The sequence below is a fragment of the Teleopsis dalmanni genome, chromosome 1 (assembly GCF_002237135.1).
Source record: "Teleopsis dalmanni isolate 2A chromosome 1, ASM223713v2, whole genome shotgun sequence".
NCBI classification, from domain to species: Eukaryota; Metazoa; Arthropoda; class Insecta; order Diptera; family Diopsidae; genus Teleopsis; species Teleopsis dalmanni.
In genome coordinates, this window is record NC_051846.1 from 119,471,667 (window position 1) to 119,600,243 (window position 128,577).

At 29.5% G+C, this 128,577-nt stretch overlaps 6 protein-coding genes across 8 annotated transcripts; 4 read left to right on the forward strand and 2 right to left on the reverse strand.

The window, feature by feature from the left end:
• The first annotated feature begins 1,273 nt into the window (after nucleotides 1-1,273).
• On the forward strand, nucleotides 1,274-4,561 carry LOC119675957 (protein bric-a-brac 1-like). Its single transcript, XM_038087472.1, has 3 exons — nucleotides 1,274-1,348; nucleotides 1,422-1,843; nucleotides 1,907-4,561. The coding sequence occupies exons 1-3, from the start codon at nucleotides 1,297-1,299 to the stop codon at nucleotides 3,044-3,046; spliced, it is 1,614 nt and encodes a 537-aa protein (XP_037943400.1). The 5' UTR covers nucleotides 1,274-1,296; the 3' UTR covers nucleotides 3,047-4,561.
• An 8,737-nt stretch (nucleotides 4,562-13,298) lies between these two features.
• LOC119668095 (oxysterol-binding protein-related protein 11) lies at nucleotides 13,299-14,711 on the reverse strand. 2 transcript variants are annotated; one of them, XM_038077488.1, is made up of 4 exons: nucleotides 14,587-14,711; nucleotides 14,128-14,323; nucleotides 13,677-14,073; nucleotides 13,299-13,620 (listed from the first exon to the last, which is right to left on the reverse strand). In XM_038077488.1, exons 1-4 carry the CDS (start codon nucleotides 14,611-14,613, stop codon nucleotides 13,437-13,439), a joined length of 804 nt encoding a protein of 267 aa, XP_037933416.1. In that variant the 5' UTR covers nucleotides 14,614-14,711; the 3' UTR covers nucleotides 13,299-13,436. The 2 variants fall into 2 exon arrangements, with proteins under 2 accessions (XP_037933416.1, XP_037933417.1); XM_038077489.1 differs by having other exon boundaries at nucleotides 14,601-14,693.
• A 2,046-nt stretch (nucleotides 14,712-16,757) lies between these two features.
• Nucleotides 16,758-105,780, forward strand: LOC119668097 (triple functional domain protein). Of its 2 annotated transcripts, none has more exons than XM_038077490.1 (21): nucleotides 16,758-17,934; nucleotides 31,503-32,055; nucleotides 32,119-33,414; nucleotides 33,478-34,272; nucleotides 34,342-35,147; nucleotides 35,207-35,313; nucleotides 35,379-36,230; nucleotides 36,604-36,725; nucleotides 36,849-37,052; nucleotides 69,009-69,279; nucleotides 69,341-69,401; nucleotides 84,831-84,936; nucleotides 85,029-85,274; nucleotides 101,413-101,487; nucleotides 101,701-101,847; nucleotides 101,919-102,034; nucleotides 103,373-103,489; nucleotides 104,439-104,628; nucleotides 104,702-104,839; nucleotides 104,906-105,175; nucleotides 105,247-105,780. In XM_038077490.1, the coding sequence occupies exons 1-21, from the start codon at nucleotides 17,756-17,758 to the stop codon at nucleotides 105,472-105,474; spliced, it is 6,879 nt and encodes a 2,292-aa protein (XP_037933418.1). In that variant the 5' UTR covers nucleotides 16,758-17,755; the 3' UTR covers nucleotides 105,475-105,780. The 2 variants fall into 2 exon arrangements, with proteins under 2 accessions (XP_037933418.1, XP_037933419.1); XM_038077491.1 differs by lacking the exon at nucleotides 16,758-17,934 and adding an exon at nucleotides 25,494-25,615.
• A 7,296-nt stretch (nucleotides 105,781-113,076) lies between these two features.
• LOC119668098 (ubiquitin carboxyl-terminal hydrolase 5) lies at nucleotides 113,077-115,934 on the forward strand. The gene is made up of 3 exons (XM_038077492.1): nucleotides 113,077-113,760; nucleotides 113,818-114,347; nucleotides 114,408-115,934. The coding sequence occupies exons 1-3, from the start codon at nucleotides 113,253-113,255 to the stop codon at nucleotides 115,812-115,814; spliced, it is 2,445 nt and encodes an 814-aa protein (XP_037933420.1). The 5' UTR covers nucleotides 113,077-113,252; the 3' UTR covers nucleotides 115,815-115,934.
• Nucleotides 115,935-115,959: 25 nt separating this feature from the next.
• LOC119668099 (alpha-1,3/1,6-mannosyltransferase ALG2) lies at nucleotides 115,960-117,559 on the reverse strand. The gene is made up of 2 exons (XM_038077493.1): nucleotides 117,406-117,559; nucleotides 115,960-117,353 (listed from the first exon to the last, which is right to left on the reverse strand). Exon 2 carries the CDS (start codon nucleotides 117,343-117,345, stop codon nucleotides 116,077-116,079), a length of 1,269 nt encoding a protein of 422 aa, XP_037933421.1. The 5' UTR covers nucleotides 117,346-117,353; nucleotides 117,406-117,559; the 3' UTR covers nucleotides 115,960-116,076.
• A 3,626-nt stretch (nucleotides 117,560-121,185) lies between these two features.
• Nucleotides 121,186-123,673, forward strand: LOC119668100 (ribosomal L1 domain-containing protein CG13096). The gene is made up of 3 exons (XM_038077494.1): nucleotides 121,186-122,114; nucleotides 122,176-122,449; nucleotides 122,712-123,673. Exons 1-3 carry the CDS (start codon nucleotides 121,300-121,302, stop codon nucleotides 123,564-123,566), a joined length of 1,944 nt encoding a protein of 647 aa, XP_037933422.1. The 5' UTR covers nucleotides 121,186-121,299; the 3' UTR covers nucleotides 123,567-123,673.
• The last annotated feature ends 4,904 nt before the right edge of the window (nucleotides 123,674-128,577 follow it).

The following is a 128,577-nucleotide window of genomic DNA, read 5'->3' on the forward strand; positions in this document are numbered from 1 at the left end:
CTCACAACTTACTAGAAAAATCCAATCCTTAGTCATTTTATCAATTCTAAACCATTATTGCAAATTTTTATTGTCATTATTATATTGAAATTTATGAATACATTGCTAGGTACTATGGAAAATTTTATTTTATAACATTTTTTTTAAATAAATCTATTAGCAATTTCAGTATTAAAATACCATTGCAATGCATTTTTTTCTGATCATCACGAAATACTTTTCTTAAATAGATTATTTCTAATCCCCTTTTTAATTTTAAACAATATTTATTTGTTGTCGTATGTGTCCAATAATTTTCTATACTTCTTTAGCTCTAATCAGTAAATTTAAGTTAGTTTGATCGGTTCGCCATGGCGTATGATTAATGTTGTTTATGGTTCGATGAAAATAGCACTATTAGAGAGACATGTATTGCCACAATATTATTTGTTATTCATTTGATGAAAAATATAAAATTTATGAAGACAGCAAAGCAAAGTGGCGGACTGTTTCAGAGACTCTTACATAAACTCGACTTGTGCCCAATTTCCAAAACCCAATTACGGGTGCTCGTACATGAGCGTTTTACTTGCTCTCCTTTAGTTTCGTATTATAAATTACAACTGTGTAACTAACAATTTGATTTGCTAATATGTAAATAACTTTTCAAGAGGTTAACGATTTTTTATTTAAATTTTTTTATTTCTACTTGCATTATAGTTGTACGACCCGTCCCTGCCGTCCCACAAAACAATGCAACAAAGGTACTTTATGGCATCATGAAATACATTTTTATGATATATGCAGGCACTTGGCTCTGTGTTGGTGCCTAGATCTGAGTGCAGCTAGGCATTGACATGTGTGTCGGTGTCTGCCCAACCACCTCTTCTGGTGCCTCAACCACAATGGATACATTGTTACGGCAGTATTTTGCAATTCTTTAAATGAAAATGCATAATTTTATACTTTTTTTATTTCACCATTTTCCTTACTAATAAAAACGATTTCACAAGTGTTGCCACATCGACAGAAATAGAAACAGAAATAGAAATAGAAATACTTTTGCGAATGCAAAATGTAAAATGTTGCTTTGTTATGCAATTAGTGGATTTAGTTAAAACTTAAAAGACTTGTTATATTATTTCCGTTATTGCAGCGAGGGCGGACGTTGCATAGTGCATTCAGTAAAAAATAGGTCGATTTTGCAAGTCAATGAATGTTTTGCAAAGTGTGGCAAAGTTGCATAAATTTAATTCTTTTTTACTGCATCTTAATTGAGTAATTAATTTGCCCTTTTTACTCTTCTTTTAGGCTAAAATGTTGGAGAATTCACATGCTTGGATGGGTGCTTCAAGTTCTTCCATTGCAGGTTTGTAAAGAAATTTACAGCGAACTTTCGCAGTTCGGTTTAATGCATTTAGCTTTTTTGTTTGTGTCACCAGCAGACAGTTACCAGTACCAATTGCAGTCGATGTGGCAGAAATGTTGGAATACCAATCAAAACCTTATGCATCACTTGCGCTTTCGCGAGCGCGGTCCACTCAAGTCTTGGCGTCCCGAAACAATGGCCGAAGCCATCTTCAGTGTGTTGAAAGAGGGTCTCTCGCTTTCGCAAGCTGCGCGCAAATATGACATACCTTATCCAACTTTTGTATTGTACGCGAATCGTGTGCACAATATGCTAGGGCCATCGATCGATGGCGGCCCTGATTTACGTCCGAAAGGTAGAGGTCGTCCACAACGTATATTACTCGGTATCTGGCCAGATGAGCATATCAAAGGTGTTATAAAGACTGTAGTATTCCGCGACGCAAAGGAACTGAAAGAGGATACTCTACCGCCAATTCCGTATGGACGACATTCGGTAAGTTTCTATGACAAAAGCAATACCCACCCAACCTATTACAACAAATACTATCATTTCTAGCCAATTTTTCCATTTCCGGATAGTCCACTGAGCTATCCAGGCGTACCTGGACCATGTCCGAATGGTATGCCTTCAGCTCCCGGTGAGCAGATGTCACAAGAAGCTACAGCTGCAGCCGTTGCTGCTGTTGCACATAACCTACGCCAACAAATGCAAATGGCAGCCGCAGCACAACATCAGCACTCAGAGGGTGCATCAGGCACCAACCTATTTAACATACCACCGCATCTGCAATCGCATATGAGTGCAGCCGGTCCCGGTCCCGGTGGTATACCTCTGCCAAAGGCTAGCATCTCACCCGCATTGAGTTCTGCCTCAAATCATGGTGCAGCTGGTGGTATGCTTGGTCCAAGGCATGCACCATCACCGTGTGGTAGTTTACCTGGTCTGCCTAATCTACCACCTAGTATGGCAGCAGCACTGCACATGGTAGGCGGCACAAGCGCTGCACGTTGCGATCCTGCTGCTATGCTAAGTCAACAACAGCAACATCAATTGCAGCAATTACATTTGCAGCAACAGCACGCTTTGCATCAGCAGCAGCAACACCAGCAACAGCAACATCAACAACAACAACATGCGGCTACGCATGCTCTTGGTTTCGGTATTAGTTCCATGTCGCATTCATTAACTTCCACTACAGCTACGGCAACAGCAACGTCATCTTCCACACAAAAACTTCAACTTCAACAAGAAGAGCAACAACATCAACAACACGAACAGCAACAGCAACAACAACACCAACACACAACAAGTGCTGTGAATACTTCGTCAAGTTCCATTATAGCAAAACCAAAATCTGTAAAAGATTCACCAACTCAGCAACGCAGTAGTCCACGCCACGAGACACCATTGCATTCGCCTTTCACAGAGCTCGGTTTGGAAATTGGTTATAAACACGTACGCGGCTATTCACCTTCACGACTTTTTACCGAAGATATCGCTGAATTAATGGGTGCAGCCACAGCTACCACATCCTCTATTACTAGCAGTTCCAGTGCCAGTCCGGCAACTTCGTCCATTCTATCGTCACTAACTTCGGCAACGGGAAATGTGGCAACAGCTGCATCAGCGCCTACAAGCAGTAAAATTAGTTCCAGTAGTATTAAAATTGAACCCATCACAACAAGCAGTGAGTAAGGACCATTTTGGAAAATATATTAAACAAACTAAATACTTATTATTTTGATTATATTTTACTTTATACTTTATATTATTGGGAACACAACTTACTACAATTTGACTAAAGCATATGAGAATTATATTCCTCACCACTGTGAGTTTCGAAAAGTATGCGTAAATAGAGTGTTTCATTGGCTTTTTAGTAGACAGATTTCAATAGATTTCTATAGTCGTTCATTTACAGTTTTATATTACTTTTACACATCCATTACTGTTACTCACATATATTGTTACGGTAGTAAGTAGCGACAATCGACAGTTGTTTCATCTTTCTGTGAGCAGGAATAGTTCAATTAAAACATACCGAATAACAAATTATTATTACCATCAATAGTAATAAAGGAAAAATAAAGAAAGGCTGATACTCGATAAGGGGCTGTGATGGCCTATTAAGTAAGACAGTTTCGCATTTCACAGAGAGTTTCGGGGGTTACGAAATTAACCGATGTGCCACTCTACCAGTCAAAACGGTTAGCATTAAATGATCGCATTCTACCGTGAAAAGAATAAAAATATCACCGTAAAATTTAATTGGTCATGACAAGTTGAGTGCTCTTGCTATAATGTCGGTTCAATGTCGGTATGCGATTATAAATCTGGGTGAAGTGTCTAACCATTTATGGATAAAATAATATAACAGATTATTGTGTTTTCATAACCTACTATCCTCCCAACGATATATTTGTATACGAGCTCGATATATTAATAATATATGAACCTAATAGAATAATAATATCAAAGTTACTTCTAGTTTCCATAGCTTTTATCAAACTTCCAATAAAATCTGTTGAGCTCATATTAATTTAACCGTTAGGGTTGGTAGAACAACACTATACAAAAAAGAAGGTATTTGCAATCAATAACCGCATTCTCCGAACTGAATATCTATTGATGGGTTGGACACATAAAAGTTAATAAACCCAAAACATTAATAATATCAAGCTCACCTCCAATTTCGGGAAGCTTTATCAAACTTCTCATATAATATCTTTCCAACTTTAACTTTATTATATTCTCAGAATATTAGGATGTTCCTAGAGAGACATAATTTCCACAAAATTTGTTTCCCTCATCTTATTTTCTATAAGGTATGTCACTCAGATTGTAACGTCAATAAGAAAACAAAACAGCGTACAAGTTTATTAATAATATCATAGACTCTTCTAATTTAGTTAGCTCTTTGCAAGTTGTTTATAAAATATGTTAACCTTATCCAATTTTCCATAAACTATGTTGACCTCAACTTCATTTCATTGCTTCAATGATCCTCTATCTGAATTAAACGCAATGAGAAATAAAAGATTTGATAATTTTGCAGAGAAATTAGATATCAGAGAGACCCGGATAGTAGAAGCACCATGGTCTTTCTGATAATATCTCTATCCTCCAAAGTATAGTGTCAAGTATACTGGAAGTATGGGTTCTGTAGTTAATTCTCAGAGTTCTTAAAATTACTCGCTAAAATATTTTTAATTTTAAATAAAAAAAAATTGTTGTGTTCCCAATAATATATATATTAATTTTTTTATATAAAACAATAGTTATTTAAATTCATGAATTTAATATATTTTTTAGTTTTAATTTATTTTCTCATTTAATAAATTTTTTTTTATTTGACTCAATAAAAACAATACAACTAATTCTTAATTAATAATAAATATTTATTATATATATTTAAATGAAACCATTACTTTGAGTGTGCAATAGTATAATGATTAAAATAAATAGTAGTAAATAATATTATTAAAAAATTTAAATGTTACTTAATTACAAACAAAATAAAAAGAAACTGTTTTACTTTTCTAAGAAAAAAAAAATCAAAATATAACTAATTTTATTTATTATTTAAGTTTGAATTTAAGAACACCTCTACAGTTAAAATATATATATAATTATATGAATCAAAACACTATAGTATAATTCATACAAGAGAAAAACAAAAATATATGTGTATTATTATTTAAATATATACGAATATTTAAATCTTAAATATTTAGTGATTTTTTTATATATGTATTCGAAAACTTTAAGTTGTATTATTTATTAAAAGATCTCCTAATTATTAAGTTTAAATTTAATAAGAAATTACTTTGGAAAACATTCCAATTAAATGCATAAAAAATAAATAAAATAAAAATAAATAACAAATCTAATTAAAAATGTGTGCCCGATATTTTTTAATTTTTATATATTATTTTATATACAAAATGTGTACAAAAAACAAAAAGAAATTAAAAATTAAAAATTATTTAGAAAAAAATTATGAAATTTTTGGACTAAAACTTTTGGCACAAAATTAATATTTAGAAACAAAAAATTTAATATTTAGGTTGAGAAAAAAAACCTAAAACCACAAAAATTGCCTTTTGGAATAAAATTCAAAAATTTTATGGAGAAAACGAAAAAAAATTATTGTAAATTATTATTAAAAACTAAAGACGAAAAAAAGATTAATGAAAAGAACAAAATATTTATACAAAAAAAATTGACAATTTAGGAAAATCTAAAATTAAAAAAATATTTTATATTTAGAAGCAAAATTTTTAAAAAATGATATTTGCATTATTTTTTAAATATTAAATTGATTGCTGTTATTTTTTAACTGTATAAATAAAAAGAGATTTCTTTTTTTTCTTTTTTATAATATTTTATTTTTAAAATATTATTTTATATCAAAATTTCTTATCGAAAATGATAACAACTTTATAAAAATCTATATGTAGTTTCCCAATTTAATTTTAATCTATAATAGACAAATCAAGAAGATTTATTTTATTAAAAAATATTTATTAAAAGGTTTTCGAAAAGTAGTGAACTACAACAACAAAAATTATTTTTTATATTATTTTAATTCATTTAATTTTTGATTGACCCTACAACTGTTTCGAGTATTGTCAAATATTTATAATTTATAAATTTAACAGAAACTGTCATTATGATAATACCACTGACAGTCCGTCTCACATAAAGACATATCTCAATAAGGCAGTTTATTACCACAATTTTAGTAAACAGCATGCGAACTACTTCAAGGGACCTATTTTTAACCGGAACATCACTTTGTCTTTTAATGAACTAAAAATGTTTTACGATCCTATATTGGAGATATTAGAAAAACACTTGTGGAAACAGACACTAAAGTAAATCAACGTCCTTTTTTACTCTTTTTCTTCTTCTTTGTTCCATTAAATCCTCACTCTTAGTCAGTGACACAGTATTAAAGAGGTAATGATCTTCCTTTTCTGAACCACAGCTTAAACAGTAGTCGTTTTAATAAACAATAGTTATAGTTACAATTCTTTTCTAAAAGTTCTTTTTTAAGTAAACACACTAAAATAGGGATCCAGCACCTGCTTGAGTCCCTCTAAGTATATTCATGCTCTACTAAAATATTACTAATTTTTTGAATGTTTTTCATTTTCTACATTAAATACATAATAATAATATTAAAAGATATTTTAAAAGTTACATAAATTCAAAAACAATCTAATAGAACATATAGATTTAATTCATAGAAATATAAACTGAAATCTAAAGGCTCTTCAAAATAAACAGTTGTGAGCCTAATATTCTTCCCACCTCTACAATATTAATTTATTTCCTTCTTTCATCTTATCAATATCAAAAAGTTATACTTCCCTATAATTTTAAAACATATATTATAAAGCTCTTACTAATAGTCTGTTCAACGTAATTATTATTTATTTTTTTTATTTTCTTAATTATTTTGTCAAACAATTAATATTATAGAAAGTGCCTTTTCTTGAAAAATCTAATTACACTATTCTTTTTCGAACTTACATATATAAATATATCTCTAATTTATTTAAAAAAATAACTCTCCTATTCTAATCTTCCTTCTACTTCAAAAAAAATTTATTATTTATTTCGCATTTAAAAGTATAGAAGCAAAGAGCATTCTATATATTCCATTTAATATAAATTTCCTTGTATATTTATAGGAGTCATAAAAATTTCTTTCGTAAATGTGGTATTATATTACCAGAGGAAGAGTGAGTGAAGCCTTTTAAAAAATAGCAATAATATTAGCAATACATGGTTGCCTAATAAGTAGTAGTTTAACCCTTGGTTGGTTGCATGATTGAAGTACTTACTATATCCATAAGTCTAATGAGAGACGTCTTTAGTATTATTTTGTAGCCAAATTCGCATTTCAAACTTTCTCGGTTGAATCCAACCGGTTCGATTTAGATCCCGAGTTATTAAAGACCATTTAACATAACGTGATTATTAATATTATTACCAATACATGGTTGCCTAATAAGTAGTAGTTACACTTTTGGTTGTTTGCATGATTAAAGTACTTACAATATCCATAAGTCTAATGAGAGACGTCTTTAGTATTATTTTGTAGCCAAATTCGCATTTCAAACTTATTATTTGAATATATAGATAAACAGCTCGGTTGAATCCAACCGGTTCGATTTAGATCCCGAGTTATTAAAGACCATTTAACGTAACGTGATTATTCTCCACTTCCAATGATCAAAGCTTATACTTTCAAAGCAAAATAATGTCAATCTTTTCTGGCTGGCTGACAAAAAATTATTGGAATTTCAAATTTGTTCACCTATTCTTCAATGAACCAGTAACGGCTGATATTGATCTGAAGACATCACTACTATTTCACTTTACCAGCATTCATATTTGCATTCATATTTCTTCTATCTACAATCTGATATTTAACGGTTTTTCTGCTTTTGTTTCACTAGGTATGAGTTACAGCAGTTTTTTTTAACTGTATTCTACAACAGTAAAAGATTGGATACAGTCTTTGACTCATTATATGTTTATTTTGATAAGGACGTGTAATAGTTAAATTCGAACCTAAACTTCCATTTGAGTAGCCAGTCATATAGTAAGCTACTTTTGATAATGTGGTATCATATAGTACTGATCGCTACTCCTTTTTGTATTAATTCCATCACTTAGTTCTGTATGCTGCCAATTGCAGTATTACTCGACACAAAAAGCTTCAAAGAATAACATTAAGACACTCATAAATGTGTCCATAAGTTGTGTTGGTTTAGCAGGGTTGGCTAACCATTTTTTGGTTTTCCAAGCGGGCAAAATGACAAACTTTCCAAACTGATTAAAGGATTGCGCATTTCACAACATAAATAATAATACTGATACAATATATCTAATTTAACAATAATAATTAATAATCACAAGTATTTTTTATTTGCATTATGCATGAAAAGCCTTTGAAAATGTGAATAGTAAGCAAACGAATAGATTTCGAATGAGTGAATGCTGGCCGCAATAAGTACGTATTTTAAAAGTTTAAATAATCTATATGGCATAATATGGGAACAAACAAACACATGAAACCTCAAGTTGCTTTTGAGTACAATATCATTTTTAAAACACACACAAATTGGACCCTAATTGACGTGTGCTATTATCGGTTTCGGACCCTAAATTAAGAATACTTTTCATTCCAATTACTTTATTTGTATTGTCCTAGATTATTCCAATTATCACAAATTTTTCTGTAAATTTAATCGGCTTCTCTTGCTTTTTGTGAGATTCCTGCAACCTTTATAGTTCTCTTGTTTACCAGAGTTATCAAGGTCTGATGAGGATTATCTACAAAATCGGACTATAGTGGGTTACAAAAAAAAATATATACCATGAAATATATATTAAATAATTTATTATAGTAGGAGTAGGAATAGAAGAAAATGTTTTTTTATAACTAAGAGATTATGAATAAATTCATATATATAAATATGAAATAATTATAATAAGTTTAATATATTAATTTTTTATATCCATTTTATTTAAAAAAAAATGTATTATGTACTGCAGAGCACAGCAATCGATTTTATATTTTAAAATGTATGCAAAAAATCAATAATTTTATATTTCGAAAGACTTTTTGGAAACAATATATTTAAAAAAAGTATTTTATATATTAGCTAAAATTATTTTAAAATTTTTTTTGTAAACTTTTCGGCGTCAATTTTTAATAAATTAGTTTTTATTAATTATTTTAAAAAGAAGCACACAAATTAACAATAAAGAATAAAAAATAAATGGATGTATTAAAATAAAAAACAAAGAGTATTTTAAATTAAAACCAATTAATAAATAATTATTTTTTAAACTGTAAAAAATATTATTTAAAGATCATTATTTTTTTTTTGTTTTTTGAGCAAAAGTTAAATTAATTTCTGAGTTTAATAAGCAAAAAAAAAAAATTTTTTTAATAACACAAAAACTTCAAACAGTTACAAATTAATTATTAAACCATAATTATGAGTAAAAAATATTGAAAAACAAAATCTAATTAAATACATAAATATTATTAACCTACAATAGCCGACACAAAATCAATTACTCAACAGAATAGCGAAAAATCTATTTAAATGTACTAAGCAAAAAAAAAAAATTTTCAAAACGTCCAAATTAATAAAATTCTTATTTTATAAAAATAAAATTCTATTTAAAAAAAAATAGTAATTGAAAAAAAAAATCTGTAAACCGAAAATTGAGCAGAAATATCAAGAAACTAAGCAATCCTAAGCAATTTATTATGAACAATTAGCACTTTTCTTTGCATAAAAAAAAATATTACCTAAAATATATTTCAAATAAATAAAAATTTTATTAAAAATAATAAGAGAAATTATCATTAATTAAAAAAAATTAATTTCCTTGCAATAGTTCGCACTACTAAATTAATATTACTTTTATCAAATTAGTATATAGCATATATACGTATCGGTATATATATACAAATCAAAGTCAGAGAAAGGCAAGAGAAACTAGATTTTATAGTAAAACAGATCCTTAAAGTGTTTAAATGAAATATTTAATATTTTTTATTTTAATTTTCAATATTTGGCAGCCGAAATTTAAATTCTTTTTTTGATTTTTGAATTTTTAGAAAATTTTTGGAAACTAAATTTTTATTAAAATATATATATATATATTATACATATATTATATATTTATATGCAAACTTAAGTGCAAATTTTATGTTCAAATTACTTTGAAAACAAAAATAATTAAAATAATTTTTTAAATGATCTATATTGAATGTAATTTATATTATAAAAGTTACTTCATTAATGAAAAACATCAACTTATTAAAAATATATACAATTTTAAATATAATTTTAAATAAATATTGTTTTTATTTGAAAAAGAACACAATAATCGAATCAATAAAGTTTAACAATAGAATTATATGTAATTCAAGTCCTCAAATCAAAAAAATTAACGATAGAATCATAAAGGAGTCAAGTCCTCAAATCGAAGAAATTAGTCGTAGAAAGGAAAATCAGAAACTAGGCTAATAAATAGTACAGGCACTAAGAAAATGCGGTGAAAAAGTGGAGGTCTGGATCGAAAATCAGAAGAGCATGACTTAAAACGCTAACATAAAAGAGAACCTCCTCGAAATAATGTGAAAGCGGTCCCGAGGGAGAATAAGTCTCGCCGAAGTGGGGGTATATCAGTTCGTATATTAAATATTAATGTTAGGGAATCGGGCTCACAATTCTGAAGACGTTTCGGCTGACGATGCATAAAGCATTTCACCTTCTCACAACAAAAAAAAAATCATTCTTAATAGCTTATATGTATAAGTATGAATATATATACATATAATATATTTACTAAATAAAATTTCGCGTATTAAATTTGTATACCTGCAGGATGAGATTTCTTAATCCAAATAGCAAAATTGACTTCAGTTTGATACCCTGTAGTTCTGTTAATATTAAAAATAAATTCCCTTTTCCATACGCATACACATACTCATGAACTATACGTTCAAGATGCCCAATATTGAAGCAAAGTCAATATGGGAGGAGATTCCTTGGTTTAAGTAACAAAATGAATCTCCATACTATAAGCATTCAAAATAGAAAAACCTTACAACATATGAGCACCTTCTGATAAGTGCTAGATAGCGACAGAGTACACTTATCTACTTTTCTGTTTCTCATCTGATCCACAGCTACTACAAAAGTCACTAAAAAGTGTCCTTAATCGATCGATAATTCTTCTGAAGAGCAATCTTCCGTCAGTACAGTGATTGTATTGGACAGTGAGTAGCGAGCAAAAGTAAATAGTTGCTCAATTTTTAACTGATTGTACACAGACATTGGCATACATATACTTAAGCAAATATACGCTCAGAGTCATCAGTAGTCTGTAATTTAAAATATTCTCTACATCACTGTACTGACGGAAGATTGTTTCTTGAGAATAAATACTTATCGATTAAGGGCTCTTTCTAGTGTCGGGTGTCGTAACTGTAGATCATATACTTAAGCAAGTATACGCTCAGAGTCATCTGTAGTCTGTAATTTAAAATATTCTGTTCGTATAACATAACCACTTTAATAGACATTAAACGAAAATTCAAATCTAATGTGATTAATGTAATTGGAAACCGTGTACTACTTTTGAACAATTCATAGTCCCTATACTTGTCAGAAATATACAGAAACTCATTTATAATCGCCCTACCGTTCATAAATCCTTTGCCCAATCGACCCTAATAAAAATGTGAGTAGACAACTTAAGATCAAGCAGAGACATTATAACACAATTATTAATATTGAGTGGGATGACCGAATCATAATGTATAAGAAAGCTTTATTACAATTCAGGTGTAACAAATTACTATGAGTTGTCAGTATTACCTAGTTATTGAACCCGCAAATGAGTTGACAGCTTATGGATAAGAATAAATATCGCTTCGGTTAAAGGCCTTTTAGGCTTTAAAAATGCTGCACTTCGTGTACTTACTCGAAGGGGTATTCCAATAAATGGACCATAAAGTTGTCATGTTGTAAGTGAGATAGAATCCATTAATCACTTTCTATGTCTTAAACCAATAGTACAGACGAAGCGATCTCAATGTCAAAGAGCGTTTCTTCACTGGCCTGTCCGAGATTAACAAAATATACTCGACAGATCTATTCAATTTTGGAGTAAATTTCGAGTACCAAAAGGTTCAACAAGGATAGTACTAGTAGATGAAAACGATTAATGTAGTTTGCGCCCATGCAGATTTGCAGATTACAAGGTGCATTAGATTTCTCCCAATGTTTACAGTTACCTAACCTAGCTTAACCTAGAGTCCTACATCGGATTCTAGTCACTACAAATACCATAGTTTTCCTATCTTTGAATAAAGCGTTTTATATTAATCGTTTCAGGCAATATGGGACAACACACTAGTCTTCCATTATGACAACTTGTTAAGAAAATATATCAATTATAGAACAGCAATACGTATCCCAAATTAAACATAACTTTAAAGAGTTGAGCCTAGTGTCAAAGCACTAGATCGAACGATATGATGAGAAATTGTCGTGGAACCTTTAACCCACCGACAAATATGACACTATAAAAGACATTAATTATCTTAACTTTTATACTATCTGATCTGCAGCACTGGAAGAATATATTATGCTGCATATAGGCACATAAGGTATCTTCATATTAGTTTTCGATACTCATTACATCTATAACATCACTAAATCCGTTGATATACTACATGTGTCTCTACGCTTTATTTTTGTATTGAAATTTTTATATAAGATAACACCCGCTTATAACACTAACGCTCTCAAATTCGGCCCCTGCGCTTAGTTTCATTAACGGCATAATCATGCGATATTATTTAATCGCCAGATTGCTACGAAACGGGACATCAATTTGTTTGACTGGAAAAGTTCCTTGGGCCTTCGTTGCATTACACATTAAACGAGTTGCGCATCGGTATACATGGGTTAGAATGGATGTAGATAAAGACAGTGTGATTGTTAAGGAGTGCATTGTTAAGGAGTAAGGTTTGATTTTTGAAGTCAACCTGGGTTAAGGCAAAGAGACCACGCCACTTCAATGGTTCCAGTCTGGAACATAAAACTGACCGGTTTCAAAACGTTTTCTGAGTGTCAACAGATTAAGTTGAATTTCATCTGTTAAGTTCATTATCTTACTTTTTAACACCAAGCTTCAGTTGATTTGTTCTTCTTTTATAACTAATAATACATATCTTTGAAATCAACTAAGAATAAAAACAAAAACTCTTCCTTAAAAATAAAAACCTCTCACTTAAGATGTATATAATCCTTTCCTTATGAATCGAAAAGTAGTCATCATTATTAACTAGGAAATATTTTTTATTATGCGAGTAATTATAAATTTTACAAAAATTTCATTTTTAGTTTGGAAAGGACACAACATGAATTTATTTACAGTACGATTTGGGTTATCAAATTATTAAAATTGGAATTTTTTAAAAATACTTAGTAGAGTTGCTAACTAAAATTAAAATAAAACAATTGCGTTTTTAGAATTAAGCAACGGAGCCCTCAATTTCTGTGCTGTGGATTTCTTGGTGGCGTTGTAACAGACTCAAGCATTGATGCAAGCATTGTGTGCTAGCTGTAGAAATGGCTTTTAGCATGAGAAGATCAGGATCAGTTGGAGAGAACGCTTCACAATCAATATTTTCTATTGCACGCGCCAAATTGGCATTACTATAAAATTAAGTTATTTTATTAATTATAAGGGACACTTTAGTTTGTTTACTTACCACTGTTCTGTTAGATAAAGCGCTTGTCTTGCTGACACCATTGCATCTGAAGCTGCTAGTAATTCTCTTGGTGGTAAGGTAGATGCAATACTTATGTCCATAGCTTGTGTATGACTTTCAACTACTGCACGTAAACCATCTACCCATTCCTGACGTGCACGCGCATCTGATGCACGCAACTTTAATGTATCACCGGAAGCACAACCAATTGAAAATGTTTTCGAATCTTCATCGCTCGGATAAACAACAGCACCGCCTAAATGCACCTGACCGCGTGGCGCACCGGCTAATACATGAGGTGATGGCGCGACATCTTCATTAGATGAAGACGAATCACATAAATAATAGCTGAGTGTGCCTGTTTTCGGATCAACGGTGAACCAACGATACTGCCAACCTACAAAGCAGAATGTAGTGCGACTTTTTACATAAACAGACTAATTTTATTTACCTTTAACAACATTTGTGTATTTACTTAGTTGTCCATTTAGTTGATGTCGTACGCTTTGGTTTAGCACCCTGTTCAGATTAGCCTCCATTGTGTCGAGTCTCTCGCCGAACTCCTGTATTTTGCTCCGTTCCTTTGTTGTGCTGTTGTTAACGATAGCAGTCGAATGTAGCTTTTGCCGTGATTTGTTTTTGCGGTGCTGTAAAGTAGATTTTATTTTTCGCAGAATGTTTGCGAGTTAATTTTATATGTAATGCCCTAATATTTGTTACTTTTTTGTATGTTAATTTTATTATTAATAATATAATGTAATTGACGCAAAATCACACTAAACAAAAGTTCGTAGAAATAAATATTCAACACAGCGACTATTCACAATAAGCAAAATCAGCTGATATTAGAAAACAGTGTTGCAGAGTTGTAATTTTAGTGTATTAAATTTATTGTACTTAGCGTACATACCATTTTAAACATACGTTTCGAATCCATTGTTTCACCACAAATTTCAACTAAATATAATTGAAAATCTTTATGTTATTAAATTACATACAACAGAAAACTTTTTTTAACTTCGTGATTGCATTGTTTTAAATTCTATTAATGGAAATGAAGAAATTTTAAAACCAGTGCAATATGTGTTTCGTAACTAAAATGTTATGAAGTTTAAAAAAATGTCAAATATTGTTTAAAATATAAATTCTTTGAAATGACATTTAAAATCTTTTATTATTAATACAACAATTTGTAATGAAAATAATAATTAATAGAACACAAAGTATGGGTGGAAAATCGAAAGCCACAGGGTGAGACTTGAACCCACTGAAACCACCTCTCAACAATGTAAAATATACAAATATCAGCTATTGGACCATAAAGGTCAAAAGTTACAGCCACACTCTAGTAATCAAGGGAAAGGCAGATATTAGAATACTTATTAGAAGGCTTACTTGAATTATGTTTCGAAAATAAAGTAAATTGCATTGGGTTATCATGTTATGTGGAAGCTATTCAAGCCATTGCACTTGAGCACTTTCACTGTTTACTAACTCGGGATATTTTCAAAACCCCTCTTTATGCTTTGTTTGGATTGTTGTTTATTACTTCATCAGACTAAGCAATAATTGACCTCAGATCTGCATACTTCCCCGAGGAACCTGTAACCATTATGAGATTCGATAACGCGGTGTTGGTAAGTCTGCAAATAATTTCAGGACTCTATCCTTTATGTATTTTTTGATCGGGTCAATCTTTTTAATATTAAACCAATTAAAATTAAGATTATGTACTACAGTATATACATGTATATATGCAATAAATACAAACATATAAGTAATTATAACAAATAATATTAACTTTTGCTTAAACGAATCGAGATTTCAACCGGAAATAAATGAGTATTATATATTACAATTAATTTAAAAATTTTAAATTATATACACATATATGTCTATCTATATTTGTATATATAAATACCTATATACATGATAACTAATTTTCATACAGGTTTAGCTTAAACCAATCACAATATCGGGTACTAATGAGTATTATGTACCGCAATTAATTTATATTTGCTTATAATAAAAAATCATATAAGAAATAAAGTATATAAATAAAAAATAAATATACCATATTTAAATACATATGATAAATAATATTAACTATTTATTACACTACATATTTTAGCTTACGCGAACCGCAGACATCAATCCGAAATATACTAGTAATATGTATTGCAATTAATTTTAAATTTGCTTAAAATAAATTAAGAGTACATAAATTAACAAGAAGAGGTGATTTATATAAAATAAATTATATATTTATATGTCAATATACATATACATATATAAGTTGATATAATAAATAATAATAACTAATCAACACGTTGCAGACTTAAACGTTAACTAATCACATGATTCCAATCAGAGTTTTACTATAAATTCTGTCATAACATTTCTTTTTGTCTATTCACCATAGAACAATCAACTAAACTCTACAAACATATGTACTCCAATTAGGCAGAGTTGTTATATATTAGCACAACACATTGTACCTACCTTAATCAATAAGAAAATATATTTTTTGTACTAATTTCTTATTCCTAACAAATTTTAAATAAATATAAAAATTTTCTTTTTACTGAAATGTTCGATATAAATAACCGCTGTTTTAATTTTACAGACAACCCTGTATGTTTTTGAATTGTTTGTTTGTATACGCCGACATTAAATTGTTGTTGCTACACCGTAGTGGTGTGTAGACTTTGTAGAGTGAAAAAATAAGTTTTGTTCTCACAGAAGGTTGGAGTGGACGTCGTTTTGTTGCGTTTGGATTAAAATTATTAATATTTGTGGAAAAATGAAAGAAAAAATTATTTAATTATATAAAAACAAATGGCGGAGAGTGTAAATAATAATATGCATATAAAAGTTATTAAACTGAAGTGATCATTTTTAATAAATAAGTGCAATGAAAATTGTTAAAAAATCAATGGCAGCAGCCGTAAAAGAAGAAGCAGCATACCATTGAAACCAAAAACAACAACAACAAAATTCTTTTTTGATTTTTTTTCTTTGCGTTTTTACTGTTTTCTTTCTCAGTTTTTATTTATTTACTTTTTTGTTAAAATATTTTTTTACTTTTTTTATTTTTTTGTCAATGAAAGATGTTTTCTTGCCAAAGAAAATAAGATAAAAAGGTTTTAAAATGAATTCTGCAAAAAGTGATGATGGAGCAGCAGAATAACAGCGTTAGCACAGCATTTTGGTTATTTGAGCTGCCGAAATAAATGTAAAAAAGTAAAGAATGCACAACAGTTAATAATAAAAAAAAAAAAATAATAAATAAAATAATAATATAAGATAAAACAAAGAGAATCAGAATCAGGTTAGAATTGAACTCAAACAACAAGAATCGGGTTAACCCGCGTGCTTTAGTGTGTGATACTGTGGTCTGTGGTGCTCCAGTGGCCAAGTGTGGCGTTTAAAGTTAGAAGTGTTAGAAGAGAAAGAATTCGTCATAGTCCCAAAAATTTGGAATGTGTGCATTGTTGTGTGACGTGTTTTGTACACTTTTGCGTCGTCGTTGGTAGCGTTTATGCTGCTCCTGCGACAATTTCTGTTGTGACTGGCGAACGGCTGCGGAGCCTTAGTTGCCTTAGTTGCATTAGTACATGTGGATTTAATTGCTAAGGGGGTGGAAATATGTGCAAAGTGAAATTTACGAAAGCAACTACGAAAGGAAACTGCAAATTGCGTGCATAGGCGGAAACAAAAGTTAAAAACCAAAAGTTAACAAATAAAACGAAAAAAAAAAAAATAAAATTTAAGTTGAGAATTTAACCTTAGAACCAACCGCCTAACGAGACGTACGTGTGCTTACCTCATTTCTGTGCTAATTAATTTGTTTGTTTGTGCAAAAGTTCATTATCAAATCCACCCCCGTCACTGCTATGCCAGGCACCATGTCATTGGCAATGAAAAAGTGTGCAAAATTAAATAGAAAATCGTAAGAATTCTAAAAATTGAAAGCGAGTGCAGAGAAAAATCTTAATTGAAAGAAAGAATCAAAGCAAAAACAAAAAAACAAAACAAAACGAGGCGTAAAAACATTTCGTGCTGAACAGACATACAAAATGGATGGACAACGGGCCCGTGATATACTCACTCTGCTGCAGGAGCGTGTTGTCTTCCTCACAGGTGGGCGTGATCGTCGCGGTGGACCTTTGCTATGCTTTCCAGCAACGCCACGTCGCGACCGTCTAAAACCTGAGGATCTAAGACGACTGCTAAGTTACTTAATTATGATACCAAGGTAGGTTGGTTGATGCTGTTACCTGGCATCTTGATATTTTGCTATTCTAATGTATTTATTTATGCTAATCTGATTGCATGTGTTAGTAATGTGAATTAGTTTACTTAGGCATATATATAAAGCAGATAATATGGAAGGAATGACAGCCATATACATGTGTTTAGGTGATGATAGTATGAGAGGTTAGAAATCCATGCAAGAGAAAAGAAAGGTTGGGGGATGAGAGGGAATTAAATGAAGTCAATCAGGATAAAAGCAAAGAAACCTAGCCAATTTAATGAAGCGGGTCCAAAGATCAATTGAACTCAAGTTAATTGCAACATGGTAGCGACAACATGGGGGTAAAGCTGCAGTTGAGGCACTCATGAGAAAACGACATACTTATGTGTGACAAGTAACTGTTTAGCACATGGCTATACCCTGACCTGCAGAGATCGATTCACTGGTTTTAGGTTTATATAAGGCTGCTAAACTTCACGTTGTACCGTTTTTCTTTTCTTTAGAATCCATCATTTTAGCAGAAAAGAAAGTAAATTTGGAAAGTATATCTAAGACAAAAATTTTTATCTATTTAACAAATTTACTGAAGACACGAAAGTCATATCTCTCAAAATAAAATCTTTTATTAACCCTTTAATGCTTTAATTTTTGAACTTTAACCCGTTATTGCAAAGGTTAGGAGAAAAACGGGCTGCAGAAACGAATAAAAAAAAGAAAAAAAATGTGTCGCACATGTGTATTATAATAGAGTCGGGAGGGCTCAGCAAAGAATTTGTTTTTAATATTAATCATCATTAGGAAATTAATCATAATTTTCCTAATGGAAAATATTTTCTCATACGGTAAAGTAACCAATTGGTACTCACTGCTGCCATTGGAACTCTGCGGGAAGGGGTAAGGTAGACACCATACGATACTAATTATAGTATAAATGATAGTGACACCATTTATACACTGGACGTGTAGATTTGGTACTAAGGGCGTCAGGACCCACAGCTTCGGCTGTCCAGACCAATTAAGGTTATCACATTTATTGCGAGAATTGTAGGGGCTATGGTTAAAACCCAAACTTACAAGGGTAGAATAATTGTATTTCTTTACTTGCATTCGATGTGGAGTTGCATATTCCAATGGGGTCCGTGCCTCAAAGAACAAGGACTGCATTAGAAAGACCTCACTACCTCCCAAGGTAGAAACTATATGCAAACGTATAGCTTTCATTTGCATCACCTGAAATTCATTGGAATTTATTCCCGTTGCATTATACTGTCCAACTTCTGTTAAGAGCACTGTAGTGTTGAACCTTAATGACGGGTAATCACGTTAAAAAACTATACGCTCTGACTGCTTTGGACTTTATCCAATCAATTAATCCAATTTTTATACAATAAATTATATATAACCATAACACGTGAAAAGAGGCCAAAAGGAAAAGAAATGTGAAAGTGGGTTATATTGTGAAATCTTTTAAGTTGTGATGCACTTGATTTTAACAATGATAATAATAATAATGACCATGAAAAGAAGTAATGTATATACTCAGCTCGAATCGAAATATTATATTGCTCTAAGTAAAACTCTGAGGTATGTTTTATTAAAACATTAATTAAATTTTTATCTACAAATAATCTTAAAATGAGTAATAAAATTTTCTATGAACAAATTAGAAACGGTTTGTTTACATCTTTGGACTATTTAATTACTTTACTGTAGTGGAATGCAAAATATTTTTTATAAGCAATGCAATCAATATATATAACTTAATTTTCTCATTAAATTGAATGGAACGAATTTTTTATATATTACACAAATTTTACAATACTACTTAAAATAAGTAACATTAGTAACACGAAAGTAATTATAGATCCGTAATTGTACAAGTAAATCAATTAGACTCTTTGTTTAACTTAAAAGAGAAAAGATGTGGCTATTCCGCCATATATCGTGGGTGGCACTATGGGGCATAACGGAGCTACATTATTAACGATAGAAAATCAGGAAAAGTATTTTAGATGAGAGAATATATTAAAGAGACAGACATAATTAGATTGAGTCTTACTTAAATTAATATCAAGAATTTTGCACTTCTAACAGAGCCACATGAGAATCAGGCACCAATTAATGTAAACTGCAGTTTAATCATACTGTAGAAATAAACGATATCGAAGTTCAATTGAATCAAAATACTTCTTTTCAACTCTGTCTCTTATGCCATATGATACAGACACTCATATGATGAATAGTTTTTGGTCATTACTAAATGGTATAATATATAGAAAGTTACATCAGATTTGTCAGTTTCCTATATGATATGCTTACCTAACTTTATAACAGTTTGAATACACTGTAGGTATAAATAGGTCAATTAATCGCAAGTACCACGTGGCTAGAATGCTCTGATACAATTTGACTCAGAACATTTCTTGTGTTAAACGTCGACTCCTTTTCTTAGAGACGATATATGGATATAAGCTAAAAGCCAATATTGATTGTTTGTAAGAATTTGAGAAAGTTACTGCACCTGTATGGTAGTTTTAGCCCTTAATGATATCAAAGCTGATTAATACTTACTTACTAAAGCCTAGAATTCGATAACGTAGCAGTATAATTATGTCCATCTGTATGGAATACGTTTAGACGTCATTTAAATGGAAACTAGTTACGTTCCTTGATAAAAAGCATTGATTGCATATGTTCGATTGGTATACCGGGCGTCTGTAATCTTACTTACTTTGTAGTCTGTAATGACCACCAAAGTAAGTGAGTAATGTAGTTGGAGTACTTATGCAGTAACAACGGATCATATTCCGTAAAGCTAAATTCAAGCGTTGCGAAGTTTAAAGGTAAAACTTTGTTTTAAATTTATTTTTATTATAAAAAGGAATTTCTAAAAACTTTTCTGAGTGAGACATTTTATGTGCCTAGTCAACTATTATTGTAATTATATTATAATTATATTCCACTTCCCATGACATTTATTTCTATTATAAATAAAACTTTTTAAAAACACTTCTGACTAGATTATATAGTCAGACCTATAGTCTGTCACTATATTTCTTATCCAATTTTCAAATAATTATCCAATTATTTTCAAATTAAACTGAGGTTTCCTTAAGAAATTTAAAGAACCCTCTACAGTTCTAACCGCTCTTTTATTATTAAATTATGGAGTCAAGAAACCGTTTCAAAGTACCGAAAGGATTTCTAGATAATGAATCTAGGATGTCTTAAACGGCGCTATCAGTAATACTTTTACTCTAAATCATATCAAGAGATGAGACAACACCGAGCTCTTTGGCTGCCACCCTCCTCTGAAATACCGGGGCACCACAAGCGAATGAACTCAATTAACATATTTCCAGCTAAGAACCAAGAGTGTCATGTTTGAACTCCTTTCTTCCATACAACACAGGAATTAATCTCTTAAAACTTTTCATTGTTTCATTTCTTCTTCTTCTTTTATTCTTCTTGTGCATCTTGGGTAGACGCGGGCTTGATTCGCGCTTTTGCACTTTGCTCCATACAAACTTACAATAACGTTGCATTGTTCCAATGCTGCTGCATCTCGTAGCCGCTGAGTCGTTAGCAAATGCACTTCTCTTCATTTTAACATTTTTTATATGAAAAATGGGGAAAAAATAAATAAAAAAAAAAATTAAAATAAAAAGTGACTAAAAAAACACGAGTTTTACTTAAGTCAGCATACAAAATGATTCATCGTCTCCATTCCAAATACAAGCAGCAAAATAAGCTACAACAGAATTTGTCTTTATTCAAATACAAAACCAAAAACCAAAATAAATATTAAAAACAAAAAAAAAATAAAAACAAAAGAAACAAAAAAAAATATAGCGACGATGACGAAAATAACAAAGAACCATAAAACGCAAAGTAAAAGACATAAATAAAAAAAGCACATTCTACCAACGAAAAAGTAGGTAAGAAGAGTGGAAGAGAAGTAAGAGGAAGTGGAAATCATTAACAAAAATAAAATAAAATAAAATAAGAAATTGCATAAAAAATAATGAAAACAAAAACAAAAGAAATCATTGGAGCACCACTACTACTACGACGTCGTCGACGACGACGACGCCAACAATTTTAAGAGGAAATCCCCATTAAAGTTGCAATCTGGAACCAACAAAAGACACCAAAAAGTTATTTTAAGTAAGAATAAAAGTAAAGTGAATGCATTCTTATTGGAATTGAGATTATTTGTTGAATATTCTTATTAGATTAAAAACATAATTGAAAGTCTTATCTCTTGTGCAGAGACAACTGCAGAGCAGTTGGGAAGCAAAGTTTGGTTCTGAACTCGAAATTCATTGTTCAAATCTGAATAGTTGGTCTTCAGTCGGCGTTTACGTGAGGTTCACAGTTCGTTCGGCATGTGCCAAGATAAAGTTAGATAATTGTTATTGTTTTGAATGAATGAATGAATGTTCACTTGTTGGGAGACATCACCGCAACTACTGGTTATCAATTGAAACATTGATAGTTCAGTTTAATTTCTAAAAGAAAAATATATAACTTATTAATGAAATCGATGGAGGTTGTACCAAACACCAACCAAGTACTGTAAACAACTATGGCAGAATGAGATATTATGAACAGAGTGGAGGATAGGAGTAAACATGAGTAAATAGATAGGGATTTTGAACACTGAAGTTGGTGACAAGTCAATAGAATAACCAATATAACAACATTTTGAAAAAATTTGACATTATTCAACAATCTACTTTCTTCAAGAGTATAGTAATCACTTCATCCCTTCTTAAAAAAGTACTGCAAAATAAGATGGAATGAGTACAGTGGAGGATAGAAGTAAACATGAGTAAATAGATAGGGATTTTGAATAGTAAAGTTGGTGACAAGTCCATAGAATAACCAATGTAACAAGTTTTTGAAAAAATTCGACTTTATTCAACAATGTACTTTCCTCAAAGGTAAAATAGTCATTCCAGTGCTTCTTAAACATTTCAATGCCTGACTTATATGATGGATCATCTTTGGCCTTGAAAGATACCGTAATTTCGACGATGATTTTTTCATTGAACTCAAATTTCTTTCCCTGAAATAAACCTTTTTTTGGATATCACTGGCAACTACAGTGGGTGCAGAAGCAAATCGAAGTGTGTCATGTAATTTGCTTCTGCTAAGCATGGACATGAGATACGACGCATTGCTTTCATGAAAGAGAAAGATTTTTTCCGTCTTCATATGGGTCATTATTTCGCGTTTTTCTCCTTTAGTTGGGACATGTAGCGATCGTTATTGATTTTCTCATCTTTTTAAAGCCGATTAATAAAATTCTCAAAATACAAATGCTATAACCTTGCCAGCTGATTGTAGGGTTTTTGATCTCTTTGGGGAGGTTGGTGTCCGCTTAACTGACTCCACCAAGACTCGAGCTCTCGAATAAAGTGGGGGATCCAAGTTTTGTTCAGTGTTACATATCGATCGAAAAAGGCATTTTTAACTCGATTTAACAGCACCGAATAGCTGAGAGCTATGAAAATGATCAATATATTGTTGTTTTTAATCATTAAAACGATCCGAGTAGCAGTTATCAAACCACGCTTTGAGGTCACGGATTTTTTTCTATTTAAAAGCAATGATACATGAAATTGCTTAGAATCCATTGTTCTGAAAATATAAAATGTAGCGTCACTTATTCATTTAATAAAAGCTGTTATTAAATGAATAATCATTTAAAAATTCAAATGTTTTATTGATCAGTACCATTTGAAAGTTCCCACTTTTTAAAAATGTATATGGATTTTTCATTAGTGAGGTCTTATTTTTAAACACATTTGGAGTGAGTACACATAACAAAATCATTTATTATCTTTCTTTAACCCTGTTTACATATTATTATTATACATGAAATGAGTAATAAGTCAGAACTCAAAGAAATTAAATATTGCTCATGGTCAGGCTCTCCGAAGGCTCTTCAAAGTGCCATGGTACATCCGCACAAATGACATGCTAAGAGACCTTAGAATAGATTCGGTCAAAAAATACATAAGGGACAGAGCTCGGAAGCTATATGCGAAAACCGACAGGCTGCCCTACTTAGCACTATCTAATCTCAGAGTAATCACTAACCGCACGGGGCGGTATGCAGATCTTAAATAAATCATTGAATAATCACGAAGATTATGAGGAATACTCAAATTATTCAGTGAGATGTGTGGGACTCTGCAGTAACCCCCAGCCATTATAGAGTAAAAGTGCCCAAATGCACTAACTCGAAAAAGACTCAACATAAACTAAATGAATATTTTGTAAATCATCAGTGTGATAAGACACTTTTCATAATCTATAATATTGTACCCTTTATAAGCACTTTATGTCTCGTTGCATTTTGACAGTTAACTCTTTAATTGTACAACAATCAGCCACACATCCCACATAACACTATTCTAGATAATTGATTAGAAATATTAAAATTATACATTATTTGACTTTAATTAGCAGAATGATGTCTTAAGATATACCGATGTAGTTATCACGTAAATAGATTTTATTTAAAACTAGAGTTGCCTATTAAAAACAAAATGTTTCTTGAATTGAATATTATTTTATATTATTTAATTTTTTTAATAATATAATTTATTATTAATAATACTTGATTGGATTAAATGGGAATAAATTGTGATATTTTCAATTCCATTACTTTTTTTTTTGTTGAGTTTCTCTTTTTCGGTAATTTAGTTGTGTACTAGTGTAAACACTTCATTTTAATTATAATAATTATCGCTAATTGATGCCCACTATAAACAAGATCTGTAAACATAGGAACCCTTAAATATTTTAAAACAAAAAAACAAAAAATAAAAATAGTGTGACTTTTGTATGCATTATTATTTGGAACTAATTTTATATTATATATTGATAAATATTTTAATAATGTAATTTATTAAATTCAATTGCAAAACTTAAGTAATTTGTGCTATTTGCAATTATTTTTCGTTTTTTGTTGTGTATCGACAATTTCAATAATTGCGTTGTCGGCGTGTAAACACTAAATACCAATTATACTTATTACCGCTAATTGAGGTTCACAAACAACATTTAGTCAGTGAAAGTTAATATTATTAATAAATATATATAGGAATATAGGAATAATTAGTAATACATTATAACCTTCAAATTCTAAAAGACCTTTGTGTATATAAGCCTAATATATCATTATTTTCTTTATTTCTATTAAACTTTCGATTGACATTACACAGAAAAAATTAACCTTAATAATTAGAAAAAAAAAAAGGAAATTATTGAATTCTTTCAACATTAAATGACAATAATATTTTTCATTTTAAAATTTTAATCAAAAATTTTCCTGTTTCGTTCTTGGCTCAACTTGTGTGGGAGTAAAAATAATTATTTTTCTTCAAGCAAAATAAATCAAAAAAATTTCATTTAAAAAAATATTTTCCTGCCAAAAATATCGGTGAAGCTTGTTTTGTTGAAAACACGATTTTATTTATTACAACATAAAATTTTATTTTATAAAAATGCGACGCTTCCAATATTTGCTTGGATTGTACATGTGCATTACGCTTTGCCTGCCCAGTAGGAAATTTGCAAAGTGAACATAAGTGATAAATGATTCAAGTGATAAACGATATAAGTGTGAAACAGTTTTTTGATCAGCTGTTTTTGGATTTTGTTTCACGTAAGATTTGATATGATATTCTAGCTCTCAACACTTTCAAACACAATTATTATAGGAATTTATAACCACTTACGAATTACAAAAAAAAAAAAAGGAACAACAAATTGGTGATGACAGCATTATTGTAAATTGTATCTACCAATTCATTCTTCTTTTCTTTATATTTATACAGCCCTTTTATAATTTAGCTTTAAATATGAACAGTAGACAACAAAAAAAATGTAAAAAGGGTATATTAGGTTTGTCAAAATTGTTGTAACACATTAAAATGTATATCGGTTCGATCGGTTCGATGAGTCGTCTGTCTGTTTCAGTTTAAACTAATCCCTCAGGTTTTAAGCTATTCGAATAAACCTTTGCATTCATGCTTTTGTGGAATTAACATTGATCATGTATCTGATTCGACGAAATCAGACGATAATATGCTAAAGCTGTCATATTAACTGAACAATCAGTCATTATGGTCTACCCCATAATGACTGTTGGCAAGATTAAGACTCCGAATAAGAGGAGGATCTGTGTTTAATTTTCTTTATTAATATCTATCTTTGGTCAAGAGAATGTTAAAAATCTTTGAAGCCTCTTTTCTTATTGACTTAAGAATTGCCATCCTGTAGAAAAAGCCTCAGTTTATAGACCTATAAGCTTGACCTACTCTCACTTGAATGGTGAGTTAACCAAGCTTTCAGTGTTGTTTACACGTTGTTCACTGCGGCCCGTTTTGGACAGCCTTGGAATCTGTTTATAAACAACGTTAGTTCGTGATGTCCAAACAGTCCATTATTTTTGATCAAGTGGGCTTTGGTGTACTTCAACTTTACCTAATCGTACAAACTGTTACTGTGAACAAAACCTTTGTAGCAGCTATTATTAGTATTATTATATATTATGTTATTTATATGTTGGTATATGTTATATTACATAAATGTTATATATAATTTATTATCTTATCATATATTATGTTGTTTATATTATTATATAAATGTGACAATGTTGGTTCCAAATTCAGTGTAAAGGGTAACTAACCTTCGGCAAAGCTAGAGTCTAACATTTTACTCGTTTTATAAATACTTTGATTCCATTTCTTTTCATATTTTTCCTTTTTGCTTGTTCGTCTTAAACTGCTGATTGTTAATAAATTTCGTGTGAAAAACGATTTAATTGTGTTTGCGGGATCAGGTTTAACTTTTGTTATATGACTACGAAATAGTGTATACAAATTTAATGAAGATGTGAATCTTATTAATCATTATAACTTATTGCTGTTCTTCGCTCCTAGTGGAGCATCACTATAACAACCATGCCTAATTAGCAAACTGCTTTATATTGACTACTTCATTATTGTCTTGAAAAAAATTGTGCTGCATATATTTTATATATTAAGTCTACCAAATGCTTAGAGAGGAATGCTTTAAAAATGGTTGACCTTTCATATCAGCAACACATATTTTTTCGTATTCTGTTGGTTATTACAACCGTATAAAGAGACAATATTCCCCTAATCTACAAATATGAACTAAAAACACTTTAACTTGATATAGAAACGTTTTTAAAAATGTTTAAGAATGTTTTGAATATGAAAGCCATTTGAAATCTGAAATGATTTACGCTTTGTGCCGATTTGCACCATTTACACAAGTTCCAATTAGTCATGTTTACAATGTAAACAAATTTCAAAGAATCAGAAATGAATCGCAGCACTTAACCACACCCGACGGACGGCAGGCGACAGTATTCATTATGGAAATTGTTGATTCCTATAATGCTTCACACATCATCAATTGCAAATAACAAATTTGTTGTTGCTGCTGCTGTTGTAAATGATGCATACTGATGACAATCCATGACATGGCGCTGTGGCTGGCTTATCTATTTGAATTAATATAAAATAAAAACAACGAAATGATAGGGAAAAGCAGGAACAAGGGAGTAAGCAGTACATCAGTACATTACAAACATAAAAAGGAAAACATTGGCACTGATAAGAAAAATTCCAGAGTAGAAGCGCGAACGCCTTTTGATAACAAACGAACAGCAGCGTCATCGCGGGTACAAAATCCATAAGCTACACACCAAAACTCAGAAAAGAAAAATAAGCGAAGGGAATTCCTTTGATACTGAAGCCACCAAAATAGATAAAATTTTATTTTTAGTAATTTTTATTTATCTCATTTAAGAGATAAGACCCATGGCGCAATATTTGTTTTGCTTAGATTCAGATACGTTGCTCTAATCTGGAAGCACGTTTGTTGCCATTTGGTTCTGTTGGAATTTTTTTATTTACTATTTACTATTACGCTCTCAAGACTTTGTTTATTTACAAAATGCGTTCTAAATTTCATTTTATAAATATTTTCTTTAGCAGATATGCTCTTCAAGTGTTATTTAAACTTCGTGGGAACTGATTTTAGGTACAGCAAACTGAATGTTCCCCATTAGGAAGCATTGAAAATTAATAAAATTGTAAGTTTGAGTTAAATTTGCAACAATTTTTATGTATTATGCGCTTGTAATAATGCTCAGAATAGGGATACATTTCTTAATTTAAATGAGAAATAAAATTCATGCTACACAAAATCTGAATTTGCGAAGTAAACAAAAGTGTAGGGAAAAAATCAAATATTTCAATTTGAAAAGAAAAAGATTTTTTTACACCCGGCGACCGACCACCAAACGAGCCAGCATATTTCCAACGGTTATTGCCCTCTCAGATTTCATTGCAACGAAATTGATTAAAATTGATTAAAAGCTAAGTAAAATATGAGCCAACAATCAATCCGAAAGGCTGAAAAAAACAAGCATCGATTCCCAATAGAATAGAAAGTAAAGCATAGGAGAAATGTACGAAAAAAAAATCAATGATTTCAGATACTTAAAATGCTGAAAGATAGAAATATGAAATTTTGTTAAAAAATCGTTTGAAGTGTAAAATTGTTGATATTAGATGAGTGAATTTAAATATTTATGTGTCTTATTTATGTGATTGACACTTTGAAGACAATTTGAACGATTTAACACAGTATAGACAAAGCTTCGCAGCTTATAAATGACTCTTATGTATTTATATATATTTTATATATTTATATTTTATTTTTTGACTCCGTAAAATAAAACGGAATGTATCGCATAAGATACAACCGTAAGCTAGAACGGCTAGCTGATACAATCGCTAAATTTATGAAAAACAGCAATTAAGATGGGTTGGACATGTGATAAGAAGAGTACCGCTTAAGATTTATGAGAACGCAATAAGAACCAACAGAAATAGAGGGCGCCAAGAAAACGATAGAAAGAGAGTGTGCAGCAGGATTTCGAAGAAATGAACATAAATTGGAAAACAAACGCAAAAAACAGAGAAGAATGGAAGGATGTTGTAAACAGGCTTATCTCCTACATGGACTGTATAGTCACAGATGATGATGATATATATTTTATATATTTATGTATATTTAATATATTTTTATATATTTTATGTATTTATATATATTTTATATTTTTATATATATTTTATATATTTATTGATACGGACAAATGGAAAACCATCTGGCCATAGTTGAGTATGCAATTACAAAGGTTAAAAATAGAAATAAATGGGGTACGGAGCGAAGCACCACTGCGACCATGGTTGATCTTTTGTGCTGCAACAGACCCTAAGCGAACAGAAGACATTCCGCCTTCCGTATGAGAGCCAGATTGTCGGTAGGGGAGATTTGTTCTCGACCTAGTGACCTCCTCCTGACCCAGATCAAGGTTTGGGCAGTCACAGAGAATCTGACTGGACTCAATCTCAATTTCTACCCTAATATCAAAGATTTACATCATGAATAATGCGAATTACTTAAAAAGAGATATAATAACCATCCCGTATGGATCTCTAGATCACATACAACATAGATGAGAGCGTTGGATGAGCAACTTTTTCATTAACGATTTAAAGATTTACCGAAATTGTGACTTCTGTATATCAAAGAGGTTTAACTGCATGCGAAAACAAGTCATAAACTACTTTAAAGTTCACTGAATTATAGCGTTTGTACACTAAGAAGATCCTCTTCTCCTCTTATATAAATATATCTATGTGGGATATATTCAGTAAAACGTGCAAATTTTATACCATAAACCTCAAACAACAGTCGTTACCATTAAATTCGTAAATCACGCTGTGAAAAAAAAACAAAAGAAAACAAATTTTGATTAAAGCTGAACTGTAAGCTAGAGAATAAAATATTGATGGGAATATTTGATAATATATTTTTATTAATTTGAATATATTTGTAGGAATACAAATATTTATTACTTAAGAAAACTCCAAATAACAATAGAAAAGTAACTACTCTTATATAAAATCAGTATAGAAGCAATAGGAACATAGGGGATCCAATTATGGAGCTCAGCTGTTAAATTAAATATGGATATCAATCAACGTTTCCAATCAATAGTCGTTAGAATCGTAATTAACGCAGCTTAATACATTAGTAATCAAATTTTTAAATTGTTTATTTCGTGCTCCAAACATTCTGCTGTTCCTAATATCGTCTACCCCAATACTAATCGTTGCGCGCACTTCTCGAGTTTACTTATGTTTTCGTTGAGTCATCTCTGATATAATAAAGTCTAAATGCTATAAGTTTCCTCTATCCTTAACTATTTGAAACCACATAAAATTTTTGTGACTTACCCCGTTTATTCGATCATATATTGAAAACAAAATTTTAACTATAGTCATTTATGTCTACTAATCGTTTCTTATTCTTTTATTATGTACTTTACCGAATTATATACACTGTTAGTGTTTTCTAGAAATTCTAAGGATTAGTGGGACTTGATTCGTTGTGATTTAGTTGCAATAGGGACTACATCCAAAATTTAATTAAAGCGTTTTGCACTTTTATTTTGTTAAGGAAGCTGACCATGCTCTTTGTAATCTATTACTGTTGCTTCCAACTTTTCAAAAACTAATTGTTAAGTTCAAAATATAACGTTTGGATACTTGACAATTAAACGCTCCATTGTGTCTTCGTATTCACAGCATTTCCTAGTAGAACTTATGTTCGAATTATACCAAGTGCTTAAAAATTAAGTTAAACTTCTAGGCTTATTGTAAAGTTTACTCATATTTAACTATGAGCGATTGTATGATGAGAGCACAAAAAAAAACTAATTCAAAGTTTTTTCAATACTACCTTTTGGCTTTTAGTTACTGAAAAGTTTTCTCACCCTTTATTTTCAAGCCCAACTAACGAATGGTATTAACCATAGAGAGCAATAATTTTATTACTTTTACTTTATGTGAAGCCCTCTAAGGTTGATTTTGTTGTTTTGTGCCGATAAGCAACATAAATGGCACAACAATAACAAAAATATTAACGTTAATAACTAACATATTTCGCGCTTCTTTCCATTCAGGCCAAAACAATAATCAATAATAAAGAATCACTGCTTGGGCACATTGATTATGCATGCAAGATACTCTATTTAAAACGTTTAATAGAAAATCAAAATTCAAATTAGAGCCACATACAATGTGCCCATATCGATCTCGACGATATGTATCAGATATGCATAAAGGCCCGAGCAAGCCAACCCGAAAACGGTGTCAGCCAATAAAACTGTCATAAAATTTTTAATTTATGCAAAACACAAAACCAATAGAAACAATAACAAAAGCAAAGCGTTTGCCTATTGCGAATGTGTTATTGACGGGCGCGAGTTCCTCGGGTTGCTTGTCTTTTCTCTTTAAATAATTTATAAGTTATACTTTATGGATTATTATGACTTTCTTGCTGCTTACACTACCACGTACTAGTGTAAGGTCGGTCTTCTGCCTTGCCTTAGTTTGTCACTGACTCTCACTAAATGGTTTTTGTTTTTCTATTTTCACTTGTAGCGATTCGGCAAAGAATCTTGGCTTCACAGTCATTATTGATATGCGCGGCAATGGTAATTGTTCCACCAATGTGAAGACAATACTGAAGGTGTTGCAAGAGCATTTTAGTGCTAATATACACAACGTCGTTATAATAAAACCGGATAATTTTTGGCAGAAACAGAGAGCTTCAATATCTTCGCACAAGTATAAGTTTGAAACTTCAACAATTTCAATTGAAGCTCTCAACAAGATTGCCGAATCTCATCAGTTAACATCGGATTTTGACGGTACACAAATGTACGACCATCAACAGTGGACTGAGGCGCGCTTAGCCATTGAAGATTTCTTTTGGCAGGCAAGTGATTTGGCTGATCGCATAGATGATCTGCAGGAAGACTTACAACGCAATGACTTCGCTGAAGATGTTAATGGTGCTAGGCACTCACTCGATCATCACAACGAAATGAAAAAGAAAATACTCAAACTGCCCATCGAAGATTTAGACATCCAAGGTAAAAAACTGCTGGCTAAAATAAATATGGGTGCTGCGGGTAGTTGCAGTGGAGGACAAGTGAGTTTCTACATTACTTTCAGTGACTAAAATATTTTTATTAACATTCTTATTTTATTTTAGGGTGGCAGTGGTGGTGGCGCAGACTGCGGTGGCAGTGATTCAGGTACTTCAACACAAACACAAAATTCCTCACCGGCATATCGTGTTACAACTAACAATCCAGATATGTCGGCAGCTATAAGCAAAGCTTTACGCCAAATTGACCTCATACATACTGGACAGCAGCGCTTGCTCACCCTATGGCAGCATAAGAAAGCGAAACTGGACCAGTGCTTTCAGTGGCGTCTCTTCGAACAAGACTGTGAAAAAATGTTTGATTGGATACTGCATAACCGTGACGTATTTCAAATGTCTTACGTAGAAATCGGTCACAATTATTCGGTGGCCAAGTCATTACAAGATGAACATCAGAAGTTCTTTGTTGCCTCTATGAACGTGTCTGTGAACATAGATCGTATACTTGAGGTAGCACGTCTTATTGAAAACCAACACTACGCTGCGCAACACATAAAAACCTTATCAACTCGCCTTGATCGCACATGGAAGGACTTCGCTGCTGGCTTAGTAGAGCGTACGGCTGTGTTGCAGTTAAGTGTACTATTTCATCACAAAGCTGAACAATACTGCAATAGTGTTTCATCTTGGGCAGCAGCATGTCAAGCATCACAGCCACTACCTTCGGATATACAAAGTTTAGAAACAGCAATACGTACACATCAATCTCTGTACGAAGCCATGTGCCAAGCGTACACTGAAGTCCACTCAACGAGCAAGAAACTGTTGTATCAGTTGGATCATTTGGTACAAGTATGTAATCAACCACCACCTCCGGGTGTTCCAGATCATCGCAAAAATAGCAGCTTTAACAAATACGAAAGACAAAACCCTGCAGCTGATTATAGCGAAGGTGCATCACATGTGTTAGATGAGATACATCGTATACTAGGTCATCACAGATCTCTGGAAGCCAAATGGCATCAGGAAAAAATACGACTGCACCAGACTTTAGCATTGCGACTATTCCAGGAAGACGTGAAACAAGTTTTAGATTGGTTGAAAAATCATGGTGAAGTATTTCTGCGCAAAAATACCGGCATTGGACGAAATTTACAAAAGGCACGCGTTTATCAGAAATCTCATGAGCATTTCGAAAATGTAGCACAAAATACTTATAGTAATGCAGAAAAGTTGTTATCGGCTGCCGATGAGTTGGCACGAAGCGGTGAGGCAGACCCTAATGAAATTTACTCTGTTGCAAGAGAATTAAGCATGCAGGTTGATAGTTTCGCTGAGCGTGTTGAACAAAGGCGACGACGTCTTGATATGGCTGTTATATTTTACACACATGAAAAAGAGGTACTTCTTTTTATATATAATTGTGGGTTTATCTTATTTTTAATAAATTATTATTATTAACAGGTGACTGCTTGGATAGATCAGTTGCGCACTGATGTGTCTACTGATGAAACCATGTTATCACAAGAAAATCTAGAGGGTATTGAACGCTTATTGCAACAGTATCGTGATCAACAAGAAAGCACTATTAATGGTTGTATGCAAACTATTGCTCAGGGTGAAGCTTTACAGCAAGAGATGCGTTCGTTGGAGTATGTCGATAACACTGGATCGATTTCAGCATTAGAAACAACACTCGAAAAACTTTCCAAACAAAAAATAGAACTAGAAGAGTTATGGACAGCGCGCAAATTTCGCGCAGATCTAATATTACGTTTAAGATATTTTGAGCGCGATGCAATGGAACTTTCATCACAATTGGAAATTTGGTCTGAAGAACTACAGCATGCTGATCTATCACGTGATTACCAGAAAGCTGAACAGTTAATACGAATGCATAATGAATCCGTTACGGATATACAAAATGCTACTTATGAAGTTTTACAACAAGGTCAGGATCTGTTGCAAATGTTTGAATCAGCTGGGTTTATTTTAATGGCCGACGCAACACACACTGCGCAAGCACGTATAGAATATTTATTGGACTTCTTAAGAGATCGTGAAATCGATTTGGAAGAACTGTCTGAAGCCAAACGCGCCAAATTAGAACAAGCTGTGCAACTGTGTCAGTTTCAAAATGATGCAAATCAAGTGATTTCTTGGATACGCAATGGAGAAGCCATGTTGGTTGCCAGCTTTGTTACACCTAACAGTTTGCAAGAAGCAGAACAACTACGTAAAGAGCATGAACAATTTCAGGTATTTAAATTTGATTTTTTTTTGATCCTCCTAACAATATATGTATAATATTTTTATTTTCTTTTTTAGGTGGCTATTGAAAAAACGCATACTTCTGCCGTGCAGGTCAAATATCGTGCAGACGCACTTATTAATGCCAATCACTATGATCCACAATCTATACGTGAAATATCAGACGATGTAACTAAAAAGTGGCAGCAACTGGTTACATATGCTGAAGAGCGTCATAAACTCGTGACTGCGTCGATTAATTTCTATAAAACTGCTGAACAGGTGTGCTCCGTGCTTGACAGTTTGGAACGTGAATACCGTCGAGAAGATGATTGGTGTGGAGGTGGTGGTTCCAGTGATAAAGCACAAACTATTGTTCAACTTATCGCGAAGCATCAAGAACAAAAGGAAGCTTTCCTTAAAGCTTGTACTTTAGCGAGACGCACAGCAGAAACATTCCTAAAATATGCAAACCGTTCACAGCAATATTATAAATATCAAAATCAAGGAAACTGTGAAAATAGAGTCAAAACAATATTAGATAAATTACTAACGCAAGAAAATCAAGTTTTGGAGTTTTGGACACAACGAAAAAAATCATTGGATCAATGCCAACAATTTGTATTGTTTGAACGTAGTGCAAAACAAGCCATTGAATGGATACATAACACTGGTGAAGCTTACCTCTCATCACGTACTAATTTGGTTGGTAAGACACGAGAAGAAACTGAGGGTTTACTGAAAGAACATACAGAATTCCGTGGAACTGCTAAAGAAACGAGAGAAAGAGTCAAATTACTTATACAACTGGCTGATAGCTTAGTAGAGAAAGGTCATGCTCACGCTAGCTCTATTAAACAGTGGGTAGCATCTGTTGACCAAAGGTTTGTTAATTTTTCTCATTGGTCAACATAAAGTTTACATTTTTTTTTTCAATTTCAAGGTTCAAAGATTTCAGTAACCGCATGGATACTTACCGCGAACAGCTTGAAAAGTCGTTAGGGATGTCAATAGTTGCTGAATCTGATGCAAATATTTCAATTTCGAGTGGTAAGTTCATAATAATATAAAGAAATTGTATAATATTAATAAACATTAATTTTAAATATTTACAGGTTCAACTAATGATCGACACTCAGATCCTTCATTAGAAGCAAAATTAACAACTTCTGCCACTGCAGCTTCCAAAGAAATCAACGAAGAAAAGCGTAAATCGGCAAGACGAAAGGAATTCATTATGGCCGAGCTCATGCAAACTGAACGTACTTATGTCAAAGATCTTGAAACATGTATAAAATGCTTTCTCGAAGAATTTCGAACTGGTCATGGTGTACCGGCTGCACTTATTGGCAAAGAAGATATCTTATTTGGCAATATGCGTGAAATTTATTATTTCCATCAGAAAATATTTTTGCGTGCACTTGAGAAGTATGAAACAATGCCAGAAGATGTTGGACATTGTTTTGTAACTTGGGCATCTAAATTTGATATGTATGTGCATTACTGTAAAAACAAACCAATTTCAAATAATTTATTGGTGCAACATTCGGGCACATATTTCGAAGAATTACAGCGTAAACATAAAGTCGAACATCCATTACCAGCTTTTCTCATAAAACCTGTACAACGTATTACAAAATATCAATTGCTATTGAAGGATTTATTATCATGTTGTGAAGAAAGTCATGGTGAAATTAAAGAGGGCTTGGAAGTTATGTTGAATGTGCCCAAAAAAGCAAATGATGCCATGCATTTGTCGTTACTTGAAAACTGTGACATTTCTACAGATAATTTGGGTGAGGTAGTCTTGCAAGATGCATTCCAAGCTTGGGATACAAAACAAATAATACGAAAAGGACGCGAGAGACGTGTATTCTTATTCGACTTATACTTACTTTTTGCAAAAGAAGTGAAAGACTCAAATGGTTCTGTGAAATATCAATTTAAAAGCAAATTAATGACAATAGGTATTAATTTTTATATATTATTATTCAATTATTTTATATAAATAATTATGTATATAAAGTAAATTATATAAAGCTATAGAATTGACAATTATCAACTAATAAACTGAATTTTTAGCTGTTTTAATTTTAATTTTAACAATTTTTAAACTAAAAAATGAACAATTATAAGTTTATAAAAATTATGTATGCTCGATGAAGTTTAAAATCAGTTTTAGCTAAAGGTCAATTTTTACATTAAAAATTCTCTTTAATAAACAGTTCTATTTGTTCTTAATTTATAATTAATTTATAAAAATTATTTCAAATACAGTAAAATTATATTAATTCGATTTAAAATACATTATAATTATTATACTATTTTTATTTAATAAAGATATGGGAATAACAGAGCATATTGAAGGTGATGAAACAAAGTTTGCCGTTTGGACAGGACGTTCACCTATGTTGTCAGATTGCCGTATTGTACTTAAAGCAACTAGTTTAGAAACAAAGCAGGTTTGTAGTAAACTTTAGTAACTATTATTCTAATTGAAAATTGTTGGAACTTATCCTTGTTTTCTGTTATTCTTTATTTATTTATTTGTATGTGTATATTAATTTTTTATTTTTTTTTTTCAGGTCTGGGTTAAGAAACTACGCGAAGTCATGCAAGAAACATGTTTTTCTGGTACTTCACTTACATTGCCCAAATCACCAGCTAAGAACTCTGGTTCGTCTCAACGCTCTTCAAGAGATCTAGATGAGCCATTAACTGAAAATGATCATGACAGATGCTCATTGGCCAGTTTTGGATCAGGCAATACTACAGATAGTGATAATAAGGTAAGTTTTATAAATAAACATAGTTTTATGTTGAGTTAAGAAAAATTACAAATATAATACAATTTAGAATTATATTATTCATGAAAGTAGTAATCGTAAAATGAAAGGATTTAATTGAAATTACTTACCTATACAGTTCACAATAATTATATTCGATTTTAGTAATTTTTTGTCTCCTACATTTTAAAATGTAATTTTTGAAAAGTCTTAGTAGTTTTTATTCTAAAGCTTTAAGAACTTTTTTTAATTAAACAAAAATCAACACTAAATGACATACTAGTCCTATCAGTTTAGCATAGCTTGTTATTTACTTTAAGTTAAAAGCATACAATGTACTGGTACAAGCTTATAATTCAATTCATTAAGAAAGTCCACTTAACAACAACAAAAATAATCTGCTTCTCGATCTATTGCTACATCTTATATAAGACGTCTTTACCTATTTATAGCTTTCGAATAAATTTTAACGTCTTTATAATATAATGGTTTATGACCAGCAAACTATAACTCGGGCCGTAAAACTTCTAAAACTCATTAGATGAATTTTAACATTTTTATAATATCGCGATCTTTGTTCAAAAAAATCCTTACGCGTACGGCACCAGCAGCTCTATAGCTCTTATGTTTTAGTTTCCAAACAAATGTCAGTGTCACTAATATCACGGGTTAGTCCAAAAAATCTGTACTTGAAACACACACGCTCCAAAGTTCTTTACAGCTTTAGATACATTTTAACAGATTTGTATATTACGAGCCAAAAAAACCCTAACACGGGCCGTAGAAGCAGCTATATAGCTCTTGATATAGCTTTTGGAAAAATTTCAACTTTACAATATTATATGTCTTTGTCCAAAAAATCTTAACTCGGGCTCCACAAACAGGGCTATAGCTCTTTATAATGTAGCTTTTGAATGAATTTTTTGTCTTTATGATATAAGGGTCTTTGTCCTTACTTGGAATGCATAAGCTCTAAAGTTTTTTACAGCTTTTGAACGAAACATTATTAAGTTTCTTAAAATGAAATTATACACGAAAGAATGAACTTAAAAAAGCTTTTGTAAGCATTTTTTATCTCTACAAACTTGGATATGCTAAACAACCATATAAAGCACAACACATTTCATTTAAACAAAAGCATAAATAAAGTGCAGAATCTCTAGCCCGTCCTACCTCACGTTGGAAATTGGTGTACTTAAATTTTTATTTTGAATTGCATATTCCAAACATGTGCCAGCGTTTTCTCTAACTCTCTCGGCACACTTACTCCCACCTCCATTGCTCTCTTGAAATTGCTCCTATGCTCAAGCATAAACTCATAAAGCTTTTAACAGTAAGTAAAGCAATCATCCCTAGTAAAGTCTTGAAAATTTATGTGCCCACTGCCGATACCAATGAACTAGTTTCTGCATCAGCAAAGGATAATCTACATTGATGAGCATTAGGGACGAGGGAAAATAATAGCAAAGTTGTTGGTGTCAAAACGTTTTGTGTTGAAAATTTTATGAGAACTTTTTATAGGTAAATTTCTGAAGTTAGTTATTCTATCCTGAAAACATAGCTGTATAGTTCTGGGTTAAGTTTGATGTGCACGGATTCCTGTTTGCATGAATAAAAGATTTTCCACATGTTTATAATTTGCACTTATGTAAAATTTGAAGATGCCAGGTGAAGGTTAAAGCAACACAACAAAAACAAAGTTTTTTCTAACTTTGTTGCGCTTTAATTATTCATAGGATTTTATGGATGTTGTAGGCTCCGTCATATGTTTTTATTATTTATATGTGCTCCATATGCGATATAAAACTGTCAACATAGGAACTTAAGGCACTAATGTCAATATTACTTAAATTTCATATTTGATGTCCTGTTTGGTGTGGTTTATGTAATAGTAACTTTATTTTTGCTTCCTATAATTAAATTTTTTATTACCTTAAGGATCTAGTAGCACTTGACTTATTTTAAGATTTTTACTACAACATAGTGCTAATTATAATATAAAATATATTAAAACATAAATCCTATAAATTAGCACAAGTCATGATTAACATAAGTAATTGTTAACATAAATAATGAGTAATGAAAGTGAAGAGAATTAACAATATTATATATTTTAAATCGAAATTATTTATTTTCTTTACTTGTGATCATAATCATAATAATATAGTAAAATTTTTAAATGTTATTCATATGATGAGATGTCACATACTAAAAAAAGAAAATTCTAATTTGATGATTCCATATCATTTTCCATAATAAATAAAAATTTTTACTATCCAATCAAAATGAAGTAATTGTATAAAATAATTTTATAGTTCTGAAGTGTCGTACGAGTAATAAAAATTTAATATTAAAATTAAATTTAAACATGTTTGTTAACCGTTAAAAATATTTCTATATAAATTTCCATTTTTAATATTAAAATAAGTGCAAATACATCAAGCAATTTCTAAATTTTATGACTAAATTGAAGTTGGTATTCATAATAAAATCAAGTAATGATAATTAAAAAACTATCCAATTCGTTTCTATAAAAACTAAAAAAATTAGGGTACAAGTTCAACACATGGTACCTGCAGTCTCAAAAACAATAAATTATTTACGAATAATTAAATATAAGAAATAATTCCAAGACCACTGATTATGGGTGATCAGCCAAAAATTCAATTAGTTAATGTTAACATTTTATTGTTGTAATTTACTACTGTTCGAAATATCTCTCTATTAAAATAACAGTTTCTATTAAGAAGCAGGGTTCCTTTCATCCTGATTGACTTTAAAAATTAAATTTAGTAAAATATTCTCATAATCAACATTATTTGTTATTAGAACCCGGTTAGGGTGAGAGTTTCCCTTACAATTCTTCTCTAATATCCAAAATTAATTGCTTTTAAATTGATTTAATAACTTTGAATAATCATAAATTTTTAATCTCCTTCTACTTTTAGCGATCGATTTTACAGTATTTTAAATAAGTTAGTGTTAATAATATTATATTGGGTGATATAAATATATTATCCGTGGTTGTTTGTCACTAGATGGTATGGGTATCCATATATTTGGCAACAATAATTCTGCTACTTTTCATGTCACAGTTTTTTTGTGAAGGCATTGTGTAAATACTCGATCATCTTAAAAGTTATATAGATTTAAAAATGTGAAATATATCTGAAGAAATATGCTATGTTTTGGGTAGCATATGAATTCATGCAAAGAAATTGATTGCCCAAACTTACATACCATCAGTGAAATGCCCCTGAAACCCAACGATATTGTGTCATTTTTAAAGCAAATCATTATGGACGATTAGTAATGGATTTAACACGGAGACGTTTAAAGCAAGCGATCTTGGTAAAAGGCCAATGACCTCCCATAAATATCTTGAGCGTCAGAATTGACGGCAAACAAGATTTTGTTGAATGTTCGGTGGTATTGAAAAGACTTGCTAATTACGATCTGCTTCAGCCTAGTGTAACACTTAACACCGCTACTGAAAATCGGACAGAATTGGCCAGTAGAAAAAAGTTATTAAAAACAAAAAGTGTTTAATCTTGACAATTTAAATCACTACACATCTTTGATGATTCGGAACAAATTGATGGAATTTGGTTGGGTTGTTTTGACGCATCTATCGCATTGCCCGGTTTTGACAAACTGATTAGCATATTTTTCGACATCTGCAAACCTCTCTTAATGGTAAAAAAAAAGTGGCCTACCGAAGAACTGTGTTTTAGTGTACAAGTGCCACTCTAATCTAACCTAACCTAATGACTAAATTAACTATATGTGGTTCTAACTTCCTTAAGTTTACTTGGTTATAATTTTATACACATATTAAAAGTTATAACAACACATGTTCATCATATATAATGCTTCGTAGTTCTTATATATCAACTAAAACTCATTTTATGGAGTTCGGCAATTTGTTTTTGTTGATTTCAGTAATTATTTTAAGAAGTTCAGAACTTCATTATTTAAGTCAAGTACTAAACTCCATGTTATTTCAAAAATTCAAAATTTCTTTAATAAAATTTAACTGCTAGAATTGATGGGCGATGGGCTATGTTATTTCAGTTAAATTGTTTAATGCTCTTCTACGCTCGAGAATGCCGCTTTAATGTTAACAATATTTGCATTTTTATTGAATAGTAAAAAAAGCTTAAAGCTAAAATTCACCATTTGAGCGGAGAGGGTTAAATAAATTTCTCAACTCCTAAGGGGCACTTCAAAATCCGTACTCTGCGCTCTTAAAAAAGAAATATTGTTATGAAAAAGCTTTCGTATGAAGTGTGCTTGCTTGTAGTGCTGCTCCTGCTGTGTTTTGTTACGTTGGGCTTTTTTTTTTTCCTCAAAATTCTTAAAGTACACAGCACTTGAGATACTCTGGTGCTCTCACGAGTTTATGTAGTAGCAGCAGCAGAAGCACACAAATACTGAATGCCTGCTGATTTTGTGCTTCTAATTGGCAATATTCCCAAAATTATCAGCTGCAACAATAAAGCAATAACAAAAACAACAGCGGAGATGGTGGCAGCGTTAACAACAGAGACAGCAGCAACAACAGCAGCAGTGGCAGCAGTAGCAGCAGAAAGTAGATTTTGTCGAGAACTAGAAAGACCTGTGCCTGACTGCTGCTCAGCAGCAACTTCCAGTTTTATTGCAGAGTCAATGCAAAAAGGTTCGCTTTCTCGTTAGAACGCTAGAACGCGTCTCAAACACAAACAGTCGAATGCAGTCTGGATAGTCGGTCGGTCGGTCTCTTAACGACTACAGCTGCTGTGTACTGCTAAAACTATTTTTCAAAGCTATATTATTCAAACTATTGTTCAAATTATTCTAACTATTGTATATTAACACTATACTGAAGCGCTACTATACTCTATTTTACTGATGCTAAATAAAATCTAAAAAAATTATATAGATACATTTGTTGTGAGAAAAGGTTTGAATGCGAAGAAGATTGTTTCGTTAGCATATGAATGTAACTATTTAAAAATATTAAAAATTAATATTAAACGCGATTTTTACACACAAACACAAGTAAACAAACTGGCTAACTTTTGTTGATAAAAAAATATTCTAAAAAAAAAATACACAAATATTGTGTACCGCAATTATCGTATTATCGTACGCGACCGCAGTTTTTTTTAAACATTATATACATAAATATATAAAAATATATATCAATTTTGACTATAACCGTGAACATTACTAAACGCTGAAATGTGTGAAGTTTAGTGTAAAATTTTACTTTGAAGAAGATAAGAAAAAGTATTAAAAAATATATATAAATAGTTATAAATATACTTAGACTAGCTCAGTACTTTGAGGTTAATATTTATATATCTAACTCTATGTATGCTTTATGGCAACCAATAAATTAGTAGAATACAGCATATCAACATAATCTATTAATAAACAAACACATCTTTGACATATTTAATATACAATATAATAAGCTTGTAGAGATAAATATATATAAAAATAGTTAAATATACATATGTAGTGGATATAATAGAAATATATGAACTGGTTTTGTATTTACTGCGAATTAAGTACTTTAAAAATGCAGTTAAGATAAGCAAAAAAAGCGCGAAAAGCCTACACTAGATACAAAGCAACTTGTATTTATTGAAAATTATTTAAAACAAATACAACATTTCTTTATCTATATACTAATTGCTAATAAAAATTAAATGTTACTTAAAATCTTAACAACTTAATAAACAACAAAGCTAAAGAATTATATAAAAACAAAAAGTAAACAAAACAAAACAAAACAACACAAAAGTATAAACAAAGCAAAACAAGCAGAAATATTGTTTACCAAAGTATAATAAATCTAAATAACAAAAGTGGCCAAAAAGTTTTCGTCGTCGAGTGGTTAAAAAGTAACTGCACTAAAAATAACAATAAATCTTGCAAAATTAGAAGAGAAGAGAACAGCACAGCACAGAACTACAGACAGTAGAAGCACTAGAAGCACTAGAAACAGTATATCTCATAGCTATTATATGTGGTGTAGTACAGAGCATAGTAGAGACAGCTTTGACAGTATTTTTACACTTATGCAAACAAATGTGAAATTTCAATTAGCAAATTAAAAACATTCCGTTTTCTTGAAATGCACGTTTTTCCACCTAAAACACACTGAACCGAAAGTACAATAAAAGTATCACAGCTATTTAAAAAAAAAACAAGAGGAAAAAAAAACCATATCTTAAAATTAATGATTGCCATGCTGCACCTGGCATCAAGCGATTAAATCAAAAATCACTTCAACGAAAAAGAAGACAAGCAAAAAATCCCCCAAAAAAATTAACAAATAAGCAAGAAATTATAAGAAATTATGAATTAAATAAAAAATTCTAGAAAAATATTTCATCAACAAATATCAAATCAAACTAAAATTCTTAATTTATTAATAACGCCTTGCAAAGTCTGCGGCAGCGCTATACAATCTGATTTGATAGCTAAGCGAATTTACTGAAAAACACTCATACGCCGTGTAGTACTTGTTTACGCATCCGCCCGTTTAAGCGCCGTCTTTGCTATTGCGATTTCTATTGTTAATATATATATAAATATATGTAAGATAAATATAATATGTTATAAAAATATAAAATATTAAAAAAAAAAAATAAAATAAAATACTTTTAAAAAAAATTTAAGGAAGTTTCAACACAACTATTTTATAAAGCAAAACAATTTGAAAAAAGAAAAAAATCACATAAAAGTATAACAAAATTTGCTACAAATATATACTATTCAGAATTCAGAATCCAGAACTTCAAACTGAACTTAAACAAGAATTTGTGTGAAATTTTTGCGGCTGACCAACCTATAAGAGTAACTGAACTGAACTAAATTGTATGCCTTAGTCAGCGATTGGCAAATGAGCAAAAATATATTTCAGCTATTTTCCGCATATTGTTGCTGCCCTACACACCATACAACCCAGCAGCAGCCGGCATAAAGCAGCATATACATCTATATAAAATATATATAAAACATTGTATATATTTGTAACAAAAATTCAAATAAAAAAAAAATAATAATAATATAGCTACAAATACGTAGACAGCAGCAAAATACTGTACAGATTTGGATACATATTGCAAAAATATTGATTTTCCTCATATTTGGTTGGTGCGCGGTTGTCTTTATAAATCTATTTTTTGATACATGAACACATCTAAAAAAAAAGTATTACAATTTAATTTCTAAAAATCACTTTAAACTTGTTTAAAACAAAGCCAAACAAAACAAAAATCAAAAAAAAAAATACAAACCAAAGAAGGAACATATGACCAAGAAGTAAAGTATTACTTTAATTTTGTATAAGATACAATATACAATTAAGAGAGTAACTCGAAGTTTGAGAAGTTGTTAAGTTTTGTTATTTTATATATATAGTTTTTACAAAGTATTTATTAGTAGTAGCTGTGATTTTATTTTAATTATTAAAAAAAAATTATAAAATTAATTTTATAAAATGTACAAATTACACACAAAAAATTAAAACATAGTAAAACACCAAAAGACAAAGCTTTAAATTATACTCGTAAAATATAATAACAACAAATAAAAATTGCACAAATTTTACTGCAAACTAAGGATAAGAAAAAACTATCAACAAAATGAAAAGTGTCAAGAATTTCTTTGAACGCATGAATAGCATCGATAATTCCGATAATAGCAGCAATAGCGGCAAAGGGAGCAGCAAAAAGCAACAGCTTGAGAAATTAAAATGCAACAGCAATTCCTCTGCTGCCAATGCCAATGAAAATACTAATGACGCTAATACCACCAATCAAACGTCAACTATGCCAACAAGCGCTGCTGATCCTTCACCCACACCATCTATTATAACATCCACACCTATCAATGAAACTAGCGCTGAAACGCCTGTTAGTGTTGGCGACAATGCCACTGCTGCAGTTGAACGTTCGCCAACAAGTGGCGGCTCTCCCACAAATAATGTCTCACCATCCAACTTTACACCTGCACCTGGTGTTGGTACACACGTACCCAGCTCATTATCTGCACCGGCTATTAAACCTCAGAAAAGTCGTCGCAAAATTTCTCTACCGTGGTTCCGGCAGTCCAGTGTTTCTGCACATACGAAACTTTCACGTCAGTTCACCATCGACTCACCAGCTTCGTTTCGTTTGTCCCGTCAACCAAGCAACAATTATAAGGTTTGCATGTCTAAAGATAATATTTTTTCTAGCATAGCTGAAATTGTTTATTTATCTATTTTTCTTGTAAATTTTTATAGTTAACTGCTATCTTATAGCATTCGCCATTCTCTTGCCAATTGCAAGTGGCAAACGTTTATAAAGTGAAATACATTAGATTTAATTTTAGTTCCCTATAAACATGCACTGAACGTACCAATAAAAGAAACTATTTTCTTGCAACAAGTTTATGGTCGCTGCAGAAGTGCAAGTTTAAGGTTAATTATTGTAGATTTAAATATAGTTCCATAAGTGCAGAGCTGACCTCGAAAATATTTCATGGTTTATCTTGTTTTGATATTAAAATCGGACAGCATATTTGTTTTCTCAAGAGATTTCAAAATTATAAGTATGCGCACAATATGGGTGCTTATGTGTAATAGCTTTTGTTTTCTCCTCCATCATATTTAGCAGAATTTGTGATTTTAAAACAGAGTTTAATACAATTTTTTTGTAATAATAGAATAAGTAAAAATTTTGTAATATTTTATAAAATTAATAGAAATGATCATTTCGCATATAATGTATATTAATTATTCTTTTAGTACAGAGTTAGGCGATTAAAGAGTTACCTATGCAACTGTTGTGAGAAATTATTTTTTATTGATTCAAATTTCAAAAAATTGTGGAAATAATCAATATTTCAGAATCCATTCACTCTAGTTCAATATGGTGACCCATGAGTTTCATACTTCACGAATGTGATCTTCCGGTATTTTAACCCATTCCTGATCAATGGCTTTCTTCAGCACATCCATACCTTTCTTTTCAAAATGTCCCAGTTAGAATACAGATTTTTATAGAATGACTGATGATGCGCAAAAGTGTGTCTTTTCTCCTCAATCATATTCTGTAGAATTTTATAGCTCTCAACCAGGATTTAATATAAGTTCCTTCTACAATAATAAAATAAGTAGTATAGTATTCATAGTATAGTAAAAGGAACTGAGTATATCATTTTCCATATGTATTAACTACATTTTATATATTAAAGATTCATTTACTTATATACCATTTTTAGAAAAAATTGTTCTTTATTTACTTTAAATTTTTGACTAAAAAATTATTAGGTCAGTGAAGATGAATTTTGCTTTAAAATGCATAATAATGTAAAGTAGCATTCGAATGCTGTTTCATAGCATTAAAATAGCTTAAACATGAATCTTACTATAAAAAGATGAAATATTGAATTACTAAGAACATTTATTTTCAGTATTAATATAATGTGAACTTTAACCAAATATAAGAAACACAAACGATACATCAGTAGTGCATTGATTATATGACATTTTTGACTTTTTATTTATAGTTTAAAAAACTTTCGCAAAATTTTTATTTATTAATTAAACAATACGAGTAACTTATGATTTGTATTTTTATTTAAATTACGCTGTTTAGAAATTATTTTTATTATTCTTAAATGACTCATTCAAAAAACCCATCGTGTTGATAAGTACTAATTCAAAAAGTGAATAGTGAAATGCTTAGTCAAAATACAAAACCAATAATTTAATATAGGTTTTTAAATCTAAATATATATGTTTACTATTTACTTAAATAATTCTTAGATATTTAATTCTGAAAGCAGAAAGCAATATATGTATATTTAAATTACTATGTTATAATTATATACGTATTATGTTTATTAAACGAAAATTTCTTATGAAGCTCACAACTGATTTACATATAAGATCACTTGTAACAAATGCGGTTAATTTATATAACAAAAGTTATACGTTTTTTAAATTAATATTTAAAATACATATCTCTAGACTCAGATCCTCGTATTCTTAAGTGTGCATTACACGACTGTAGTTTAACGACTACTTCTCAAACGTTTTTAGAGAAGATTGCCTTCAATCTTCAAAACTTATCTTTTATATTATTGTTTCTTCAAAACAGTAACTATGGACTAAGCAAGCGTACTATATATATTACATGTTATAGCCAGTTTGGTGTCTATGTAGCTTCTGGATCACCTGTATGCTACTAAGTTGCTTACTCTACCGTTAATATTAGATGGGACTACTTTATTTCAACGAATAAATGGATGACTTTCAATTGGTTACGGAGGTGCCAACACTTGTTTTAGAGGTTGGCCCCTGCTTGACAATGACTGGGTAACTGCAAACGATACAAATGAAATTGATGCAACCCATTTAGATGACGAACTAGATGAGATGTGTTGAAAAGTGGCTGTCGTATTTAGCCTTCATCATACATTATTAAGATAATTGTAGTATTGAATAGGTTTGGTTTAGACAAAAAAACAGTAAAGACTCTGCACCGTCTCATAAAGCTCGTATGCACCAAGAATAATTAAAAAATAATGTTCCAAACTTCATATCGTCTACACAATAGCTTTCAAATTCGCCAGATTTACATTCGATGGACTATTGCATCTGGGCCATTTTAGAGAGTAAGTTGAGGACAAAAAACATGCCAGTATCGATGCGTCGAAGAAAGTCATTATTCAGAAATGGGACAAAATACCGGAAGATCACATTCGTGAAGTAAACAAATCATTTTTTAACCGTTTGAATGCCATAGTCAAGACCAAAGGTAACCATATCGAGCTAGAGTGAATGGATTCTGAAATTTTGATTATTTCCACAAATTTGTGTAATTTGATCCATAAAAAATATATTTCTCACAAAAAAGATATGGTCGCTTGAATAACACTTGAGTAACACCTCAATCGTCTAACCCTTTAAGAAAAATTCTTTAATTATATCCAATAATGATAAAATTGTTATAATATATTTGTGTATATTCTCCATCCAGGACCCGCTATGCAGTCAGTCAGTCTCTAAGATAATTTAGAAAATTTAATTAAATAAAAAATTTTCAAATTTGCGTAATTAGCTATAAGTTGTAGATTAAGCTATATCTCCCATTATCCATTAGTCTAATGGAATCTATTTAATTAATATCAAAAAAAAAATATATATTTATTTTTATCTTATGTAGTTTTCAATAAATTCTTTTATTATTTACTCATTGAAGCATTTTTTTTGTGGTATATTTTTATATATCTTAAATGAATTCTTTTTCGTTTTCTTATGATTTCATACACAGACTATTAATATTAAGCTTAGCAGATTTTTAGAACTACTTCAAAGTACTTAAAATCTACACAGTTGAGTCATCTTAACTGCCACACACACAGTCGACATGTATTATTGTTTCATTCCAATTGAAATTATAATTATGAATCATTTCTATATGGCTTTGTACAACAAAGGCTTGTTATGTCCTGGCATTTATGTACACTCCTACTGACTCTAACAAGAGAATACATCAACGCAAATTATGTAGCGTTGGTTCGTCTTGATGATTATATGCATGTGGTTTATATTTTTGTTTATAGTTGTGTGCAATTTTAACATTCCTGACCTCAAATATTTGCTTCCTAATGTGTCTTTATTGTATATTATTTTGTATATTTTCGTTTTAGGCTCAAATTTTTTGTATTTCGTTTAACTTTATTCTAACAAAACCATCATAAATATTTATATGACTTGATTTTATTTGCTTGCATTTGTTTAGCCCCCATTAATTTTATTGTCTTCATTTTATCATAAAACTGTGCGCCTTTTTATTATGCATAGCCTACTTCCCTTAACCAACACATTCAACACCCAACGTAATAACCCTTTAAGACACCCTGCCATACTAAACTGATAATCCCTTCCTATATACTTGCTATACATTCTTTCTTTCTGTTTCTTTCTCCGTATTGCATTGTAGCCTTTCACCACTTTAACCATTCAATTTCCTGCTTTTGTTCCAATTCCTGTGCCCAACTTGTCGGTCGCCCTATTTGACTGATTTGACTGATTCCTGTGCATTCAATGTCATCTTTTTATCTGTTTTATCTGTTTTATCTGGCACATTGCGTACCATAGCACATTTGACGCCATTCACTTATTTCCATTTATTCGTTTCATTTATTTCATTTGTATTTTATTTGTTAAACCTTTTTACGTAGTAATTTGTAGTTATTAACTCCCTTCTTGACGTCCTCGCCGGATGACACTGACATAAAAGTACATCTTGTCTTTGTCAGTGAACTGGCACAGCAGGAAAAACGCATAAAAATCATGAGCCGCCAATGATAAATTGGTATATTATGACTTAACGAGTATATAACGAAGTATTAAAAAAAATTAAAAAAAAAAAAAAAATCAAACTTAACGAACCTAAATTACTGACTTACGTACTTATGGTAGATACTTACTTCCAAGCAATTACACAAATTTTCAAATTTACTTCAAGATTATCGAGAAGTGCTGGCATTTATTTAATCTACCTGAAAATTGTTTAAACATTTCACTCGAGCACTTTCTTACAGGTTGCGGTAGTAGTGCTCTACATGCCAATGTAAGTTTACCTTAATTGCTTTCCCGTAAAGTTTTCTCTAATATTTTGCATGAAATTCCAATAATTTTGTTTTTTTTCTATTCTTTTTCTATTTTCTCTACTATAGAAATTTTCTGCTATTTTTCATAACGAATTATTGACCCAGTTTATTTTTCACTTGAGAATTTTCCACCCATTTGCAAACTTTATCGTTATTAATTTCTCGTAAATTATATTTTATAGTTGCACCTTTCCCTCCATCCTTCCCACTCGCTCGTTGTTGGGAACTCTGTGGATCTGGTGGGAAAGTAGAGCTGTTGTGTATAGTTTTAGCGCAAATTATTGACTAAATAATAAATTAGCACAATTTACTAGTGCCGAGCTAGTTAAGTTTCCAACACTTAAAATAGGAAGCTCATTATAAATTATATCAATATTCAGTATGTCCTTAGGCTTAAAGAGTTTGTGTATCCTGGCGTGTGTTTTTGTGTGTGGGTGTCTTTGGCGTGGTGGATTGTAAAATCGGTTTTTAATGTTGTGAAATATTTTCAAGAGAATTTTCTTTATAAAAACACAAAAGTTAAAATCGCCTTACATACTTAAGGGAAGAAGAAAATATTTATAACAAAGGTCAGGCATCTTAAGCCGCTTATATGCAATTAAGGCCATAGTAACTATGCCGAAATAAAAGTTTTTTCTTAGTATATTTAATATTTCCATATTATAATATGAAATTAATTAATGAACGAGAAGACTTAATATAGATAATAATTGAATAAAATATGTTGATGTAAAATTAATTGAAATGAAACTATATTCATTTAATTAAATTTTAATTGAGTAATTGAATGTGTTCAATATATACATCAGTTTTTTATTTATGAATGTTATTTCATAAATAATAAATTTTGAAATTCATATCAATCAAATACAAAACTTTGTTGTGATAAAGTAAAAATATGTTAACATAGTTGGATGGTTGGTTGGTTGGTTGCAGTGGTAGGCCATCAGATAACTTCTATGTACCTCAATTAGCGATTTTTCGCCGTTTTGCTACCATATTCCTCGAACTTTAGTATAGAACTCTTATATAGAAGAGTAGGGACTAAATCTATACCGCCGAATTTAGATAACAGTGAAGACTGTTTCATCTTCACCGATGAACAGTCTGATAAACTAACAAAAAAGTATGTTCCTAAGAACCTATATCTTATAGACGCCAAAGCCAGGCATTCACAGAGAAAATGTATTATGGTTTCTTTCTCCTGCGGGTTTCCATAGCTTCTGCAGTGGAGATTATGGGTAATGCGCAGCTTCTCTGCGTTTGTTACTACACACCAATGACCAGAAAGAACAAGGCTTACAGTGTTCATGCGGTCTCTTTTAATGAGTTTCGAGGATCTATTTTTATTATAAGTGGGCAATGTTAATCTGGAAGTTGACTTAAGTGCTTTTCATCTGTTATTGGCAAGTTACAGAAAGTAGAGGAAGTTGCTTCTCATAATGTTCTCTAGGGTAATATAAACTGGTACCGCCAGTGACACATCCAAGGAAGCACCACAGCGGACTAAACTGTCAGCTTTCTCGTTCCCTTCGATGTTCCTATGTCCAAGAATTTAGATGAGGGTGATATCACCCAACCGATTTAGCTTGACGTCTGCTTCTCTACATTCCGTTACTAACTTTGATTTTGTTAACATAGTATTAGGGATCTTTTTATACAGGAGAAATGCATATATACGTAGGGTTTTCTTCCAAACATCCTTCGGGCAAGTTTGTTATTGTCTGTGGTTTATTTGGCTGCTTTGTCAAACGACTAGTTTGAGAATCTTTTTGTAGATTCGTACTTTATTATTGATTTTGAAGATGGTCATACGTAAATTTAATTGTATTATTGTGTATTTTTTGTACGTATATTTATAAATATTAGGTTTCATTAAAGTAAGCCCAAATACTTAAATCTCTTTAAATATTTACTACGATAGATTGAGGTTCGGTGATCAGCGTCATTCAAGTTGGTATTGGTGTCAGTACTCTTGAAATCAACAATTTTGCTGTATTCAATTATACTTAAATCACTATTGACATAGTTAAAAGTCAGAAATCGACCCTTACTCGATACAGTGCATCAAAGCATTCGAAGCATTCGTTCAGTCGTAAAAATCTATATTACATATATATGTATCTTATATCAATAATTAAAAAATCTTACAGTGCTTTTTCATCTTATTATCTCAATATTTCTTTCCCACTAAAAGGAATTCAGGATAGATATTTTTTTAAAATTTTTCTTTAAGAAAAATGTTCAGAATACGATATTTATTTTAAAATTTTTCCAAAATATTGTTTGTGTTTATTATCTTACCAAATTTTTATTGTGAAATAATTCTTCATCTTGTATTCTTGCAGTTGGTATATATACTGTTTTTATTACTAACACTAACTGAATTTGTGTGTTATTGTCGTTTAAAAGAACGATTCTTGATGACTCCATAAAAAGTTTTTGGAAATTAAAAACACGTTCTCCCAAACATATTTAAAGTAATAGAAAGTACTTTGATGAAAAATATAATTAATTTAAAGCAGTCGCAAAAAATAAAGAAAAATTAAACAAAACGATTGCCGTAAAATTTTAATGAGAGCTTATAAAAAAATACTTAAAAAGTTTTCCTCTCTATTATCAGCATCTCCACTTCATTCCCTTACTAACCAAATAATGCATTAATAACCCGCAAGCACGAATACTTGCATTTTTGCAATAATATTCTTTCCTTCTGTTATGCTCTTAGTGGTTGGCTTGATTGACGTTAACATCGTCATTGTGGTTTCTGTTATCGTTGGATTGTATGCAGAATAAAGCAGGAGGAAAAGTGTAAAAGCTTGAACTGAACACTTCTCAATTATTCCATCAACGCCAACGTTAGCTCGTTCTGATGCACACACTCGACACACCGACAAGTATCTCGGAAGTGTCTGCAATTTCTATTGTTTGTCGATTAGTTGGGGCCATAAGGGAATATCATATCATACGTATACGTATACGTATATCATGTATGAAGTGATTAAGTGCTTTGGCATATGTTTGCTTTATGTTTGACGACTTTCTCGCGTTCATTTAATATTTTTATTACCTTTATTGTGTCTTCATTATAATCGCATCAGCGAACTTCGTTATTAACAACATTATTTTTCAATTAATTTTATTATTTATGTTTTATGTAACTTTTTTATATCTTTTTCATATTTTCTTATTAGTTCAATGCCATTAAAGTCCGACGAGTGGTTCCTCAGCTCGTCGTTGCATGTGTGTTTGGTTTCATAGCATTTGGCCTCAATTTTAGTGCCATATATCCACAAGGGATGTTGGCTGCTGTTAGTTTTCTGTTACATTGTCATGAGGATTCAACTGATATTGTAAATTTATCATAACAATGTCGCTTGCAGGGTTTTCTACAACTTTTGTTCGTTTTATATATTGCTTTTATGTTCCATTTATAACATTTTTTTATTAGCTTTTTATGTTTGTAGTTGATATCAAATTCTACAATGTTTTGTGTTACCCTGGACCACAATATTCAGTTCAGTTCAGTTTTTTTTTTATTTTTTCTGTTGTTTTTATTGAAAACAATTCTGCAAATTTCGCAAATGACCTTACCACGCATATCCAGCATATCCTTCAGCATCTGTGTAGTATCCTTAAACTCGGTATACACATTTGCACCATATACTATTGGCAATTGAGAGCTTTTCATTCTTTTGTTCCAGTTCTTATTACTTTCTCAACATATTTGTTAGTTTACTTTTATGCAACAAAATCACAAACTCAGAAACTCAGAAACACAGAAACACACAATCAGTAAAACAAAAACAAAACTCGCTGACTGAAATTGACAAACATCAGAATAACAAGAAATTGTGCTCTTTTATGTGTCCCTCCCATTCCATTTTGACGTACTTATGTAAACCACTAAAAAGCACATATTGTGTCTTGTTAGCTGAAGTATGAGTACTATTTCGTATCATCTGTCACATGCACTTAGTAATCAGAGCAGACTCTTTTGCAACTAGTGCGTTTTTTGCATAACCAATCAATTTGAAACGTTTACCCAATTTGCCCAAAACGTGACCGCTCTTAGATAGATTATACTCTGCTTTAGATACATTATGTTACGAGGTCTGTTGTGGGTTTTAGTAGCGGTCAAGTTAATTAACCACAATATGTTGGTCATTTATTTTAAATTTATAATAAAAAGGCAAAGATATGAAAAGAAAGATAAAGGAATATATTTACTATTTGAGTATGATTTTATTAAAAGTAAAATTATGTTTTTGACAACATAAAAATATGAAGCATAAGTAAACAACGCAAAATTCAAAATAACTTTCTCATTTTCGGAAGAAAACTATTACTTTTACAATTTTACAATATTGGAATTCATATAAGTATTCAGATATCTTGTATTTAGAATTATCGGTTCAATATACATATGTTATAAGTATTACTAAACAATCACTATTTCCAACTAATTGAAAAGTCCAATGACTATTTGACAGGGTCTTGTCTATGAAATATTTCTTTTGAGATATGACGAAAAGTTTTATGGTTTAAATCAACCAATTTCTGATTGTTGGTTACTAACTGACAGAAAAATTGTAACAAAAGTGAATTTCTTTGGAATTATATATGAAATGAGTTAAAGCTCTGTATAGCAGAAAAGTGTTTTAGAAGGTATACTTTTAATAATATATATATTAAATATTCTTTTCCAGCAGACGGCTAAAATGTCATAGCTGTAAGCTTTATATATATAATATAATTGTTATTAATTTCTATGTAATACAACAAATTTAAAATGAAATAAAAATAAAGCTAATAATACTATACTATTCTTTTCAAATATATGTAGATAACACGGTTGGTTTAACTTACAATTAGTCATCCATTATCAGTTCCTTACGTTCTTCTGAATTATGTATTTTATCACTAATCTGACTAAAGATAAAGAATATCAAAATAAATTCTAAAAAATGAGTTGGAAGTAATTTTTACTCTTAGAAAGGATAATTACTCCTCAGTGTAAGTTTTCAAGTTATTACATTCATTTATCATGAAAAAAATTTTAACTTACACGTAGATAAAACACAGTAATACCATATGAAAGATAATAATGATGAAATGAATCATAAATTTAGAACTGATCATATCAGGTCAAAAATCTGTACTCTGTTTTGAAAATATGATTTTTAAATTCAAAATCCACTCATATAATAAATGGATTCATAGAAAAACTATTGTAAAATAAATATGTAATAATATTTTTTTTGTCTTAATTCCATTTATTTTATAATATTTTATGATACTAACAGATACTAAATAATTGAATCAACAATCCATTTATCAATACGGAGCAATTCAAACATTGAAATCAGTTATACAGCGATTTTAGTCTAAAATTAATAGTAGGAGTCTTTTATTTTCTATCATATCAAACTAATAACAAAGATTTCATGAGATATAATTAGGTTTATTTATATCCTTAATTTATCTTTAACCTAGTCTTAAGGACTGTCTACAGGGATAACAGACATCCCTGTTACGCAAGGCAACAAATTTCGCAGTGTATTATTATTCCTTCTAGTAATAAAAATTACTCATATGAAGACAGTAATAAAAAGTTCAAATGAAAAATATAAATGCAGATAAGAAAATATAGTGAATCAATCCAATAACTTGTAAGAACCTCAATAGTTTAAAGAGAATATATTTATTGAATTGATTATTAAGTTTATAAGCCTCTAATTATATAAATTGGATTTTTTTCTTTGTATGATAACACTTAAATTACTTATTGTCTAATTAATAAAACTCTAAAATTTAAAACAAAAGACATTAACAGAGTTATCAATAAAACTATCTTAGACTAATTTAGCTATAGTTTGTTCAGTTTAGCTTAGAATATCTCAAAACTCTTAGTGTTTTATTATGCCTTCATTGTATATTTGAATAAAAATGATGTAATGAAGAAAAAAGAAATTTTAAGTGAAAGTTATTAAGACAGATTATAAATCATTCTAATATCTTGAGAATATAATAAGTCTCTATTAAACACAAATTAATTTACTTTCTGAAGTAGTTTTTCTTCCACTGGCAGCCAAAATATGCTTCGATATGCAGCATAAAAATTTTCTTTGTATAAACATATGTAATTTAATTAATTTATTTTTTAATTAGAAAATAAATTTTATATTTACTGCAACTAAAAAAAAAATCATATCATGTTTATGATAAATAAGTCAAGTAATTAAGTTATTTAACTAAAAATAAGTTTAGTAATTAAAAATTACCAATTACTATTATGCCAGTAGCATAGATTTTTATTAATTTTTGGATTTTAATCATTGATTAATAATCAATTCCACATTGCTAAATTAAAATTACCAGAATCTATTTTTTAACTTTCCCTCTTTTATTCCTGTATAGAATATGAATCACAAGTACTACTCACTCGTATTTCCTTTCCGAGTACCCTCATATTACGTTTAAATTTTATTAAATTTGTTACTTGGTGGACTGAATTGTTTAAGTTTCAAGCAAAGCAATTTTCTTCATTATCAAGTATCTATTTTGCAGAGCAACGTTTTTAAATTTGCTAAACAAAAAATGTATAAAATCAATATATTTTATCCTTTTTTCCCTTTTTTCCTCTTTTGTCATTCGGTGCTCTATATCCTTTATTCTTTTGTTCAAATTGGCACTTGTATTCATTCGATGAACGGTTAAATGATAAAACATATTATATATCAACGCGATTTTAACCAATTTCTGTATAAATATAAAACGAAAACAAAGGATGTGTAAGGACATAAAAGCAGAGTCAAGCAGAGTAAAGAAAAAAATCAGAAATATCTCGTTTATCATGTACTTACATCATGTCCAAGCTGTTTCATTCATTACCAACACCATCAATTTTAATAGCAGCCACCACAGCAAAACAAAAACAATGCCAGGGCAGCCGAACCAAACGTTTATGTTGGTCTCAATGTTTAACTTTTCTTGTCGGTCTTAGTAGTAGCAATAGCAGCGCTGAAATAGGAGTATCCATACTTGTCAGTACTCCTACGAAAGTACGAAAATACGAAAATACGCACACAAGCGACTATGCATGTGTACCGTCGCAGCGGTACAACGTGTCGTATGAGTAACTTGAACATTGTTTTATGGTTTTGTCATATGTCGGTTGACTGACTGGCTGCGTTATGTTTACTTACGCTAATGGACACCCTAACTTGTACATCATCAAGCAATTTGTAAGTCTCTGCTGCTATTGGTTATGATGTTGCCGTTTGCTTAAAGCGCATACATGTGTTTATTGATTGATTGAATAAATTATACGAGTTGTGTTGAGTTGAACGCGCTGCGCTGCGCTACCTTCCTATCCTTCGTATAGCAATTGGGTATGATTGCACGATTTGAATCGATTCCTATGCCAAGCCATTTAAACATTTGCTCACTTAACGTCAGTATAATGATTTTTCTTTTAATGGTTCGTAACGTGTTGTCTGTCCGCTATGATTTGCATTGATACTGGAACATGGCATGTGTCCATACTTGTATGTAAAGCAATATCCATGACTATGTAGGCGGTAGTATGGTGTCCAGTTAGATATAGTATTAAATATCTGTTCTATGTGAGAATGAGAATTTCAATTGTTAAAAGCAGTTTTGTACGTCAACACTAATTTTCATGCAGATTTAGTTTGCATTAGAGACGACTATAGTACTTGTATATCACACCTTGGAGCTTGCAACCTTCATCACATACCAACTTACTAGTAAATATGTATGCACATGAAGCACAATCATGTTGTCTAACATTTATAATTGATTTGTCAAATTAACATTAGTGATTAAATTAAGGTTGTAATGTTGGTTGTTAACAAGGAGCTGAAAGCATATAACACTTCATGTACTATGCATCCATAGACCCCAAAGGACACATTTGCTATTTAAGCAATTGAGAAAGTATTTATTGTAATTCAATTATTTCTTCTTCTGTTTTGGTTTGTCATTGAAAATTGTTACTACAAATTCGGTCGGAAAAGTTTTAAGTGTTTTGTGAAAAATTTCAATAGACTTTTATTTACTTGTCGAACAATGGATGCAAACAAATTTTTGGTTTTAAAACTCAAAGCCACTTTTCCATTTTGTAGTTACATGCTTTGATTACTTTGTTGGCATTGTATGTACATATAAGCGAACACAGCTTGCCTATTTGCCATTGTTCGATTGTTTAATACCATTTACTGTTGCTCTTAATAGGAATTTGTAATTTGTACATTAAGATTTTATGTTCTGTAAGTACAATACCTACACAATGGTCGAAAGTCCTTGCAAATAAAATCTTGCCAACAATACAACATATAAATTCACTAAAAAAGCATTGTTAAATATTAAAGTTATACATAGGCTTATAGAAATTTATTGAAAACGAAGAGTATAAAATGTTTGATTTTAAAATCCAAATAACAAAATTCTTTAGAAGAACTGTAAAATTTTATTCAAAATTGAATTCGAAATATTTACTGACTGTATCCATTGCCTAACAAAAGCCATTTCATGATTAGTGAAAAATTTAAATCCATTTCGTTACAAAACAAACAAACTATTATTTACTACTGTTCGAATGTGAAAATGATGGCATTTAATGGACTGTAAAATAGCCTAGAATAAAACAATAACAAGTATTATAAATCTGACAAAAATTTCAAAAATATTCTCTGTAATATTTGCCAAATGAAAATGGATTTAATCCTTTTTTAATCCTTTAAGCTCTAAGCATTCATAGAAACAATGTTTTTCAATTTTTATATGAAAATTTTGTTGAATATTATTTTACCAAATTCTTTTGTTTTTATTACAAAATTGCTATTTATTTTTATGTTCACCATGTTGTAAAACTTTTGCCATTTTCTGAATTAAACGTATCCTTATTAACACTTTCATTATATTTTAATTTTATCATATTATTATTTATAAATTCATGTTAATAACTAACTTAATAGTGTGAAAACCAACAAATTTAGTAAAGTTTGGGTTTATATTTCGAACTCAAAATAAAAAGAAAACATTTAAAATTCATATTTTCTTCTAATAACACAAAAAAAAGGATTATATTTCTTTCTTATGATATTAGTAAAGCCAAAGAAAAGAGGAGAGAGCTTAATAATGCTAATAACATTAGAATATTGCGTTCCTAGATAAGGTTTTATACACAAGAAGGAGTAATAAAATTATGTAATAAATAATGCCTCTACAAAAGAATAGTATTAGAATTTAACAATTAAAAATAAAAATATTGTTAATTAATTTAATTATTCTACGGCTGGTTTACGATTTCGTTCTAATATCACACAGGAAATGAATTTGTTAATTAACAAACAAATTAACAATTAATTAATTAACAGCAAATTAATAAAACTTTAGAAAAAAAGTGCGAATACACAAGTCAAGTACGGCTTTGGGTCAGTTGGCTTATGAACACTGACTCTGAGCTTCAAATTTGGCAGGGTACGAATTCAACCCTTGGTACTTGCAATTTCAAAAAATTATTTACGAATAATTAAATACAAAATTTATTTCCAAGATCACGGATATTGGGCATTTGGCAATACTCAAAGCAGTTGTCTGGTCAGTCAAAAATTCAATAATAAAAAATTTTCAAATAATAAAAAATGTGTTCCTCAGCAGTACATAATGCCGCATATACTTCAGAGTCTAGGAATACAAAAACTTAATAAAGTAATCAACGCTACGCTAGGGCTTACAAATGTTAAGCCCATTTGTTATAAAATACTGTATAAAGTAGTCTTCAATCTGCAACATTGAAAACACAACTTGTTAAAACTAGAACTTGTAGATATGCAGATAATATTATCAATACTCACCAGCAATGATGATCTAAAAGATATTTATAAGAAAAAATAGGAGAGTGCAAAAAATATAGATCGACTGATCTATAATGATAATCATGTTTGTTTTTAATACTATTTTTCTTTGTTTTATGCTCTGTTTGTAGTGCAGTTACTTATCTTTTTTTTCTGTTTTATTTTTTAAGGCAGTTTAGCTGGCTCTTTGAATATTGTTTATTTTAATGTACACTTATACGTTGTATAATATTTGAATCAAATAGAGCAGTTATTACAGTTTTTAATATAATTAATATATTACTATTTAGTTAGATAATTCATATGTAATGTGATATTTTCAATAAATCATTTAATCAATTTAGTGAACGATGTTGTGAGTATATATTTATGCAAACAGCTTAATCTGTTTTCATAAACTTAAGCAGATAGAATTACCTAATGTTAATGGTAGCTAAATAAATAGTAATAAAACTACGACAAGTTTATAGTTCTTCATTAATAGCATAAGTACACCTTACATAATATGTATATATCTTGAGAACTCAGCACGTATGAGTCATAGTTTTTACGGCGCTGAAGAATATTTTAACGAAGAGATTGGGTTAAGTTAGAGTGACAGCCTTGCAAACTTTGTTATGATAGAGCAAAAATTATTATTTGAGCACAAATAACAGCCTATTGTCGTGATACCATGGTTTAAAACCTTACTTACCCGTAGACCAAGAAGACCAACAGTTATAGAGACCATAATATTCTGCACATAGGCAACGTCGAAAAAGACACAACCTTATCATTTTAGTAAAGCTGAAGCAACCTGACAAATTACAATTGGATTCCAAAGATATGAAGTTCTGTGCTGGCTATATTTGAGCGCTACTACTCAGAGCTACAGCTTCGACAAAAATCATTTTTGGGTAGATAATTGATAGTCTTATTGCATGTGAGATAACCATTTTATTTTTGTTTTATTATTGATATAAATATTTTTATTAAGACATAGAGAACATATAAAATTGTATGTTAAATAATCAAAAATCTATAATTGTTTAGATAGATAATAGATATTTTGAACTTTATATCGTTATATCGTTGGGAATAAATGACATAAAAATGAAAAATTGATTCTATTGCACCAATTTTAATATTAAGTTCATCACTTGGAGAAAGTATTTTTTTATGTAAGATATTTCTTAACACAAAAACAATTTATTTTTGAATAAAAGTTTCTATTTTCCTCATGAAACTAATTGAAATTTCGTATACAATCTTTGAATAATTTAATAAGATTTCCCATGTTTTGATATTGTTACACACAGATTGATATGGGTTTTTGCAACAAATACCAAATTTAGAGCTTAGTACCAATTTGAACAAGTATTCGGATTTCGGCAGAAATATCGAGGTTTACGTCAACGCACAAATATTTTCATCTCTTCGTATCGAACGCATCCATCCCATCACCACAAGCGCGCATAAGTTTGTATTTCTGGTATATTTGCGCGTAATTCTGTTAATCCTGAAGATTTTTATTTACTCGCCATAAACTGTGCAAAGTAAGCTTCCTTTTGTGTGGTGCTGCTCTGGTTTGCTGGTTGGTATAGGAAACCTTTTTTTATGAATCTTGATTTTTAGTGTATTTATTTTTTGGCTTTCCAGGAAAAGAGCTTTTTCATGTCATTTTTGTTTTTGCTTTCTTTATTTTTCCTCTCAGTCCTTGTTTCTTTTGTGTCTTTTATAGTTGTTTGATTAAAGCAGCATACCAACATTTTTCTGAAATGACAAACATACAACGAAAGGATAACGAATTAGTACTGCTGTCATATCCTTTCTGCTGCATAATTGTAACATTTTTCTTATGTTGAGATGAATGTGATGAAAATTTTTCTTAAAGTCGAAGATTGCAAGCAATTTGCGAGATAAGCTCACGTCTTCACGTCCCTTTAATCAGTACTTTAAGTGCTTGACTTGCATAACGAAACTGCAAACGAAGTTGAAATAAATTACTTATTTGAATTAATAATTACTTTTGCTATACTTTTAGTTAGTTTCCTATTCAATTTAATGAAAGTGCCCATTAGTATTGCGAACATGCGAACATTTATGCGCTCGAAGCACAGACACTAACACAAAAATGTGCATTTGTGCATTTGTGCATCGGCGTACGTGTGCGAATGTGCAATATCTGTTGGCAATCTAAACCTACACCACTGCTAAATGTGCACAGTTTTTATTTATTTCTTTTGAGATACTTAAAAGCCAAGCCAAGCCAAGAGCAGCATCAACAGGAACTTGAAATAGATCCTTATGAATTTGTACAACAATCTTTGCTGCTTATTTCCTCCTTCATTTTCTGGCGTACACGGTTAGCTTAATTGAAATAAAAAAATGAAAAAAAAATAAATAAATTAAATGTTCCAGCTAAAGGAAGGCAAAAGTTCATGGCCTAATTTAAAGTAAAAAGTAAAATGTATAAAAAAAAGATATTTCTGAACTCGCTGGCATGCGAGTTTATATGCTGAGCCAAGTTATTTTCCGAAAACCAGAACATATCACATTGCCACACATCGTCGCATCTTCGCATCATCGCATCATTGTGCGTGGTTGGCACAATTTCTGTGAATTTTGTAGCAAAAATGTGCTTGGTTAGTTTATTTGTCACACAGCTCAAGTCGAAGGAGAATAAATTGGAACATCAGCAACGTTACTTAGTACCACATTTGGCGAAGACAGATGATTGCTTTGTGCAGTTATTTGTGCCAAAATAATCCCTTACGCGAAGCTGAAACGCAAAAAATTATTATTAATATTTTATATAATAAAAAACTTCCTTTTTCGTTTTTGTAACGAAAATTTCATAACCGAAATAGTCATGCATAGTGTCATGCAAGTTTGTTGCACACAAAAAGTGTTTATGCACATTGCACAACCTCCTCAGCACTGGAAAAATTTAAATTAAGCTCCACTGCAGCACTGCTCCAGTGCCTGTGAACCACCGCCTCAGTGCCTGTGCCTTGACGCTGTCTCGTTGTATTAATTTAAATCTCTACATTGACGTTATGGAATTACTTCACAAAAACGTGTTAATTATGCTATTGCTTATGCAGTACTCGTTCTTGCTTAAAAATTTTAAATAAAATTCATTATAAGTTTTGTTATTTAGTTGATTATAGTTGCAGTTGATGCTGCATACTGCATACTGCCTGCTGTTCCTGTCAACAGCAGCAACAATCCATTTTCCCGGGCAACTACTTACATTATTTCACACATACGAGTATGGTAGGTGGCCATGAGTACGAGTACGGGTGGCGTATGAGTAATTTTATTATAAGAGTTTTTTTTACTTTCATAATTGTTAGTTGAAAAACAAGAAACTTTTTAAGATGCAATTAAATAGTTTTTAACGAAAAATTTTTTAAATATTTCTCCTCTCTTTTTTTTTTTTTGTTTACTTAATTAAACAATTTTTTAAAATTTAATAGATTTAAAATTGTTTTTTCTTGCTTTAAGCAAAGAAAAATATGCAGAGTTTAACTTCTCCTACTGTGTTATCTGCTTATATGCTTTCGACTGCGAAGCAAAATAAATTATTTAAGAAAATATTTTGAGGGAACTGTTTATATGCTTTTTATGATTAATTATATTATTATATTATTTTTATTAAAAAATTAGTTTTTTCTTATTTGCAGACTTATTAATACATAACATTCAAACCTTGAACGCACCGTCAAATTCTTAGTTCAGAAAAGCAAATTATTATTGCAACTTATATATTTATTTCAATTATTTATTAAAAATATTCTTAAAGAAGTTTTTATTTAATGCTTTAAAATTAATTTATTCAATATTTTTTGTGGTCGCATTTCAGTTATTTATTTAAAATATTTTAAATAGGTGTTTTCGAACAGTAGTGAACTACAACAACAAAAATTTTATTTTTTATATTATTTTAATTAATTGAATTTTTGGCTAACCATACAGCTGTTTCGAGTATTGCCAAATACCCATCATCAATGATCTTGGAAATAATTCTTGTATTTAATAATTCGTAAATAATTATTTTTTTCTTTGAGACTGTAAGTACCAGGATTCGAACTCAGCTCCTGCCAAATGTGAAATTAAATGTGAAATATTATGAAATAAAATAAAATGTGCTGATACTAATAATATACTTATATACTTACGAATTAAGATACAAATATTTATTAATATACTCAATATATATAAAAAAAATTAATAAACTGAAAATGTTGAAATATTCATTAAATAGATATAACTTCGTTTTTACAAAATTATTCCCTTTAAAAACTGAATTGAATAAAAATTGAATTAAAAATTGATTAAATTCAAATACAGTCAAACTTTCAAAACTCGAACTTCCATAACTAAAATTTCCTATACCTCAAACTAAGTAGAGTGCAACAGGGTTTAGAGAGCAAATATATGTACAATTACAAAAAAAATTCTTTAACTCGAAGTTTGCATAAATCGCACCTTTTCTTTACAAAATGGTACTTCGAGTTATGGAAGTTTGATTGTATATATAATTGTGGATATATATATATTTAATAAATTGATACAAATATAAGAAATATAATACAAAAGAATCTCAAATCGTGGTATCTTTAAAATTCAAAAATGATGTTTTTCTGTTTATATTATTGATAACAGCATCTTTTATTGCTCTAAGTGTTGCTTCTAATCGATGCTAAATGCAGAATCCTATATTCTTTATCAATGTATGCAAGCGTCCAAATATCTATGAAACTACTAAACAATAAAAAAACTAAAATATTTTTATCAAACTCTATTAAAGAACTATATAAGCGCTGTATAAAATATTAATATGTTAAAAGATTTAGGTACATTAGAACGATAATGTCGTTCTATGTTTTCTGAATACACCTAATATAAGATCAGTGACACAATAATATTAAGCAAAACTGTAGATCCGATCAATTAGTCAAAATGGGTATTAAACTCTCTCTAAGATACCTAAGAGGCGAATATCTAGTACCACTTGTAAGTGATTGTTGAAAAATAGTGTCGGTCAAGAGGCCAATGGATATTGGACTAATGGAGATACTGCGTTAAAAAAAAACAGTAGACCTATCAAGAAAGAAAGAGCTTGTACAACCACACACTGGTAATTTGGTAATCGCGCTCTTAGGCTGAATGTTTCTTTTTAAGAATATTATAAAATTTATTGAGATGAAGATGAAAACAAAATGCAATGAAAAATTGAAATGTACAGCTCTAGCCAAAGGAGGACCAACTTTTTAAATATATTGGTGTCCAGTGGTAAGATTGAAAACACTGGACACGTTTCATAATTGAAAATAGTAAAAGTTTTGTGTTAAGCGGTGTTGTCACAAAGATTCCGCACTTTATAAGAACGTCGAAATACTTTCATAAATAAAATCAGTACATATCCTATATTAAGTAGTGGTATCACAATACAACGGTAGGGTGTAATGAGTTGCCAACTAGACCCATCTGTCACTTGCATTTTTTTTTTCAATGCATCAAATACGAATTCTATTTTCTAAATTTTATTTAATAAAACTAAGCATAAATGTTCTTCTTTTAAAAATAACCCCAAGTACAATACTAAGAATTTCATCATATTTATTTCTACATTAAGCAAAATAGAGTAGTTTCACATCATTTTGATACTAAACAATCCTGCTTTCGAATCCTGCATTCATTGCATATTTTAATGCATATCTTTTCCATAGAATTTTATTCACACAATATTGGCAACATATAAACCTCTTATCTGCATCATCTGAATTCTTCTAGATGGCAATACAAAATAAAATTCGTTTAAAATTTCACTTTATTTTTCAATTATATATATATATATATATATATTTTTAGCAAGAAACCAAAAAATAAAAACATGTTTAAAATATTTACTCTTACTACCGTTTTGATTATATTGACAGTAAACAACGTGCAAGATTTTTATTTATTCGCACGTGTTCGAATAAATTACAAAAAAAGTATCTTAACAATACAGTACGGCAGGTGCTGCAGTTTTCACCTGCTGCATAGTACAATTTCCGGTGCTTCTGTTCGTTTATTTTTTTTTCAATTCGATTCCATTATAGCAGAGTAAATTTGATTTTATAAACATTACCGAACACTTTACTATGTGCAATGTGAAGGTGTCGAAAAAAATAATCAGATAATGTGTTGGTAGCAATCTGAACTAAAAGTCAAATTACCTTATGTAAACTAAATGCACTTGAGAGAATGAAATTGCAATAAAATTATTGTAAACTACTATGGATCTTAAATTGAATTTTTGTAGATGCATTAATTTTACATTCACTCCGTTTTATCTCCTGGAATTCAATTTAGTGGACTTTTGTTACTTTGTTTATTGATAAGAAACAAATAGTTATGAATACAGGAAATTTATACTGGGATCAGAAGTATTTTCATAAAGAATCATTGAGAGAGAAATCAATAATGTGGACGACAGTGTACTTCACCTGACAATTGAATCACTTTTTAGGCTCTATTTTGTTTTTTACTGTTAATGTATCCAGCCTATTTAAATTTCACCATTTCATGGCAAACTCAGATTGATTAGATGAGAATTTAGTGAACTGGAGCTTCCAAAGTTGAACCAGTTAATGTGCTCATACATTTTTTACTAGGGCATAAAGAGTCTTCGAATCTTAAACGTGTTAAGTTCTATGAGTCCGCATTCGACGAGATGTTTATATTGATAGTGACTTTGCTGAATTCACGAAGTAGTGTTTGCTGCTAGAAGAACCCAATTACTTAATATTGGAAACTATCTTATATAGATAGCATTTAACTTTCAGCTAACATTGGCAGTCGCCACTCTAGAGAGGTGTATATCAGAGTCCCTCCGGTTATTTTTAATGCCGAGTTAAGCTGTGTACAAATTTCCTTAATTCGACAACTGTTGAACAGAGTGAAAGCTGTATTGAATACATATTGAAAAATATATCTGTAATACATTTGTTTGTTTAGAATAGGATTCAAAAATTATTCCAACTGTAGATAATACATACTTAAAATTATATTATACATATTATATACATATTTTGTTTTGTTTTTTTTGAATAAGAACTCGATTCAGTTTTGATTTCTCATATATATACACGTCTTGAACACTATATGTTTTAGTAGATATTAATTACAAATACACTTTGTAATATTGGTTTCTTGAACCAACTAATCAATTCCCTTATTTATGAACATGACATATGAAACAGTTTGTATGTAGTATGTGCTTATTTTCCTTCAGATGTCTTTAGTAGTAGAGGGCAAAGTCTCCAACCTGGTTGCACACTTATCAACAACTACGTGTTCACAATTTCCGTCGTATTTCCACCGTATACGGAATATGACGAATCAATCTAAGAACAAGGGAACCAACCTAACTTCAACTACAAGTAGTAGATAACGATTGTATTAAATTTTTCTAATATGTGTTCTGCTTTATATAGACACCCTATATCATTAATTTCTCAGCTTGTTTATTTTTTAATATTTAAATTTTTATAAAACTTTTATATACAAAAAATTTTACAAAATTACATATTATTTTTTGCTATGTTTTTGGTGTTTCTTTAAATTCTAATTATTTTCACTTTTTTCCTTTTAACTGTGAAACTGTTTTTCGCGTTTTTGCTGCTTTTAGTTAATACTTTGACTTAAGTTTATGGACTCTTCAAAATACCATGGTGCATCCGAACGAATGACATGCTAAGAGACCTTAGAATAGATCATGTTAAAAAATACATAAGGGACAGAGCTCTGAAGCTATATGCGAAAACCAACAGGCTGCCCTACTTAGCACTATCTAATCTCAGAGTAATCACTAACCGCACGAATCGGTACGCAGATCTTAGATCAATTATTGAATAATCACAATGATTACGCGGGACTCTGCAGAATCCCCCCAGCTATCATAGAGTAAAAGTGCCCAGATGCACTAACTCGGAAAAGGCTTAACATAACATAACTTAAGTTTATTTTACTTTTCGATTAGTAAATCTAGATTCAATATATATTAACTCTTGATCTGTCAAATTTTGTTTCCCATTGGAACATTTTTAGGGTAATTTAATATTTGTGTGGTAATGTTAGTAGATACTAATATTTTTTAAAAATACATATATCGAATCCATTCGCTTATTATTTATCAAATCATATAAGACAGCATTAACTGTTGACATGTAAGCAGTGAAGGGGTTCAATTCATAATTAATATGAATATAATTTACTACTACCAATTTTGTGTGGTGTGACATATAGAATGAATAACATAATTATTTTAGTAAATGATGTTTTGGGATTTTCTTAAAATTTTATTACGCTACGCTACTAAAGTTTACTTGCACTTGACTTAATTCTAAATTAACAGATTAGTCATAATCACTCATTTAAAGATTTATAATAATTAAGATTTGCGAACTTTCAATTTTTTAAAATAATTGTTTTTTTTTTTATTTCCTTTCGAATTCACAACTGCGAAATTTGTTTTTTTTTTTAATTTATCTCAAAAAGTAAACCAATTTAGAACTCAGAATTTTTCTACAAATAAACACCGGCAAAGGAAAACGTGATTTCTAGGGAAGAAAGGAAAATTACATAAAATTGTGAAAACTCTGACACTCGTTAATTAGGCAAAAGAAAATCTAAGAAAAGTTTTATAACGCTTATGCCAAATTTTCTAAATACATTACCGTACTTTTCGTAGTGCCGACATAGTAAGTGAAATCTGCAACAATAACAAGAGCAACATAAACAACAATAACAATGAGTTGTCAAATTAACAGTGTATAAAGTAAAGTTTGTTTAATTATCCTTGCGAAATGTTTTTGTTGTTAATTTGTTCAGTTTCTGCGTATTCACAAATTCATAAAAGAATCTTTCATGAGTATTTGCACAAGTTGTAGAACATCCGTGCACATAGAGTGGAAGAAAGTTTGTATTTTGAATAAGTCGCACAGCTACAGCTATAGCTACAGCTACTCAGATACTACCTACTACCTACTCATGGTATCATAAAAAAATATCCTTGCCAATTATCGCTTGAATGTAAGAAGTATGTGTTGGGAACTCATGAATAATTAATTCTTTCAGATACGTAATATGTGCATGAATAGTGAATAAATGAGAAATTAAAATCTTGCACGCTATTACATTAACAATATTGAAATTGATTTTGAATATGAAGAAGATACTCGTATACTCGTGTACGTATTCGTGATAATTTATGCAATAAGTAACACTTTCTCTTGAATGATTCTCTGCATAATTAAGTACAATACAACGAACTGAGATTGATTATGCTACTATTCCCCCATCAATGTTTTAAATTTTTTTTATTAAATTATAAATTAATCAATGCTAATTAATATTAATTGATTTGTTTGGTTTTCAGGTTGGCACCCAAGAAGCTACATGGGTTGTTTCTGATTACATCGCCGCACCAGGCTCTAATGAATTAAGTGTAACAAAAGGTCAACAAGTTGAAATTATAGAACCACCCACAGCAGCAGAGCCAGATTTTTGTTTGGTACGTCTTAATCCACAAAATGATGATGCAGCAGTACAAGAGGGCATTGTACCAGTGTCAATACTCAAACCACCACCAAGTATACAAAAAGTGAATTCAAATCGCAAGGATAATAATGATACTATACAAGAGCAGAGTAAGCACATATAATAGATTATTTATGTAATATAATTAATAAATGCTCATATTTATAACAGGTAACAGTCGTGGCAAGCCAGATCCATTAACATCTTCAACCAAACGACGTGGTTTTAGTGGGTAAGTGGGTTACGTTTATTTTTTCAAATTTATATATATATTCTAAATATTCACTACTAAAGAAAGTAGTATCAAAAAGTAGTTATTTTTTTTATAAATGTCTTTAATATATATATTTCTCTTTATATTAACTTATGCCGTAATCAACCGGTCATTGCTTTATCAATAGACAAGTTAAGTAGTTGCATTTTATCAAAGCGAATATATGAATATTGGGAGCCAAAATCCAATTGTGCCGTGCCTGTGCCGGTTATAAGTTTCTTAATCTAATCTTTGCATATTGCATATACTCACTCACTTTTAATAGATAACTTTTTACCATGTTTTTGCCATGTTGTTCTTAAACTTTTTAATTAAGATCTTATTTATGTTCTGTCAGTGACCGTGTATTACGCATTTTATGCGCTATCATTAGTAGTGGGCAACACACAAATATTTAATGTGTTCCAGCAGTTTTCTTTTCAAATTTTCATTGCTTTATTTACGACAGAAATTTTTCTTATACATTAGTTCGTTCTAGTATAGATTGTCGTCATAATATTTGTCTACGCCGTAGACTTGAGATATCATATTCACAAATATCTGGCTTTGCAGTGCACTTCAAAACAATGACTCGTGTATGTTATGATTGTAGATATTAAGTGTAAGAAACTGATTCTTATACGTATAAGAGAAACTGTGCCTGTTATCATTTTTGCTTATATACTATTTTTTATTTCATATTTTGTTATTTGCTACTTCCATTTTTTTTTTTTGTGTACTTTTACTTGTGTTTTAATAAATAAATTACTCAACAAATATACACCCAAGTAAAAAAGTCAATATATCGTTCGAAAAAATTTTCATTATTAGAATTATTTATTTAAACAATAAACAATAAATATTTAAATTAATTATATTCTATAATATTATTATACATTTCCATGTGCATAGCATAACTAATGTGGGGCGTTACATTGCATAAGGCATTTTCGCGTGCAAAATTTTACTACCTATTATTTTCAAAATATTTATTTTAAAAATGCAATCACCCATACATTCTTAAAATAATTAAAATATTGTAGTTATAAAATAAAAATATTTTAATTATTTTAAATTGATATGTGCTTTTGAACTAATTAACAAAAACTAATATTAGTGGAATTTTTAATAAATTTTCTAATTTAATGGAATTTTCTGTTGTCTACACAAATTAAAGGCAGTTGGTTCTTGTTCTTATTTAATTATTTTTCTATACTAAACTTTTACAAGATAATTAATATTCTATTTACTATAGCAGGCTAATCATGCGTTTATTAGTGAAATATAGTGTATATTGTATATTTAAAACTGAAAAACATTTCATATTAGTTCATTAAAATTCCAATTTTATGCAATTACAAAAACAGATTTTTTCAGAATCTGTTAAAGTTGTTATTAGAAATTTATTTTTCTGCAAAAAACAAATATTTATATATTTTATGACTATAAAAATAAAACGTTTACTAAAACAGTTTTATCAGATATTTTCTTTACGATTCAAAACCATATAACATTTTTTAACAAACATATTTAGGTAAACTCCTATAACATACAGAAATGCAGAAAAAATGCAGAGTTTAAAATAAATTACCAAGTATACCCTGATATCTTAAAAATATATAGCGCTGCCTTATAGAAAATATTATGGAGTATCTTAAGATCATATATATAAAATATATATAAGAATGATTTCCTTACGAACATATTTTAATAGGCACTTACTGTATAAAATATAGAATAAAATTACATTGACAACATAATCCTACAGCAGAATAACTACTTTTTGATTCAGATTAAAATGATTAAACTCTTATATTAGCTTGATGTAACTAATAAGACCGTCTCATTTAAGCGAATAGAATTGGATGTTTACATTTTCCTATTACTTTTCTCTTACTTTTATCATAACTTTTATTTTCTTTCTTTATTCAAATTGTTAGCTGTCTTAAGTTTAGCTTTAAGATTTGATTATAAACAATCTAGCTAGTTAAATACAACTTAAAATAAAATGCTCATGTTATTGTTGTTGTAAACTGCCGGAACCTGCTTGTGGAGTCCCATTGGGAGGTGTTGAACGGTTCTTGGTCGTCGTTGATGACGAGTGGCTCCGGTACGTAAACCTTACCGTTCTTGGAAGCATAAAATGGTTATCCTTATATGTACTTTGACATTACAACAATAGTAAAAACAATTTTATTCCACCATTTCCTTAATTCTATCACTATTCTTGTCATCTTTTGACTACCTTATTATCGGCAATAATGTACTGTGTACTATATCTCTTATAAATATCTCTTTACTTCATTTAGTAGATTTATTTCTATTTCAAACAATAACATAAAATACTTTAAAAAATATATATCTTTCTTAATGGAAATAAAATGATTTCATCTATATGAAGTTGTATTTGAATTTAAAGCACGGATTTTTAATTGTTGATTAACAAACATGATTTCAAATTTGTTAAAAACATTCTATATCTATATTCACAATTTATTTAACTTAACGAGATTCTACTTTTAAAACCCTATCATATAATAATGATAAATGAGTAATAATGATGTGTAATGATAAAATCTATCTCTACTGAAGTGTCAATTAAAAACTTAAATCACTAAAATATTTAAGTCGTGTTCATTATGATATTTAGTTTCTCCATTAGAACTAAAGAAGGTATGAATTCATATTACCAGAAAACATGTCTGGAATTAACAATACAATTAATACTATGTAGGATACCTGATACTATTTAGGAGAATTGTCCAGTTACTTTCATTTATCAATGCATCCCACTGAATCTAATATGCAAAAGGTAGAAACTACAATTGTGAATAATGTGGAATCGAAATAAATTTCTTAACTAATTAAGGATCCTTCTTTTACATCTCCTATCTAGCTACATATATAGATGTAATTAAGACCCTAATTTAATCAAAAACTAGAATCAAAACCAGTGTATATTAGAAAAACTGTGACCTTCCTTCCTAACTATTTAGACGAAATTTGAAATCAAGACCATTAAACATATATAATATATTATAAAAAAACAGGAAATCAAGCTCTGACCCACAAATTAGTTGTTATAGCTAAAAATTATAAGAGATAGTATATATGTCATCAGTTAATAAAATATGGTATAAACAAAAAAAATCATTAGTTAGATTATCATTTCTTTATAACTATTGTAAACCATATAAAGCTAAAAAGTTTATAGAGCTTTACTTTTAAACTTTTAAACTACATTTAAATAAATCAAATATCTATAATATATTAAGGATTATAAATATAATTGAACAGAATTTATAATTTTTTTACATATTTTTTTAAATTTTCTTACTCAATCTACAGCCTTCAGAAAATAAGTTGATATTACGAATATTATTTTATGGGTGCGTGCACATAGCTTAGTTATTATTTTACTCATAAGAAAACATGTTACTTTACCGACCACGATACACTGTTTTCATTTGCTCAGCTCGTACCCTTGTGTGGTGTTATACTTTTGTATTTTTTTATGCGAAAATATATTTTCTTTACTTTTTCTACTTCGAATCATAACACGATTACTCACTTTAATCAGTTGTATTTGCCACTTTACGAAACAAACATATAATAAAGAAACGCGCTGTTCTATAGTGGATATTCGATCTATTCAAATAAAAAGAAAAAAATAATCTAAATATCGGAGTGAAATTGATTAGATTTAAGTACGTTAAACGTATTCAAATTTATTTGCTTACTGGAAAAATCGTGTGTGCCTAATATCGCGTAGATGCAACAGAATAATTCTGACGTCGTTAGACGTCATCAAGTGTCCAAGTCGTTACATTGTAATGGACAACAGGAGCACTTTTCATGCTTTTGTTGTGCACCCGATGCAGACCTATTTAAACACAAGGAGAGACGCAAGTCCTGGTACTCCGACGTAATTCACATGTAAATTTCAACTCTAATGATTTAAGCTTATCTAAGAAATTTTTTTTAAATTTTTTATCACGCAAGTCGCTTATATCGCTTGATTAAGTTAAGCAGACCTGTCAGTTGAGGTATTTCATTTGTTTACTAAAGAGAAGAGAATTCCTGTAATTGAGGATTCCCCTGCTATTTATTTGCACATTTAAGCATGGCGTGTAATTATCAACAACCGCAAACCATCTTAGCGTTGCTCTCATAAAAGGCATTAATTAATTAATTAATTTGTATTTAAGTTGCGGCAGCAGAACAAGCTCAAATATACGAATCAGTTTGCCACACTAAAGTTGCTATGCTGCACACATATCTATTCAAATTCCACACTGTCTGCCATGCAATTTAGTTAAACTAATTATTTCGGAAGATTGGCTACAGAGCACCTTTTCACAGAAATGCCAACGTCGTCGGTTGGTTCTGTGTGCTGTCTTCAATCATATTCCAAATCATTTTTAATTGATGTTTTTTCCTTTGGGATCGATTTACACTTTGGGTGAAGCAAAACATTTGTCTTCCCCGTTTTTGTATTGTCGCATGTGTGTATGAATACTTAATATTGTGTGCTTGCTTCTGACTCAGAAAGGTGTTAAGAGAATTCTCAGTATGTGCTTGTGTTCTACTACAATGCCAATACGTATTGATAAATTAATTGTTTAATATTAGTCGTTATGTAGTCACAATTATAAAGCAATTTAATTGTTGCTTATTGCAGATATGGATTTACTTCAATATTTCACAATTTTCGTTTTAAAATATATTGTGTAAAAAGATTTTTTAAAAAAAAGTGATGGTGACATGAATATAATTTATAATAAGTAAATCACACATAAAAATATAATAAAAAAAACTAATTCGAAAATATCGCAACAGGGAAGGCCCCATTTCTTAACATAATAGTACTAAAATAACTAGCAATCAACCAGTACTTATGCTAATCTTACAAACCAACAAGTTGGTAACACTATGTTATACTAGAAGAGGATAAGACTTTTTAATATATTTTTTCCAGCATGGCCTAAGATTGTGGAATATCTTTAAATCATATATATATAAAAACTATATATCAATGATTTCTCTCCCTTATTTTCTACCCGATATCATGCTAATGTAGTAATGACATACTACATTAATACGTTAATCATATTTTTTGACAGTTTTGCTAGAAATAATGCTGGTACATATCATCGGGCGACAGTATAAAACTTTCAATAGTTTCTGAGTAGATGTAAATAGCTATTATATTTTTTATGTAGTTGGTCACTTCATTTATATAAGCTCTACAATATATTCTTATGGGTCGTTTTTGTTTGTATTATTATAGTTGGAATATTGGCATATATTTCCTCAATTACTGGGCTACTTTGTGTTTTGAATAGACCGAATGTTTTGTTTCTCTGACTGTAGCTATACTCCTTATAATATTCCCTATCCCTTTAAATTCAACTGTACTTGAAAATTTCTGCCGTTTAGAGATATGGTTACACCGCATTAAAATTACGGGTTTGATTTTTCTGGTCCCAAGTTAGATTGAACATTTCCAACAACACTTTTACACACTCGTAACTTACAACTTCTAACTATCTCCGTCCTAATATTTTGTGCTAGTCTTTTATAGTACACTGGTGAAACAATAACAAGAGCTTTGAGTTGTTATATCTTATGAATTCTTGGCATCTATTTTGAACTGTCTGTTCATATTCATTGATCTTAATTGATCTAATTGATCTAATGTGTAAATTTTGAACATATATCTTGAACACTCTAGACTGACTAATAGTGTTTAAATACTTTCCCGAATACCACACATCCGCATAATAAGTTTAATCTTATAATTTGTTTCTAGCTGTTGTATTTTGTATTGGTAATTAAATTCAAACATTTCTTCAGTAAGAGATTAATAAAGCTGCATTAGAATTATCTACAAACACTGTCTTGGTCTAAGAAGTGGTTAAGATGTATAGGAATTTGAGACCATTTTTCAATATGTTTTCAAAAAATATGTTTTCGATCAAAAGCAGATAATTAAAGAAACACTATTGTTGTTGCTGCCAACCTAATTCCCCTGTTCTTCAAAAAATCTGATAGATACGCTTTGTTTTCGAACCATAGCATACAAAAAGAGTATGTATATCTTCTAAAAAAATATTAAATATAGAATAGGAATTATAGGATAGGAGAATTGTAGGATTAAATAGGATTAAATTACAGCAACAAAATTTCATTTCTAATTAAATGAATTTTTTGACTGATCATTTTAAATTTTACCAAATACTCATGCTGCCGAAGTAGGTGGATTCGCCGGGCACCACTTGAAGACTATAATTCCATCGGGTTAAGACTCATGTTTTATTTCCAGAAAATAGTTAAAGAAGAAAGCAAAACCCTGACGTTGGATTGCAAGCGCAATGTCAGTCCTGTAAGCGTTGCCCCTAGTGCCAGGTCACTTTTAAATAGGCCGCTCTCAACCTGGAGAACAAGTGCCTTTTGCAGCCACTCATTATGAGTACTGCCGCTACGTTATGGACTGCGTTTAGCTTCATTACTCCTCATTCGACCTTACCGGCATGGGAGGCACTATCAGTAGCATGCTATCGTCGGTATCACCCAGGAGGCTATTCCCATACTCGTACATTATTTTTTGTCTTGTTTAAAAATTTTTATTTATAGCTTATTGAATTTCATAAATCTATAAAAATTCTCATCTGCAAATATACTTGCAAAAATGTTGATAATTATAGAAGTTCCTTGAATATCAATGAATTTGGATTTATTTTGGAAGCGTGTTATCCGTTATAGTATCTTTTAATAGTTTTCAATTCCATTTAAATTATTTTTATGAGTTAATTAATTAATTATTGTTTAAAAAAAATATACTGCATTGTACATAAATATTCTCTTACTATAAAAGGGTATTTTAACCTATGTCTCACACTTTAAGTTTAAGTTTTTCTTAGAATTTGATATATTTTTAAATATTTCAAATTGATTATTTGTTAAAAAAGCTCATTTAAAATAATATAGTATATATGTATAATCTTCTTATATATATTTACAGTCTACGAAAAGCTGGTGAATTTTATTGAACTGATTAGATACTCGCACCTCAAACAGTTTACAGACGACAGACACTTTTGATGTAAATGGTTTACTTTGTCCAAAATTCAAAGCTTTCCATAGTCTGTCGAAAATTGCGATATAAAAATAATAAAATTATATTGTTTTAAATGATATGATATTGAAAAGTAATTCTGTTACTATAATTATAAAGAAATGAGTTCTGAGAAACAGTCTTTTGAGTGAAATTAACTTTTTCTACAGTATTTATTGCTATTAATAAATTTTCATTTGAAAATTTTGCCAAAAATTAATTCTCTGAATAAAGTTTTTTAATAACTCAATTATTTGTAATAGAAACCATGCCTGGTGTTGCCACCATTTCATTATTTACCTTCTACCGAACTTGGAACCAACTTTATTTGCATTTCATCGTATAGGTAATATGTAAAACAAATGAACAATTGGACTTTCGGTGTTTTGTTACTAATTGAGCATTTGAGTATGAATTATTTTATTTGTTTGTTTATTTGTTATCTTTATTTAATTTCTGTTAGTTTTGTGGTTTTTATAGTAGTTTGATAACTTATGTTCTGGTTTTGGATTCACTGTTCTGTCATAAATATCTAATATACAAAGTTTATTGCTGTACATCATCTCCGCCCTTATGTGAAGCTCTGAAGTTTGTTATTTTTACATGTTTATGCGTTTATTTGCTAACAGCAGTTTTCTTGTTATTTATTTTGTTACTGTTTTACACATGAATAAAGAACACATATCAATTTACAAAAATACAATGTGATAAAAATGCAACTCACATGTGTAAATAAGTAAGAACTTAATTCCGTTTAACTCAGTTATTATTTGTAAATATCTTAATTTTAAAGATATATGCAACAAACAGAATCAAAAAACTAAAAAATGAGAGTAGAACCAGACAGCATGGCGAGCTACTGTGGATAGGTAGCTTAAAGTGGCAACTCAGTCCCTGACAATGTTTTAATGACACATTTTTGACTTTTTGTACCAACTTTTTGATGCTAATTATACTACATATAATATAATCCATTCCATGACAAGTTGAGTTGTTCCTCTTTGGGATAAGAGTTAACATATTCCCGAAGTAAAGCATGATTGTCGTGAGAGACGACTAAAATCCAATAACCACTATTCTATACTGTTTGGAGTATCACTACTAGTGAGTGCGTTTCACTTGCGACACTAGATCGGAGGTGAAAATCACGTACCACGGGGGTTAGGGCCCGCAGATTAAGTAGCTGTCCTGGTCAAGTGGTCATGGTGGCTGTGATAGTCGTATCCAAATATACGACTATATGGTGACTATATTTATTCGATGTGGAGTTGCATTTTTGAATCGGGTGCTGTTACTCAAACAATAGCCTAGACGTTAAACAGGCCTCACCACTAAGAAGAAAACTACAATATATCCAAACGTGTATAGCTTGAATTGGTACCAGCGAAACTATTTTCCAAGAATAAAATCACATTAAAACAGAAATCTATAAGTTCCTTACTCTTGAATAGAATTTTAAAGTTGTGATGGTGATTTGAAACAGTTATAAAAAAATAAATTTAATGTTACATTGTTTTTATTTACATTCAGTCAAATGAATATCAAGGATTATGTTTTAATAAATTACAGCATATTGTTAACGAAGCTTAAATTTACGGTGTAAAATAAACTCGTCATGAGTCCATATATCTTCTATTATTCCATCTGTGATCTTTATTACTAGTTTACTACATGCTCATTAAAACTGAACAAATGTGTGATTGTTTCAATTTTCTTTAGAATATCTTTGTCTTGTATATCTAAGCTGTAGACATTTTCGATAAAAATAATTCGTCAAACACATCACAATATTAAAGGCAAATTCCTTTACAATTTTTTTATTCAAGAATAAAATTGGCATACTTAATTTCCCATAAATCAATTGATTTTGCACTCTTATAATTAGTAGAAGTAGTACGTAGTACAGGCGCTTGCTATATAAACGTTTTGTTTCACATAGTATTTTTATTCAAATCCTTGCGCCCCCTTCAGGCCCATACATCTGACAAAGCTTAGTCTAAGATTGGGTACTAACTCCAATCTGAATATAAGTCAACATATTATACAGTTCACTGATCTTGATCTTCCAAAATAGTGATTAGATGAGAAGATCGCAGCGCACAAAATGATGATGAATTGATTATTTTCATTAAGATATTGTAAATGCTTTCGAAAGGTGTTTAATTAACATTTCCTGGTATTTACTTGACTGAATATATGTTCAAAAATTTATTATTATGAATAAAAAAAGTCAAATTAAATGATATATCAAAAAAAATGTAACAATTTGAATTTTTTAAAAAATTAAACAAAAAAACTTGTTTTTAAAGAATCAGAAACTGAAAAAATTTTCTTCTTTTTCTTCCTTAAATGATATATTTGCATATTTTTAGGGGCAAAATAATTAAATCCGGCGAATTTTTTATGTTGTATATAGTAAATAATAATATATAATCGGTAAAAAATAAAAATATATAATTTTTTGCCTGATTTAATTAAGAAACAAAAAAGTAATCCATCTTGAGACCATAACGCTCTTCATTGACCATGACGCTCCCAACTGCATTATTTTCAAAAAAATACAGGACAATGATTCCACCAGTAAATTAGTGTTTAGAGAATCACTAAAGAACTAAGCATACTAAATATAAACACGCTGTCAATTCTTAAAATGGTTTCAGTAGAAACAATGTTATGAACTTAAAGGTTGAAAATCTAAAAAGCAATATAAGATATCATTCATTTATTGAATGATATCCAAATTATTCGCGGTTTTTTGATACCTCTTTTTTAATGAACATTAATTTTAAACAAGTATATGTTGGTCATTATTATTTACGATCTCTTGCGATTTTACATGTACTTCAAAGTTTCGTCGGTGAAGAACTTATGTGGTTTATGGGCGGAATACTTGGTCAGCAGTTTTTCGATCGGACAATTTTTTGCATTAAGAGAATTTTGTTGATATCGATAAAAATGGTAGTTAATAGGTGGTATGAGAAAACATTAAAACTTTACAACCAAATTCCGTCAATTTATCATATGAATAATGCAACACTATTCATTCTGTGTTGGTTAATTCTGATGACTTTTCTTTGAATTAGTTCGACCTAAGCGAGTTGCATTTTACTGAACTTGTTTAATTCTCCAGACTTTTTTTACCAATTAATTTGATATAAACTTGACTGATATCATTGTTAGTAACTTTATACTTGTTTATATTTTGGTTTTGTTAGATTTTCTAAAACTTACCATTAAACTTAAAGATAAAATAAAAGGTTTTTCTGACAAAGCTTTCTACAGTTCCTTCATCATTTATTTTGTTCATTTTACCAACTATTGCTTGTAAACAACTTGTTCAAAAAGAGTTCCTCTATGAGTTGCTTGTTCAACGAATTAAACACATGTTTACATATTATATACTGGTATATATATTTAACTTTACCACAAATGAACTCTTACATTTGTTATCTCCAAGTACACAAATTTGTAAGAACTATTGTAACATATCCGAAAAAAATGCTAAAAGAAAAAAACAAATATAAGTTATTCACATAAAATGTCGGTCAGAGTCTATTACTTACTTCAATGTATGATTTGTTTCCTTCCTTTCTTCCTTCCGTGCTTCCTTCCTGTTTTATTTCCCGAGTATCTACATCACTTGCTTATTACATTTCATTACTTACAAGACGTGAAACTTACACACTTTGCATATGATAAAGATACTTTAATGCCATACACTTTTGCAGTTTTTTTTAGTTTTTTATGATATTTTGTTGTATATAAAACAGTATACATTTGTATTTTTTTTACTTAGTCATAATATAATTGTTTTTCTAATATTTAGGTATTTTAGTTAAGTTTTCGACTATAAAGTTCACCACATATTTTATTAGAATTAATAGCTTTGTGTGCATAAATTTTCCATCCAAGAATTTTTGTGTTCCATCATCAGATCGAAACGCTAAAAGCAACTAGAATTTCTTAGAAATATTTGCAAATATATTATATGTACTCTGTCAATACAGACTAAAACATTGAATTAACAAATGAATTTTTATTGTTTCGCGTTGCTGAGCTCTAGTACATCACATACTTTTAGGCTTGTCCATTTTACTATAAGTTAATTTTTCTGCGCCGCAAACTTGATTATTAATATATAAACAATCATTTTTTTCGTGTTGTGTGTGTGTGTACTTTATAACCACAAAGCAATAACGCAAATATTCTGCAATGCCACAAAATATAACTACGAGGACTCAACAATCCTCGTTTTTTTTCCCAATCCTGTTGTGGTCCGTTGTGTAATTTTGAATTATGCGCCGCGAAATATGCAAACAAATATTGTGTGGTGTGTCGCATTTTTAATTGCTATTTTATGACCTCAAACAACGATAGTGCAGTGCAACAAGCAAATGACGCCAACAATAATGTCGACGATGGACGATGCCGACGACGACGACATCGCCATTATCGTTCCTATTTCGTCCATTGGTGCCCGCCGTATGCTTGTTAAGTTCATTTATTTTTGCATATCAAAATTTGTTTAAATTGTTTCTGCAATGAAATTTTATTGAAAACATTAAGTAAATGCAGTGCAGTAAATATTTTATTTGTTAATAGTTCACCACATGCAATTACAGCACATACACATGTACACAAGAATTATTACACAGCCTTTAAATTGATTGCACTTCAACTTTTTAACGTTTTAATTTTATTTAAATATGTTTTTTTTCTTTTTTTTTTAATTTATTATTTTTTTTTACAGTTGCATTTAATATACTATATACACAGATATACATATTTGCATACAAGTATGTTTATATATTAATTACTTTTATTGTTACTAAGAACAATTGTTTCTGGTTTCATATTGTATTGTGATGACATATTGTATAATTTATATAATTTAAAACTATCAACAAAAATGTTAAATGAATTACAGTTAAATTAAAAAGATGATAAAAATTAAAAACACATTTTCATTAAATTTTTTTAATTCTGTATTTAAAGCACTGTTATTGAAATTTATGTAATTTATTAAGACAGAACGCTATATAAAAAACAAAAGTATATAAATTTCTAATATAATGATATATAATATAATATAATGATTATTCATAAATGTGGGATCAGTTCAAAAAAATCCTTTATTGGAGTGAATGAAGAGCATATACTCTTTCACTTCTTATATTAAGTAATTATTTCCAGTTTTAATATCAAATTTGTCGTAAAAAACTTCTACAGATAAGAATAGATCTATCCTGATGAATTTACGGGATGTAAGTTACTTCGTTCTTAACGATAAGAAGTCCAACAAATTGTCAAAAATGTGCTTATCTAAAAACATGTTTCTTTCATTAGCAAAAGCTGAGCAATCACCAAAAACAAAAAATGAATAATTTTTTCTTTTTTTTAAGTGAAGAAATACATAGTATTACTGCGATGGTTTCTATGTCTCAGGAGCCTGAAAGAACTTCATTTAATCTCACAGAATTGACACTACTACCCCTATTAATAAGTATCCAAAATCTGTTTATACCTGATTATGCACAGGTTCAACACATTATTCGCTGGCTGAAGAAAATAGAATAAGGAGTCCGTCTTCACAGTCTCTGGAAAAATGCAAACCAGCACCACTAGAGAGACATCCATAGAATCATCAAAGCAGGTTAAATTGTCAGTTTTTTCTTGTCCTTTAATATTCCTAAAAGTCAATTAAACCAGCCAATTTCGATCCTATATTCATTCTTTCACTAGTTTTCATTTAATAGTGATAGTAAAGAGCTCTAGTCGCCGCTTGGCTAACGTCTTCGTGTGTTAATAACTCAATTACAGTAATTTGTGTGAATGAGTATGATACTATGTGTAAGTGTTAGCGAAGTGTCAGACTCTTGTGACGCCTTAGGTTGGGCTTTGCTTTTTTGTTTTATTTTTTCCTTTTTTTTTTTCGCAATTTTGTACGTTTGTTAAAGTCCGAAATAAAAGCACCATCCCAATATTATTTGAAATATCACTGGTAGTGAGTGAGTATCACTGGCAGCACTGAGCGGTAGATTTCAATATGGTATCACAGGGGTCTAAGCAGTTAGCTTCGGCTAAACTAACACATAGCGGCGTTGGTTCGTTAAAGGAAGAATTGTACTGGATGTGATTAAAACGCAAACAATTAGGGGTTGGAATCACTATATTCATTTACTTCATTGGATGTCGAGTTGCATTAGGCAATCGGGTGTTGTAATCAAAAGATCAGCAAAGGTGTTAAATTGGTTTTGATCCCCAATGTGGAGGAAGCTATATCCAATTAGTACTTATGGAACTCCTTGGAAGGCGTTTATTGGTGTATTGTAATGCCAAGTGTGTTAAAAACGTCAAGATATTAAACAGTCATGGCAGGTAAACACGTCCAATTATTTTGGACTTTTATCCCTTGGCGGTCTTACTTGGAATAACTACAATTTTCAATTCCAAGGCATCAACATTCATCAGATATATCTACTCCAGATTTTACTGCATGACTAACTTAATACCATTCCGACTGTTAATTGATAAGTTTGCATTAGCTCTTGTTAATTAAAATAATTTAATTCAAAATTATAAATAATATAGAGTTCCATACATTAATTAAATATTGGCACAAAAAAGTATATACCATTAAAGCAAATGTATGCCGCAGGATACAGAATTTTAACGCTATATGGTAACAGTATGGCCTAACAAGACTAACCGCGGCTCGTGACCAGCAAGATTAACCTACCCCAACCTTGCACAAAAAAAAAATCGGTCGCCATATATTGACATCGCCAAAATTAATCTGTTATTCCGGAAGTCGATAACATTATAAAGATATCGAAACATGTTGATTTTATACTGTCTCGTTGATATACCTACGAGTTTATTATCAGATCACTTTAAGGCAGTATTAGGTTTTTCATATAAAGGCATTACTTTTTCAGTGAGTCTATTGGCTCTGATAGCTCTTCAGCTTTCGTATCATTATAAAAGTTTGCTTTAAGTCAATCTCTACTTTTGATTTTAAGTTATTTTAAGTTTGCATTATTGATTAAGTAAGAGCTCAGCTTATAAAAATTGCGAATATTTAAATTGACTGTTGACTTTTATCTGATAAATCAAGTATTACAACCTTTTCTAGAAATAACATTAGTTTTCTGTTCATTCAACTAAGAGAGCTTTTTCTAGTTTTAAAATTTATAAGCAAATTCCCAGCTTATTAAAATGTAAATTAGCATTACTTATACAAGCTGTAAGCGCTAGATTTATACTTACAGTAATTACCCGTTTTTGCATATTAATTGCCTTTCGACGTTTTACAACGAAATGTGATGCATCACAGTAGTGCAGTGAAAAAAAAACTAAATAAATAAAATAAAATTAGATTGTTTATCAAGATACATTTTTATTTGTTGTTTTTATTTGCTCATATATGTGTGCACTAAAAAATAATATTAAAATGAATTACTTTTGTTAATGTTTATATATACTTAGCTACTTTTTTAGATACTACTATTTGCCCACTGTAAGAGCACATTTCTTCAGCAGCACGCGATCATTATAATTTATTTTGCACGTTGACTTTGATACAAAATATGATGAGGTATGAGGTGTGAGTTATGGGCCATGGGCTGTAAGCTCTATGGTTTTGTGCTGGTACTGTGCCGTTCGCTCTGCGCACACTTAAAGAATCTTTTTAATGTTTTCAGTGGTTTTATTGGCATTATTATTTTGTTTTATTAAGACCGGAGACAGTCTCATGCTGTCGACACTTCTAGGCAGCCACTTTTGGATTGATATTGGCGGAGGCGTTTGTTTGCTCGTCTCCCTTGATTAAACACACAGTTATAGATATAACGAAAAAAAAAAAAAAGAACAACAATACGAATAACTACCACAGCGCAAATATTATACAAATAATATAAAAAAATCATACTATAGACAATAGAATGCTGTTGTAAATACTAAAACCACATCTGAATATATACTAGATACATATAAGATACACATAAGTGTATTTTGTATTATTACTCTTATTAGTTTTATTAGTTTTTTTTTCTTGTTTTATTTTTGTTTTTTATTTACTGTTTTTGCAATTAAGATTTTTTTACATGTTTGATTTTGTGTATCGAATGTGAAAACATCATTAATTGTTTGCAGTTATCCAAATGGTTCAGTTCAGTTCGGTTTTTATCACTTGTTATCGTTTATTGTAAAATTAATAAAAATAAAAATGTCTCTTTATTATTTTATAAAAATTAATATAAATTTATTTAAATTATTTTTTCTAATTTCAGGCGCAAATGGTTACCTCAACCACTACGTAAATTATCACAGAGTAAGGTGGAAAAACCGTCAACTGAAAAATCACTCATCAAGAAGACTTCAGAGAAGAGTCTAAGAGTAAGTTTAAAAATATATGTATATAAATAAAAATTTTACATAATACATTTATTTATACATATATAATTATTTTTATAAATAATTTCCTTTAGTTGCCTCAAAAGCATGCTGAACACGAAGATGAAACCACAAGCAGTGGTCTTCACACCACCACAACCACTTATGGCGTTACATCACAACATGCAACTTCATCATCACACCACAATACGTCACAGCAAGATTTCGAGGCAGAAGAGGAAGCCGGTTTAGAATTGCCACCACCCATGAAACCAATACAAGAGCCACACTTAATCGCCAATGGACCACCTGCATTTGCAAAGGATTTAAAAGAAATACCGGTGAGTGAAGTAAATTTATGCATAGGTGTTTGGCAAAGTCGCTATTGAAAATTAATGAAACAAGAAAAATAGTTATCAGAAAGAAAATTTAAATTTATTTAATGTGAATCTATGTAATGCAATGAATAACTATGATATTAGCAGTTATATATATATATATAAAAGGTGATTATAAGTGAAGTATTAAGTGAAGTGAAGTATAATTAAATAAGTTTGTTTTAATCGAGCTAGACTCCATTATATATTAATATATAGTGTACAGACTAAAACACTTCCGCTACGGAGAGGCTCATTTCTGACGGAAACGCTTTTGCATTACTTTGAAGAATAATTTAAAAATTAGATGTATATCAAATTATAATTACAAGCTCGGATGCGCCCATTTGACAATAGATTTCAATAAAGATATTTGGCGCGTTGATTTGTAACTCGTCTTTTGTATACTTAATTTAAAAGTAGTCTGTATTAGGGCAAACTACATTTTTGTTAGTGTAATCAATATAAAAAGTTTACAACTTTGAATATCAATATCTCAAGAACTAAGTTATATCCGCATATAGCGTAGTTTTCTTGAAACAGCCGACTCTAGTCAAATACATTCTCAAATCGAAGTCCCCGGGAAATCGGAATTATACTACATTGAAATACTATCAAGTAGATTTTCTAAATAATATTTTAATTAAACCAATAAGTTAACAAATCATAACTATATAAATAAATTAATTGACCTACAATATATAACATATATTTTATATTTGTCTTATAATATATAATTTATAAATATTATGACAAATTAAAAACTAAAACAGCTTGATATATTTTTAGACTTTTTAAAACTTTATGAATGCAGTAAACGCTTTGATGAATGCAATAATACCTAAAGACTTTAAGTAGAGATGGTCAGTGTTAATGTAAAAGAAAAAGTGACGAAGCTATGTTATATAAAATTAACCTATACGAACTATATATATAAGGTCGAAACTATATAGAATGAAAAGCAAACACATTTATCTTCGCATAACAATATTATTTTCTAGATGGATATATCTAATTTTTTATTTTTCATGTTTTAAGTAACACACTTATTGTCCCTAACTATAAACTAGTGAATAAAAATAAGTGAATAAATTTTTTTTGTTAAATAGATTATTTAAATATGACGGATAATATTTTTTTTTCGTATAAAATTATACCTTACATAATCTTTACTGACCGTATCAATTCGTTATTGGATTTCGGTTAGACTTAAATGTCACTTTGTCTTCTCTAATTTCCTACGTTAAATACGAGATTAATGCTCCCTTAACTTTAATGCTCCATTAAAACTACGACCTTCTCATTTCGTCTTCTTACTGTAACAGCAATTACAAACATCGTTTCCGGTAAATCCATCTTCATAACTTCATAATAATTAAAATGTTGGAGTAAATCTTAGGTAGTTCTTGGTTTATTCGAATCGGAACCCGTCACTAACTTGTAGATAACAAAAGATCTTACCGTTTTTTTACTCAACCAATTGACACAGTTTGTCATTGTTCTATGCTATAATATCATTTCGAAGCATAGTTTGATGACTAATCTATAGAATTTAAATTTTTTTCCTTTAAAAAAGTTTTATGTCACTGCTACCTACTTAGGCCAGACTAGTAAATGCTGGTAGTATCCTTTATCCTTTACGGAAACTGCAAGATAACAACGAGTTAATAATTTTAACGTTCCTTAAAAAATAATAAAATTATAAATAGCTTCAAAGGAATAGCAGCTAACAACCAGCTGGCTATACAACAAACAGTAATTAACCTAACAGTTAATCTGTATTATACATCTATCATCATATATAATATTATAGTTCTTAGTGGATACTGTTCGATTAAAAGAAAAACAATGTAATTTTTATAAGTAATAACACAAAAGACATTTTCAATGTCAAAACTGCAATATTGAAAATTCCCCACTTTCTCTGCAAAATAAAATGAAAAGATCTATATATTGTATAAATATATTTATAAATAGAATTTACAACTAATTTAAAAATTTTATGAATGAAATATTTATACTGATAATATTAGACTTTTATTTTCTGACACTGAAAAATTGCGTGAACTGTGTGAATTAATTTTATTTTCTCAAAAAATGGAAAAATATTCCCGACACATTCACTCAAGGAAGGTAAAATCCCCTTATATTAATTTACTGCAACATTTTTGTGTACTATAAAAAAGAAGAGTAATTCTGACATCATTAAAATTGTACCACAAAGCCAATTGGTACAATTCCAATGAATTGTTGCTTTAGATAATGCAAAAATGTATACAAGTAGAAAATTTCTTCTCGATTAATCACGACCGAGAAATTTCAATTTCCGCAATACTTCACCTCACTTTTTCTCAATGACGTACACAAGTTGAATAATAAGACTAGCGATAAGTATCTCAAGCGATACACAAGCCAACAAATCAAGAAGTAACAGATGCAATAAGTATCAAGCAATCAACCACTCAATGGGTATAACGAACGGAGGAGAATCCGTAGTGCAAGGCTATAATTTTGCACTTGATTATTGTATACTAACCACAATATAATCTTTAAGTTTTCAAGTTTATTTCACCACTTAAACAAAAAATAGTTTTTTTTTTCAATCTCACCACAGAATCTCGCGACAAATGGTCAATTAAAAATAATACAAATAGGAAAAAAACAGAATCACACTAAATAGATTAAGAAATCCTCGCCTCCTCCGTGCTCTGTTTTATTTATAATTTTAATATTGTGGCTTTTATTTCGATAGCTGCGAGTATTTGTTAGTAATTTTAAGAAAATATAATTGATAATCAAATTTAATTTATTTATTGCTTCTGTTTTACTATTGTTAAGACGATTGTCAAGAAAACTTACAATGTTCGTTTGAAGTCTAAATGTGGGTGTAATTTGGAGAATTAAATTCCTGTGCTCTTATGAATCAAATTATTTACTATTAAAAAAAGTTGATACATAATAATTGATAATAGAACTTTTTAAATTTAGAAATAGGTAAACCAGAAAGAGATAGAATGGGCATATGATCAGAAAGTTATGCTCTACTGTATGTAAGTACTGTACTGTATGCTTGACTTGCTAGAAATATTGATGCCAATATTTCTTAAAAGTATCTGTAATACTTATCAGCTTCTTAACTTATTAAAAAAGATTTCTTTCTTTTCTTTAAAGTCTTTAATTAACATTATTTACAATTAAATAAATTTGATGCATAATTGATTACAGTATTTTTTAAATTTAGAAATATGTAGACCAGAAAGAGATAGAATTAGTACATGAGCAGATATATATGCTCTACTCTAAGACTTTGTAGAAGTATTTGTGCGAAAGTTAAGGCTCTTAGTGACAATTAAGTTAACAATAACTTTACTTTTTAATTAAATAGTATCATTATCTCTAATTTGAGTTCGGTTATTGTTAGACAAGTTTAGATCCTACAGACCCATTGTGATACTACTACTTTATTATCTACAATTTAAGCAAGGTTATTGTGGTAGTTGAACATTTAACCAACTGACTTGCACCCCAGGGATCCATGATAATACTATGTACTACCTATTATGGAAACTTAAGTGCTTGTTATTTATGGAGCTATTTCAATATACTCCTAAAGCGCACAATATTTATCATTTTAATGCTAGAAAGACGTATTTGTCTAAGAAATTTGGTCTGCTTCTGACTAGATCTACGCAGCTATAGAAAAAGTGTTTAAACAACATCTAATATTCATGCACCATTTTTTTTCTCCCAATCTTCTAAACAGTGGACCTATTTCAGGTATTCTTTTATATTTCTATCAACAATGATTTAGTGAGTTAAAAGCATTAAGTTAAGATACTTAAAGTCAAAAGTTACGGGTGTTCTATACACTACTTCAACGAAAGTATTATTTATTCTACTTCCTTAGCTGTTAACTGGATTTTGTATCTAACAATAGATGACGTATATAACATTCGGGTTTAAGTGATAAAAGAGGGTATTTTGAAAAAGGATTTGAATCTGAATATATTGAAAGTTGGTGTCGCGTTAACTCACATGAGAACTATTACACTATTACCTAATATATTCAAAAAATGAGCTTAAATTTTTTTTTATTTTTCATTGATCTATTACACATCCGTCTTATACTTGTTGACTTGTTGGTGATTTATTTTTAATATTTTTCTTGTTTTTTTTTTCATAAAAAGATGGAATATTTTGTTTACTTGATATGTGCTGTAAAATTGTTGAACATGTGCTTCTTCCTATTGCATTTCCTCATCATAAAATATATAATGCTTTTAATTACTTATAAATATTATAGCTTTTTAATTGGACAATTTCATTTTATCGTATTGGTTGTGTGACTTGACGAAAATTGAAGGCCAAAAACTCTTTGATAAACAGTAACACTACAGAGAGAAAATGCGGACGTCCTTGCGTTCAATAATCAAACTTTTCTGAATGGCGTCGATAATTCGCAGTGAATTCGTCATCAGTATGCGTGGTTTCCGCTTAGGCGACTTGTCAATATTCTCTAGGTCTTTGTGGAACTGTTTTTTTATTTTTTTATTTATTATAACACTAGTTTCAGTTGAAGGCGTTAAAAGTCATGGAAATATTTAACTACGCAACATAAAAATTTTGTTTACAATAACCTTTACATTTTCGCACTGTTCGAATGCGTAAATGACTCAGTTTCTGAGGTGATAGCACCCCAGTTCCAACTATTTACCAACAATACCTATACCCACAATATACATGTATGAACTAATTAAATGCTTTTGTTTTCTGTAGATTTTCCCCTATTTTATGTTTTCCATTTAATGTGGTTGGCGGTGCATCTATTGAAAATTAAACGACTTGACCCTCATATTAATGAAGGTTGATATTTAACGTTCGCTATTCATGGCACTCCCTTCATTTAATTTTTAATTAGAATAGCATTATCAAGAGTAGCAAGCTTTGTTTCACCTTACGACAGTTATTACACCTTTGAAGCAAAGTTTTTATCTGAAAGGTTAACTAACTAGCGCATATGAGTCAATTTCTCTTTATCGACACGTATGTAAGTTCATTACCCTCAATTAACATATAATGTAGGTTTTTTGTTTTTATTTTTAATAGTTAGTTAACTGTAATGAGTTTATCTTACTCTAAATCAGAAGAAGTGCAAACTTAAAGATTTTTTAGTTATAATAGTGCAGCTTAGAAGTGCGTGTAGGATATTTACACACGAAAGGTTATTATAGTCCTGTTTTCTCTGGCACTGTCAATAAATCCAGAAGCATTATTTTTTGAATTTAATATATTTGGTTTTAACACAACAAATTAATATCTACATATATAAATATTAGAAGTGGATATAATCTAATATACGCACTACTTATTTGTAGAATTCTTACAGAGTTTTTGAAGAGTTGACCACTTCTAAGTTGAGCCTACTTTTTTAAAATGTGAAATGCCAACGAGTTTGGGCAGGCAACTAAAATTAACAGAGCAATTCTGGTAAAGATAGTTGAAAATATTTCGAAAGATTTTTGTTATTCTGGCACAACAGTCTTTTAGAAAAAATATTATCATTTGCTATTCGTGGTAAAAAGTTGTGGAGAAATTAATAACAGCTGTTAATTTACGAATGTACGAATGTGCTGGAAAGCCAAAAATATATTTTATTATTATTATTTATATATTATAATTATTTATTTATGCTATTGTGCTAAGTAGCACATCTTTCATTGCGTCATTAACAAGACAGAAAAGAGCTTTTAAGACAACTATGAGAATAGGAAGCAGAAGCATCTTCCAAAACTAATAGATAGATTAATATGGTGAGCTAATAGAGAGTTGCCAGAATTAACCTCCAGAATTACTCTTCTTTGGGTACCGGGACATAACGGCGTACGCGAAAACCACCAAAAAGAAGCCGACACCTTTTTGTGGACTAGGACATAGTATACTTCTTTCTCTCATAAAAATAAGGGAAACCTGGAAAAAAAGAATTACTAGGATAATATACTATAATTAAAACAACGTATAGAATAAAAAAAACTTATTGGTACCTATAACCATAAAAGATACCAGGATTGTATGATTTTATCAAAAGAAAAACTTAGAATCATCACAGGAATCCTAACAGGGCACTGTAAACTAAAACACCTTACGAGACTGGGTATACTTATGGATGCTAGCTGTAGATTCTGCGAAGAGAATGAGAAGTCGGTCACACATAATGTGCTGTTAGAATGCCCTGCGCTAATGCACATACGGAATAGACTCCTGGAAATGTATATTCTTACGGAAGAGGCAGTAAAACTCTATAAAGTAGGTTCTATACTATTTTTATTGGCGCAACAGGGCTTAGATCCCTACTCTAAATCTAGAAGGGGACAACATTAATAATAATAATACCCTCCAAGCTAATAAATACACCAAGCAACCGAAAAAAAAGTCGGGTTTTCGATATAGCTTCGCCTTGTGATCCCTATATAATTGATTTATTTTATTTTATCTTGAAACCAATTTCTGTTATAATTATTTTGGTAAATTTTAATTGTAATTAGATCATAAAAAATTCATAATTTTAACTAAATTTAGTTTTTTTAGTTTTAGTCAACCAATTTTTGCAAATTTTTGAGAATTATACATTCTTATGGAAATGTTTTTCTTAGGAATAACAAAAATATTTAAATTATTATTTTATACAATTAACTCAAAAACTAATGGAAAAGATATTATCTAAAAACTATGTATAATGTTTACTTGTAGCAACGATAACATAATTAGTATACCAAGAATTCGGATACAGATATACTCGTATGTGCTTAATCTCATCACTGCTCCAAAAAAGTATTCTTGAAAACATCTTATTATAATCTTTTTTACTGAAAATATTTTGTATATTTCATAAAAATAATTTATATTTATTTGAAAAAATATTTTTTATAATTTATTAACTGTAAATATTTTTATTTTTAATATATTTTTTTTTATATATATCATTTATATTACGTATTTATTTTTATATTATAAAAAAAAAAGTACATGATTTTCTCAATAAGCATTTATGGTTCTATGTTGCTAAATATGTTATAAGGAAGTAAATTATTTAAAATAAATTATTCTATCTAGTCCAATTTAGTCCTTAATTAATTGAATAATTCTTAACAAATCTTCCTGATAATTGCTTCCTTGCTTCAAAAAAATTCACTTAAAAATGATTAATAAAAATTTTCAATGTTCTTTGAATTTTTGCATTTTTCAGTGTCACAATACATTATCAGCCAATTACTGCGTATTACATGACATATTTATTAATGACCACATATTACTTCTACTTAAATTCTTCTGAACATTCATACCTACTGAAATGCTTTTCTGATTATAAAATATTTTAATGTAAACATAACAAATATTTTTTATTAAAAAGTAATTATTTTTAATTTTATTTTTTTTCTTTAATTTCCCTTTATTTCACATAATAATTTAAATATTTTCAATGAATAATACGTTAAGATTATAGGATTAAATACTTTTAATTTTAAATTTTATATATTATATATTTTTTTATGACTAATTAATGATATTCTATTAAATGCAATAACAACTAAACATAATACCCAACGTACGATGAAATTACAATAGCCCGCTTAAGTTACGGACTTATCTTACTCACTATAGCTAATATAGCCCCAGATATTTCTAGCAACTGTCAGCAGTTACTGTAGTTAATACAATATTTAGCATAACCTAATATTATATTCTATGTTCACATTAAAAAATTTTATGTTATGTTGAGCCTTTTACGAGTTAGTGCATCTGAGCACCTTTACTCCTTGATAGCTGGGGGGTTTCTGCAGAATCTCAACCATCTCACTGACTAATTTTTGTATTCCTCATTAGCTTCGTGATTAGATCAATAACTGTATGCAGATACCGCATTATATTTATCTAATAAAATTGTTCATATATTTTATATATAGTTATATTTTCATATAAGTTACAGTGCATAGCTTTTATAAGATACTCACATATATTCTTTACTAAACTATCTTTTAATATTTTACTAAAAGATGTAAAATATTCTACAGGACTAGGAAATTATTTATAAGTTTGAAAATTTAATAAATGTTCTATTGGTGGTTATCCACAGAGTATATTTTTTCTTATTTACCACTGGGTCTACCCTATAATGATTTTTGTCGAGGTTATGGCTCTGAGGATAAGGAGGAGACCGTGCTTCATCTTATGTGTCAGTATCATTTTTCAGCTAGAAGAGGATTATTCGGATCCTCTTTTCTCACCGATCTGACTGAGCTATCATCTTGTAATATTAGGGATCTAGCCAAGTTTATAGAACTGTCAGGTTAGTTTTCCTTTCCCTAATGGGGGAGTGGTGGAGTCGTTATATTTTTCGCGTTGGCTGTATACTGATTTAAATCTATGTACGTATCAATGCTATTCCTGTGGTATCACAATGAGCCATCATTTGAGCTCAAATGGGCTTTTTGGAAACAAGGCCGCTACTCCAACGTACCTGCCTACCTACCACAATATTTATTTACCTTCTTTGTTTGCATTGATGCTTTGTATTGTTATTGTTATTATTTTTATTTTTATTTTCTTTTTTTGGCATTGTAATATATGAATGTAAGTAATATTTAACTTCGATACCATATAATTTTATTACTTTTAATTTTATTTGTTTTTTTTATATGGAATATTTTAAAGTCTAAAAATAAATTTGCCAATATACTCGAATAAATATTTATACATCATCCAACGTAAGACATTTCTATAGTTTTAAAATAAATTAACACACTACGTCTTTTGTTTTAGCAGTGGTTTTATATAGTACTATATCTAGTATAGATATTTATAGTTCTTATATTTCTTAAAACTACTAAAACAAATATTAATATTAGAACAAGACAAATTAAAAATAATTTTTTTTTATTATTTAAAATAGTTCAATGGAATTAGATAAAATTTAAAGTATTTACGTTTCTAATAAAAAGCCAGATATAAAAGTAGTACTGATATATATATAAGTATAAAATTAATTTATATATTATATATAAAATAATTGAACAAAATTTAGTAAAAATTAGTAACAATTCACATTTCTAATAAGAACAATCTCCATGTTCAAAAATTTTTTGGCATTCAAATTCCGTTTCTAGATATTCGATATAACGACCTAATTTTAAATATTTCGTGACTTTTACTAAATTCCTTTTCTTAAAATAAAGAAATTTAAATATTTTAACAGAATATTAGCTGTTCAAGTTATAAAAACAATTAAAACACTTTCAAAATATGAATACGAAATTTTTTCCCGAAACTTCTACACAGTACAATACAATTTTATATTTTATATATGTTAATGTGGAGATTAAAATAGAGTCTAACATTATTTATTACCATATACTTATATATAATATATATTGCAACTTTGTTATAAATAACAATTTCTTCAATATAAACTACGAGTCCTTAAAAACTCTGAATACCGAATATCGTATGACATGTAGTTTCTAACACCTCGTGAGTGTTTCATAGTGATTCCTTCATTCTATTATATCTTAATGGATGTTTGTTAGTTACTATTAATTCACGTGGATAACATTTATGCAAATTATTGCTTTCCATTGTGCATGTAACAGAGAAATTAAACAAAGTTACTATTCCAAACTTATGCCGAATACTTCCCGGTCTCATGCATCTGCAAGCGAAGCTAGCAATTTATGGCACATAACAAATGTGACACATTAATTTAGCTACTGAAACGCTTTTTTTTGTTTTTATTTTTGTTATTTGCTCTGCGTTTTAATTTGTTTATTTTTATAAAACAAAAAATATTTGTATAAATAAGTGTTCTATCAAACATGCCAGCCAGCAATCCAAACACAGATACGCACTCATGCCGTTTCCAAGCAAAAAAGCACAACTACCAATGCACTGCGAAAAACGTTTTCGGATATCTCAAAAAAATATATTTATTTATTGTTTATTGTGCGTGATTTTAGCATAAAAATTCACCCTACAAATAATGCAGTAAAAAACTAATTTTAATAAGAAATGGGACTATAAGAAGCATTTCATGTATTTCAACTTAAAATGCATTTTTCTTCAAAAATTATGAATTTTCATCTTATCTATTCGTATTATACAAAAAATTTTATCATGATTGATGAACTATATCAAATATAAAAATTGTAATTGGATTTGAGGAGAGATGTTAACAATTTACATTAACTACATTGCAATGAAACTCTGATAACGACAAAACGAAGACAATTCAAATAGCTCATTCCTTTAATCACTGAACGCTCAACCTACCACTCTTCAAAGCTGGGATTAAAGGACACTCACACTTAAAATTGCAGATAGAATACAGAGTTGAACATTTGTATCTATCTGTTGAGCTTTCATTAAATCTGATGGAATATAGAGTCTGAATCGGGAGGTATTTTCAAGTTTTTTATAAAAGCTGATATTTGTCCAGTGTGGGATTTAGCAATTTCTTCAGGGATTACTCAATAGATTTCATAGATCACTGTATAATATATAATTATTTGTGTATAAATTGACAAGGAACTAATAGGTGTATGTTGTTCCATCATATTTTTAAACTTTAATATGCGTGATGTTGCTTTTTAAAATTATACTTTGTTACTATTACTGTCGGACTATTGTGGCCCTTCTGGTTTTAGAGTAGATCTCTAAGCCCTATTGCGTCAATAAAGTATAGAACCTACAACAACACGGTTTTGTTGTCTCTTCCGTAAGAATATTGAGCATGCTTACAGCACATGTGTGACCGACTCCTCATTTTATTCGCAGAATCGACAGTTTGCATCCGTATGTATGCCCAGTCTCGTTAAACTTTGTTAACAATTACATCGATAAATAATTTTTGTAACGTATTGGTAAATCAACTACACCTATTTTTATGTTTCCCTTCAATGCTTATCAATTCTTTAAAATCAATTATATTTATCCTCAAATTTTTAACTGTGTTAATGAAACAGTTATATAAATGTTTAAAAATGTTTTATAGTTTTTGTTTAAAAGCTCTTTTTTTTCTTCTCTTCCCTTTACTTCTTCTCTTTTCTTCTTCCCTCTTCTTCTCTCTTTTTTTCTTCCTCCATTTCTTTCCTGTTTCTCTGTTCTCTTCTTTTTCCTCTTTCTGCTTTCCTCTTATTCTTCCCTCCTTTTCTTCATCTCGTCACCGACCCCCTACATTATCTCATCATTTTACTACTTACCTATGTATGTATTCTTATTACTTTCTCGCTCAATTTTTTTTATTTCCCAATCGTCTGTTTATTATTCTATTTTCTCTATTTTACTTTTTTCTCTCCTCCTCTCCTTTTATAATTATAGCTTTCTGCATTTCAATTTAAGCCCCGTTTTAATCTCTTTTTAATCTTAATAATACTTCTAATTATTACCTGATTGAGAAGTACATTAAAATATAGTCAGCATCATTAATTAAGTCACTTATTATTTGCTTGTCTACTGAATTCAAATCAAGTATAAAGTAAAACTCTTCACTTTACTCCTGCATGTAGGCAATGCTCAACTTAACTATGTTAAGTGGTCTCAAATTAAGTAAAATGCTTAATTTAAAATAAAAATATGAAAATAATCGCTAAAAACGTGGAATTAGAGTTAATGTTAAATGGTCAATGTTAAAACTAAGATCGAAACTAAGAGCAAAATATCTCCTTTTTTTTATATCTACATATTTCCATCATTATAACTATGTAGTATACTTATTCCTTCCGCTTTAAAGAACCTAATAATTAGTTTACAAGTCTACTTTTTAAGTAAAAAATGCTTCTAATATATTTGAATCCTTATTAATGATGCGATACTCCGTGCTTAGGCAGAGGTGGGAATTCATCTAAAGACGGTAAAATCTTGAATTTAATTTTTTTTTTTTTGTATTGCAACATTTTTCCTAGTATTAATTGTTTCCTCATTTAATATGCCAATAAATTCATTGTAGTTAACTTCCTTTTTTGGTAAATTTTATAATTTTATTGTCTTCTTCTTTTATTTTATTTTATTACTTTTTTTTTGCAAAATTTTCTCGTCGTATTTTAAAATTTTTATCTACCGCCTGCCGCCAAATCGTCATTCTCTGCGTACACGGAACGCTACATGTGCCAGAGTTTTGAATACAATTTGAAATAAATAAAATTGAATTGTTTCTTTATTTAAGTATTAATTTTAAAATATAAAAATTTGATTATAAACAACGACGAATGTACAAGCAAAAATAACAAACAAAACCCCCAAAAAAAGAATCGGATCTATAAAGAAAAGCATTTAGCATTTCGCACTCTTCAGAATAAACTCAAAATATTGTGGGAGTGAGGTTGTATGTGTCGTTATTGAGAGGTTGGGTGCTTGGGTGTTTGGGTGGCTGAGTTTGGGGGTACCTAATGAGACAGTGGCGGAATGCTCGCGCTCGTTTTCGATGATTTTGACACCAAGCAGCCATTCAGTTAGCGTACATAGCCAAGTCTATTAGGTTGGATTGGCTCAGATTGAATAGCTATATTCGTAATTGGCTCGTCGCAGTTAGTCAATTTAGTCTCTTGTCGAAGTCGGTCGTATCGAAATGCGTTTAAAATACTGAATACACTGAACTGAGCGTCAATAAAACAAAATATTTTACGTTTTTTTTCTTCTGATAAATTCTTTTCATTAAAAAATTTATAAAACAAAAATATTTAAAAAGAAATATAAAGAAAACAATTTTATTTATAAAATCGTGTAAATTGCGAAATATAAAAATAAATATTTTTTTTTAATTAAAAAGGAAAAATACTTTATTCAAGTGAAAAAGTAAAAAAAAAATTCAATAGTAATGACTAGCTTCTTTCGACTGTTATTTGTAAGAAATTTTTTTTTTCATTATTTTTTATTATTTATTTATAACACAATATAAAATACCATATATAATAAATATGAAATATATAAGTCCGTATCGCGCCGTTACTTTTCGCTTTATATTTTAAAATGTGGTTTCTTCTTATCTTAAAGCTTAAAGTATCTAAGCAAATTAAAAACTGTAGCAAAACAAAAATAAAGTTAACATACGAATTTTGACACAATTTTATCTGCAGTGACGAAGGCAATTTATATTATTTTTCAATTTTATAAAGTTCTTTTGTTTAGTATAAAATTAACCGTGCGAAGAAGGTGGCGAGCGTTTAGTTAAATTAAAAGTGCATAAATTTTTATTCTAGAAACTTTAAATTTTTCATTAGAAAAAAACTTATTCCAAACTTCTGAACTTATTTAAGCTAAATAAAAACATATGTTTAAACATTTGTATTTTTGTTTGATTTTAGTAAATAAACTTTTACTAAGAAATAAACATAAAGTAAATAATCATAATTTAAAATTTATAAAAATTCTTTAATAATTGAAATAATTCTATAAATTCCGAAATTCCAAAAATAAAAACGTAAATTCTCTACTGCACACTGTTTGAGAGTCTATATATTATATATAGAATGTATATTAATTAATTCAAACAATTACTTAACGTCATTAGCCTAGCAGTTTGAACGCAATCATACGTCGATATACTCGTATATTCGGATAGAGAGACCCTTCCAACGTTTTGTTTAGTTCTATTGTGTAATTCATTGCGAGAAAGGCACGTTCACACACTGCAATTCTGTAATTAATGCAAATTTCATACAAATTTTCACATATTGTAACAGCAGCACTTATACGTTTCCATACATATTATGTATATTCCATATACACTTTCAAGTAATTCGTTAAAATAGTGATCAATTCAATTTGTGCGTCGACTGCTTTCTGGTTTCTTAATTAACCTTGAATATCCTTGATGGAATGTGCATAAATTGCATTTTGTACACGCGCCGTTCAAATCGAAAAACCTTTAAATAGAATATATTTCAGGAAATAAATGACATTGATCTCTTTATAATGTTGTCTTAAAGACCATTAAATTCCATTTTATGCATGTCGAAACTATTAGTATCCCTAAATTAGTATAGAGAATGTAATTTAACGTAAAAAAATAGGATATCGGAATCCTTACCCTAAATGATAACGACAATTCCTGCGAAACTATCAGTGTCCTTTGATTCAAGAACGATTCACAGTCCAGATTCATTTAGTTTGTTTTCCTTATAAAGGATGAAACTAACTGTGTCCTTAAATTCAACTAATTTGTTTGCTTGACAACTATGAAACTGTAATTATTTTCTCAGATTCATCTTCTTCTTCTCAGTGACTGTTACTTTCCTCTGTACTGTCAAGTAATATAACATAAAAAAACATTAAAATCATTATTCTTAATGGTAACGACAATTCCTAGAAAACTATAAGTTTCCTGCAATTTACCAAATTTGTTTTCTTTTGAACTTTAAAACTATAAATACCCTCAGATTCATTTAATTTGATTTCCTTACAAACAGTAAAGCTGATAATATTCTTAAATTCAGATGACTTTTCTGTCCAGCATAAGACTATAATTATCCTTTTTTTTATTGATAGCGAAACTATATTATTTTTCTTCTAAATGCTTTGTCGGTTACAAACGTTAGCTAACATATTTGCTACCTTTAATCTGTCTACAACCTCCCAGTCGCAGAATATTAAGCTACATAAACTATCGTTTCCCAGGACCGCGACTTCCTTCTATTCTATAGTAAAACACTTTCTTTTCATTGTCTTTAGAAACTAAAATTTAAAAGTCAATCAATGTTTAATAGTGTTGATCAGGCCATCGCTTGTAATTTCTAGTAAATAACCTAGAAATCACCTTTTAATTCTTATTTTTGTACCGCTAATACAAAATTAATGTCTCTTCAAACCCAATAACTTGGCTTCTGTTTATAAAAAAGTATATCCTGAAATTTCAACATTCTTTAATATTAAAGAATTTTCTTTACCAACGCATGTAATTGCTTATGGATTTCGATACAAATTACTCTTTTAAGAAAACCGTAATATTTTTCGAATAAACCATATAACATATACGAATACACTTCTTCAGCATAAATCCTCTTTAACACTAACACACATTTTTATTTGAATTTTTAGTGCAGTTAAATCGCACTTTTTTAATTTACTTTAATTTCATCTTAATTTATATATGTGAACTAAGTTGAGCACTACCTGCATACATGTGCGGTGTGAAGGGGTTTATATCGTTATGCACTGCTTACATACGTGAATAGGAAAGTGAGTGTTTGTCTTGACAAAGTAATTAACATTAATTTCATTTAGTAGTGGGGATTAACGTTTTCTTGATTACTTTAGTGTTTGATTTAGAGAATTTTCACTTATTTACGTCTTCTTTTATTTACAGAAAACGGGAATTATTTAAAAATCGTCAATTTATTTACCAATAAATATATTTACTTTTGTTTAAACAGCAAATATTATTTAGATCCTTTTCACTTAAAACGTCACATGCTCGTCCTTCTCCTCCTTCTCCTACATTTTGTAAATGAGCTTCATTTTGATTTTTATTTTTGACATCATTTTAATATGTTAAACAATTTTGATACGACAAGTAAGAAAAGTTTTCTGCTTCTAACTTTTTATATAAAAAAGTTGGAAGTATCTCATACTCATGTTCAACTTCGTTGAAAATCAATCTTTTGGATATTTTTTTGTGCTCGAGTTGAACCCAGCAATGAGTTATCTTTGCATTCGTTGCTCGTTTGCTTTCTCCTTCGCTGATATCCTTGAAAGAAATTTCTATATTTTCTATATTTAAAACAACAAATTTTATTTGACAATAATTTGTGAAACTTTGAAGTATCCATTTCTTTTGAGTACGTTCCTACGGTGGACGTTGACAGAGGATGCAGTTGTAATTTGTAGCTTCTACGACGTGCATTTGTGACTTTTTATATGAGGAACGAAAAAAAAATTTAAAAAAGTTACTAAAAATAAAGTTTATTCAATAAATTTTTAATTAATAATTGTAAAGAATATTTAGTTTGTAGAACAAGGATATTATTTCAACTTAGTAAAAATAATTAAAAATAAATATTTGACTTTCATATTTATATTCTGTGTTTCATAATCATATCTCTTCCATTTTTCTTTTCAGGCCAGTACTGGTAAAATGGATGGCACTCCTGCATTAGATTTGAATGAAATTGTACAAATTGTCAAAGAGACAACAGTGAGTATTTTCAATTATATTTGAGTTTCAATATATTTCAAATAATTCTCAATTAATTCTGATTTATTGATTCCGAATAATTCGGAATGAAATAATTTTAATGCCAAATTGATTCTTATTAATTAAAAGTTCATGTTTAATTAATATAAATTATTACATTAATATAAATTAATTACATCAAATTAATATTTAAATATTTTTGTTTCAATAAAGGAACAACATGAAGAAAATTCGAAGTTCCTTAATCCCAGCTATGACATGAATAACACCAGCTGCAGTAGTGAAGCTAATGGACGTGGCGGGGAACTGGATTTATGTTATGCAAATAATGTTAACAACGTAACTGATAATAATGATGAAGTAAGTAACTTAATAACAAATCAATATTTAATAAATTAATTAATACATTTTTTAAATTTACTTTTTAACAGAATAATACTGAAAATAATAATACGGAAACCGCATTAAACAAACGTCGATGTGCTTTAGATGAACTAATATCCACCGAAGAATTATATATACAAGATTTATCAGATATTGTTAATGGGTATGTTGTATATAAAGTCAATACATTCTTTCTAAAACTAATGAATTTAAGTTATTTTTAAAGTTTGACTAAACTTTATTTTTCTTTAGTTCAAAGTTAAATAAAAAATAAATAAAAAAACTTACTTACGTAGCTAGATAAAGTGGAAGAAGAACCGAATCCTATTCAATTAGCTTCCTTTCATATTAATTGCATCATCGATATCCATAGACTACAACAACAATATTTGTACTTATATATATATTAATTGCATCATAGATATCCATAGACTACAACAACAATATTTATACTTATAAGTATACAACAGAGATACAGGCGTTTCTGTATGTACTACAAAAGTTTTGGTAGAACAGTTCCAGCCTGACTACATGTCCTCCTGTAGAGCGGTGTCCCATTACATCTACTATTATCTTAGATACTTCTGCTTCTGCCGTATGAATTAAGTTAGAATCCTATGAATTAAGGCTGCTGAAGTAATATTAACCCAACTTTTGTTAGCTTGTTTTGAAATGTGATCTGCTCTAAGAAATGCTGCAATTCTACGTAATCCCAGAGATTTACTTAGTAAATTTTAAAAATCAAATACAAAGCTTTTAAATTAGGAACATTCTATGCTAAATATATTGTAGGCTGCGCACATACCGGTCTTTCTAAACCTTACTCATAACTATTATGACGTTTTCGCTGATAAGCCAAACAAGAGTGCAGCAGATTTGCGGTGGTCATGTAAATCTATCAAAACCGCTCAACAACAATATTAACTATAAACTATACAAAATAAAGAAAATCATATCTGCGTATTTAAATTCCGCAGATATTAATTAAATTATTTTTAGTTTTGGACTTAAATTTGAAAAAAAAAATTTATTATTGTAAATTCTAAGTACTTGATGACTATAGCCTACTAATATAAGTAATATATTTTTATATTTTAGTGTATATTAGAACAAAGAATTGCGCTAAGTCCTTTTATTGTATTGTAATTCTGTATACCCAAATCGTGTTACATTAAAAGTGTCTTATTATATGTTTTCTAAAGAAAATAATTCTAATTTCACACAATTTATTTTCTCCTTTTATTGTTGTTGCATCGTATCAATATGTTTCCACTTGAAAGTGGAAGAGAATATAAGGTTCGATAAATATTGAAATAGATCACTGCTGCTGATTTAGGTATTATTTTTTTAGTTTAATTGGACTTGTTTTTCTTAATTAGAATAGAAATATTTTTGACTTAATGCTATATTTATTTAAGTTTCTGATTTTATATATGTTATATAAGTAATGGATTTTCTGACATATATTGAATTAACTAAAAATATTTTTTTTATATTACAGTTATATAGTGGAAATTCGAAACTCCAACAGTGATATACCATTACCAGAAGATTTAAAAGGTGGCAAAGAACGCATGGTTTTTGGCAACATTGAAGCTATATATGAATGGCATCGGGAGTAAGTTTTTTTATAACAATATGTAATAAAAATTATTAAAAATAAAAGTCTACAAAAGTCTAATATTCAAATCTTTTATGCGAATTATAATATAAATAATATCTATATATTTATTTAAAATTATAAATAGGAATCTAAAATAGTTTTATAGTCACTATTCGTAAATATATTGCGAAGATAGATTTCTTTTCATATAACTTTAATTTAATTAATAACTCTATCTATGGGCGCCTTTTCTTAAACAAGTTTATTGACGTGGTTCCAGTTCACTCGAATGGGATTGTCGAGTATTTTAGCTTAGTCTGTGTAGGACCACTCCGGTCCTTTTTGGCGTCTTTCTGGTCTGTGTGTGATGAACAACACTAATGCAATGTATCACATCGGACTATTATTTAAGATCAAGTGGGCTTGGTGTACAAGGCCACTACTCCATCCTAACCTAAGTAGAAATATAATGAATGCCACATACACGATAAAACTACAGTAGTTGGCAAATTCGCTTTTGCCGAAACACGTGTAGAGATACACAAAAAAAAAAAACTTTTGAAATAAAAGTTAGTATATTTTAAAAAACAAAAATAACCGCATTTAAACAATTTCGAAATAACGACTCAAAAATTAAAACAAAAATAAATACAGTAGTTGGTTAGCTAGAAGAGTTCTAACTGAAATTACGCTAATGTATTCCTGTATTACTGCATACGATTAAGCTGCAATCACTGTTAGACATAATTGGACTACAATGAGAATTGTTAGCTACTGTAGTTGAATCGTTCATTGATCATAATATTCAATATAGGAATTAGCTTAGTATTATTATTTACTAATCGTGATTTTATTTCTAATAAAATATAATATAATATAATATAAAATTTTATTTTTTTAATTTTTATTTATGATATACGTATGTATATATGTGTAAATATGTTTTGTTTTGTATCATTTGTAGTTATTTTCTAAGAGCCCTGAGACATTGCCAAAGTAAGCCTGGCGACTTAGGTGCCATGATTACACGCTACGAGCGGAAATTTAACATGTACACAGTCTACTGTCAGAATAAGCCCGTATCCGAGCATATTGTTAATGAGCATGCATTGTACTTTGATCAGATAAGAGATAAATTAAGACATCGTTTGGTGGTAAGCAAAAATTAAATAAAAATCAATTATTTTGTATTTCAATTAATTGTACTACTGTATTAATTATGTTTAGCTTGGCGACTTACTTATTAAACCAGTGCAAAGAATAACTAAGTATGAATTATTGCTAAAGGAAATAACCAAACAAACAAGACGTGCTGGATTGTTTGATGAAGTGGCTAGCATGGAAGAATCTTATCAGGTTATGAAGGTAATTATGTGAATTATTACTATAAAATACATTTTCTTTAATAAAATATTTTTAATATATTTGTAGATTGTATGCAAGGCTGTTAATGACACGATGGTACTAAGACGTTTGGAGAAATTCGATGGAAAAATAACAGCACAAGGTAAATTGTTATTGCATGGTACACTAAATTGCATTGAAGATGCTAGAAATAATGAACGCAGTGCATCAATGATACAAAAGCCACGTGAACTTCAAGTATTCCTACTCGAGCAAAGTATTATATTTGCTGATATAAACACACACAAAAAGACACAATTTTCAAGTCCCACATACACCTATCGATCACATATACAGGTTAGTAATAATCGTTTTTATTTTTTTTGTATTTAAATTATAAATTATTTAAAATTAATTTTAATTCATAGGTTAATAAAATGCAATTGGAAGAGTTACCCAATAATCGTTTTCTACTCAAATCAACTGATCCTAACCGACCTGATTTGAACATGATTTGCTCCGCAGCCAAAGTTGAATCTAATCGCGAATGGCTGGAAACTATACGGACTATTTTACAGTCCCAACATGATTTCCTTAAAGCAATAACCAGTCCCATACAGTACCAAAAAGAAATACAATTGACCAAGGAAGCATGAAGTGCATTAGGCTAAAATGCAAAATGTATATTAATTGACTATGTTCGTAACTGAAGCAACTTTATTATTAAATTTAAAGTCTTCATAAGACACTACAAATTTAAGCACGTACAGCAAACTTCACAAAACTGAATATACACAAAGAAGAAGCAAAAGTTTACGAAAAGAAAAAACGTTTTCGATATAAACTTATAAGAAACTTATTTGTCGAATGGTACAGTTGAAAAGAGGAAGGGAAGTAACTAAGACAAAATGTTTATCATTTTCAAAGCAAATGTCTTAAAATATATTATTTTTAAATTTGTATGAGTAAATGTTTTTTGTAAAATCGCTTCATATGCCCATCATATGATGACATACATATTTTCTAAATTATACTTAAAATATATATTTTTTTATACACAGTCGTGCACATATAATTTAATAAAATAAGTCTCAAACTTGTAATGTTTAATTTTCTCTATAGTAATTTACTTTTGATTTCCAAGTTTAAAAATTATATTTAAATATATATTAATTTAATTTGCTTGCAATTAGAGAAAGTATTATCTTAACAAACAGACAGAAGATGCAATTTATTTATGTAGTTTTTAAACATTATAATTTATTTAAGGCATTTCCACTGCTCAAATAGCGTAAAAATTCTACATACAAAAATGTTAAGCAAAATGATAAAAAAAATAAAATGAAATGAAAACAAAATATTATTATGAACAATAAAAAATATTTGCAAAACAAACAAAAGAAAAACAATTTAAAAAACATTTAAGAAATGTAATTATAAAATAAGTTTGTCATTTAATTAAGTTATTTCTTGTCCAGTTAATTTTGCATGCAGTTAGTGCAATTTTGTGTATTTATGTGCATATATCTAAAATAAATATATTTGATATTAAGGCCAATTCATTTTACGTTATTGGTTGAGAATGAAAGTAAATTTAAAATAAGTCACTTATTGTTCAAACTGCTATTAATAAATTTTGTTATAAGATGACAACTTTAATTGCTGATTAATGTAGTGTTTGCATCCTAATATGCAGAATAAAAACAAATAATAATTACAATTAGTAATGCAATTAAAATTAATTTTAGTATTTTTAATAGTTTTGAGTTTAAATTATGTTCTAAAAATGATATATAGCGATATTATAAAATTTTAAAATATTTACTATATATACACTTATATATAAATAATTTTAGAATGAATGACTAAAAAATCTATACAATAATTAAACTAATTTTAAGTAAAAATTATGAGTGATTTATGCTATTAAGATTTTAATTTAATTGAATTTTTTTTAATTTAAAAAACAAAAACATTTAATTTTAATATTTTTTTATTTAAGCTAAAACATTCTCTAATGTTTAAATTTAAATATATTTTGTATTTTATGGTTTTTTAAAATAAAATACAAAGCAAACCGCTTCTAAATTTTATATTTTTGTGTTTTATTTTTAATAAGTTTTTATCTTTTTATTGAAAATTTTATTAAAGAAAACTTTTATGGTAAATGTCATAAAAACAGTTAAACAATCTTTAAGATTCTACAGTTTATGAAAGAAGGTATAAATAAATATCTAAAAATATTTACTTTATTTACTATATATGAAATTGTTTATATATATATAACTACTAAAGTTATTGTATAACATTATTTCTATTTCACAAAGTTATTAACTAGGTAAAAAAAGGTTTTGAGATAATAAAGTGTCTACGTGTGGTTATAACATAAAAATATGTTTTTATAATTGTAAGGCCAATGTACAGTGTAAAATTTTAATATAAGCAAATGCAAAAATAAAACTTGTTAAGATTTAATAATTATTTTTAAATATTAGTTACATATTTTAAGGTTATTGAAAACCTTAATAAAAAAATTATTAAATTTAAATTAACTAATTTGACCACAAATGTAATTATATTAACTTTGCTCTATTTTTATTTTTATTTCATTTGAATAGCAATCTTAATTTTGGAAAAACAATATTCTTATTTTACAGTTTATTAATCATTATACTTCATTAACACTATCCTAAACAAATTAACATAAATGATGGCATTAGCGTTGACATTGAGTTAGTAAGTCAAATAAAATTTTAAATTTTAACTGCTATTCACATGATTTTTTATAAAGGTTATGTGATTTTAGTTAAGATTTCTTATACGCACTTCACATGGCGTAAGTTATTGATATTGCATATGTGTTTCTCATTTATAAATTCTCTTACAAAGTTATTTGCTGTTCATACGACAAATTTAAGACTTCTTATACGCACTTCACACGATGCGATAAAATGGTTATTAATTGCTTAATAGCCATTATATCGTTTTTTAAGTTTCTTTAAAAATTTTTACACAAAACTCTCTAAGTGCCGTATACTCTTCACTCGATAAGCTTAATGCTTCTTACATCAAGAGTCTTATGTATATATTTAAGCTGTTTTTTGATCTCAGAGCTGTTGCAATCAGAAATTTAATGAAGCAGGCGAATAACGAGAAACGATCAAACCAATTTCTGCAATAGTGTAAAATTAACAATTAATTTGTACTATATCCTGAGTGAGGACAAAGGAGAAAATCAATAAATTTTAGTGGAAACGTAATACCCACTACACAATTCCAACTTAAAGTTTCTAAAGGAAATAGTCTAAAGGATACACTCATTTTCCATAGTTACTCTCAGAGCAACTAAAGCAATTTCTAAGATTAATGGAAGAATTTCTACTATAATACGAGTGAGCACAAATGAGAAAAATATAAAATTTTGAGTAAAAACTTAAGAGACTTTCTTCTCTTCCATTCTTGCGTAAGCAGTTTATGTAAGAGAGTTTGAAAAGAACAAACACATGTGCAGCAACAACAACTAAAGTAGATTGAAAAAGTTAATGAAACGAGCAAACACTTAAAGAAGTTAAGGAGTTTATGAACATTTACTCATGCCGTTTGAAGTGAGTATTACCATGTTTGGTAAAGGTTTGATTTTTGTGATGTGAGATGATATTGAAATAAAATGGATATATATTCAATAGTAGATTCATCGAGATTTCTTTACAAAGTTTTCTTACTATTCGACCTGGAAGTGTATTGATAATCATGGTAGTGAAGTATTTTCTAAAAAATACCATGAGAAATCAGGTTGCTCAATATCATCTATATGAACCACAATGGTTAATGCAAAATTCATTTCTTAAAAATTAAATTTTTAATCACTATTCATTTTTTTTAATAGTATATAAAATTATTAAGACAAATTAATATAAATAAATATTATTTATTCGTCTACTTAAGAACTAAATACATCTCTTTGAATGAAAATGTTTTTTTTTTACTATTAAACACAGTTTTCTAGGCGACCAATAAACCTGTGTTTTACTAGCAGACCTATTTTTAATTGGATTATCACTAATTTTTTATATATTTTAAATTATATTCTTAATTTTTATTTATTAAAAATATTTTTTATTATAAAAGATCAGCTCTAAACTTTAGTAAATGTAAATGTCTATATAAAAATGCATATAATCCATATAACTGTTTACATATATCAATAATAAATCGGTGTAATTTTTATAGCATTTTAATCATAAGTATACAAATATTAACAACGCTCCCCACTGACTGAAAATTAATTACTCATATAAAGTAAATACTAATGTTAAAATTAAAATATTTTGATCCAGTTTCAAGAAACTCTTTTACCCTTAAATTATAGCATTAAAAAATAAATGATAAAAAATTTGGAATGAAGAGAATATCATCATTTTAATGCAAAATCTGTACTAACCATACATTCTACATACATAAAACATATACATAATATATATATGGACTTAGGCATACGTATACGAAGAAATGTATGTTTATATAAAAACATTACATACTCAGATATAGTGGTATATACATAAACTAAGTCATGGACCAGATTGATATTTTCTCTTTATTTTTTATATCTACAAAAGCTTTTAAATTAAATTTAATTTCTAAAAACAAGAGTGAAAGAGAGGGAAGATAAAAGAACAAATTTTAAAATAAAATAAAGTATTTTTTCCGCACAAATTTCAGCTTTTTTAAAATTAATGATTTTATTACATATTCTAAAAATATTTTACTGGAGAAATAAAACCTCTCGTCATTAAAATATAATTATAGTTTATATTATTTTAATAGTTTTCGAAAACTTTTGGATTCTACAAAAGTTCATATTAAATGCTATATCAGAGAAAAAATAAAAACTATTATTAGAGATAAAATAATTTGGAACTATAAAAATTTTTTATAGACTTTCTGACTCTTGCTTATTAATTTTTAAAACCCAATATAATTTTTTTATTTATTTATTCAATAAAAACTGTAAAGTAACAATAACGGAAGTTAGCATAGCTAAGAATTTATAATTAAATCGGTAATGTTAAAGATAAAATGAAAATGGTTAAGAGAGAAATAAAATAAACAAAATGTATTTTTTTACTAACTTACTTAAGCAACAGAAATTAAAAATTTATCTATAAAGCACGAATCTATGGAATTAATGAGAAAATCTAATTACATATATAGATATATAACAATAACTTATTTTTTGAAAAATCAAAACTAATCTTAACCAATATTTGAACCGGAAATAAAAAAATATACTTGAAAAATTTCTATTTTCTTATATAATAATTTTTAAAATTATGTATTTAAATATAGTAGCACTATTTAAGATTTATTTATTATTTCATTTTTAAATTTGTTGTAATTTATAAACTGATATAATTATATATATAAACCAAAACGTCAAACAGCTAAATCATCATCGCTCTAGGTTTAATATATATTATTATACTAGCTCATAAATTTCTTTGTACAACAACAAATTAAAAAATGAAATAATGAATAAAGCCAAATACTTCCACTATATATATATACTATGTAATATTAATTTAAAAATATTTTGAATTATAATTTGTTTTTAAAATTTATACTAAATTGTATGTTAATCAAGCAATTTCATGTTTAATTTTTATTTTAAATATTTTAAATAATAATCTAAAATTATTTTAAATATTTGAATATTTTATCGAAATTAAAAAAATAGCTTTTACAATTTATAACAATTATTTTTTTTTAAAATATGTTGATTATTAAAAAAAAAATTTAATGATTTCAGAATTCATATTATTCATATATTATTATATGGTAATGGAATAATTTTTATTTTATTATTAATATATTGTTACGTATTTTATAATTTTTTGAATGTTAAAAATTTAATTCTAATGAATTCAAAAACTCGTATTTTTAAATTTCGATTAATAATATTGAAATAATTTTTTTTATTATAAATATATTATTATTTTAAATAATTATTATTTAGCACATGTTGAGGAAAAATATAAAAACAATATATTTTCAAAAAAAAATAATACTATATGAACAATAAAAAAAATTATTTCAATATTATTAATATATTATTATTAGTTTTAAAGTTATATTGTTTTTATATTTTTGCTCAACAAGTACTAATTAATAATTATATAAAATAATTTATAAATAATTATTTATTTTCTTTATTCTAAGTTTTTGCATTGAACATTTTTATTATATTTTAATAAATTACAAATATATAAATCGTAGTTTTGTTTAATAAAATAATATTAGTTTCATATAATAACTTTTAAAAATACATCAACACTCTTAATTTCATTTATTTTGTATAGTAAAAAACACTTTTTTTAATTACTATAAGCTAATCTAAAATTTGTTGTAATTATGAACTAATTTGTAGTTAAAATATAGAATTTATTTATGAGCTAAAGTAGTTAAATGGTAATTGGCAAATGTGTTAATCGAAATATCTATATATATAAATATATATATATATAGATATATATGATGTTCTTTACTTTACATATTATAATTATTATATAAGTAATTTGTGTCATTATGTGATTTAAATAAAATAATAAATATTAGTTATAATTAATTACAAATATATATTGACATACATAAAAAAAATATATATATATTTCAAATAAATTACAGATATAACAGAAAAACAGAAGATTTAAGTTAAACAAGAAAAACTTTGATCAAATAAAATTACCTTCTTCTATATTATAAGTAAGGAAAAAAGCAAAATTCAAATTCTTCTAAGAAAAAATCAATAGTACATATGTTGTAATCAAATAAATATTATTTTAAAAATATAATATAAAACTAACCGTTGTAGTGAAAAGAAAGCGAAACAAAATAAATAGTATAATAAACAAATTAAATTATTTTATTTTAAATATATATAAGGTATGGTGAAAAATTATAGGATAGTGAAAGATTACTTTTACCATAATTTGCATTAAAGGGATTTTTTTCTGCTTTCAGCAAAAAGTAACGGCTGCCTTCGCAAAAGAGGTTTTCTTAGGAAAACAAATAGTCCATTTGATTAGCATAGATATTTAAGCACTAATTCTTATTTCGTCAGTCCTACGGTGTAGTTTTTTAATTCTGATTATTATGATCAAGTTCCAGAGACATCCCCAGTTGAAGTGACCGCTATATTATCAGAATAAATTGACATATTAAAATTCTCAATACAATAGTACCAAATCTTAATACTGATTTATTGTGAATGCTTTTTGGAAAAAAATGGAAAATTCTAATCAGATGACAGAGAAGTTTGTTTATTATTTATAACTGTTGCGAGTGTTGACGAGTAAATTTAAATATTTAAAAAAAAACGTTTATAATAAAAATTGTGAAGATGAGTGACAAGTTACTTGTCATATGTTTACTGATTTAGGCAGTGATGCCAAGTTATTTTTAAGCAACCAGAAGTTCTTCTATTGGATCATTCATTTAAAACGAATGCACCTTATATATTAGTATATTATACCATGTTCCAACTGTCGTTAAATAAACATATTAATCAAATTAAGATTTGGTCGTTTGGCATTATTAGTTGATTTACGCATTATAGAACGGCTTTTATGAGTCAAAAAATTGTGTAAAAATATTATTTCTACATATGTGAATTTAACAGATTACTGAAATTTTGCAACATATTTCCAGTAAATATTCACAATAGATTGATTTTTGAATTTGACCGTACTGAAACTTAAGACATACATTTTTTGCAAGTAAAACCTAACTCTGAAGATTTTAAGAGCATTGTTGTTGCTTCACAAATTGTACCTTCAGACTTTTTCAAGAATTCAGCATAATTTTTTAATAACAGCAAATTAAAAAGAATTGAGTATTATTTGTCAAATATTTGTTAGCAGTTAATTGGAAATTTTGTACATTCTTCCGAAAACCGTTCATGATAGACGTATTTTTAGTTTTGACAACGATTTCAGCTGCTTATTAGTTAAGCGGTTCCAAAAAAGTTTTACCAAATAAGCCAGTAGTATTATTGTTTCATGTGTTATTTTTAAAATAAGCGTTTGTTCTTTTGTGATTTGCTTACAAATGAAAAGGCCTAATATAATAAAATAAAAAAAAAATTTAAGTCCAAATGACCTCACTCTCAAAAACCTCTGTTTGTCATTTACAACAATTTACAACACTGTTTTGTGTCGCTAAATGACATTTACTTTTCAACGGCATTAACGAATGATAGCACAAAATGTAAAAAAAAACATACAAATGGTGCTGTCATTTGCCGTTGCATTGCATTTTATCGCCGACTGAATTTCCGAGATTTTGTGGAATAAGTATTTATAAGCATTTCGACTGTTAAACTAAGTAATTTTCTCACATTTTTAATTGTTATAAGTGTTTATATAAGAATTTGTTACAAATGGATGCCTTTGCCAAGCTAAAATTGCATTTGCCAAAAATCAGCGTTCCTTGCGAAAATCTACCGATTTACAAAGATGAGTGTGTGTATTCATATGATAATCCAGAGTCGCCAACTGGTTTGTACGTGAGTTTGACCAGCTTCTTAGGCTTTGGAGAAGAATATGTTACCAAATATGCTGAAAAAACTGGCAATCGAGTGTTTTTACATATTCAACGTGAAAAGATCTTAAAAGAGTGTGTGGATAGCGCTGGTAACACAACTGCGTGCGATGAGGCTGGTCCCGAGCGCAAGATCACCCGCTTGGCTATCGGCATCGAAGGCGGTTATAATGATGCAGATGCAAAAAAATATGACTATAAGGATACATATAATATTGTTATTATGCCAGATAATATTAAATTTCCTTATCCTGATCCAGAATTGCCCCTCTTGATAACGCAATCGGTTGAGTCTCTGTTGGCACAAGATTCAGCAATTGCTAAATTAGAAAAAGAAATATTAACGGGTGAGATAAAAAATTGAATTTATTGAAATGTATTTTACTTATAAGTTACGTATTTAGGTACTTGGGACGGAGAAGTACGACAAGTTTCTAAATTTTCACATAATCTTGAGCAGTTGAACAATGGTAAGAAAATACCACCGTCTGGTTGGAAATGCGAAAAGTGTGATCTCACTAACAATCTCTGGCTGAATTTAACTGATGGCTCCATACTATGTGGTCGTAAATTTTTTGATGGCTCCGGTGGCAACGATCATGCAGTTGAGCATTATAAGGATAAACAATATCCGCTAGCCGTAAAACTTGGCACTATAAGCGCTGATGGCAAGTCAGACGTGTTTTCTTATGCAGAAGACGACATGGTAATAGACGAAAAATTAGAAGAACACTTGGCTCATTTTGGAATTAACATGGCTGCTATGAAAAAAAGTGAAAAGTCAATGGTTGAACTTGAATTAGAGATCAATCAGCGTATTGGAGAATGGTCACTCTTAACAGAAAGTGAGAGTGAACTAAAGCCATTGGCTGGAGCAGGTTATACAGGCATGCGAAATTTAGGAAACTCCTGCTATATTAATAGCGTTATGCAGGTAAGGAGATTGCATTTATTTACGTATTGTAATTATTTTTGATTTATCTTTTATACATAGGTACTTTTTACTCTTCCTGATTTTAAGAACCGGTTTGTAAATCAAGGTGCCGAAAAATATTTTAAAGAATTTCCTCAAGATCCTGCCAACGATTTTAATATACAAATGTCAAAGTTAGGCAATGGTCTGTGGTCCGGAAAATACAGTTCTGTTTCTGAAAATTCGTTAGATTCAGAAACAACAGGTATATCCCCAGCAATGTTTAAGAATATTATTGGAAAAAATCATCCTGATTTTAGTACAAAGCAACAACAAGATGCATGCGAATTTTATTTACATTTAATTAACCTTTTGGAAAGAAATTCCATAAATGATGTAAATCCAACCGATGCTTTAAAATTTAGTGTTGAAGATCGTGTAGAATGCATCAGCAGTAAAAAAGTACGTTACTCGCGTCGGGACGAATACTGTCTACCATTACAAATACCACTTGATAAAGCATCTAATCTTGATGAAGTGAAAGAATATTTGGAAAGAAAATCTGCTAGTGGTGGAACTGTTAACAACGACAAGGATGTTGTGCGTCATAAAGTAACTTTGCATGCCTGCCTTGAACAACTTTTTGCACCCGAAATGATAGAACAGTTTTTCTCGTCTGCCATAAATAGCGTAACAACGGCAAAAAAGACCACACGAATAGCCACAATGCCAGATTATTTAATGTTGCACTTGCGTAAATTCACTTTAGGGGACGATTGGGTACCCAAAAAGCTTGATGTTTCAGTACAAATGCCTGATGAGTTGGATTTATCCAATTGGCGTGCGACTGGATTACAAGCTGGTGAAGAACAGTTGCCAGAAACTGAACCCGTAAAAAGAGGTTTTGTTTTCAATGAGGAATTCCTAACACAACTTATGCAAATGGGTTTCCCTCAGGAAGCATGCAAACGCGCCGTATATCACACAGAGAATAGCGATGTGAATTCTGCTGCCACCTGGTTAATGGAGCACATCGGCGACCCTGATTTTTCCGAGCCATTCGTAGTGCCAAGCGAACGTGCTACTGGCGGCGCAGATATATTTGATCCAGAAAGTATTGCTACACTAATGAGCATGGGTTTTGCAGAACAACGTTCTAGGGAGGCGCTTAGAGCTACCAATGGAAATGTAGAGCGTTCGATGGACTGGATATTTTCTCATGCTGGAGATGTTGATACTAATGAGGAATCGACAACTGCAAGTACCACCACGGCGGAACCAGCCACAAAAACTTACAGAGATGGTAATGGAAAATATAATCTTGTGGCATTTATATCGCACATGGGTACATCTTCGCAGGTAGGACATTACGTTTGTCACATTAAAAAAGATGGACAATGGGTAATTTTTAATGACAGTAAAGTAGCCCTATCACAGAATCCGCCTAAAGATTTAGGCTACTTGTATTTATATAAACGCGATAATTAATAATAAAAATCATAAACTAAAAAATTTTGCTTTTATGGATAAAAACTCGTTTGTGCAACGCCGCTCAGAATTATTTATAATAAATACAATTTTTGAATGAATAAAATTTATTTAAACATATTTTTTTTCTTTTATTTAATATAATAATAATAAAGCATATATCAGTAAAGTCAACGGAGCTGAGAAATGCATGTCATGTCAATGATTTTAAGCGTAGAATTGATCTTCACTAGCAAGCATCTTAAGTAATTTCCTCTAAGCATTAATTAAACTTTCTTCTTGTGGGGCTGTGAGACCTTGCCAAGGTCTCTTTGATGATATTATCCAGTTTATCAGTGAACGCCTCAAATGAGAATTTTTGTTGTACGCGTGTATGTCCTAAAGAACCCATACGCTGTCGTAAGCTCTCATCCGTAAACATATTTAACATTGCTTTGAAGAATGCGGTTGCATTTTGTTCACAAAGAAATCCGGTTGTTTTATTCACAACAGTTTCTGTTGGTCCACCACTGTTCGCAGCAATTACAGGTTTAGACATATACATACCCTCCAGGGGCACAATGCCGAAATGCTCGTTCTCAGGTGTGTAAATAAGACACTTCGCTGCCTCTAGTAATAAGAACTTTTCATCATCGCTGGGTGAACGTAGGAGCATGGAATTATTTTGCAAATCTAACTTTTGAATTAGATGACTCAACTCGTCATAATATTCAACATTCTCAACAACTCTGTTGTCGTAGCCTCCAGCCACTACTAAGAAGCAACGTTTGAAGTCTGACGCTGGCAACGCATCTGCTAGAAGCTTAAAAGCATTTATTGCGAGTGCATGGTTTTTTTTACGTTCGTAACGATTAATGTCCAAGAACATAAATGCATTTTTTGGAATATTGCTAGGCAACGAAATTGTTAAACTTTGCGTCTCCAATTTATTTTGCATTTTGTCAAAGTATTTTGTGTTTAGTGAGGGATACAATACCTCAGGCACTATTTCCAACCGTTGAAATGTATCCTGAAATACACGCAATGTGAATTTTGAATTCACCAAAGTAGTATCAGCCATGCCAATTGTGTACTCCTCAAGATAATTAAGCGGTGCGCGATAAACACTCTTCAAATAACCTTCACGTCTTGAAAGCAGTTGATCAGGAAAATGACAGTAAAACAAAATCTTAGGTCTATGCTTTGCCAAACGTAAAATGGGTATACCAATAGATATAAGATCGCAAAAGACTACATCAATTTTTTCCCGGCGCGAAAGACAAAATGAAGCATAGAATGCAGCATACAACATTCGAAAATACGCACAAAATGCATAGAAGCGTCCAAAAATCCGTCGAGGCAGCCAATCCCCCACTACTTTCACAGGGAAACTACCATCAGCGGTCTCTTGAAAGCAATGTTGTGGATCATGATGATTGGTTAGAAAACTGACTTCATGTCCACGCTGCTTGAGTGCTAAAGCAGCATCCACTACAAGGCGTTCAGCACCACCTATGCCCAAATCAGGATGAAGAAATAAAACACGCACCATTTTGAAAACTAAAAAATATATTTGTGCTTAGGATATTTTAAGATGAAGTAATTTACTTACATTTCTGTTATGTCAAGTAAATATTTGGAATGCATACATCATACGTAAATACTTAGCTAATTGAAGTAATATCGCTTGGGTTAGAACTGATTCATAAATCCGTACGTTGTTGCACAGCAAATAATTTTGGTTAAATTTGTGTGTAAGTAAGAAGAACATTTCACAACACTGTTTTGCAACGAGGGAAGTGTACAAAATATAAGGTTCGAGAGGTTTTTGCATGTTATTAGAGTGTTTGCACAATAAATCCGATTTAATCAATAGCCATAAGTTTTGAAACAACAGCATTCAGTCTGGTTGTTTTTTAACAATTCTGAAAGAAAAAATTACGGCTAATATTAATATATTCCAAAATAAAAGTTTATATTAAAATGAGATAAAATTTAATTTAAACATAATGAGATTTATTACTAATTCTCCTCACATGACAAACGTACAATCTATAAGATCTATTAAAATCATTGGAAATCGCTGCAAATATTGGAAAAATCACATTTTTACAGACATAAATATTTGTAATTATAAATTAGGCATATATTAACATATTAATTGAGTTTCCAGTTATACTTGTTACTTTTTTAACAACATAATTTTGAAGTATATTAACTGTAAACATTCGTCAAATCGCTTTAAAATGTGTAAGAGAGACTCATGAGAGTCTGGATTTAAGATGATTCACTATTAGTAAATTACTGTTAATAAGTTTTGTATAAATTTATAGCAAATATTTGCACTATCATATTTGAATACTTAGCTTTTTTTACATATGCAATTCCATACACTTTTTTATTCCAAATATAAATAAATGAAAAATTGGTTGTGGATGCAGTAACAATAAGTATTGAATTTACAGAGTATTAAAGTTAAGAATAATGCAGAATGTCGTTTAGAAGCGCAGCATATAATATTTTCACTGTTAAGTATCTGAATTTACAATATCTTTTAAAGTAAATTGAATTTGCTCGATCATTTCTAACAAATAATTGCAGGTAAATAAAATAAAATAATTGCATTTGCATAGAATTGTAATTTTCCTAAGATTTCAATTGAAATTTAAATTTTGTTAAAGTTAATTGGAATAAAATTTCAGCAAAATCACACTTAAATCATAATAAAGCTGTAAACAAGATGAAATAAATAATTTAAATTCATATTAAACAAAATTTTTTCGAAAAATAATAAAATTTTGTTTCGTTTAGTCCACTGAAGCTGAAACTACTTATTTTAATTAAATTAAGATGAGTCTGAAATAACTTGTCTGTTTACATTTTATATACAAAATATATGACAAATATTTCATATTTTGGTAAATTCTTAGTGTGAAATTTACTTTTAAGGGTTTACTTCGACATTTTTCGCATTAAATGACTTGATTTATTTATAATAAGCCTTAATGAACCTGCCTGAATGACAGATTGGAAACATAGTATTAAACGGTTTGGTGCTTATTTACGACAATCCCTATGTTGAATATGTCGTACGTATCATATATATCAAAAATATCTTGTACGTCATCAACCTCCCTTTTTTATGTTTATTTTGACAGAAGTTTTACAATTCTAAATATATAAATATTTTTATTTTAATTTATTCTATATTATAAATTCAGCTTAAAATGATAACTTTTTAAAATCTTCTGTTGCCATTTTCATAGTTAATATTTCTTACCGTTTTGGCTTTTATATTGAAAATTGTTAAGAATAGCAATCAATACATCAAACAATAAAAAATGGCATCAAAGTTCAAATTCACGTTACCACTTACACCTAGTTTTGAAACAATATCAAGAACTCAACGTTTAATTCCCTTAACTAATGTCATAGTTGAAGCTATGAAAACATTCAATGATCCGGTATCGGAAATCGAACTTTCAAATCAAAGAAATTCGAGACGTTTACCAGTAATAAAGAAGGCTCAGAATATATATAAGGTTAAACTATTGAAAAAAAAATCTAGAGAATCAGTAAAACAGGGAAATTCGAGACGTTTTTCAGTAATAAAGAAGGCTCAGAATATATATAAAGGTAAACAATTGAAAAAAAAATCTAGAGAATCAATGAAACAAGTGTTGCACACTGTTGGTGTGCAAACGGAATCAATTACTATATTACCTAAAAGTACTGAAGTCACTATTCCCCCACTTCTTCAAAACAAAGTAATCTTTTGCAACGATAGGTTTAAGCATGTAACAGACATAGAAAGGAAAGCACTAATGAAAATCCCGAATTGGGCGCTTATGGATATTGTATTATCTAATCCTACTTCAACTACATCAGAGAAATGCAAAAATAGACGTAACCACTCTGAAACTGAAAAAGTTACAAAATATCAGCCAACTTCGCTCCTAAAAAATCACGTTACACTATCGAAAACTACACTATGCGCAAACCCAAATAAGAACCTTACTAAAACTATTCATAACAAGAGTACTGTGGAAGATGATTTACCACAAGGGAAAGCAACCGTTTTAACCAATTGTCCAAAGTCTGGAGTCGAACTGAATAATGTAGCGAAATGTGAGGAAGTAATTAATATGGTTAATTTAAGTAGGGGTTTCCCACAAAGATGTAGTAATGACTTTACATACGCTATACACAACGATTTACTATACAACAAACCACAAACGTCAGAAATGGAGAAAAATAATCCTAACCACTTAGAACATAAAGTTACTGCTACACTGGGCGCAAAATGTTCGTATAAAGGATCTGAAAGTTTATTGTGTCAACCAAAGAAATGGAAATGTACATTTTTTAATGATTCTTCAAACAAATGTTCGATCACATCGTTGAATAAAAGCTATAAAATGACTTATTCTCCAAGTGCTGATTTGATTTGGAATAAATCAAGTGAATTGCTCGACAAAGCTTGTAAGCCAAGGTGTTTTAAGAAGAACTATTTGCAATATAGACATATTGACAGTCCTATGAGTACAATTTATGAAATGCGAAATTCAAGCGAGACATCAAAAGATTCAAGCGTAACAAAACTGAGAAGTAGTGAATATTCACAGGATACTATAAGCGACAAAGCAAGCGCCACCATCTGTGACAGACCAACCAACTATAAAACTCTTGATGCGCAAAACACGAACAATAATAATTCTTCGCGTCATTTAATTAGGCAAATGTCCATAGACAAAACTTGTAGGTTGTCCACAAATTTGAGTGGACTTTCTATAGCACCTCTTAAAACTTTAAAACATAATAATCACCCGAAAACTGAAAAAATACTAAGCAACGTAATTACGAAAGGCATTGACAGTCATAGTAGTTTTTCCTCAAATACTAAACAAATACTTGAGCAAATAAAACGTGAAAACGAAAAAACATTTTATAACTCCATACGAACCAGGGCACACTTATGGGATACCGAATTGCAATATCAATCACCAACTATGTTTCCGAAGTGTGGTAAAAGGAGGTCATTACCAGTATTCAGAGGTATATATGAAAAGAAGTACAGCGACAATTATTATCAAGCGCGCATCAATTGTATTAATAAATTGAATTGCACGGACGGAGTTAATAATGAGGCATATAATTTTCATCTAAAGTCTAAACCTAAAAGAAGACATAATCCAATTTTATAGTAAGCATAAACAAAAAATAATAACTGTTCTATGGATCAATAAATTTCAAGTGTAAATTAAAATGAAAAATTTATGTAAAATTCACCAATAAAACTCAACCGTTTGAATTTCGTATAATATCGTCTTGCGTAGTAATAAAAAATGCAACCCTGCATAAGTTTATTCGGTAAAATTTTGTAAATGCTCACTCTGGCACTCTCACTCAGAAAAAATTTATTGGCGTCGTTGCACGTGTTTATTTTGCCATTTTATTAACAACAACATTTTGCAAAACTTTAAAAGGAATCCATTAATTGTAAAACATGGTGAAAGTACAAAAACCTACACCCAAATCTTTCAGTAAGATTGGTAATATGGATAAAATTAAAAAGAAGAAGTCTGAGGGCGCAGGTAGGATAAAAAAAGATGCCGCAATCGATACTGTAAAAAAAACGGAAAAAAAAATTTTGTTAGAGAAAACAGTTAAAGAGGAAAAATTAATAGCGCCAATAAAAAAGGACAAAGCAAAGTTGAAATTGGAAAAATCTAGTAAAAAGGAAAATAACTTGGTAGCAACTTTGCCGGCTACAAAAAAAATTAAACAAAAAAAAGACGTCCAGCTTGAGAAAAAAAAAGCAACAAAGCCGTTAGTGTTAGCACCCCCAGAATCACCTAAGCCCACCGTACCAATACCTAATGCAAACGATAAGAGTAAGAAAGCAAAGAAAAATGCAGAGAAAGCTACCCCGGCAACAACAACAACATTGCCCAGTAAGCAAAAGAAAACGCAAAAAAAATCCAAACAATCTGCAAATAAACAACCTCCTTTAACCAAAATGCAGCAAAAGAAAAAATCTAAACGCGCTTTCAAGAAACAACAACTTAAAGCTAAAATCGAGGGAAAAGTTAAGAAAGAGAAGAAACCGATTCCACACAATTTTGATCCCGTACCATTTGATGAAGAAAAATTTAAATCCATCGTCACTACTGCTAATATTAAAAAAATTGCCAAGGCACTTAAGGCTGAAGTCGAAGAGGAAGTAGCCAAAAAGAAAACTTCTATATTCAGTGATTATCGTTACATGCTAAATGTGTCCAGTTTTAAGATACCAAACTGTCCTAAACGTATGGTTAAATTGTAAGTAACATGTCAAAATTAAATAGAACAATAATTGTTATATATATTTAATTATTTTCAGGAGTCTAAAACATTCGCTAGTTGACAAAGATGACGATGTCGTTATTATAGTGACAGACGTACAACGTGGCGCCAAAGCTGACTACGAAACCACCATACAACACTATGAGGATTTGTTCCGAGAAGCCGGTATTGAGAACTTAAAAATTATGCCATTCAACCAACTACGCAAGGAGTTCAAAACATTCGAGACTGTACGCAAATTCAGCAACACTTATGACTACTTTTTGTGTGATGGACGTATCGTGGGACACGTTAACGGCTTTTGCGGAAAGGTAAATTATAATATGCACGAAGAGTTTGTTATAATAAGAAAATATTAAATGTATCATTAAGTTACTTTTAATTATTTAAAAAAATTACATATCATAGTTGGTTCAAGTTTGTGAGTTTTTTGAATTTAAAAATTATATTCCTATTAAACTATTATTTGTTAGAATGTCAATTATCTGCAGTAGTCTATGCAATCTTTAAATAATTTACATTTTGAATTATATCAATATTTATTAACATAAATATTATTTCGTATATTTCCAGATCTTCCAAAAGCCACGCACCACATTTCATGCTGTGCGCGTAGAGACTGCTAAAAATCTTAAATTAGAAATTGATCGCGCATTACGCCGTACAGCTTACAAGCAGCTAAATAAAGGTGATATGATTTCCATACCAGTCGGTAATCACAAATATACAATGACACAGCTAGCCGAAAACGTTGAATATGTCATCGATCAACTTAAGGAATTATATCCTGGAGGCTACCCAAACATACGTAATATGAACCTAAAAATTGACATTACTGGTACATCATCTCTTCCTATTTACGTAAGCATGGGTGAAGTACCACCAGAAACGCCCAATGTAATCGGGCCACGTGAACAACGTATGCTTGGAATGAAGAAGAAAGTTAATGATATACTTACCAAGTTTAACTTGAATAAATATGGTGAAATGACAAAACTTAATAAAACGCAAGAAGAACGAAAGCGTAAATTAAAGGAATCATTAATTGAACTGACAACGAAATCTGAAGAAATTCCAGAACAGCCCCAAGATGAAGATGGTGAAGAAACAGTAGTTCCAGCCAAAAAAGCTAAGAAAGAAGACAAACCCGCCAGGGACTTAAAGAAGGATGATAAAAAAGAAGATGAAGATGAGGAAGATGATGATGAAGATGCAGAGCATGATGCTGAAAATGAAGGTGAAGATGAGGAAGAAGATGATGATGAGGAAGATATTGAAGATGATGATGATGACGATGAGGAAGATGGCGGTAGCAGTGAAACGGGTGAAGATGATGATGAGGACAATGAAGACGATGAGGATGATGACGAAAATGAAGAAGATGATGATGAAGAGGGTGAAGGCGATGATGGCGATGAAAGCGATTAAGCAAACACATTTTAAAATTTTTAATATTTAAGATTTTATATTAAACTTACAATTTGTACGCTTAAATATCGAGTAATCATATAAACTTTTATTCTCATCAAAAATAATCCATTTTTCTATATTTCAAGACTCCTTTTTAGACTTTTTGCTGACATTTATCATTCATTAATAAAATGATAAATCTGGACAGTTGTTTAGTAAACTGTGAAATAAAGGGATGTAGCTTTGAGTTGTTGATAACAGCTAACGCTTTTACTCCCTGATCTGGGTGTGCCTTATTTGATCTACACTGAAGGAACGTGGCAATGTACATATCTTTTATTGTGGGTCCATTTTTTTCATAAATATAGCAGTACGAATTCTGTAGATCTTTTATCCTACGTCTAAAATTTTTCTTTTTATAAATTGTTGAGATCTTTTGCTACATAGATTTTACGCTCTAATAGAAAGATTTATACATATGTAAAGATTTGAATATTTTCCTTTAAGTGATATTTTTTAAGTTCCTGTAGTGTCCATTTAGCTATTTATTGAAGGTGAAACAACCATACAGTGAAGACGTCTGGACAACGTCTTGATTTTTATTGCTAAAGGCCAGCTTGAAGCTAAATCAGAGTATGTGTATAAATACATTTTTTGTCATTATGTGGTGTTGTCCCCAAATTTGATATTTTTCAAAAATCGGGTATAGATGTTTTACTATATAACTGCATGCAAAGTAAAAAAAATCTAACGATTTAAACAAAGTTCCAATTTACAGGCATAATATATATCTTGCTATTAAACTTAGTGTTTTGTTACCTATTATCAGTTATGGATAAGATTTAACTATAAAGTTAAATAATTACACTTTAAAGTAAATAAGGAAGATATAGATTAAATGGCTTGGAAAATGAATGTCTTTGACAGCTTTGATAATTTTGTATATATATATATATATATACAAAAACAAAATACAATATATTGTAATTCCTGTACTGGTATTACGCACCCAAACTATATAAAGACTTTAAAATAGAATTTAATATTAATTTTCATAATAATATTATATAAACTAATTCACCAATTAAATAGTAAAATATATAATGTAATATATAATTATATTTACTTATATTCGTATTATAATTATAAATTGATTCCATTATATTATTATATAAAAGTTTGAACTTTATTCATATAGTTTATTATGACATATACGGAATAAAAATGTGCGCCTCCATTAAGTTTAAAACATTTTGCAACACTACCATTTGAACTGTCAAACATGCATTTGATGACAGTTGTTAGTTGTTGTTGGTGGTGTTCTGTTCTGAGTCGTAGCGGAAACGTTATTCTATATTAATTATTAAATATGTTTAAAATACATAAGAAATATTTTATAAAATTTATGTTTAAAAGTTAATTATTTTATAAAGACGGGTTTTACAAAAATGTGCAAGAAGCGATCAAATATTGATAAGTAATAAACTCACCATTCACAGTGAGAAATTAATAAGCTTCAAATATGTAAATAATTATGTGTAACATATACGTGTTGGTTATATATATTTAATATATTTTATAAATGAATTAATATTGAAACCTTTGATTCAATGTGACTGCCGTTAATTAAACTTATAAAACATAAAAAAAGATTGCATTGTTTATCGATATTTCAAAGAGCGCCTAATCCAAAGAAGCACATCAGTCGAAATTCTTGGATAAAGTAAAGCGTTCTGGCTGTTGCCGGAACAGTTACGAAACAGGATGCCGAAAATTTACATGAAAAAGCCATTGGCGGGCATGGTCATACGAAATCGCAACACCATTAAGGATGTAGTTATTACGGTAAGTTTTTCAAATTAATTCAGAATTTTGAGTTACTAAGACAAGTCATAAAGATAAAATTTCGTGTATGAATCACACCAGTTGCGTTAAGCATAAAATGTACTAATTATCTTTTCGCTTCAAATTTTGCTAAATAAATCGTTATTTGATATTTGATCGGACTTTCAGTTAACTTTTTATTAAAATTTCATATAAAGTTGATTGCGCGAAAGATAATCTCTAATCTAATGTAATCTAACATCTCTAGCTATTATTTATTGATTGTTTTTTATGGTGTAATCACATTTTTATGTACACATGTGTATAATATTAATATTAAAGTTGTTAAATTTTACATTACAATGCTTAATTTTGTTCTGTATGAAGAAGTTATATACACAAAAAAAAAATTATTAAATAATATTGCCTATTTCGTCTATTACCTTACGTTGTCTATGATTTTGGATTATACCATATATAAAACATGTGTCTTTATATATAAAATAATAAAAATATAATAATAATAAATAACCACAAGATAATAATAATAATAATAAATAATAAAAACTATAGTTGAAAACCGAATCTAGAAGCGGACGTATCATCTATCTATAAACACTTGTTATCAACGACCAAGTTTCACCCATAAATTTCTTCGGAATCTCACAGTTTACACAGCAGGAAAATTAAACAACATTTCTTGAAACTGAAAAACTCTACCCAAACTATAAAAACAGAACCACAGTTAAGGACGGCAATTACTTTTTCAACATTCCTGTAAATGTACCGTTTTGCCTTAAAGTATAATTTCTTGATTATTAAAATTTTCGAGTTGCGACTATTGAAACCATATGAAACACCTGTAATATCGAAAATCGAGATATAATACATCGAAAGCACTGTAAGTAAAACAGCTGTAAGTTTTATCACTGTCTATTGTATTGTTTTTTAAGCCAAATTGGAACTGGAAAAACGTTTAATACGTTTCGGTAGGACCGGTACCAATATCTTTCCAAAAAATCCCATTTTTTAATGCGAAAAACAAAATATTTTGCGTTATAGTATCTTTACACGTCAATCCTTAAATACTTAATGTAGTATATTTTTACTACACATTCAAAAATTATAATAAATAAAACATTAGCTAATGTAACATAATCCGATGACACAGCGTATGGCAATAAACTTTACAAGTGCATATGTGATTGCAATCCGAAAAGTGTGCCCATTAAAAAAAATAATAGTAATATAATTCTTGTGAAATATTATATTAAAATATATAATAAATTCTGATAAATTTTATCAGAATTAATTTTGCATAACTGCAAGTTTTAATTATTTGAATATAAATATTAAGGTTTAATCAATAAATATAATTCATTAAATTTTGTATAAATAATTCATTTAGAGTTTATATATATTATATGGAATCCTGCGATTCAATGCAATTCTGAAATAATCATACAAATTATAATGGAAGTGCCAAACATTAAAAAATTCTGGTCTAGTGTATGAGCACCGTAGTTTGAACTTGCTAGGGATTAACTCTCTAGAGGATCTCAACCAGTTGTAAGGCCATAACTAAATTATTTACATTAAAATTTTGTTATGCGTTAAAATCTGTCCAAGATTTTTTCGTTAATACAATGGTCCAACATGCTTAAGTTGATTCATGTCATCACCATTACAGCCCACCTAAAGCATCGTATATATGGCGATAATACCAGCGAATACTTTTAATGCAAAAATTATTGAAAATATTTTATGAAAATAGTTCTGTTATTTTTAACTTATCACTCGCCTGACAACTAACAGATAAAATTTTCTTTTGTGTTTTTTTCTGAATATTTCTAAATTTTATTCTTATTAAAATTTATTTAAATGAATTTACACTGCAGTAGACCAATACTCGCATTTGGATAAAATTAAGTACTTTTATTTTATCTGATGATAAAGCACGAGCATTTGTTGGAAAAAATTATTTGATAAAAGCACAAATAAACTTATGCTTTATTAAATTTTACAACACAAATGAAAAATTTGTTAAAAATACCATAAAGAGGGAGTAGAGCAGGGTTTGAGGAGAAGTTAAAGAACAAACAATGTATTTAAATTGTTAAAAAGCTGATATAATAGCACATGAATTCTGTACGCTCAAATATAGCAATTAAAATTTATTCGTTTATGAATATTTATGAGTTTAATAATTCAAATTCATATTTTCATGCCGATTTGTTCTATATAAATGTAATTGTAGCTACATTTGTGTCTTCATATATAGTTTTGTGTAAGCTTTTCATATTTGAACTTGTGAGCGTTCACACATATTAAAAACAATATAATTTTACTATTCAAAAATTCGTCATTGATTTTTAGATATTTTATTAGCCCTTTTTTTTTTTTTTGAAATATTTTATTAGTTCTCTTTTTTTTTAAACTTTTGAAAATCATTTTTAATTAACGGATTGATTGTAATGTTATAAAAAATATAGTTTTATTAATTGATAATAATTTTTTATAGTATATTTTTTATATACATAGTTTATATATGTATATAAATCCATTACTTTTAATTATAAGTAAAGTTCATTTTAGCGTTCACGCGTATATATATATAATTTCTGACAACATTATCACATTGGATTCGATTCCGTTTTGATATAATTACTACATTATCTGATATGTATTTTCAATTAATTTGGTTGGTGAGCAACATAACTGATATTATGAATATAAATGTTTGAACAAAATTCGATATATAATATTAGATATTTGTTGCTAACTAATAATAGATATTTGTAACTAAAGAAAATTAATTTGTTAAGTCCACCAACAGAATAGAGTAGAGTATATCTTCCAAAAAACATGTTGAGTTAATTTTATGTTAGGTAAAGCTATACTGGCGATCTATTGGTTTATTGGCCCATTGTGTTACCATATAAGAGGTTTAAAAACTATATTAAGCATTTAGTAAACCCAACAATGTTCTTTGAAGTGAGGTTCTTGTGCTGGCAAAGATTCTCAAAAAAGTAAAATTTTTTGTCTTCGTTGAAGGGTGCCAACTTGCATATGGAATCTCTGCATATCTTTCAGTCTTCCTAATTTCTTAAATATATGGTTCCTCTCTGAAAAAAATTTTGTTTATAAATTTTATTAAATGTAGGGAACAAGAAGGTTGCGGGGTGCTCATTTTGAATATTTACTG

Coding starts and splice junctions, on each gene's coding strand:
- LOC119668100 (XM_038077494.1), top strand. CDS start 121,300: ATGGTGAAAGTACAAAAACCTACACCCAAATCTTTCAGTAAGATTGGT. Junction 122,115..122,175: donor CCTAAACGTATGGTTAAATT/GTAAGTAACATG, acceptor AATTATTTTCAG/GAGTCTAAAACATTCGCTAG. Junction 122,450..122,711: donor TTAACGGCTTTTGCGGAAAG/GTAAATTATAAT, acceptor GTATATTTCCAG/ATCTTCCAAAAGCCACGCAC.
- LOC119668097 (XM_038077490.1), top strand. CDS start 17,756: ATGGATGGACAACGGGCCCGTGATATACTCACTCTGCTGCAGGAGCGT. Junction 35,314..35,378: donor AAATATTTCAATTTCGAGTG/GTAAGTTCATAA, acceptor AAATATTTACAG/GTTCAACTAATGATCGACAC. Junction 104,840..104,905: donor AATCTTATCAGGTTATGAAG/GTAATTATGTGA, acceptor ATATATTTGTAG/ATTGTATGCAAGGCTGTTAA.
- LOC119675957 (XM_038087472.1), top strand. CDS start 1,297: ATGTTGGAGAATTCACATGCTTGGATGGGTGCTTCAAGTTCTTCCATT. Junction 1,349..1,421: donor TTCAAGTTCTTCCATTGCAG/GTTTGTAAAGAA, acceptor TTGTGTCACCAG/CAGACAGTTACCAGTACCAA. Junction 1,844..1,906: donor TTCCGTATGGACGACATTCG/GTAAGTTTCTAT, acceptor TATCATTTCTAG/CCAATTTTTCCATTTCCGGA.
- LOC119668099 (XM_038077493.1), bottom strand. CDS start 117,345: ATGGTGCGTGTTTTATTTCTTCATCCTGATTTGGGCATAGGTGGTGCT.
- LOC119668095 (XM_038077488.1), bottom strand. CDS start 14,613: ATGGATTCGAAACGTATGTTTAAAATG. Junction 14,324..14,586: donor CGAAACGTATGTTTAAAATG/GTATGTACGCTA, acceptor TCTACTTTACAG/CACCGCAAAAACAAATCACG. Junction 14,074..14,127: donor ATACACAAATGTTGTTAAAG/GTAAATAAAATT, acceptor TCTGCTTTGTAG/GTTGGCAGTATCGTTGGTTC.
- LOC119668098 (XM_038077492.1), top strand. CDS start 113,253: ATGGATGCCTTTGCCAAGCTAAAATTGCATTTGCCAAAAATCAGCGTT. Junction 113,761..113,817: donor AGAAAAAGAAATATTAACGG/GTGAGATAAAAA, acceptor TTACGTATTTAG/GTACTTGGGACGGAGAAGTA. Junction 114,348..114,407: donor ATATTAATAGCGTTATGCAG/GTAAGGAGATTG, acceptor TTTTATACATAG/GTACTTTTTACTCTTCCTGA.